The sequence below is a fragment of the Coptis chinensis genome, chromosome 8 (genome assembly GCF_015680905.1).
Source record: "Coptis chinensis isolate HL-2020 chromosome 8, ASM1568090v1, whole genome shotgun sequence".
Taxonomy (NCBI): Eukaryota; Viridiplantae; Streptophyta; class Magnoliopsida; order Ranunculales; family Ranunculaceae; genus Coptis; species Coptis chinensis.
Window position 1 is genome coordinate 80,151,367 of NC_141463.1, and position 135,025 is coordinate 80,286,391.

The window sequence follows — 135,025 nt, forward strand, 5'->3', positions numbered from 1 at the left end:
GAATGAGCTAAAAAAACGATCAGCAAAGAAATTCCAATACAATGATCTATAAAAAAAAAAAACTCAAATCTAACCGTGGCTGACATATAAGAAGATGGAAAAAGCCTTGAAGTGCGTGAATGACATAAGTTTTTTGAATAAGTTTAATATAAAGGAAAACAATAAAGCACTAAATACATAAATCACTCCATAGAGAAACATGACTCAAAAACCGAGAAAACATGCAAAAGGGGAAAACGTGAATTATGTTAAGGGTGTGTTTGTTAAATTTTAACTCATGGAAAGGAAAGGAAATAAAATGAGTTGTCCACTATGGAATGGAATGGAAAGGAAATAATTTTAAATGGTATGTGTTTGGTAAATTGGGGAAAGGAAAGTAAAAACTGTGGAAAGGAATAATCATGTTTGTTTGCAAAAGCTATGGAAAGGAATAATTGTATTGTTGGGTGGGGTGTATTAGTAGTAAGTCCCTATCTATCTATTTCTTTTCCTTTCCTTTCCACAAAATTTTCAGGGGTTAGCTAAAGACACAAAACCTTTTCCATTTGTTTCCATATGGAAAAGCCCATTTCCTTTCCATGGGTAAACAAACGCCTTAAAAACTATGGAAAAGGTGGACCACTCTTATTTTCCTTTCCTTTCCATAGTGTTTCCATCATAACAAACACACCCTAAATGTGGACTTAGGTTCCAGTACTTACAGCCACACACTCCAAAAGGATGGCCCAGTTACCTTAATGGTGTACTTACCAATATATAGAAATGAGAGGAAGTACACCAAACATCAAAGGTGAGTCTTCATAGACAGGGTCATGTAAAAGGACATCCTCGACGTGTAAGGACATTAACTCGTGAAAATGTTTTAACTGTTGGCCATTAACATGAAAGGTACTGTTGTCCTTGGGATTTACCAAGGTGATGGCCCCATAAGGGGTGACTTCAGTTACTAGAAAATGACCAGACCAACGGATTTTTAATTTCCTTGGGAAAATATACAAATGGGAGTTGTAAAGCAAGACCTTTTGACCAACCACAAACTCTTTACGCAAAATATGTTTATCATAAACACATTTCATGTTAGCTTTGTAATCTTTCGTGAGATCATAAGAATCGCTACGAAGTTCTTCAAGCTCATTTAATTGTAATTTGCGCTTGACACCCACCTCATCAATATTAAAGTTAATGTTCTGTATTTCCCACATAGCACGGTGCTCCAATTCAACGGGCAAGTGACAAGGTTTTCCAAACACAAGTCTAAAGTGAGACATTCCTATAGGAGTTTTAAAAGTTGTCTGATATGCCCATAAAGCATCAGTTAGACACTTAAACCAATCTTTCCGATCAGGATTGACTATCGTTTCTAATATATATATTTTTAATTTTTCTATTAGAGACTTCTATTTGGCCACTATTCTGTTGATGATAAGGAGTAGCCACCTTATGTGTAACTCCGTACTTCTTAACTAAAGAAGCAACAACTCTATTGCAAAAATGAGTGCGCCATCAGCGATGATGGCTTTAGGGATGCCAAAACCATTTAATATGTATTCTTTAACAAAAAGCACAACTATTTTATGGTCATTGCTACGGCAAGCCATGGCCTCTATCCATTTTGAAACGTAGTCCACGACAACAAGAATATAAATAAAATTGTGGGAAACAGGAAAAGGACCCATGAAATCAATGCCTGCCCCGGACATCAAAAATTTCTACCACCATAATAGGATTTAAAGGCATCATATTACGTTTAGTGATACGCCCAAGTTGTTGGCAGCGAACACACGTCTTGCAGTGAACTTGGGTATCTTTAAAAAAGGTAACACATTTTGCAGTGAACTTGGGTATCTTTAAAAAAGGTAGGCTAATAAAAACCACATTGCAGAACTTTAGCTGCCGTTTTCATACCAATAAAATGGCCACCACACTCTTTGTCATGGCAGAAAGATAAAACCTCATTATATTCCCACTGAGGAATACAATGACGAATAATCTGATCTGCGCAATACTTAAAAAGATAGGGCTCATCCCAGTAGTATAGCTTAACTCTGGCCAAAAATTTCTTACGTTCATTTCTTGACCAAACATCAGGAATATTATCAGAAGCTAAATAATTCACAATGTCAGGATACCAAGGTGTAGAAAAAATAGAATAAAGATGCTTATCCGGAAAAGAGTTAGGTATGGACTCAAAATCGCTATCACTGTCATTGGTTAATCTAGATAAGTAGTCAACAACTACATTATCAACCCCTCGTTTATCCTTAATTTCTAGGGTACACTCTTGCAGGAGAAGAATCCATCGAATCTTAGCATCCTTCTTGGCAAGAAGGTACCGGCCTAAGAGCTGCATGGTCGGTGTAGACTAAGGTCTTTGAACCAACCAAATAAGAGCGGAACTTATCTAAAGCATAAACCATAGCTAAAAATTCTTTTTCCGTAGTAGTGTAATTACGTTGAGCATCATTTAAAGTTTTACTAGCATAATAAATAATAGTGGACTTATCATCTAGTTTCTGGCCTAACACAGCACCAACATCATAATCGCTAGTGTCACACATAAGCTCGAAAGGTTTAGACCAATCGGGAGGCTGTATAATCAGTGGCGATGTTAAAGCGGCTTTTAAAGTTTCAACAGCCTATTTGCAGTCATAATTAAAATCAAATAAGGCATCTTTTAAAAGCAGATTAGTTAAAAGCCAAGCTAATTTTAAAAAATCCTTGATAAAATGCCTATAGAACCCTACATGGCCTAAAAACGCTCTAATGTCATGGACAGTCTGTGGTATGGTAGAGACGCTATTTTATCTAATTTGGCCTTATCTACTTCTATGTCGTCAATAGATACAATATGACCTAGCACTATTCCTTTTTTAACCATAAAATAACATTTTTTCTAATTTAAAACCAGATTCTTCTCCTCACACCGTGCCAACACCCTAGAGAGGTTAGACAGGCAGTCACAGAAAGAGTCTCCATAGATAGAAAAATCATCCATGAAAACTTCTATGAAGTACTCCACCATGTCACTAAAGATATGAAGCATACACCGCTGGAAGGTACCAGGAGCATTACAAAGGCCGAAAGGCATTCATTTCTAGGCATAGCCAGAATACCCATATAAAAAACAATAATAAGCATGACCAGCTAGACGTTCGAGCATTAATCTATAAAGGGTAAAGGAAAGTGATCCTTTCGTGTCATAGTGTTTAAGCGTCTGTAGTAAATAAAGATCCTCCATTTCATAAGAACTCGTGTGGAAACATATTCATTCACAACATTACGTGGAATGGTAATGTCACCCCCCGAGACCCAACACACAGCCCGAGGACGTGGAATGAATCTCGAGGCGGTCGCTATCCCGATTCTATCGAAATTTCGGCAGAGTTTTCTTTGTTTAATCGACATTCGTAAACCCTAAAACCTGTCATAAACCTGTCATAACCTGGAAATCCTAAACTACAACCTTCCAACAACCATATATATACAAACCAACCTTCTAAACAACATTATATACATCCACCCTTTGTTTTAAGTGTAAGCGCTACTCAAATACATCAAGTATTACATCAAAATGGCTAAGCTCTCTCTATATATACAACCAAAATGACTAGACTATCTCTATACAACCCAAAATACGAACTTGACTCTGTCTCGTCAAGCATAAAGGGAATCCTCCCAAATCCCCATAACCATCATCGCTAGGGTTAGGAAAAGCCTCATCCATGAATCGCTCGTCACGAAATGTTAAGTAGGATGAGCAACAACTATGCCCAAGATAGAACGCGACATAACCAATAAATAGTCTACTTATAGAAAACATTTAAAACATGCGGGGTTTCTATAATAGTATTCAAATATTATGACTATGTATATATACATCACTAACTAGCGTAAATCATCTCGACATGCTTCATTGATATACAAAATAGAGTTTTTCACAATCATCATACAACTATTGTGGCGGCTGATCCTATTAGAATGGTGAGTGGTGCGGTAATTCGGCCCGATCCACGGGCAAATCTCGATTCAAGATTACTTTCGGTGGAACCATGCACCGTTGTTTTCCCGATTTTACCGGCAGTGGGAGATTTGAAATGCCGTTGTTGTGTTTCGTACACACAAAATCCCCAAAGCTTTTAGGGCTCGGGTGGGCCTGTGGACCACGACCCCCATACGGGTGTCACCTAACTTACGGTGGTCAACCGTTCGGACGACCGGCACTGCCGCGGGATCCACGACACATCCGTGAGTGGACTAAACTCTCACTCCTCCAGCGTCTAAAACCTCATCGAGGTAGCATGTAACCTCACACAAGCTAATCACCATCACGGATGACGCGTACAAATATGGTTATCTGGAAAAATAGAAAAGGAATTCCCGGACTACATCCCGTGATGCATCCCTTTAAAGGTGGCCCACCACCTCGAAGGTGTACACCACAGTTGGAATCAGAGAATCTTTAAATGCCTCCTCGAAATGCATAACAGCGGTTCCTTCTTTATAGGAATTCACCAATTCTTTTTCAAATCCCTCGTAATAAGCATATATATATATATATATATATATATATATATATATATATATATATATATATATACTCATATTACCGGTTATTTCCAAATACTATAGATACATATTTAGTTTTTCTTTTAAAACTGTTGGTGCTGTATGTGTGAGTTCCTGGATTCCCCCATCGATCACATACAACCTATGACTCCCAAACGGGCCAGTCATAGTAAATGACAACCGATGATTCCCAAACTGCGAATCATCGTAAATAACAACAAAACTCTATCCCGGGGACAATCCGGAACCTCACACATATTTACAAACAACCGGGTAATCCTTACCCGCATTACAAAATCCATCTCTCTATCTCATTACAGAGACAAGAGACGAGAACCCTTCCCAAAACCAGTTTTACTCTTTTAACAAAGAAAACAAATCCCCGCTACCCCGATTTTACAAAACCCATTTCACACGAAAGCTATCTATATATATAGTTTATAGCGAGGAAATACAGTGCAAAACATGAATATCATATATACATATATACATGCATGGTTGATACGCAACTATCTATTTCCAATTTAAACAATTCAAATCATGCATGAAAATAAGCATGCTATATATTGGTATGTAGGTTCCTACCTTAGCAAGCTCCGTTCTCCTCAAGCCCACTTAACTAAATCCAAGCCTTAGCAATCCAACTCCTATAAAAATCATATAAGCCCAATCGTAAATCTATTAGAACCCGAAGAAGACAATTAATATTTCCTTTCAACATAAGTCAAAAGAAATAATTACTCGTTGATTATATTAACCACTAATGTAATTATTAACGTACTACCCTTCTAGTTACCAAAAGTTTTGTTCTAGACTGCTATAGGCCACCACACCCGTTCTGAACCGGCCAATTTCTTTGAGCGGTCGACTTCTGTGCCATTTCAGTTCTTACATATATTTTATTAGTAACTTAACCCCGCCGGATGCTTCAGATTCACTCTCCTCCCATCCCACACAAATTTCCATTTGTAATAAAATCCCAATCCAAGTCCAAATTTCCACTACAACCAATTCCACACCCTTCGATTCATATTAAATCTAACAACAATTACTGTCGTGTTCCTTATCAATCGTGCATTACTCAATCAAATCCTAAACAAGTTTAAACTAACATAACTTCTCTAAAATAAAGTGAATATAGATAATTCTTACCGAGTCAGCAAGATCCCTCCTTAGTTTTCGACTCCACCTCTATTTCACTCCACTCCAGCTCTTCCAAACTGCTACTGCCGACCTTCAACACCCCCAATACAATAAGTTACAATCGATATATCCAATTCCATCGAAATTTAAAGCTAATTATCTAATAGAGACGGAATCGCACTCACCTTTCTCTGCGATCCGACGAAATTCCAAGAGTTTTTGCATCTCCACACTCGAATTCACGGTTTCTAAGGTTTGGGTGTTTAAATTTTTGGTTTGAATCGATTGGATTTGGGCGATTTGGGGTTTCTCTCTCCTAGGTTTAAGAGGTGCGAAATTGGGGAAGAAGAAGAAGTTGGGTGCGATTTTGGTTTGGGCCGATTTTTGGTTTTTTTTTTCCTATTTCGCGATTTCGTTCTATTTGGGCCGATATATTTAGGCCCAAGCCCAATATATTCCAATTAAGCTTAAGGTCCTAATACTCCTAACCACTAACTCATTTGACGTCGCGTCGTAATTATTTTTCCGGCCCATCCTGCTAAATTTAATATTCTATATTCTATCTCACCGCAGGCTATAACAATAACCCACTCATGCGTGTAAGCTGTTAACTCGTGCCAGTTTCGAACGCAGAAAACCGCTAACCGACATTTTTTGTCCAATTTTCGTATAAGATTTGCTTATCTAACGTGGCTTAGGAGTCTGAGGTAAGTTTCATTAAGTTACGTACGTTTGAAATATAAACCCGACGACCAATTTACATAAATGACCCTAGATTTGATATGAAATTTACAAAAATACCCTTAACGAGAATTTGAGTCTTTACAGGTAACCCCCGATTTCTTAAGGACTATGTGAATAGGACTTACCCATTCGCTATCGGAGATGGGATATATGATACCCATATCGAATAACCGTAAGACTTCTTCCCTCACCACTTCTTTTATGGCAAGGTTCAAGCGACGCTAAGGTTCGCGTGAAGTCTTTGCATTATCCTCCAAATGAATGCGATGCGTGCATACACTAGGGTCAATCCCATTAATGTCGTCTAGGGACCAACCGATTGCAGAACGATGTTCCCTAATCACCCTAATCAAACGTGCCTCTTCATCAGCAGATAACTGAGAAGATATGATCACCGGATGATTACCATCCGAATCAAGCTGGATATATTTCAACTCAGCAGGAAGAGTTTTAAGCACAGGGGTGGGAGGATTGGGTAAAAAGGATTCCGGAGGGTCCTCGTCTTGAGTAGTGAAGACTTGTTTAGGTAATAGGTCTTCAAACTCAGAAGATGGAGCTACAGAAGGATCTAAGATAGGAGTAGACTCAAAAAGAGCGCTGACTTCCTCTTAGTAGGAGTCATCGTTGAAGTCGGAACTACCGAAGGAAAGGAATTGGTACATCTGATTTTTTGAAAACGTATTGTTGAAATAATCTTGAGCGAAGCTCTCGATCATGCTAGCCTCTCCATATATAGACAAAACGGGTAACTATTTCATCTTTTAAAAACATTCACCTCAACAGAAAGATGGTCAAAGGACTTAGACATCGAACCATCGCGGTAGTTTATGAGCGTGTTGGCAGTAGCCAATAAGGGACGCCCTAAAATGATAGGAACAGAGTCGTTAGCGACTTCTGTGTCTAAGATAACGAAGTCTGCTGGGTAGTAAAAATCCTAAACCTTAACTAGCACATTTTTAACCACACCCTTAGGATACTTAAGAGAACGATCAGCTAATTACAATGTCATTTTAGTTGGTTGCATCTCTTGTAGACTCATTTGTTTATAAAGATAATAAGGGAGTAAGTTAACACTCTCCCCCCAGTCTAATAGCGCAGTCGTCCTGTGGGTATCCCCTAAGGTGCATTGTACAGTAGGACGACCAGGGTCCTTATACTTAACGATTCTATTATGTTCAAATAGAGTTGGAAACTGTTCAGTTAAAAAGGTGTCTTTTGGTATATTTGTTTTCTGCCTAGTAGTGCACAACTCTTTTAGAAACTTAGCATGTTGTGGCAACTTTTTTATAGCGTCAAGAAAATGTAGGTTTATTGTTAGATTTTTAAAAACTTCCCTAATCTCGTCAAAATTTATATCCTTGTGTAACATGGCTAATCTCTGGGGAAACAGTGGGTTATCTCTATATTTAGCATATGGATCAATAGAAGTTTTAACCTTGGCTGCTTTCTTCTTGGGTTGCGGTTTAACTGGTACCTCTACAGGAGTAGGATCATCAGTTACTACTTCGATATCTAGTAAATTATCAGGTGTAATGACCACTGGTGGGGTAACAACTTTCATAGTTACGATGTTATCAACCACTCTGCTAGAACAGAGAATGGTGATGACATTTAACTCACCTACATTTATATTTTCATTACTAGTATTATCGGTCACTTCAAAGGCTGTGTTTCAAAGGCTGTGTTTGGCATTTTAGGATTATGTATAGCTTGACTTGGAAACACACCTTTGGGTTGGGCTTTCTTTTCGGTTTACTGTTGTATGTGGTGATTAATGGATTGTAAAATCTGTTGGTTAGCTTGTATGTAGGCTTCAAAACGATCCGGTTGTGAAGGTGTATTGGCCACAGATGGTGTGACTGGAACTATCTCACATTGATTATTAATGAGTGGGTTGCGATAGTTGTTATTAACCGGAACGATACATCTATTAGTATTATAATTATTATAATTACCTTGTCCTTGTCCTTGTCTCGGTGGAGCTTGGTTGTAATTGTTCACTAGCCTAACATATTGATTATTAAACCCCGGAAGTGTAACTTGTTGATTATTTCGCCAACCGAAGTTGGGGTGTTGTCTCCAAGGTGGGTTAGGTTTGTTATTTATGGAGCAAACATTACCCGGCTGTGCGGGTGGTTATTCATAGAGGAGAGGACAATAGGAGTCGGTATGCTCAAGGCTGTAACATAAATTACATGGAAGAGTGTTTATGTTCATGACAGGAGTAGGCTTATGTTGAATTGAAATGGCTTCTACCTTTTTAGTAAGAGATTTGATTAGAGTTCTAAACTAGGGATCAGATTTAACCTCAAACATACTGCAACCTTAACTGTGGAAGAAGAATTACTGGACCAGGGGATGTCATTACCCACCCACCCCCCCCCCCCCTCCCCAGTTATTTTGACGCTTAGATTGATCTTCTAAAAACCTATAAGCCTCTGAGGCACTTTTACTAAGGAAACTACCCCCAGTCATTATATCAAGAACCTCTTTATGGTGATGTAAAAGTCCTTTGAAAAGGTACAAACAAGCGTGTCTTTCACAAGGTTATGATGTGGACACTCGATGAGAAGATTAGTGAAACGATTACAGGTCTCTAAAAAAGATTCATGAGAATTCTAGCGGAAGAAATGAATCTTTTGAAATATTTCATCTGTCTTCAATGGTGGGTAAAACTGTTCCATGAACAATTAAACAAGGTTGGCCAATGAGTCCACAGAATTAGGCGATTGGGCAGTTAACCAAGATGTTGCCTTATCGGCTAGGGTGAAAGGAAACACCCTAAGTTTAATTTGTTCCAAACCTACGGTAGGATGATGAAATGTGGTAAGAACTTGTTCAATCCTACGCATATGCTAATAAGGCTTCTCGTGGTCTAACCCATGAAAAACCGGTAACAAATTAAATATATTCGGGGGAATTCGAAAATCCCCTACTGGGTCTGCAAGAACGATGCAAGACTTAGGGCTATCGTTTAGGCCTTGTAAAAATCAGAGAGAGGAGTCTCTGTTTCGTCAGCCATTGATGTAGGTGTAGTGTGTGGTATTCTAGATAGGCGTGTGCGTTGACATTTACGATAAATAATAGAAGATGGTTTACTAGTACCGGACCTTAATCTCATACAAGGTTAAAGCCAATAAGAAACAAACCACTAACAGCAGACAAACAACCCTGATATGCTATAATGAAAAATCCTCTAACAGAAAAGACGATGAGTGAAGGAAAGAGTACCTGAATGTCTCCTTGCTTCGCGTATGAATAGTGTCTTGTATACGCAATCTCAGTGTATTTAAGAAGATGAAAACACTGAATAGTAAAAATAATTTGAACAAAAATGAGAGCCGGCGACTAACCTGAGAAATCGGGCTTTTCTCCAGAGGGGCGCGGGCGCTCTCTAGTATAGAGTAAATAAGGGCGCAAGCACTTTATGTATTGTTCGCAAAAAAAAAATTCCAGTAACAAGGGCGCGGGCGCGCTCCAAAGTAAGAGTAAAGAGGGCGCGGTCGCGCTTTATGTTCAAAGTCGAGAAAAGAAATTTCTGAAGAAAAAAACCAACACAATTAGAACCAACAGTCGGGTGGGCGGGTGAAATGGGATATTTGTAGAATTCTAAACACTACAGAAAACTAATCTAACAAAACGAAGACGGCAACGGCGCCATTTAATACTAGTAAAAACTATGGTTTTACCTACTCTTAACTATTTATGCTATGAGTAAGTAAAACTATTAGTGATTCTACGTTTAGATCAAAGTGTTCTACTATCAATTTTCTTGCAATATGGTGGAGTAAAGAATTCATTCCACTCTTCATTTCTTAGATGTAACAGTTTCACTAATTTAACAATTCTATAATATAAACAAGATCAATAATGAAATTATACTAATATGGTGAAATTAACTAATTACGAAGATTTAATGGTCTAGTTATACTAAAGCAATTTACTTCGAAGATTTTAGATGAGAAGAAGGGATTAGGGGGATTTGATTTCACTTAGATAAATTCCTGATATGCTAGTGTAGATTATTGCAATCCTAACCAATAAAGATTAAGTAATTGATCCCTAACTATTCATGGCAATCTCTACCAACTAATAATTAGCATGAGAGGAAATTTAACCCATTCTCATGGTGAATAAACTAACCCCTAGATTGAAACTCTTGTATAAGCAATAATTCTAACACATCAAGTCTTCATTAAATTTTATCAAACTACTCTAATGGAGGTTTAGCTAGAATTCATTAGACTATTATTAATAGAAGAATAAGAAGAAGACATTATAATAACAATAACTTGGCTTTATTAATCTAATGGAAGAGAGTCTAAGAATTAAAAACTATATTAAAGACTAGATAGTGAATAATCAACTAACTTAAAACTAATGAAAGGGTTACATGAATTAAAATCTAGGTCCTTGAGAGTTATGTCTTAGTCCACTTTATATAGGAGAGGGCTAGATTTACAATTTCGTGCATGGGCTTTAGAGCCATATTTTGGGCCCTTAAATAAAGCCCAAAACCTAATTACTTAAGTCCAAGTTCATTAAAATGTTGGATTGGACCTGTGATGGGTTCCTAGATGGGGGACTTGTTTGTTTGTTTGTTATTTTTTTTGGGTGGGGCCTAGGAGCATCTTTAGGTGAGATACTATCCTAGCATCAAACACCAAATTTTCAATAATCTAATTTGGTGTTTTTTTTTCAATAGAACAAAAAATTTGGTGTGTTATCATTTTCAGGGGGGACACATGTTGATGAAAAGACCAAAAAAACACCAAACCAAACACCAAATCGGCCAAAATTTGGTTCCAGCTTTGGTGTTGTATCAAATCTCTCTCGCAGTTTTTTGAACACCGCATGGGCTTGGGCTTGGGCTAGAGTGTGGGCTTCAATCATGCAGTTTTGCAAAAACCGCGCGAGAGATTTGGAAAGATAAAAAAGAAGAAAGTTTATGTGCGACACATCGCGCGGTTTTCGGAAAATTGCATGGGCTTGGGCTTTTAAGATGGGCTTCAATGATGCGGTTTTAAGAATGCCGCGTGGGCTATATAGCGTGGTTTATCCAAAACCGTGTCATTTGATGTCGAATATTTGATGTTTCTCCTGAAGTTGGATGGTGTTTTTTTGGTTTGGTTCAAAAATTTGGTGTTTTCTTGGTTTCTCTCCTAAAGATGCTCTAAATGTAGTGGTGCACTGGTGCTAAGAGGAATTTTAGGGTTTTTACACATGGCCAAATATGGCATGCCAAAACCTTGAATTTCATTTCAATTGCCTTTTCTATTTTGAAGTGCTAGTTGGATAATTATGGTACAGTTTCTGCCGTCCATCTATTAATTTGTAACTTTTCTAGGAGATAGGAAACAAAACTCTTTAATATAGTTAATTAAATCACCATACGAAAATGCATGTGAGAATCTACAAATTCTGAAATATGATTGAACTTACGGAAATGTCCTTTAAAGTCTAAAAATTAGGCCCTTGCTCAACAAACTCTAGACAAATACAAAAAGGTATACAAGGCTTTACAAATAGCTGCTTCATTAGACTATAGGGTGAGCCAACCCTACATGAACATAGGATAAGAACAAGGCAGAAGATGGGGGTGAAAAAAAGCTTTGCCATTTCTAAGATTCAAATAGTTGTCGAGACAAACTCTATGGAAAAATGATTCCAGTCTTCCATTACAGGAGGTATATATAGCATTTAGAGTCAAATTCAGAAGGGAAGTTATTCATAAATAACTCGATCAATCAATTAAATTACTTAGTACATATACCTATAACACTTAATTGTGTATAGATTATTGAAAATCCTTAATTGTGGTACTAAATGGTAAACCAAAAATAACCTCCCATGAAACACAAAGCAAAATGTGATATTATTGTTTGTATTTTTTTATTATTATGTGAATAAATATCTAGATTTGAAAAGTTAACGCTCTAGTTTTATTAGGAAAACTTCTAATGTGGCTACTTAACTAAGCAATCAAAATCAGCCTTAATTGAGAAATGAACTAAAAGTAAAGATTGTATTTTACAATTGTCTTCATATCTAGTATTTTTGGCTCAATCTGTAATGACTTAATTGATTTGTGGGAGTAGTTCTCTTGGGAAACTTCTCGTTTCAATTTTTCATTGGTAACTTTGGAGCAAACTCTTGATTTTGTGAAAAGTTTTTGCGAGTAGAGGTGGGGTGGGGAGTGGATGAAGAATTTTGGTTAGATCAGTATAGCTCTTTGGTGGGAAAAGTTAGAAACTGAATTGAAGTAACAAAAAATATTTTAGCCTTTAAATTAGTGTTTGATTTGAGTTGTTCTCACAAATCAAACATATCCTTAATTCTACGAGCAATGACCCCAAAAGCATAACCAAATTAGTGATACTCTTCGATCAAAGTTGTAATAATAACTCATTAAGACCTTGATGTCCTAAGCCACATATTGGGGTAAATCGGAAAATCGCTTTTTATCATAACGAGGGGTATTTACGACATGTAAATTTGACACGTACACCAACAAATTTGTAGTTGTTGATGTCTTTAAGATTTAGAAATCATAAGAGCATCGTCAACACATTTCTAAATCATGAGACAACAAGCAATATACTTCACAATTTATTGTGTCTCCAATGCGTTCTTAAAATCATTTTCAAATCTAATTGCCACAATCAGAATAAACTTAACTTATTTGAAATTTAGTAATGATTGGGACAAGACAAATTTCACGGCCCCACTGTTTAGAATAAGACAAAATGAAATATACAATATAATATGTAAAAAAATTATAAAAAAAAAACTTTGGGCGGCTGATTTTATCCCCTCCCATTTATACATGAATGGAAATAACGTGAAACTCTCATTGGTACATAAGATATAAGATATAAGATATCAATGGCATTTTGGGTTTTCAAAAAACATAAACATGACTACCCCTAACCTGCATTAATAAAATCATCTTGTATATATATATATATATAGTGCCCTCTTCATCCTCTTTTACAATGGTGCCTAGTTGTTCACTTAATGGAGGAGAGGAGTAAAGTATATTATTATCAACTATGGGGGTGCAATGTCTAGACAAGGAGGCCAAAAGATCAGCCACTCTATTGAGTTCGATTTGCATTTTTTTAGCCAAATACATTGATGATGCTCTAATAATTTTTTAAAGATACGATCTAATCTGATTATTTAATATAAAATTTAACAATAACAAACATTGCTCTGATTCTTGGTGATGGTGACTGGTCCAATTTTTAATTTGTTATATTTGCATCAAATGGAGGTAGAAATTTCAGATTTGACTAACATCTATAATGATGCATTAAAAGATCATGGCCACAAAAATCAACCAAAAACTTATCTAAAACTATTAAGTGCACTAACGGTCATGAACTTGTTTATTTGTCATTGTGTCGAGTGATTAGGTCTACATGTCTCCAGAATCCCTCTCATTCCTTTAAATCTCATGTACAATTTATCCCTTGAAGTACGTAGCTTAGGATCCTTATACTCATATTGACCATATGCATCACACGTCATTGGGACCATGAATGTATTTACAAAGGTCCAACGAAGTAACTCAAGCCTGTAGAGATAACACACCACACCAGTAGAAAAAGAACTACAAATTAACAGTAAAAGAACTAGCTGGGCAAGAGGTTGAACATTCAAATTACAATTTTTTCATGGGGATGCTCTAGGAATAGTTTGAACTTTCCAATTCTCCTATCTTTCTTTTTCTTTTTTTAATTTAATTTGGCAATCTACTATTGAGATTTGAGAGTATCAAAGCTATGCTAAGTTTCTTGCCTCCTATGCAAATGTTGCAATCCAGATGTAGTCAAAGATCAAGAACATCTTTCCCCATAAATAAACAAAGTTGAGATGAATATTATTTTGCAAAGGTGGTTTTAGAGGACTGTTAAATCAAGGTGAGGGGGTAAGGGGTGAGGGGAAATTTGGCCATATGTGAGATTGAAACTACTTTTGGTGTATGAAATTTTATTGTTGTATGAAAAGATCATGTATGAGGTTCCAGAGTACATGTATATGAGTATATCTATATATACTACAAGGAGGTTAAACTAAAATGGTAACCTTCGGGTAGGCATTAATTAATAGGCAATATTTGTTCTAAAAATATCTTTAAAGTTTAAACACTTTGATAGAGTGAAGCTATTGGATTCAGGAAATCTTATTTGGCCTGGGTTATTGTTTTTACTGTATCATAAAGAGGGTAAATGTCCATAAGTAGTTGGTAAAACAAAATTTACTCTATTACAACTTACAACTTCCAAACGGAGCAAAACAGGAATGAAATCTTAAGTTTTTATTGTGTCATCAATTGTTTTGAAATTTGAATGATATAATTTGTTGTAAGATATTCTTGCTCATGGATTATGTGAAAGACCGTGTCTTTACTTCCATGATTTAATTATAGAGTTTAGTTTTGGAAAAATATTTATGGTCAATAATAAGCATTCCAAAGAGAGTCAAATTCATTTCCTCTTTTTTTCATTGTTTTTAAGATTTCCTAATCAAGGTTGGTTCTTTATTTGCTTCTTTTTTTGGAGCTACCTCATACAATAAAAGCATATTCATTAACAATGAGGGCATGAGGCAAATAACTCTTCCAACAAAAGTTACTGAGCCTTGAGACCAGTTGTTTGCTCTAAGGCATTGCTGTCAGTGTCCGGATTAGCCTTTGACAAGTCCTTTCTCAAATCTCAAGTCATTAACACTCAGAAATTGATGATAATTATAGCCCTTCTATGCAAGTTCTTGAAACCTCTTGGTGTACCCATGTACATATAAACAACTTAATGTTTCAAAAGTAATCCTGATGTACTGCTACGTGGAAAATGCTTGAGGTAATAGCCTAACAACCACCAATGAATGACAGATCGATTAAGCATTAAGATGTAAAAATAAATTATATCTAGAGATTGACCTAAATTATATTGTTAGACATCTCATTGTACAATCAATTGTATTTGTTGGGCAATCACATAATTATGAGATTACCTTTACAATATTATATTCTTTAATTAGTTATGTTGTGCAAGTCTTCAACTTCAAGCATAAATGAGAATTACTGATGATACTAAAAGCGAAGGAATTTTATTTATTATTAGAGACTTTGTGCCATATGTGCTCATGAGCATACATGACTGAAAAATATACTATAAGTTTAACAAGGGTGGATACAATCACACTGAGATTCTCCTCCAGAGCATACTCCAGTCCCAGCATATTGATCGTAGCAATTCTTTTGGCAAGTGGCTATATCACAAGCATTGGGATCCATTGTGGTAACACACTTTTTTTGAGCATTTCCTTGAGGGACCATCACTGCAACTTCATAAAATAATAATGAATATTTAGAAAAGGAATAGATCAAGAGTTGCGATTCTTCGACAACATAAAGTTAAATCATAAGTATGAATCTTCTATTGTTAATCTCTATATAGATCTTACATAGTGGTTTTATAATATAAACCTAACACACGACTTTTATTTGTTTTGGAAAAGGTAAAATCGTTCAATCTATCTAGTAATCAATCAAAATTACAGGAAAGAGCATATATTTGCAAATGTAGATCGATGTATTTCCACATTAATTGCTTCCTAGCATTGCTCAATAGAATTTAACAATGATAAAATTAGCTTTGAACATTTAAAGAATATAAACTATGAATAATGAACCAGCCAATATATATCGTTTCAAATTTAGGAAAAAAGTGAACCAATCAACATGAAATTTGGGGGTGGGGAGCCATTTATGAATTTCAAACTACTTTGGGTGTGTTTACCATGTTACTCTATGAAAAGATGATGTTTAAGGTTCCAAAGTGAAAGCATATGTATACCACACAAGACTGAATTAAAAAAGGTATGCTTATCAGGAAATGATTAAAGGCAATATTTTCACAAAAAATAAACTCAAGTCTTGATGGTGGATTGTGCTATTAGATTCATCAATAAGATGTCATGAATCATGTAACAATTGGGCAAAATAAGAATGAAATAAATCGTTTTTATTATGTCATCAATTTTTTTAAGTGATAAATTTTGTTAGGACAAGAGATTCTTACTCATGGATTAGGCAAAATATTGTGTCTTCCCTTTCAAGATTTAATTCAAAAAAAATGTTTTGAAAAAACGTTTATTATTGTCTATTCTAAGCAATTTTAGTTATAGAGTTCTATTGTGGAAAAACATTAAATCTTAATCATAAGCAATTTTTGTTGAGAAAAAGTAAGAAAGTGGAGATAATTATACAGCAAGAAATAATAATGAATATTTAGAGAGTTGCGTTTCTTCGACATTAAATCAGAAGTATGGATATTGTAATGTTAATCTCAAGCGTGGTTTTGTAATATGATGTTAATCTCTGTATGGATCTTACAATGTGGTTTTGTAATATAAACCTAACACACTGCTATTATGAGTTTTGAAAACAATAAAACCATTCAATCTATCTAGAGTTCTAGACAATCAATCAAAATTACAGGAAAGAGCATCTAGTTGCAAATGTTGATCGATGTTTTTTCTACATGAATTGTTTCTTAGCAGTGCTACACAGAATTTAACAATAATAAAATTTTCTTTGAACATTTGAAGAATATAAACTATGAATAATGAACCGGTCAATATATGCCAAATCATTTCAAATTTGAGAAAAAGGTGAACCAACCTGAAAACACAATAAGAACAAGACATAATAAAGGGGTGAAAGAAAGCTTAGCCATATTTGAATTTCAAACTACTTTGGTTGTATGTATGTTGTTATTGTATATGAGAAGATGATGTCAAAGGTTCCAAAGTAAAGGCATATCTATACCACATGGCTGAACTAAAAAAGGTATGTTTATCAAAAAATTAGTACAAGCAATATTTGAACCAAAAATAGATTCAAGTCTTGATAGTGGATTATGCTATTAGATTCATCAAGAAGATGTCATGAATCATGTAAAAATTGGGCAAAATTAGAATAAAATAATAAATTATTTTGATTCTATCAACAATTTTCTTAAATGATAAATTTTGTTAGGATAAGAGATCCCATCTCATGGATTAGGTAAAAGATTGTGTCTTTCCTTTCAAGATTTAATTCAAAAATTCTATTTTGGAAAAACATTTGATGTCAATCATAAGCAATTTTAGCTATAGAGTTCTATTTTGGAAAAACATTTTATGTCAATCATAAGCAATTTTTATTGAGAAAAAGAAAGTGGAGATAGTTTTCCATAAATATTGTATGACTAACAGTCTAACACTCCAACAGAAATTTTTTTTTTACGATTTCCTAGTTTGTGTAGTTTATTAATAATAATAATAAACTATCCAACGATTTTCTAGTCCATGTAGTTTATATAATAACTAGGTATTACCCATGCCTTCGGCACGGAGAGCTATGCATTTGGATGCCAATGTCTTTTCTAATCTCATGTTCGATCATCCTTAAATATTCCTATTTCACAGCTAAATATTTTTGCTACCGTTTTTTTTTTTTAGTTATAATATATTCTTACACAAATAATGGGTTCAGGTTCTTCAGATGGATGCATGCATGTCATGTTTCTCCAACCACTTTTTCATATATTATGAGCCATAGTGGTTCCCCTTCCCTTCGTTTAGGCAACTCCATTCCATATTTTGTTTTCCAAGTTCCACCAATGAATCAATTGGCCTGCTTTCCTAAGTCCTCACAGCAATAACTTTGAAAACAATATTTTCAAGTTAATGCTTCTAATGTAATCTCATTCCTCACTTGACAGACTCTGAACACCGGAGAAAAGAACAAATAGCACTATAAAATACAACAACTAAGTAATTTGTTCAAAGGTAAAGGAAAATCAACTTTACATACTAAACCCGATCTTTAAAAGTAACAAATAATATTGAAAATTCATGCGCCAATTGTACGCCAATAAAATCAAAGACTTACAAACAAAAAAATTAAAGAAATGAGAGAGCGAACAAACTTTATAATAATAAGGAAAAAAAACGCAAGCGAGACTAAACCGATATAATCTTTTGCGTATAAGTGACAATCTTCAAGGAAAATCAGAAAGTTTTTTTTTCCCACTAAATAAGGGAAATTGTAGTCCCTTTCTTTCTTAGCAAGATAAGGACGCTTAGACAAAATTCAATATCTAAAGGAGAGTAAAAAGTGAATACTTTTGGTTGTGCTTATTTATCTGCATTTAAAATTGTAAATGTACCAAGTGAACGTCTCTTTACATATATATATTTCAGAAACATCTCTGTACTTCAAATTACATACCAAATGTTGACTATAAGAAACAAATAACAAAAGCTACAACATGAAACGCCTAAGGCAAAATGTAATGATGATAACATATAATTGACATTAACCACTCCGTGCTTCTTTCCCCATTGTACACCTAAGATAGTCAAATGAGATTTGGGGCTTTCTGCAGGTATCCACAGTAACAACATGCATATCTTAGAGTGGACATTTTGTATGATAGGAAAATTCAATAACCGTAGTGGACATCACTCCTTTTAGGCTATATTGGATGGCCTTCTATCGGCAAAACGATGGAGTTGATCTCCTCTACTTGCAAAGCCCACCCAAAAAGCTTCAAAAGACTATTGATTTAAACTACTCATCCCACCTATAAAGCTTCACTCACTGAGATGCTAGGTGATACTGGTAAAAATATGGTTTTACCTACTCTTAACTGTTTATGCTATGAATAAGTAAAACTATTAGTGATTCTACGTTTAGATCAACGTTTTCTACTCTCGATTATCTTGCGATATGGTGCATTAAAGAATTCATTTCACTCCTCGTGTCTTAGACGTAACAATTTCACTAATTTAACAATTCTATAATATCAACGAGAGCAATAATGAAATTATACTAATATGGTGAAATTAACTAATTACGAAGATTTAATGGTCTAGTTATACTAAAGCAATTTACTACGAAGATTTTAGATGAGAAGAAGGGATTAGGGGATTTGATTTCACTTAGATAAATTCCTGATATGCTAGTGTAGATTATTGCAATCCTAACCAATAAAGATTAAGTAATTGATCCCTAACTATTCATGGCAATCTCTACCAACTAATAATTAGCATGAGATGAAATTTAACCCATTCTCATGGTGAATAAATTAACCCCTAGATTGAAACTCTTGAATAAGCAATAATTCTAACTAACACATCAAGTTTTCATCAAGCTTTATCAAACCCCTCTAATGGAGGTTTACCTAGAATTTATTAGACTATTATTAATAGAAGAATAAAAAGAAAACATCATAATAACAATAACTTTGCTTTATTAATCTAATGGAAGAGAGTCTAAGAATTAAAAACTATATTAAAGACTAGATAGTGAATAATTAACTAACTTAAAACTAATGAAAGGGTTATATGAATTAAAATCTAGGTCCTTGAGAGTTATGCCTTAGCCTCTTTATATAGGAGAGGGCTAGGTTTACAATTTCTTGCATGGGCTTTAGAGCTATGTTTTGGGCCCTTAAATTAAGCTCAAAACCAAATTACTTGAGTCTAAAAATGGTTTCTCTGCTAGAAATTACTGCAACAGTCTTTTCGTCCACTTTTACTCCTCTGATTGGATCAAGGCCTAGACCATTAGAAATCTCTTTCCGCGCTAGTCGCTTTAACATATAAGAGGCCCAATTACGAGGTCTGAGTCTAAAGATACGGCCTGCAAATATTCTGTTAACTTTTATGCTCTATTTTTGCCAGCGTTGACTTTAACTTTGACTGGGCTTTAAAATGACTTTTTCTCCTTTAATTTTGGCCTTTAGTCGTAGAACTTCTTAGTAACCAACCTTTGCTCCTTTCTCTTGCAAAAGTGACATGTTTCTTCACATATTTGACTCAAAGACCTGGAATACACAAAAGCACGTAAATAGTACTAATTCTTATTTATTATACACATAATTGGTCTAAATATAATATTATTAAGGGGTTAAACTATAGTTTTAGGCTATTATCAAACCACCCCCAAACAACATTCTGCTTGTCCTCAAGTAAATATGATAAATTAAAATAAGTGACCAAAAATGGAGTTCTAACTAATCTCGTTTCGCTGAGTGCGATTGCATTTATCATATGCAATAAGGCATTAAACCCTAGGAATTTCCTAGGGGACGAGGTATAGCCTCCTGAGAGTTTTCCAAAGAAGGTACTTACAAACTTCATCTATACTACAACGACTAAGAAATAAATATTACTGTTTTCTAATTCATTCTCAGATATCTATATATCTCACTAGCATTGAATACAGAATAATCAATTTGAAATCTAAGTTAATACGTGCATAATAATCAATCATCTATGGATAAACATATATATAATGAACTATGCTATGAAATGCAATAACAGGTCTGTTTCTGAAACCTTGGAATAACGTCCTTAAGTAGGTCCTCACATATATGCCAAGACAAAAACACTCTAATTTTTCCACTCAAGTTTTGCTCACTCCAGTATGCAGTGGGCACACTTTACCTTACAATCTCATTGAAATACAAGGAAGCCAAATTCGATCATACACATCTGCCACTTACTATCACACTAACCTATTCCTAATTAAGCTAGAGGTCTTTATTAGGTGTTGCGGGGATTAGGTGATGGTTTAAGAATGAAGGAAATGAATATTAAAAAAGGACATGTCTGAGATAATAGAGTCTTCAAAATATGTAACTAGAGACAAGCTTATTTTTACTTTGCTTCTACACTTTGTTTTTATCCTTAGCCATTTATTTCTTTTTCTTTTGGCTTTTTACTCATTTGATTCTGTTTTTGGAGTTCTAATTTATTATTTTATTTATTTATTTATTTATTTTCTTTGGATGGAAACTTTCTTTTCTTTTCTTATTTGAAGCCCAACTAACAAATTCTTGGTGATCCATTGGTATTTCTCTTTTCTTTTCTTTATTTCATCTCTATTCTCATACTCATTCAAAAATGGATAAGCTGATTTTATTTTTATTTTGTTTTGTAAAAGGGTAAAGGATTTGCGGTTTATGAAAAGGCTAAAGAAAGGCTCAGAGGGGAGACTAGCGGAAAATAATTTCATATAGGTTTGAATTTCTGGCTATATCGATCCAAAAAAGGGCCTAAATTCTCGTTTAGGATATGGTATAGTGATCAAGCAAATGGACGTGTGATTTCTCTATTAAGAATTTACTTCTCCTTTGTGTCATTACTCAAATATTTCACTCATATAAGGCTTTAAGGTTATATTCTCACAGGATTTGTAGAATAAGTACTCTAGCCTAGATTTCAGAAACTTACTGCCAATACAAACATAGATGCTCATGCAATATATTTATAGAAATATGCAATGATTATTACCTACATATTAACCTAAATTTCTAAAAACTATTCTAATTTAAGAGCTAACGTGAAACTTCTAGATTAATATCATCATGGAGAAAGAAACAATACCAATATTCCTAAGTGCATACTATAAATACTAATATACTAATTTATATATATATATATATATATATATATATATATATATATATATATATTATTTTTACTATAAAACAAGTACATATTATACATATATTATCCTAATAAGTGCCTTAAATTACGCGTGTTTCTATGCCACCCCCAAACAAAGACATGCTTTGTCCTCAAAGTATTGAAATAAGAAGGGTAGAAAATACCATGGAAACGCGTAAAAAATTTAAGAACACCTGCAAAACAAATTTAGAACATACTAATATAAATAAATAAAAGCATACGCAACTCTATATGAGTTTCACCCATTATGAGAATAACAAAAATTAAATTGCTTGGGACATAAGCAGACACTAACAAAAAATAAAACTTTCCTCATATCCCTCATTTAAGCATTATCCTCCTCTTCTATGAAGAAGTGAGGCTCCTTTGCATCCTGTCATGCCATGACAATTTGCCAGGCCTTACGCCATTTATCATCTACAATTGCTAACATGTTAAGCGCCACTTGGTCTGATGGGGTGTAAGGGGAAACCTAATTAGGTTGTAGCCTCCACCCCCGCCAAGTCATTGCACCGAATGAGCGTATAATGCAGTTGGTGGGTCTCACAATGTCAGCTCTAACCCAATCCTTGAAATGGGCACAAAACTCAGTAAAGAAACATAACATTATGCGACAAACTAAGACAGGCATAAGAAGGTACTTATGCCTCATACTATGGGCTCGTGCTAAACTAGACACTAAGGTCTAGGGAAGGTCATAGAGTATACGTCCCTCAGCTAGAGCAAGGAAGATGTTACAAGTGGCGTCATTCGCAGAAGAAAAACGCCATTCCCCTAAAATATTTAGCATGATAAAAAAAACATAACAGTGCCCACGTTAAGGGACAAGCTACCAAGGGCTACGTTATATTGCCCTTGGTCCTCTACACAAAAAATTCTTGCCCCATAGGTCTCAAAAACTCATAGTTGTAGATGTACATATTATCTACCCAATAGCCCCTGAGTTTTGGATTTCAGCAGGCATAGACAGTCCAAGAGCAAAAGCCAACAAGAACTTGGTTAAGTCCATTGTGTCATCCTCAATGGTGACAGAGAACACTTGTTTTCCATCCGGTCTTTTAAAAACTTACAATGATCATAAAAATAAGTTGTAAGTGCATGAGAATATAGTTCATTAGAGCTTACCATTAGAGGCTGCCATCCTGCCTGTATAATCAAGTCGCGAAACCAAGATCCATACGTGTCACTCGCGAACAAATATTTGAAAGACATCTCCGATATGATTTTGGGGGCGTACGCGCTCTGAGTATAAGCAAAATAGGGGGCGTGCATGCCCATGTATTAGAAGTGCTCTGAAGTGAAAGTGAAAGTAAAAGTGAGAGGTGTGGTGTTAAGTTGAGAGTGAACTATGTATTTATAGAGGACTAGTTCCTTAATCTAAGTTCCACAAGTTTGGGGGCCGGGGGGGATGATATATATATATATATATATAGGAGGGATAGAGGCACATTCACCGTAGCCACATTCAAGCCACACTGTAAATTAATCCAAGCAAAATTGTGGACTTAAAAGTTGAATTAAAGACTGAATTTTGTGGAGATGATCTCCCCACCATGGAGAACATGCTCACAAAAATTCAACTCATTCAAAGAAATCTAACCTTAGAACATGCTCACAAAAATTTTGGACCGTTAGATGAAAAGCTAAAAAATGAATACTAATTTTTACATGGTTAGACATATCCAAATATTATAATTTTTTATGAGAATGATCTTCATGGTGGGGAGATCATCTCCCCAAAAAACTAGGTCTTAATTCATTTGCATGTGAAAAATGTGGCTAGAATGTGCCTCTATCCCTTACATATATATTCTAAATCCAAAATATAAACAAACCAGATGCATACTCTAAAATCAAACCAATAGCTTTTTGGCTGGAATTAAAATAGCAATTATCTAATTCTAATCCTTGAGGTTGCACTAAACAACACTAGCTAATTCTAGCTACACCAATTTAGCAACATGCTTTCATAAATCATATTCTCACAACCTTGTAGTATTAACTTCCAAAACAGGTGGATATGGTAAAATACAATGCTAAAATAATGCCACCCCAAAACAAATTGGGAAGGTGGGATTCATGAAAATTAGATAGCATGCTTGGACAAAAAAATTAAATTTACTTGAAATTCAAATGACAATTAATTACTCAAAAACAATTACATAATTGAATTTTAACTACTTAACTAAACAACTTGGAATCAAAATCTACTAAAAACAGGGAAAATAGTCTTAACACAACAATAATACAATAAAACTAGCCACGAGACAAGGATGGGCCAGAGTCACCCGTCCTGCATCGACGACGCTCATGCCTCTCAGATTCATTAGAAGAAGAACCCTCATGAGGTGGCAAGCATCGTAGAACTTCTACTTGAAATTTTCGCTGTTGCTCCATAAATGCATTCATGGCTTCCCAACACTCATTATCACGCTAGACGAGAATCTCCATGTTAGCGTGGAGATCTTGATGACTATCAGCTAGCAACTGAAAATTGTTCTAAAGCTTCTTTTTTGGTTATTTTTCTATTTAATGTTAATTGTTTATTTTGTCTCGTCTGAATCTCTTCATACTGAGTATGGAGAGTTCGCATGCCACAATGAAGTAAGGAGGCATGGGCTACATTCGTAATAGCCCTTTCCAAAGCTCCGACATCAAAACATGACGGGTCATCCTCATCCTCATCCTCCTCATCCAATACTGTCTCCGCAGCCAAAACCTCAGGCACATTCCACTCCTTCTGAATACATTCCTTATAAATCCATGCATTCTCATGCAACTTCAAATTAATCCTATCAGTCTTCAGAACACTGCCCCATAGCATCATAATCTTGGTAATCAATAAAGGGAAAGGGGCGGTATATACACCAACTGATCTAATCTCACTTAGCAAAAAATCGAGGATACAAAACTCATACCTTCTCTTCTGAAGGATCCAGAGAATGTGTAGGCAATTCGTATTGACGTCACTCACTTTTGTGGAGCCAGTAATATTCCTACCAACCCACTGAGCGACAGCCAACTAGTTCCTTCTCAGAGACGTCTGTCGAACACAATGCAAGCCAGCATTGTATTGTCCTTCCAATACGGTCTCCGTCATCAAAGGACCGATCCCACCAAACTGAGATTCCTGCATTGTGAGTACGAGTGGGCTTTGCCCAATGCCAAGAATCACAGACAACACAGCTATAGTCAACTCCCTCCTACTACCACTCACAAAAATCCGATGACCCTCACTCTCCCTCTTCTTATAAAAATTATACACCAAATCAGTGTGACAAAAATCCCCCGTCGAATACCACAAACTACGCCACCTCGTACTAATCATCTCATTACCATAAAAGGGTGAGAATTGGTCAAAAATAAAAACTTGTTCTTGAAGAAACTTTGGGTGTGTAGGAGCCATTGAGTTTGGATTTAAAAAATTGGGGTTAATACAAAGAGGGGTTTATTGAATGAATCACTCGATCGATATTTGAATTGGGGCTATGTGGAGGTTAGGGCGCGAGCACACTCAAGTTGGTCGAGACACGAGGGCGTGCTCGTTTAAGCTTTTCTGGGTCGGTTTGTTCTTGAGTTTTGGTTTGATGGAGGAGTAGAGAAGAAGAACAAAACGTGTGGGGTTTTAAAAGGGTGTCACGTGCGGGGCACATGACCGCATAGGGTTTAACTTGTTGGGACCAAGCCTAAAACAATACAGATAATACCCATCCTGTCCCATGCCTCGTATATCGTAAAACTGAATTACCCGATTCGTTAACGGTCCGATTTTTTTGAATGAGCTAAAAAAACGATCAGCAAAGAAATTCCAATACAATGATCTATAAAAAAAAAACTCAAATCTAACCATGGCTAACATATAAGAAGATGGAAAAAGCCTTGAAGTGCGTGAATGATATAAGTTTTTTGAATAAGTTTAATATAAAGGAAAACAATAAAGCACTAAAGACATAAATCAGTCCATAGATAAACATGACTCAAAAACCGAGAAAACATGCAAAAGGGGAAAACGTGAATTATGTTAAATGTGGACTTAGGTTCCAGTACTTATAGCCACACACTCCAAAAGGATGGCCCAGTTACCTTAATGGTGTACTTACCAATATATAGAAATGAGAGGAAGTACACCAAACATCAAAGGTGAGTCTTCATAGACAGGGTCATGTAAAAGGACATGTAAAGACATTAACTCGTGAAAATGTTTTAACTGTTGGCCATTAACATGAAAGGTACTTGTTGTCCTTGGGATTTACCAAGGTGATGGCCCCATAAGGGGTGACTTCAGTTACTAGAAAATGACCAGACCAACGGATTTTTAATTTCCCTGGGAAAATATACAAATGGGAGTTGTAAAGCAAGACCTTTTGACCAACCACAAACTCTTTACGCAAAATTTGTTTATCATAAACACGTTTCATGTTAGCTTTGTAATCTTTCGTGAGATCATAAGAATCGCTACGAAGTTCTTCAAGCTCATTTAATTGGAATTTGCGCTTGACACCCACCTCATCAATATTAAAGTTAATGTTCTGTATTTCCCACATAGCACGGTGCTCCAATTCAACGGGCAAGTGACAAGGTTTTCCAAACACAAGTCTAAAGTGAGACATTCCTATAGGAGTTTTAAAAGTTGTCTGATATGCCCATAAAGCATCAGTTAGACACTTAAACCAATCTTTCCGATCAGGATTGATTGTCGTTTCTAATATATATTTTTTTAATTTTTCTATTAGAGACTTCTATTTGGCCACTATTCTGTTGATGATAAGGAGTAGCCACCTTATGTGTAACTCCGTACTTCTTAACTAAAGAAGCAACAACTCTATTGCAAAAATGAGTGCCGCCATCACTGATGATGGCTTTTGGGATGCCAAAACGACAGAATATGTATTCCTTAACAAAAAGCACAACTATTTTATGGTCATTGCTACGGCAAGCCATGGCCTCTATCCATTTTGAAACGTAGTCCACGATAACAAGAATATAAATAAAATTGTGGGAAACAGGAAAAGGACCCATGAAATCAATGTCTGCCCCAGACATCAAAAATTTCTACCACCATAATGGGATTTAAAGGCATCATATTACGTTTAGTGATACACCCAAGTTGTTGGCAGCGAACACACATCTTGCAATGAACTTGGGTATCTTTAAAAAAGGTAGGCTAATAAAAACCACATTGTAGAACTTTAGCTGCCGTTTTCATACCAATAAAATGGCCACCACACTCTTTGCCATGGCAGAAAGATAAAACCTCATTATATTCCCACTAAGGAATACAACGATGAATAATCTGATCTGCGCAATACTTAAAAAGATAGGGCTCATCCCAGTAGTATAGCTTAACTCTGGCCAAAAATTTCTTACGTTCATTTCTTGACCAAACATCAGGAATATTATCAGAAGCTAAATAATTCACAATGTCAGCATATCAAAGTGTAGAAAAAATAGAATAAAGATGTTTATCAGGAAAAGAGTTAGGTATGGACTCAGAATCGCTATCACTGTCATTGGTTAGTCTTGATAAATGGTCGACAACTACATTATCGACCCCTCGTTTATCCTTAATTTCTAGGGTAAACTCTTGCAGGAGAAGAATCCATCAAATCAATCTCTGCTTAGCATCCTTCTTGGCAAGAAGGTACCGGCCTAAGAACTGCATGGTCGGTGTAGACTAAGGTCTTTGAACCATCCAAATAAGGGAGGAACTTATCTAAAGCATAAACCACAGCTAAAAATTCATTTTCCGTAGTAGTGTAATTATGTTAAGCATCATTTAAAGTTTTACTAGCATAATAAATAACAGTGGACTTATCATCTAGTTTCTGGCCTAACACTGCACCAACATCATAATCGCTAGTGTCGCACATAAGCTCGAAAGGTTTAGACCAATCGGGAGGCTGTATAATCAGTGCAGATGTTAAAGCGGCTTTTATAGTTTCAAAAGCCTGTTTGCAGTCATAATTAAAATCAAATAAGGCATCTTTTAAAAGCAGATTAGTTGAAGGCCTAGCTAATTTTAAAAAATCCTTGATAAAATGCCTATAGAACCCTGCATGGCCTAAAAAGCTCTAATGTCATGGACAGTCTGTGGTATAGGTAGAGATGGTATTTTATCTAATTTGGCCTTATCTATTTCTATGTCATCAATAGATATAATATGACCTAGCACTATTCCTTTTTTAACCATATAATGATATTTTTTCTAATTTAAAACCAGATTCATTCTTCTCCTCACACCGTGTCAACACCCTAGAGAGGTTAGACAGGCAGTCACAGAAAGAGTCTCCATAGATAGAAAAATCATCCATGAAAACTTCCATGAAGTGCTCCACCATGTCACTAAAGATATGAAGCATACACCGCTGGAAGGTACCAGGAGCATTACAAAGGCCGAAAGGCATTCGTTTTTAGGCATAGCCAGAATACCCATCTAAAAAACAATAATAAGCATGACCAACTAAACGTTCGAGCATTTGATCTATAAAGGGGTAAAGGAAAGTGATCATTTCGTGTCATAGCATTTAAGCGTCTGTAGTCAATACAGATCCTCCATTTCATAGGAACTCGTGTGGAAACATATTCACCCACAACATTATGCACAATGGTAACCCCCGATTTCTTAGGGACTATGTGAATAGGACTTACCCATTTGCTAACGGAGATGGGATATATGATACCCACATTGAGTAACCATAAGACTTCTTCCCTCACCACTTCTTTCATGGTAGGGTTCAAGCGACGCTAAGGTTCGCATGAAGTCTTTGCATTATCCTACAAATGAATGCGATGCGTGGATACACTAGGGTCAATCCCATTAATGTCGTCCAGGGACCAACCGATTGCAGAACGATGTTCCCTAATCACCCTAATCAAACGTGCCTCTTCATCAGCAGATAACTGAGAAGATATGATCACCGGATGATTACCATCCGAATCAAGCTGGATATATTTCAACTCAACAGGAAGAGGTTTAAGCACAAGGGTGGGAGGAATGGGTAAAAAGGATTCCAGAGGGTCCTCGTCTTGAGTAGTGAAGACTTGTTTAGGTAATAGGTCTTCAAACTCAGAAGATGGAGCTACAGAAGGATCTAAGATAGGAGTAAACTTGAAAAGAGCGTTAACTTCTTCTAAGTAGGAGTCATCGTTGAAGTCGGAACTACCAAAGGAAAGAAATTGGTACATCTGATTTTCTGAAAACATATTGTTGAAATAATCTTGAGCTAAGCTCTCGATCATGCTAACTTTTCCATCTATAGATGAAACGGGTAACTGTTTCATCTTTTAAAAACATTCACCTCAACAGAAAGATGGTAAAAGGACTTGGACATCGAACTATCGCGGCAGTTTATGAGCGCGTTGGTAGTAGCCAAGAATGGACTCCCTAAAATGATAGGAACAGAGTCGTTAGCGACTTCTGTGTCTAAGATATATAACAAAGTCTGCTGGATAGTAAAAATCCTGAACCTTAACCAGCATGTTTTTAACCACACCCTTAGGATACTTAAGAGAAGGATTAGCTAATTGCAATGTCATTTTAGTTGGTTGCATCTCTTGTAGACTTATTTGTTTATAAAGATAATGAGGGAGTAAGTTAACACTCTCCTCTATGTCTAATAGCGTAGTCATCGTGTGGGTATCCCCTAAGGTGCATTGTACAGTAGGACGACTAGGGTCCTTGTACTTAATGATTCCATTATGTTCAGATAGAGTTGGAAACTGTTCAGTTAAAAAGGCGTCTTTTTGTATATTTGTTTTCCGCCTAGTAGTGCACAACTCTTTTAGAAACTTAGCATGTTGTGGCAACTTTTTAATAGCATCAAGAAAATGTAGGTTTATTGTTAGATTTTTAAAAACTTCCCTAATCTCGTCAAAATTTGTATCCTTGTGTAACATGGCTAATCTCTGGGAAAACAGTGGGTTATCTCTATATTTAGCATATGGATCAATAGAAGTTTTAACCTTGGCCGCTTTCCTCTTGGGTTGCAGTTTAACTGGTACCTCTACAGGAGTAGGATTGTCAGTTACTACTTCGATATCTAGTAAATTATCAGGTGTAATGACCACTGGTGGGGTAACAACTAACATAGTTATGATGTTATCAACCACTCTGCCAGAACAGAGAGTGGTGATGTCATTTAACTCACCTACGTTTATATTTTCATTACTAGTATTATCGGTTACTTCAAAGGCTGTGTTTGGCATTTTAGGATTAGGTATATCTTGACTTGGAAACACACCTTTGGGTTGGGCTTTCTTTTCACGGTTTACTGTTGTATGTGGTGATTAATGGATTGTAAAATCTGTTGGTTAGCTTGCATGTAGGCTTCGAAACGATCCGGTTGTGAAGGTGTAGTGGCCACAGGTGGTGTGACTAGAACTATCTCACATTGATTTTTAATGGGTGGGTTGTGATAGTTGTTATTAACCGGAACAATACCTCTATTAGTATTATAATTATTATAATTACCTTGTCATTGTCCTTGTCTCGGTGGAGCTTGGTTGTAATTGTTCGCTATCCTAACATATTGATTATTAAACCCCGGAGGTGTAACTTGTTGATTATTTCACCAACCGAAGTTGGGGTGTTGTCTCCAAGGTGGGTTAGGTTCGTTATTTATGGAGCAAACATTATCCGGCTGTATGAGTGGTTATTCATAGAGGAGAGGACAATAGGAGTCGGTATGCTCAAGGCTGTAACATAAATTACATGGAAGAGTGTTTATGTTCATGACAGGAGTAGGCTTATGTTGAATAGAAATGACTTCTACCTTTTTAGTGAGAGATTCGATTAGAATTCTAATCTTGGGATCATATTTAACCTCAAACATACTGGAAACCTTAACTATGGAAGAAGAATTACTAGACTAGGGAATACCATTATCCCCCCCCCCCCCCCAGTTATTTTGACGCTTAGATTGATCTTCTAAAAACCTATAAGCCTCTGAGGCACCTTTACTAAGGAAACTACCCCCAGTCATTATATCAAGAACCTCTTTATGGTGATGTAAAAGTCCTTTGAAAAAGGTACAAACAAGCGTGTCTTTCACAAGGTTATGATGTGGACACTTGATGAGAAGATCAGTGAAACGATTCTAAGCCTCTGAAAAAGATTCATGAGACTTCTGGCGGAAGAAATGAATCTTTTGAAACATTTCATCTGTCTTCAGCGGTGGGTAAAACTATTCTATGAACAATTAAACGAGGTTGGCCAATGAGTCCATAGAATTAGGCGATTGGGCAGTTAACCAAGATGTTGCCTTATCGGCTAGGGTGAAAGGAAACACCCTAAGTTTAATTTGTTCCAAACCTACGGTAGGATGATGAAATGTGGTAAGAACTTGTTCAATCCTACGCATATGCTAATAAGGCTTCTTGTGGTCTAACCCATGAAAAACCGGTAACAAATTAAATATATTCGGGAGAATTTGAAAATCCCCTACTGGGTCTGCAAGAACGATGCAAGACTTAGGGCTATCGTTTAGGCCTTGTAAAAATCAGAGAGAGGAGTCTCTGTTTCGTCAGCCATTAATGTAGGTGTAGTGTGTGGTATTCTAGATAGGCGTGTGTGTTGACGTTTACGATAAATAACAGAAGATAACACTAGTACCGGACTTTAATCTCATACAAGATTAAGGCCAATAAGAAACAAACCACTAACAGCAGTCAAACAACCCTTATATGCTATAATAAAAAATCCTCTAACATAAGAGACGATGAGTGAAGGAAAGAGTACCTGAATGTCTCCTTGCTTCGCATATGAATAGCGTCTTGTATACGTAATCTCAGTGTATTTAAGAAGATGAAAACACTGAATAGTAAAAATAATTTGAACAAAAACGAGAGCCGGCGACTAACCTGGGAAATCGGGCTTTTATCCAGAGGGGCGCAGGCGCACTCTAGTGTAGAGTAAATAAAGCTAAAACGCTTCTATGTAATCTTGTTCACAAAAAAAATCGATAACAATAAACTCAAAGAAAGAGTAAAGTGAGCGCGCTCCAAAAGAGTAAAGTGAGCGTGCTCCAAAGAAATAGTAAAGTGAGCGCGCTCCAAAGAAAGAGTAAAGTGGGCACGGGCGCGCTTTATGTTCAAAGTCGAGAAAAGAAATTTCTGAAGAAAAAAACCAACACAATTAGAACCAACAGTCGGGTGGGCAGGTGAAATGTGATATTTGTAGAATTCTAAACACTACGGAAAACTAGTCTAACAAAACGAAGACGGCAGCGACACCATTTAATACTAGTAAAAACTATGGTTTTACCTACTCTTAACTATTTATGCTATGAGTAAGTAAAACTATTAGTGATTCTACATTTAGATCAAAGTTTTCTACTCTCGATTATCTTGCAATATGGTGGAGTAAAGAATTCGTTCCACTCCTCATTTATTAGACGTAACAGTTTCACTAATTTAACAATTCTATAATATCAACGAGATCAATAATGAAATTATACTAATATGGTGAAATTAACTAATTACGAAGATTTAATGGTCTAGTTATATTAAAACAATTTACTACGAAGATTTTAGATGAGAAGAAGGGATTAGGGGATTTGATTTCACTTAGATAAATTCTTGATATGCTAGTGTAGATTATTGCAATCTGATAAGAGCCCAAAATTGTAGTTTAAATCCCCTAACAATAATACTTTTAGACCAATTATGTGAGTAATAAATAAGAGTTAATGCTGATTACATGCTTTTATGTATTTCAGGCATTGGAGTCAATTATGTGCAGAAATTTGTCATTTTGGCGAGATAAAGGAACAAAGGTTGGTTGCTTAGAAGTTCTATGATTAAAGGCCAAGATTCAAGGAGGCAAAGTTCTATGATTAAAGGTTGTCAAAGTCAACGCAGACAGAGACAGCGCACAAAAGTCAGCAGAACTTCCAAAGACTGTATTGTTTAACTCAGACATTGGAATTGGGCCTACCTTATGTCAAAACGACCGGCTCAGAAAGAGATTTCAAATGGTCCAAGCCTTGACCCAATCAGAGGAGTAAAAGTGGATAAAAAGTCTGTTGAAGTAAAATCCAACTTAAAAGGGCTCTGTGGACTAAAGAAATTGAGTTTTGGGCTCGATTTTTCGGCCCAAAACATGGCTCCTCAGCCCATGCACGAAAATGTGGATATGGTCTCCTCCATTTTAACACACAAGACTTAACTCTTAAGATAATTAGGATTAGGTAGGAAGTAGCCATTAGAGCATATTTTTAGATCTAGTTTTACATCAAATTATTTAGTTTTTCTATTACCTTGTTTTAATTTAGATTATTGAATGATTGTTAATTCTTATTTAGATTAATAAAAATAATTAGTTCTTCATAATTTCAGTTTTTGTTATTTAAAATTACTTAGATCTAATTTTGATTCTTAGTTATTAATCATTTCTTAGTTGTAAAGTTAGATTTGTATTATTGATTAGTTCAATTAGTAAAGTTAGAACCTTTATATGATGTCTTGTTTGAATTCCATGGGAAATGATAGTTTTATGAATCAAGGTTAAACCTCTATTAGAGGGGTTTGATGAAGCTTTGATGAAAACTTGATTGTGTAATGTAGAATCGTTGTAAGAGTCTATTCCACTCTAGAAAGTCGTTGATTTGCCATGAGAATGGGTAGAACTTCCTCACATGCTAGTCATTAGTTGGTAGAGATTGCCATGAATGATTAAGGATTAGAACAACCAATTATTATCGTAAGAACGTAAGAATTTGATTACAACAATCTATGCTAGTTTATTAAGTTGGATTCAAGGTGGATTCAATCCCCCCTAATTCGTTATCTAGATTCAAACCATAGTATTTCCATTATTTCGTTATTTGTATCTTGTTAATTCAATTCACATCGTAATATAAAATTCCCACCATTTCTCTCACTAACTTTGGCTAGGACTAATAATATTAGAAAACATTGAATGCTAAAGATCTATGAGTGGAACGAATCTTTTACTTCATTCTATTTCGATAGATTCGAGAGTAGAAAAAATCTTTGTTAAACAATCTAGTAGAAAACAGTTTTAGTTTTACTTGCGTTTAGTTAATCGTATCTTATTCATGAGTAAAACTATTTATTTTTACGTTTATCACAATCCTAACCAATAAAGATTAAGTAATTGATCCCTAACTATTCATGGCAATCTCTACCAACTAATAATTAGCATGAGAGGAAATTTAACCCATTCTCATGGTGAATAAACTAACCCCTAGATTGAAACTCTTGAATAAGCAATAATTTTAACTAACACATCAAGTCTTCATTAAACTTTATCAAACCCCTCTAATGGAGGTTTAGCTAGAATTTATTAGACTATTATTAATAGAAGAATAAGAAGAAAACATCATAATAACAATAACTTGGCTTTATTAATCTAATGGAAGAGAGTCTAAGAATTAAAAACTATATTAAAGACTAGATAGTGAATAATCAACTAACTTAAAACTAATGAAAGGGTTATATGAATTAAAATCTAGGTCCTTGAGAGTTATGTCTTAGTCCTCTTTATATAGGAGAGGGTTAGGTTTACAATTTCGTGCATGGGCTTTGGAGCCATGTTTTGGGCCCTTAAATAAAGCCCAAAACCTAATTACTTAAGTCCAAGTTCATTAAAATGTTGGATTGGACCTGTGATGGGTTCCTAGATGGGGGACCTATTTGTTTGTTTGTTTTTTTTTTTGGGTGGGGCCTAAGAGCATCTTTAGGTGAGATACTATCCTAGCATCAAACACTAAATTTTCAATAATCTAATTTGGTGTTTTTTTTCAATAGAATAAAAAATTTGGTGTTTTATCATTTTCAGGGGAGACACATGTTGATGAAAACACCAAAAAAACACCAAACCAAACACCAAATCGGCCAAAATTTGGCTCCAGCTTTGGTGTTGTATCAAATCTCTCTCACGGTTTTTTGAACACCGCATGGGCTTGGGCTTGGACTAGAGTGTGGGCTTCAATCATGCAATTTTGCGAAAACCGCGCGAGAGATTTGGAAAGATAAAAAAGAAGAAAGTTGATGTGCAACACATCGCGCGGTTTTTGGAAAATCGTGTAGGCTTGGGCTTTTAAGATGGGCTTCAGTGATGCGGTTTTAAGAAAGCCGTGTGGGCTATATGGCGTGGTTTATCCAAAACCGCGTCATTTGATGTCGAATATTTGATGTTTCTCCTGAAGTTGGATGGTGTTTTTTTGGTTTGGTTAAAAAATTTGGTGTTTTCTTGGTTTCTCTCCTAAATATGCTCTAAATGTAGTGGTGCACTGGTGTTAAGAGGAATTTTAGGGTTTTTACACATGGCCAAATATGGCATGCCAAAACCTTGAATTTCATTTTCAATCGCCTTTTCTATTTTGAAGTGCTAGTTGGATAATTATGGTACAGTTTCTGCCGTCCATCTATTAATTTGTAACTTTTCTAGGAGATAGGAAATAAAACTCTTTAATATAGTTAATTAAATCACCATACAAAAATGCATGTGAGAATCTACAAATTCTGAAATATGATTGAGCTTACGGAAATGTCCTTCAAAGTCTAAAAATTAGGCCATTGCTCAACAAACTCTAGACAAATACAAAAAGGTATACAAGGCTTTACAAATAGGTGCTTCATTAGACTATAGGGTGAGCCAACCCTACATGAACATAGGATAAGAACAAGGCAGAAGATGGGGGTGAAAAAAAGCTTTGCCATTTCTAAGATTCAAATAGTTGTCGAGACAAACTCTATGAAAAAATGATTCCAACCTTCCATTACATGAGGTATATATAGCATTTAGAGTCAAATTTAAAAGGGAAGTTATTCATAAATAACTCAATCAATTAAATTACTTAGTACATATACTTATAACACTTAATTGTGTATAGATTATTGAAAATCCTTAATTGCGGTACTAAATGGTAAACCAAAAATAACCTCCCATGAAACAACAAAGCAAAATGTGATATTATTGTTTGTATTTTATTATTATGTGAATAAATATCAAGATTTGAAAAGTTAATGCTCTAGTTTTATTAGGAAAACTTCTAATGTGGCTACTTAACTAAGCAATCAAAATCAGCCTTAATTGAGAAATGAACTAAAAGTAAAGATTGTATTTTACAATTGTCTTTATATCTAGTATTTTTGGCTCAATCTGTAAGGACTTAATTGATTTGTGGGACTAGTTCTCTTGGGAAACTTCTCGTTTCAATTTTTCATTGGTAACTTTGGAGCAAACTCTTGATTTTGTGAAAAGTTTTTGCGAGTAGAGGTGGGGTGGGGAGTGGATGAAGAATTTTGGTTAGATCATTATAGCTCTTTGGTGGGAAAAGTTAGAAACTGAATTGAAGTAACAAAAAATATTTTAGCCTTTAAATTAGTGTTTGATTTGAGTTGTTCTCGCAAATCAAACATATCCTTAATTCTACGAGCAATGACCCCAAAAGCATAACCAAATCAGTGATACTTTTCGATCAAAATTGTAATAATAACTCATTAAGACCTTGATGTCCTAAGCCACATATTGGGGGAAATCGGAAAATCGCTTTTATCATAACAAGGGGTATTTACGACATGTAAATTTGACACGTACACCAACAAATTTGTAGTTGTTGATGTCTTTAAGATTTAGAAATCATAAGAGCATCGTCAACACATTTCTAAATCATGAGACAACAAGCAATATACTTCACAATTTATTGTGCCTCCAATGCGTTCTTAAAATCATTTTCAAATCTAATTGCCACAATCAGAATAAACTTAATTTATTTGAAATTTAGTAATGATTGGGACAAGACAAATTTCACGGCCCCATTGTTTAGAATAAGACAAAATGAAATATACAATATAATATGTAGAAAAATTATTAAAAAAAATTAAAAAAAAAAAAACTTTGGGCGGCTGATTTTATCCCCTCCCATTTATACATGAATGGAAATAATGTGAAACTCTCATTGGCACATAAGATATAAGATATCAATGGCATTTTGGGTTTTCAAAAAACATAAACATGACTACCCCTAACCTGCATTAATAAAATCATCTTGTATATATAGTGCTCTCTTCATCCTCTTTTACAATGGTGCCTAGTTGTTCACTTAATGGAGGAGAGGAGTAAAGTATATTATTATGAACTATGGGGGTGCAATGTCTAGACAAGGAGGCCAAAAGATCAACCGCTCTATTGAGCTCCATTTGCATTTTTTTAGCCAAATACATTGATGATGCTCTAATAATTTTTTAAAGATACTATCTAATCTGATTATTTAATATAAATTTTAACAATAACAAACATTGCTCCGATTCTTGGTGATGGTGACTGGTCCAATTTTTAATTTGTTATATTTGCATCAAACGGAGGTAGAAATTTCGGATTTGACTAACATCTATAATGATGCATTAAAAGATCATGGCCACAAAAATCAACCAAAAACTTATCTAAAACTATTAAGTGCACTAACGGTCATGAACTTGTTTATTTGTCATTGTGTCGAGTGATTAGGTCTACACGTCTCCAAAATCCTTCTCATTCCTTTAAATCTCATGTACAATTCATCCCTTGAAGTATGTAGCTTAGGATCCTTATACTCATATTGACCATATACATCACACGCCACTGGGACCATGAATGTATTTACAAAGGTCCAACGAAGTAACTCAAGCCTGTAGAGATAACACACCACACCAGTAGAAAAAGAATTACAAATTAACAGTAAAAGAACTAGCTGTCGAGCTGGGCAAGAGGTTGAACATTCAAATTACGATTTTTTCATGGGGATGCTCTAGGAATAGTTTGAACTTTCCAATTCTCCTATCTTTCTTTTTCTTTTTTTAATTTAATTTGGCAATCTACTATTGAGATTTGAGAGTATCAAAGCTATGCTAAGTTTCTTGCCTCCTATGCAAATGTTGCAATCCAGATGTAGTCAAAGATCAAGAACATCTTTCCCCTATAAATAAACAAAGTTGAGATGAATATTATTTTGCAAAGGTGGTTTTAGAGGACTGTTAAATCAAGGTAAGGGGGTAAGGGGTGAGGGGAAATTTGGCCATCTGTGAGATTGAAACTACTTTTGGTGTATGAAATTTTATTGTTGTATGAAAGGATCATGTATGAGGTTCCAGAGTACATGTATATGAGTATATCTATATATACTACAAGGAGGTTAAACTAAAATGGTAACCTTCGGGTAGGCATTAATTAATAGGCAATATTTGTTCTAAAAATATCTTTAAAGTTTAAACACTTTGATAGAGTGAAGCTATTGGATTCAGGAAATCTTATTTGGCCTGGGTTATTGTTTTTACTGTATCATAAAGAGGGTAAATGTCCATAAGTAGTTGGTAAAACAAAATTTATTCTGTAACAACTTACAACTTACAAACCGAGCAAAACAGGAATGAAATCTTAAGTTTTTATTGTGTCATCAATTGTTTTGAAATTTGAATGATAGAATTTGTTGTAAGATATTCTTGCTCATGGATTATGTGAAAGACCGTGTCTTTCCTTCCATGATTTAATTATAGAGTTTAGTTTTGGAAAAATATTTATGGTCAATAATAAGCATTCCAAAGAGAGTCAAATTCATTTCCTCTTTTTTTTTATTGTTTTTAAGATTTCCTAATCAAGGCTGGTTCTTTATTTGCTTCTTTTTTTGGAGCTACCTCATACAATAAAAGCATATTCATTAACAATGAGGGCATGAGGCAAATAACTCTTCCAACAAAGGATTCTGAAGCTTGCACCAGATTGTTTGCTCTAAGCTGCTGTCCGGGTGTCTAGATTAGCTTTTGACAAGTCCTTTCTCAAATCTCAAGTCATTAACACTCAAAAATTGATGATAATTATAGCCCTTCTATGCAAGTTCCTGAAACCTCTTGGTGTACCCATGTACATATAAACAACTTAATGTTTCAAAAGTAATCCTGATGTACTGCTAAGTGGAAAATGCTTGAGGTAATAGCCTAACAACCACCAATGAATGACAGATCAATTAAGCATTAAGATGTAAAAATAAATTATATCTAGAGGTTGACCTAAATTATATTGTTAGACATCTCATTGCACAATCAATTGTATTTGTTGGGCAATCACATAATTATGAGATTAACTTTACAATATTATATTATTTAATTAGTTATGTTGTGCAAGTCTTCAACTTCAAGCATAAATGAGAATTACTGATGATACTAAAAGCGAAGGAATTTTATTTATTATTAGAGACTTTGTGCCATATGTGCTCATGAGCATACATGACTGAAAAATATACTATAAGTTTAACAAGGGTGGATACAAATCTGCTTGAGATTCTCCTCCAGAGCATACTCCAGTCCCAGCATATTGATCGTAGCAATTCTTTTGGCAAGTGGCTATATCACAAGCATTGGGATCCAATGTGGTAACACACTTTTTTTGAGCATTTCCTTGAGGGACCATCACTGCAACTGCATAAAATAATAATGAATATTTAGAAAAGGAATAGATCAAGAGTTGCGATTCTTCGACAACATAAAGTTAAATCATAAGTATGAATCTTCTATTGTTAATCTCTATATAGATCTTACATAGTGGTTTTATAATATAAACCTAACACACAACTTTTATTTGTTTTGGAAAAGGTAAAATCGTTCAATCTATCTAGTAATCAATCAAAATTACAGGAAAGAGCATATATTTGCAAATGTAGATCGATGTATTTCCACATTAATTGCTTCCTAGCATTGCTCAATAGAATTTAACAATGATAAAATTAGCTTTGAACATTTAAAGAATATAAACTATGAATAATGGACCAGCCAATATATATCGTTTCAAATTTAGGAAAAAAGTGAACCAATCAACCTGAAATTTAGGGGTGGGGAGTCATTTATGAATTTCAAACTACTTTGGGTGTGTGTACCATGTTACTCTATGAAAAGATGATGTCTAAGGTTCCAAAGTGAAAGCATATGTATACCACACAAGACTGAACTAAAAAAGGTATGCTTATCAAGAAATTATTAAAGGCAATATTTTCACAAAAAGTAAACTCAAGTCTTGATGGTGGATTATGCTATTAGATTCATCAATAAGATGTCATGAATCATGTAACAATTGGGCAAAATAAGAATGAAATAAATCGTTTTTATTATGTCATCAATTTTTTTAAGTGGTCAATTTTGTTAGGACAAGAGATTCTTGCTCATGGATTAGGCAAAATATTGTGTCTTCCCTTTCAAGATTTAATTCAAAAAAATTGTTTTGAAAAAACGTTTATTGTCAATTCAAAGCAATTTTAGTTATAGAGTTCTATTGTGGAAAAACATTAAATGTTAATCATAAGCAATTTTTGTTAAGAAAAAGTAAGAAAGTGGAGATAATTATACAGCAAGAAATAATAATGAATATTTAGAGAGTTGCGTTTCTTCGACATTAAATCATAAGTATGGATATTGTAATGTTAATCTCATGCGTGGTTTTGTAATATGATGTTAATCTCTGTATGGATCTTACAATGTGGTTTTGTAATATAAACCTAACACACTGCTATTATGAGTTTTGAAAACGGTAAAACCATTCAATCTATCTAGAGTTCTAGACAATCAATCAAAATTACAGGAAAGAGCATCTAGTTGCAAATGTTGATCGATGTTTTTTCTACATGAATTGTTTCTTAGCAGTGCTACACAGAATTTAACAATAATAAAATTTGCTTTGAACATTTGAAGAATATAAATTATGAATAATGGACCGGTCAATATATGCCAAATCATTTCAAATTTGGGAAAAAGGTGAACCAACCTGAAAACACAATAAGAACAAGACATAATAAAGGGGTGAAAGAAAGCTTAGCCATATTTGAATTTCAAACTACTTTGGTTGTATGTATGTTGTTATTGTATATGAGAAGATGATGTCAAAGGTTCCAAAGTGAAGGCATATTTATAGCACATGGTTGAACTAAAAAAGGTATGTTTATCAAGAAATTAGTATAGGCAATATTTGAACCAAAAATAGATTCAAGTCTTGATAGTGGATTATGCTATTAGATTCATCAAGAAGATGTCATGAATCATGTAAAAATTGGGCAAAATTAGAATAAAATAATAAATTATTTTTATTCTATCAACAATTTTCTTAAATGATAAATTTTGTTAGGATAAGAGATCCCATCTCATGGATTAGGTAAAAGATTGTGTCTTTCCTTTCAAGATTTAATTCAAAAGTTCTATTTTGGAACAACTTTTGATGTCAATCTTAAGCAATTTTAGCTATAGAATTCTATTTTGGAAAAACATTTTATGTCAATCATAAGCAATTTTTATTGAGAAAAAGAAAGTGGAGATAGCTTTCCATAAATATTGTATGACTAACACTCCAACGGAAAAAAAAAATCCTACGATTTCCTAGTCTATGTAGTTTATTAATAATAATAATAACAATAAACTATCCAACGATTTCCTAGTCCATGTAGTTTATATAATTAGGTATTACTCGTACCTTCGTCACGGAGAGCTATGCATTTGGATGCCAATGTCTTTTCTAATCTCATGTTCGATCATCCTTAAATATTCCTATTTCACAGCTAAATGTTTTTGCTTCCGTTTTTTTTGTTAGTTATAATATATTCTTACACAAATAATGGGTTCAGGTTCTTCAGATGGATGCATGCATGTCAAGTTTCTCCAACCACTTTTTCATATATTATGAGCCATAGTGGTTCCCCTTCCCTTCGTTTAGGCAACTCCATTCCATATTTTGTTTTCCAAGTTCCAACAATGAATCAATTTGCCCGCTTCCCTAAGTCCTCACAGCAGTAACTTTGAAAACAATATTTTCAAGCTAATGCTTCTAATGTAATCTCATTCCTCACTTGACAGACTCTGAACACCGGAGAAAAGAACAAATATCACTCTAAAATACAACAACTAAGTAATTTGTTCAAAGGCAAGGGGAAAATCAACTTTACATACTAAACCCACTCTTTAAAAGTAACAAATAATATTGAAAATTCATGCGCCAATTGTACGCCAATAAAATCCAAGACTTATAGACAAAAAAATTAAAGAAATGAGAGAGCGAACAAACTTTATAATAATAAGCTAGGAAAAAAAAAGCAAGCGAGACTAAACTGATATAATCTTTTGCGTATAGTGACGATCTTCAAGGGAAATCAGAGAGTTTTTTTTCCCCTCTAAATAAGGGAAATTGTAGTCCCTTTCTTTCTTAGCAAGATAAGAACTCTTAGACAAAATTCAATATCAAAAGGAGAGTAAAAAGTGAATTCTTTTGGTTGTGCTTATTTATCTGCATTTAAAAATTGTAAATGTACCAAGTGAACGTCTCTTTACATATACATATATATATATATATATATATATATATATTTCAGAAACATCTCTGTATTTCAAATTACATACCAAATGTTGACTATAAGAAACAAATAACAAAAGCTACAACATGAAACGCCTAAGGCAAAATGTAATGATGATAACATATAATTGACCTTAATCACTCCGTGCTTCTTTCCCCATTGTACACCTAAGATAGTCAAATGAGATTTGGGGATTTCTGCAGGTAACCACAGTAACAACATGCATATCTTAGAGTGGACATTTTGTATGATAGGAAAATTCAATAACCGCAGTGGACATCACTCCTTTTAGGCTATATTGGATGGTCTTCTGTCGGCGAAACGATGGAGTTGATCTCCTCTACTTGCAAAGCCCACCCAAAAAGCTTCAAAAGACGATTGATTTAAGTTACTCATCCCACCTGGAAAGCTTCACTCACTGAGATGCTAGGTGATACTGGTCAAAACTTACCTACTCTTAACTATTTATGTTATGAATAAGTAAAACTATTAGCGATTCTACATTTAGATCAAAGTTTTCTATTCTCGATTATCTTGCAATATGGTGGAGTAAAGAATTCGTTTCACTCCTCGTTTCTTAGACGTAACAGTTTCACTAATTTACCAATTCTATAATATCAACGAGAGCAATAATGAAATTATACTAATATGGTAAAATTAACTAAATACGAAGATTTAATGGTCTAGTTATACTAAAGCAATTTACTATGAAGATTTTAGATGAGAAGAAAGGATTAAGGGGATTTGATTTCACTTAGATAAATTCCTGATATGCTAGTGTAGATTATTGCAATCCTAACCAATAAAGATTAAATAATTGATCCCTAACTATTCATGGCAATCTTTACCAACTAATAATTAGCATGAGAGAAAATTTAACCCATTCTCATGGTGAATAAACTAACCCCTAAATTGAAATTCTTGAATAAGCAATAATTCTAACTAACACATCAAGTCTTCATCAAGCATTATCAAACCCCTCTAATGGAGGTTTAGCTAGAATTTATTAGACTATTATTAATAGAAGAATAAGAAGAAGACATCATAATAACAATAACTTGGCTTTATTAATCTAATGGAAGAGAGTCTAAGAATTAAAAACTATATTAAAGACTAGATAGTGAATAATCAACTAACTTAAAACTAATGAAAAGGTTATATGAATTAAAACCTAGGTCCTTGAAAGTTATGCCTTAGTCCTCTTTATATAGGAGAGGGCTAGGTTTACAATTTTGTGCTTGAGCTTTGGAGCCATGTTTTGGGCCTTTAAATAAAACCCAAAACTTAATTACTCAAGTCCAAAAAGGGTTTCTCTGCTGAAAATTATTGCAATAGCCTTTTCGTCCATTTTTACTCCTCTGATTGGATCAAGGCCTAGATCATTAGAAATCTCTTTTCTGATCTGGTTGTTTTGACATATAATAAGCCCAATTCCGAGGTCTAAGTCCAAAGATACAGCCTGCGAGAATTCTAATGACTTTTATTCTCCGCATTGACTTTGACTTTGACTTTTCAGTTTTGACTGGGCTTTAAAAAGGTTTTTTCTCTTTGAATCTTAGCTTTTAGTCATAGAACTTCTTAGCAACCAACCTTTGCTCATTTATCTTGCAAAAGTGACATGTTTCTTCACATATTTGACTCCAAGACCTGAAATACATAAAAGCACGTAAACAATACTAATTTTTATTTATTATACACGTAATTGGTCTAAATGTAATTTTATTATTGGGTTAAAACTACAATTTTTGCTCTTATCACTAGGCAAGTACCCAAAAGAGTCATGGACAATGGAGTCCTATTCAAGTCTCCAAAGCTCAATGAACAAATCACCGATCCAATCAATTATTACTTACAAGAGTTAGTGAGCAGCAAAAATATGATCATCTTATTTACAAAAATAATTACTCGTTATAAAGGTGCATATTATGTTGTTTGTGGCATTAATCTTGGCATTAAAAAAAACAACAATTTCGCACTTTGTTATTCAAAAAACTGCTATTAAGTTAAATATCGGTTACCAATAACTTGAAGTGTACGGCTAAAACTTCCCATTGGATTGATTACAGAAACAGCATTACATGTGTATTGTTAATATCAAACATACTAACAATTAGAGTAATATAACTTAGTGAAGTCTAGTAAGTAGTATACTTTTGTTTGTATGGGTAAATTATCCAAGTTTATATAAGCCTTATTAAATGTCATCAGCAAATTATTCAAGTTTAAATGTAATTCAACTTAAAGAAGAAGAACAAAATAATTTAACTACACAATGCGCAGTGACAGAATCATCAAACATATGCAACAAAATGTTCTTCATGGGGATAGATGTTAATTTGTCAATCACAAACATATAAGAACACAATCAAATTGAATAAAAGTAGTAGTAGAACTTACCAATTTGATTCAAGAGCGTCAACATAGAGCAAGATTGGGATCTGTTCTTGCTCGATCAACATAAAGTTTGCACTGCTAAGAGCATTCCTATTAAATTAAAGCTTGGTTAAGCACTATAATATGGATAATATGGATGTAGAAAAACAACTTCTTACACTTGGACATGTCATGGACATGAAAACAGTCAGCTACCTCCCTTTCTCTATTAAACACATACATGCACGTTACAGCATTAAAATGACAGTACAAAACAGAAATATCATAAGCCGGAGCAAAATCGTGTTTCTTTCCTTAGTTCTTTAAATGCCCCATATTACGATTACCATATTAGTCAGCAACATTAAATTACTGGTTTAGTAACTTTGTTAATAGATGTAATTTTGTTTAGTAACCACTGAACAACTATCGAATTTAAATATCATGACAAAAAAAAGAATAAACAGAGAAAAGGAATATCAGTCTCTTTTATATGCATGCAAAATAGCACTACCATACAAAATTACATCTATTATATGTGAAGTATTTTTGCTTCTTTGTTTGTGGTCTCCAAAAGCATATAGTTTTTAAAATTTGAGCTTACCTCCATCACCAATCTTTAATACAATTGCGATATCAAGAAACTCCATTTCATAGCAAGTTATTGAATGGGTCACATAAAATCAAGCACAAAACAGTAAAAGTTTGTAATCCAACATTATACCATTATTTGCAGCACAAATCATTTAACTCCCATAAGTTTAAACAATTTTCTTGGTTCCATGATAGCTGAATCTCCAACTAAAAATAATTAGGCCATGGACTTATCTAACATTTGATAAACAGCAAGTAATATCTCTCAGGTACACACAATGAGTACAACACAATTATAGCCAATACAGCAAGCACGTAGCCATCCTTATCGAGTACTTGATGTGCAAAACGACATAGTCATCAAAATCTTCCAATCCCCTTCCATCGGAAACCTGCAATTCTAAAAAACATATCAAAGATAGACCTATTGCCAACGAATACAATTGAAGCTTTGAATCATAGAAATTGACACACATGGCAGTAACAAAGTAGTTAACAAAGATTCTAAAATCTTACGCACCTCTCTAGCTGAGAAATGCAAGAGGGTATCAAGAACAAATTTGTTACCCTTTTAGTTTTCCCCACGAAAACAAATCCGTCCCCTTACTTTCTATCAGTATGTTCCTCTACACAGGCGCTATCAAGGTCTTGGTAAAGGTTGCATCGTGTCGTACAGTTACATCGTGTCGTATCAAGGTACCTGTTAGAAAACGAAACGTCCACATGAACTACCAACAAAAATTATTTGTCTGCACAGTCACATTAGCAAAAGAAGTTACAAGAAATGAAACAAATAAAGAGGAAAATGTAAAGAATAATGTGGCATGGTTTAGCAAACATTAAGATGGAGCAAGAGGGAGGCAGGAAGAATTAGTACAGATGAAATCTCTCTTTTTTGGGCATGGATACAGATGAACTCCTTTCGGCATTAATGGTGCTTGAAAGACCTATTTCCCATTAGTGGTACACTCCATTTGTAATTTGGCAATGCACGTATTGTATAAAAGTACAGTAGTTAGCATTTGATTTCTTAGTTTCTCATTATGCGGAAAAAAACCATACAATTAATGAAAGAAAGGAATAACCAGATCGATTAAAACAATAGAACATATATAGGATAGAACATGTATCTGCATGACATACTCTAGAAAACAAAATAAGAACATTACAATCGGTAGAAATTTAATAATTACTAATTTGGAAGAAATTGATAAGAAGTAAGTACTAATAAGAACATAGCAATTACCTTCACGCCAGAAATTGGGAGAGAGAGCTTTGTGAGTTGGGGTTTTATACGGATAGAGTTGAGAGAAGCAAATGAATAATTACTAATCAGATACGTTACTTAATTTTGCATGTTGTCACTGCTGCTTTAACTCTACTGAATGGGAGAGGAAAATCGGAGTAACGGAAGGATACAATCACTTGTGCTCTAACTACTAATCAGATACCCTTTTTAATTAATTAGCGTTTTAAACGATTTCAATAGAAACAACGATTTTAGCGTTTTATTTAAGAGTCTAGGTCGTACAATGTGGGCTATTGTATGTTGAGTGTGGGCTTTTCTGAAATTGGCTTGGATTAAAGGTAAAGGTATAAATTTCCTATGGCGAACCTTTAATTACGTACAGCACATAAAGAGTTTTTTTTTTTTTTTTTTTTTTTGACGATAATATATAGCACATAAAGAGACACAACCACTAATTCCTGTATATATAACTTTAATTCCTTGCCCCTTTAACGTGTTTCAAAACGTATTTATGAGAAAGCCATGTTAATCCCAAAACGTATTCTTAATTACGAAACTTGAATTTCATTCACTAAGAACAATAATATCCATGCATTTAATTTGTAAAATTTAATCCATTCAAAGCGATTCCTACTACACATCTGCTCCTAATCTAACTCAGATCTCCACACGATCCCCACCACCCTTTGTCTATCCATTTTGTTTTATTATAATAGACTAGGTATTACCTGTGTCTACGGTGCGACACAGTATGTGATAAGGTATTTATTATGTTGTTTGTGGCATTAATCTTGATACACTCTAGTATTTTCAAATGTGTGGCATATATATGAATTTGTAGACATTTTATTTTGAATCGGTACTATACGTCGGATGACATACTTTTCTACTGTTGTTTGTTTTGTGGATGCCTACCAATATGTGTTAACGAATGCAATTTCATACACTGTACTCTCAGCAATAAATAGTTGTTCACATTTTTTTTGTTTTTTTATACGAATAATATAAAGACAATAAGATTATTGTCAATCATTATGATGTAACATCAAGCGAGAAATTGTCGACAACACATTTTATTACTATCTTACTAATCTTCTGAATTTCAAGGAGCACTTAATCGATGCTCTCTATGCACTGTGAATTGTTAAAAGACTCAAATTGGTTTGGTTGGCCAAAACCACAAAGTCATTCTAGTTCTATAGAGACATTTTCTTCATTGTTTTTTCTAATCATGATAGTCATCTTTAGGTGAGCTTTGTAAATATAGTTGTATATTTGTTAAGACTGTTTGATAACCTTAAGTGCCAAGGGTGCCTAAATAAGAAATAAAATTTCTACCCCTTTTAATATTCCTTGACAATGGACGTGCCTTCAACGCTTCATTCTTTAATAGTGAGTAAATTCATGCAAAAATCAAGTGAATCAAAGCTTCTCAAGATCACCAAAATGAACTTGAGATAGACAAGTCTTTTTCATATATAATTATTGTCCATATCTTATTGTCAAAATAATAACTACCCAATCAGATACATCTAAAAATATTAATAGAAAATATTTATATACATATTTACATGTTGCTTATTTACATGTTGCTTCTTCATTAATACATAAACATACATACATATTATCGGCCACTAAAGTGGTTTTACACTTCACCGAATCCTTGATTATGCTTTCACAAGTTGGGATACTCGTGTTTTTCACCCTTCCGATACTTGAACAAAGTCTTTTATGCATTTCACACTTTGTACCGTATTGCTTGCTCCTTCAACACTCCCATCCGAACTCTTTTATGATGAGTCTGAGGTTGGTAAAAGAAAATAATAGGGTGTATACATAATAGAAAAAAAAAACACATGACAGATTGACAGTAAGTTTTAGCTGTAATATGATGTCTTGTGACCAACACATTTTAATTATATTATACAATTGTTACTGGCAAGTATCAAGAGTATTCTGATTGGTAAAAGCATATACGCTTGATATATGTACGTGAGCAGCCTTCTAAAATTGCAACTGTGCAAGGCCCTCAAAGGATGCAAGAAAAGCTCAAGCCATCATTGCAAGCAAAGCATCAGGCCATTGCTTGAATCTCATTGAGAAGCCATCACATTGCAAGAAAAGATCTAACACATGTACGCTTTGATGTAGAAGTCTTTCTATAATATATCACCGTTTAGTTGGGAAAAATAATCGAGTCAATGACACAAATAGCTAATTAAAAGCAATTTATTATTCATTTATTGGTGTGTAACTAATGCAATTTATTATTCATTTATTGGTGTGTAACTAATGCAATTTATTATTCATTCATTGGCGTGTAACTAATGTAAAAAGAGTGACTAAATGTAAATTGTGGTTTCTGTGCATTCACTCTTAGTATCTTTTGTAGAGAGAATGTTGAATGGATAAAAACATAAAGTTGATGTCATCACTTCACATGCCTTCCAAACATAGAGATATTAGAGATAACTCACCGAACGCAAATCCCTATGCGATCCCAACCACCCTTTGTCTTTTCCCTTGTGTTTTTATTTGTCTTACAAAATAACTCACCGGACATTGGTCATGGAATCAACTTTGGGCCATAAATTGAACCGAATGCCCAAAACACAATTTCAAGAGAATTGGTAATCTGAAAACCAAACCTCCTAATATTTTAGCACACTTAATCTTTGCTGAAATAGTGGGGGAATAAGCACAAAGGAATAAAAATAAAATCAACGTGTAGACATAGATAAATTTGTACCTAGAAGAAGGCAAAATATGTAACTCTTTTTTTCTGTATATGTAGTTGTAATCATATCCAAAGCTTGAAGAAAATCCAAACCAAATGGAAATTGTAAAAAAAAAATTGAAGGGTTCTATTAAAAATAATAATAATAATAAAATAAAATAAAATAAAAAATTGTAGGAGGAGAGACGCTGGATTGACCAGAAAGGTGGCCTTTTATATCTTCAAGAGATACGTAATGGTAGGAGATTTATTTTATAATGTAACTCATAAATGTGAAATTTTATTTTAAACATAAGTGGGCATAGCCCACAAACCCTTTAATAATGTTTTAATGTGCTAACTTGCAAATTGTGTTTTGGTCGCTTAAAGCCAAGGATGGTTCATCAAAATATGCAAGCATTGTCTGTTAGTGATCAGACATAGAGAGATTAGACTAAGTTATGATATATTTATCTTTAATTCTATTGAAGACCGGAAGAATGACTGAAACACAATGAAAGAACACACTACAAAGAATACAACACTTTTAATGATGAACTACCTAAGTTAGCAATCTGTTTTATAATACATAAGCTTAGGCATAGAAGTTATTCGACTACTATCATTTCTATATAAGCTATCCATCTCTCTTGTTCCAACTTACTCAAATGTTATGGCCTTGGTAGAAAATAATTTAGTTCAATTAGACATTCATGAGCATAAGTTACTTGACGTAAGTTACAATAATATGGTTAGAATAAATTTAAACCTTCAAATCCCAACTTCCAATGTTTTTAAGTACACAGACATTGACATCACTATTATACACACAACACAATTAATTCCTTCCTGGAAAGATATACTAAAATAGATACATGATATAGGCATATAGCTTACTAAAAGGTTCTTAAGTAAAACTATACCAAGGAGCTTAATACAAAATTTAGCTAACCGATAGGATCTTAAGTCCAACCATATATTAAGCCTTAAATTAGAGGGCTTAAAATTTGGAAGCACCTCACAACACCTCTCACACATCCAGTCACTGTGGAATTTTAAGTATAGACATTGCAGGCAACCTTATATACTCCAATCCCATGTTGAACCAACAAATTAGAAGAAAATAATTAACCAAATATAATAACACAATATGATCCCAACCAAAGGAGATTAAAAGTTAAAAATTGGCAAAGCAATAAGTCCAGGACAAACATATAGTAAGTTGATCGATGATCGAATGCATAAGGAAGTTTTGAGGCAGTAAATCAATTAAAGAAGAATTAAAGGAGCAGACAAATAATGAGAGAGGAGGGGTGTTGGAAGAAAATATGTACCTGAGTTGGAAGAGATGATAATATGTACATTTGAGAAGTGTACGTAATTCCTACACGAAGAAACACAAAGGAAAAATTCATAATGTACTGTACATAGGACAAAATGTACTTTTCATTTTTTCAATATCCGAAATCCAGGCCCTGCACCATGAATGGAAACTGCTTTAATTCACCGTACACAAATTCACACATATAAAATCTTCAAATTAAAGAGCAGTACATTGAATTAGTTTGTAGAGAGAGAGAGAGAGCCCAAGTAAAAGAAGCTAGATACCTTATTGGCATGAGAACTCTATTTTTCCCATGTCTCTGTCTTTGTCGATACCAAAATTATGAGATCAATATAAAATTTGAGTATCAAAGACCACAACTACATTTAAAAAAAAAAACTTGTAAACCATAAGGCTTAAAGCTGAAGTTGAAATGATAATAATGAAATCTAAATAAGTGGTTACTTTCAAATCAAAAGAATTTCTTAGAGGATAATACACACTACGTACACAACCTAAATTTTCAATGAAGGTAGCTTACTTGAGAGAAGATAACCATAGTTACGAAATTTTGTTTTCTGATTGGGAAGAGATTTGAGGAAGGAGGAGATCAAGGGTGAGTTTTAAGGTATATATTGGAGTTATTATTTAAGAGGGATTAAAGGTTGGGTGAACATTTCCGTTTCAGGTGTTTTATTACTAATCTTTCAGAATATTTGGAGTTCTTAAGGCTTAAGGCTAAGGCTAAGTCCAATGGTTTGGGGCGACATCACACCAAACCATAATAGAATAGTGCATAACGTTAGTGGGATAGCGTTTTAAGACCCAATGGTTTTTACAAAAAAAAAAAAAAACACCTCCCTAGCCGCCTTTTACAATGGCGTGTAAACAAACCCCCAAAAAAAAAATATATATATATATATATATATATATATATATATATATATATATATATATATATATATATATATATATATATAAAATCTCTAACCGCCACTCCCAATGGCCTATGGAATTTTTTTTTCCTTCTTTCCCATTTTGCCCTTTTTTTTCTTAAGTATACAAATAAAATAATAAGGATACAAACGTAATTTACCAGAGCTAAAGATTTTAAAAATAAATTTGGTCAAACAAATTTTCTAGCCGTTTCTACTAGTGTGCAGACCATACGCTATATCGTTAAAATTGGCGGTATAGATACGTAAACTTATACTGATAGCGTTGGCGGGTTAGTATTTTGACGTACCATTGGATTACAATTTCCGCCATATTTGATGTTTTGCCGCACCATTGGACTTACCCTAAGGTCTTAGTCACATTTCTTGCACTCTATTACAAACCTTGATTAAATGACACATTAAAAACTATACAACCATTACATTTAACGAATTAAACCCAACAGTTACAAATTATTGTATGCCTTTATTCCAATTTTTAATTTTGGCATTTTTACATATTAATGTTCTTTAAAAGACTACTCAAAGGTGTTTCAAAACGATTCTAAGCGCACACCTATTTTCCATCTAACACAGATCCCTAAGCGATCTCCACCATTATTTGTCTATCCATTTTGTTTTATTATAATAATAATAATAATATTATTATTATTATTATAAATAATTATTATTATTATTATTTTATTTATTATTATTATTATTATATAAAGAACATTATATATTATTGAGGGGGATTGAATATCAAAAGAAACTCATACAAAGGTAGTACGAGACAAGAGCGCGGCAAGTTGCACATCTAGCTCTTTTTGAACAATAAATCCTATCCTCCTAACTACATACTCATTAGAAACACCTAAGGTTACATTGTTGTCCATTACCTTCTGCACCCTTTTCAAATGATGTGCTAAAAACCTAAATGTATAAACTTTACATATTGGTTAGCTTCACATGCTATCTCGTGTTTCTCCACATTTGTTGCCATTGTGCTTATGGCTGGTTGTCCAAAGACCCAACTTCAAAGACCCAATAATATCCACGATGGACTCAATGGTCATAAATAATATCCCGTGGCGGATGCACTCAATGGTGAGCCATAACATACTATATAAAAACTTTACATCCAATTTGTCGAATTTTTTTGCATATTTTTTAGATGAATCCATCACAAAAGATATGTAAATTTTAGAATTACAAAAGACTAGATTTTTTTTAGGAGAAAAAAAAAATTACACGGATATTTACAAAATTAGGAACTTTTATACAATTACAAATTTTGCTATGGAAACCACTTTAAAATTCACAAAGAAAAAAAACAATGAATTCTTTTAGAAACAGAAGGAAAAATACAAAAGGCATTGGGAAAAAAAATAAACACATAGGCAATAAAAAATATTATACAATGTTTAGACTTTTTTTTTTTTGGCTAAAGGGTAATTAATATTAATAACAAAAAATGGTGTTGCTAACTTTCGTTTTTCTGGATTGAGAACATTTTTGCTTTCTCAAAAATCTATAGTGGGTAAGCAAAATTTGGATTTTCAAATAGCTTGTTAGCCAACATGGTTTATGATCCCACCATTGTTTTAAACTTTGTTTAGTACATTTTTTTGCCACTTTAGCAATAGCGAAATTCCAATCAATGAAAAACAAAGTAAATTTACTACAATTTTATGCAACCTAATCCCCGATGGATTGAATTCATTTTTTCAAAATTGAATTATAACTAATAAAATTTATTATAAAAACCTTGTTTGAGAAAAATAAAAATGGGTATGGATTTGAGAAAACATCAACTAACAAAAAGTGTCAAAAACATAAACCTAGAAATAAACCTTATGTTAGTTAGGGGAAATGTTGTGAGGGTTTGTAACAAAAATCATATAAATTATTTTTGAAATTTGAATATGTGTGAGGATTGAGAAATGGATTAATTAGTTGGATGTATTTATTGGCTTAAATTGCTATAAAAACTCAACTCTCCTTCCCCATTTTTTTCCGCCCATTTAACCTTTTTTGTTGGGGTAATAACAACTAACAAGTGTCAACACCTAATAAACCATGCGTAAAACGGAAATTATTTATAGTTATAGTTAGGTTTATTTAGTGAAAACAAATAATGGTAAAGGAAAAGGTATTTGAAATTCAGGGAGATAGTAAAAATTTGATAAATCAGTTGAAGCAGTTTGAAAAATGATGCAAACAAAGAATGGTAGGAAGATATTTATGGAGATTGCGATGGAAGATAATGAGATATGTTTGAGAGTTTATACTGACTGTGACAAAATTTGTTGTATTGAAATGATGGAGGAGAATGGAAAGGGAAGTGAAGCTCGACGAGAACAAGAATCAAGTCCAGAAGTTCCACCAGGATTTGAGAGACGCCTTAGAAAATCACCCAGGCTAGTAGAAGCAGCAGCAGTATCACCAGCAACACCAACACCAACAGCAGCAGCAGCAGGCCCATCTAAGCAGTAAGTTAAAGAGGTTGTGTTGGCTCTACATGCTGATGGTGTATGCATGACGAGCATGACGAAGAAGAGGTTGTGTTGATTGAAGTGTTGTGTTATGGTGTTTGCTGGTGTTCTAGGTTTAGTTTTTGTGTGTTAAGTTTGTTTTAATTTCACAGTCAAGTGTGCAAGTGTCATGTTTAGTTTTTGTGTGTCATGTTTGTTTCGTTTATGCAATAGGGTTTATGTGAACTGTTTTCGTGGAGAAGAAGAAGTTGTGAATTTGGTATTTAATTTCTTTTTTCAGTTTTTAAGAAAAAAAAAACTTGTTTCTCACGTGTTTTATTAATGCCACCTAATGAAATGAACGGACATATTGTGTATTCCGGTGGCCACATCAGCATTGACCGACTAGAATTAAGCCATAGTCTAAAAGTGCAAAAAAAAAACTAAATATACCAAATAATGCAGTGCAAAAAAAGAAGTAAATTATCTAAATTGCAAAACATGTATAGTACGTTGTACATTATACCCGTTAAGTGTCCACGCCACTTACTTTCAGCCCAAAATTATAGATCAAGATATCTGGGTTTTTTTTCGGGAGCTACTCACAAGAAAATCGTGTTCAATAACAATGAGGCAAGAAACTCTTTTCAAATGGTAAGTGCTGAAGTAGAAGCAACGCAAGAAGTATCTATGATAGCTCACTGCTTAGTCCTCACAGAAAATGTAGTCCACCAAACAGTAACAATCTGTTAATCCAGGAATTCACCACAGCAAGACTAAGTAAATTCCTAGTTATTTTAATTTTGTAGGTCTCTCGTAATTGGCAATAGAAAACTAGAAATCAGTAGCAAAGAATACGTGAGTGCCAACCAAGGTCAAGATAGAATTTCCATGGACCGATCGTAGATATTCATCCCAAGCAATCGCCTATAAAGGGCAAATGGACCAAGTAATTAACGCTTTAACAAACGCCAAGACACACTTTGCGGCCACACCACCTCTGTTACCTCTGTTAGACTGCTACTATCGTATAGCCCATATAAGATGTTCAAAAAGGTTTGTTGTGATGCGGAGATGCTAATGGAAAAGGGCAATGACAGATCTCCAGAATCAGTCCAAATTAAACCTTCATAAAGTCATCACTAAAATGGGAATTAAGGAGACAATAACAGACTCGTTGAGTTCTAACTTCTAAGCTCATTATACTTCGGGAAAAAAAAAGATGACAAGATCAACAAACACGATAGAATGTTTCTTTTGCTTTGTAGACTTGCCTAGTCGAATACAGGGTGGAATTTGAAAGTGGTGACTGGTGAGGGACATGAGGTGTTCAATATGGCCTTTGTAAAGCAGCAGGAACATTTGCAGGTCGTGAACTCAAGCTCTCAAAGACTGATGGAAAAGAGCAACATAGAGCAACTTGATAGCTCTCCAAAATCACCTTCGCAGCAGGTTGAAAACGAATCAGAGTTGTAACTCTTCTAACCACATTATTAAAGGCATGTCTCTTCTCTAAAAAGGGAATATCTAGCAAAAGAAATAAAAGAAGAGTTCTTAACTCAATGAATTTCAAGAATTAAAATGAGAATATCAAAGAACACGGATAGAATTTTTTTTTTTTTTTTGCTTGAAATTATAAGATGGTCAAAATAGTGGGGGACTCAGAAATGCCACAATACTGTTCAGGGATGATCTGAAGAATAATACTAAAGTTGATGGCAAAACAATTATTGCAACACAACTAATCTTACTAAAATCAGGTGTAAAACAACCAACAAGCAATTAGGGACATTGAATAAAGGCTGCTCTGAAAGATGATGAAGGCTCAACTGAGTTAACCCATCTTAACATCAATACCATTCAAATGTAGATATGGAGTTAACAAGCACAGACCACTTAACATAGCAACTCACTTAAACTGCTGTTTGATTGTTCTCAAAATGTAAAGATCATATGCAAATACCAAGAAACCTGAAAAACATATATCTGGTTGAGAGAGGATCACAACCTGACGACACGAGAAACAAATAGCTACCTATTGCTATTTGAAGTTGGGGAACATCCATTTGTCTATTTTTTTCATGCCTCCTTCACAAATAGTTACCTATTGCTATTTAATACTGCAGAACACAATTCGGACACATAGCAACACTAGCTTCTTACTCTCTCAACATATTCAAGCAAAGATGCCATTAGATCTTCTCCATCTTTTCAGCCTTCACAACAGGATTTGCCTTTGCTATGGCATCCCTACCAGCGCTCTTATAGTCAAACGAGCACTCGTGCTTCTCAGAGTACCGATGAACAGAGCAAAATGTACCCCCACAGCGACACTTGAATCCGGTCAAGCCAACCCGTTTACGACAAGTCAAACAACGATTTGCTGGCTGCTTGTCAACTAACCCAGATGATGGACCTTCCTCAACTTTTGGGATATAACTATCTTCGATCTTCTGAGTCCTTTCCACCGCAGGTTCAAACCGAAGTGAAATAGCAGAAGAAGATATATTATCTGAAGCTGGTATGATAAGAGCCGTCTTGAGTTGCTGCTGCTGTTGTTTCATAAATATGTCTCTGTAACACTTGGAGCAGAGGTTATTGGTGGCAGAGCTTCCAAAGAAGCCACAATTGTTTGCACACAAAACAGGTCCACTTGGAGTTTGGCATTCAGTCTCGTCTGTCTCCTTCTTCCAACTTTCTTGTGCCATAATTTAACAAGTAGTAGAACAATAAAACCTCTAGTTCAAACTGACAAAAAGAGACAGCCAGTAGCTGTCAGATGCCTTCAATACTAGTAAAATATCAGAGATGAACGACGCTTGTGAATCAGATGCAATCTCTCTCCCTCCCAGTTTCCTTTCCCAAATGTAAAATCCAGCAGAGACCTGACTCCTTGTCAGCTGTTCCAGAATGAAAAATTTGCAAATCAGAATCTTCCAAATGGTCCAACAGAACTCATTTTACAGTAAGGGCCCAAACCCAACCTTCTCAGCCACGCACTAGAATGCAGTCAGCTGAGCATTGAGCACAAGTTCAACTTCAGGACCTAATTAAATACCATATCTTCAGAAGGAACTAAAAAATAAAATAAAAAAAGAGAACAGAAGAATAAAGCCATTAAAAAGCTTAAACCATATATCCGGGATCCTCTAACAATTTTAAAGTACTTAACTCGGGCACAATGCCTAAAACTGTCCACTTTTAGCTCAAGTTCCGTTACAATTTTCAGTAAAGATTACTGTACATCACAAGTACCAAATATATTCATTTGATATGATGTAAAAGGGGACAATCTGCAGTTCTTCAAACCATCAAGCACAACATAATCCACTACTAAACTGATATTGAAAGTGCCTATGTGTTTATCCTAACAAGTGTTCAAAGGACCCTCTAAACAGCTCACTTCCAGATCAATGGGTGAATGGAACGGAGAGCAGGAGACTGTCTAAATCCCCAGACCGTTATGCATGCATGTGTAACATTTTAAAAAAGTCTTCCTACTCGTCTGGATTGAGGGTACCCATTGAGAGTATAACTTTCACAAGTTCAAAGTAATCTTATGAGCTTGAAATGGAAGCCCATATTGAGAGTTCTAAAGAAAAGAGTGTTGCACCAAAAAAATTAGTAGTGAGGCTAGTAATTAAGAAGGCTTCAAACATACGCTGAAAACTGTTAAAAGCAACGCCTAAAAAATTCAAAATTTATAATTCCTCCTTATACAATTTCATTATCCTTCTTTCTTCCATTCAATAATAGTTAGAATCAACGAAACAATTTATATGCACTGGCTACTATGATCAATTAAAACAAAAATTAGAGACATAACCAATAATAAGTTTACTAAAATCGAAATTTTTAATCGGTCAACTTAATTTATTTTTCTTAATAAAATCATAAACAAAATTAAACAGACAGATCACCATAAGTAAATAACAAACAAACTAATTCTACCATAAAAATTTAAACTTTACATCAAATCATCAACAAAAATTTAAAAAAAAAAATAAAAAAATTGACGAATTGGGGGAGATGAGAAATCTGACCTAGATGAGAATGGATGATTGATCGGGAAAAGAAGGAAGGGGAGAGAAAGTTGAGGGATAGAAGGGGGTGGTGGGTGCTATAGGGGTTTTAAGGGGAAGGAAAAAAATAATGGACAACACCGTCACTGCACGAGTCATAAGAGGGGAGGGGTGAGCATCTGCCCGTATTGCCCGAAATGAAGGGGTGGTGGGTCAAGCTGCCCGTTCTAACTTAATTATCGGAGGAGGACTTTACACGCTATACGGCGCTGTGTCTAGGATAATGATAATAACAACTTTTCTTTTTCTTTTCTCTCCTTTCGTTTTCCTACTTTTTCTTTTGCAATTTTTTATGTTTTTTCTATAATTGGTTGGAAATATTTGTGGGACTCTGTACTTTCTAGGTGTTTTTTTTTAGTTTTATATATTATTTGGTGCTGGCTGGTGAATATATTGGAATTGTATATTAACGAATAATTAGATATATTTCGATGTTAGTCCATCTGGAGAAAACGATACTAATCAATTCCAACTAAGATATTTTTATATAAACATTCTAAATTCCAATCGAAAAATCTAAGTTTTGACTATAACCAACAACTACAAACCTAAATTATGAAATTAATTATTACAAACAAACAAATAACATGTAAAGTAAAACTTATCACAATAAAACACAAGATATAACATGGTTCGATTAATGATGTCTATTTTCACAATAGCTAATTTTTTATAAGTGTGAGAATGAAATTTTTTTCTTGTATATTTTGTATGTCTTTTGAGTAAACAATCCTGCCTTTATATATATAGGATTTTGAAATTTCAATATAAAACAAAATTTCAAATCAACTCGGTTTTCTAACTGTGCACTAACTCGGTTTGTCTGTTGAAACCGGACTTCTAAGTGTGCACGACATGGTGCGTCTCTTCTTCGTACCAATGTAAGAACCAGGTTGTGAAACACTTATTTGATATATCTGATTCTTATTCGTAGTACCCTTCATCTCATTTGTTTCACAAATGTTTATAAAATTGGTTAATGGTGACTATTTTTTAGGGGTAAAATTGTTATTATATATATTAAATAGCAATCACTAATTATTTTGAAAATTGAGAGTTTTCACAAAAAGAGTACAAACTTTTGGAGGGGTAAGTAAAAAAAAATAGACACACCCTCCACAGCAACTTTTAGTTGGGACGGACAAAACCCAGTGAACACTGAGCCGAGATGTACTGAGTACTGACACACCAACTAACAGTTTAACACGCCCGTGTGGTCCTCTTACACAATTCAGATCCAATCACCAACCAAAAACCCCACTCTATAAAACCAACCGTGGCAACCCCCAAAACTTCTCCTCATCCCCATTTTCACCCATGGCAAACTCAACCCGCACCCCTGCACGCCCCCTCGAAGACCGAGTCGCAATCGTAACAGGCGCATCTCGAGGAATCGGTCGTGAAATCGCTCTTCATCTCGCGTCACTAGGTGCAAAACTAGTCCTCAACTACACAACCAACTCATCACTAGCCGATCAACTAGCCGCCGAAATCAACACCCCCACATTATCCACCCCACGTGCCATTTCAATCAAAGCCAATATTTCCGAGCCAACACAAGTCAAACTCCTATTCGACACAGCTGAACAATTCTTCCAAACTCAACCCCACATCCTAGTCAACTCAGCTGGAGTAATCGATTCAAAATACCCAACAATAGCCAACACTGAAATATCAGATTTCGATACAGTGTTTAACGTGAACACAAAAGGAGCATTTTTATGTTGCAAAGAAGCAGCTAATCGTTTGACACGTAATGGGGGTGGGAGAATTATAATGATATCATCATCAATGATTGGTGGATTACGTGTTGGGTTTGGTGCGTATGCTGCTTCCAAAGCTGCTGTTGAGACTATGGTGAAGATATTGGCTAAAGAATTAAAAGGAATGAAGATTACTGCTAATTGTGTGGCACCGGGGCCTATTGCTACTGATATGTTTTTTGAGGGGAAGAGTGAGGAGCAGGTGAAGAGGGCTATTAATGAGTGTCCATTGAGTCGACTCGGGTTGACTAAAGATATTGCTCCTATTGTTGGGTTTTTGGCTGGGGATTCTAGTGAATGGGTTAATGGGCAGGTTATTCGGGCTAATGGTGGCTATGTTTAGATTGGCAGTTTATGTACTTGCTCGCCTAGACTTGGCAAATGTTTAGTCAAAGGTTGTTAATATTCAATATTTCGGAATTATCATAATTTTAGAAATCTGGAAAACCGAAATTCATAATATTTCTACGGTCTACCCCTCTGTCATAGTTTGATTTCGATTAATTTTGGAATCATTAAATATTGTTGTTTTTTTGGTTTTTTTTCTTAACTGAAATATCCATTGGAATTATGACATTCAGTTTGGAATCTGTTTGGCCATGTAAAATTCGGTAGTACTGGATCGTGTTTGGGATATGAAAAACAAATGGTGAATACTCCCAAAATAATTACTCTATTATTTGTTTGGTCCCTTTTACTTTAGAGGGATTGTCTCATATTGTTTTTCATTGTTTTTTTTTTTCAACTCTCCTAATGGAATAAAAATCCCCCAAAATAAAATAAAAAAACATACAAATCGACCAAACAAAATTCATATCAGTAATTTCAAAAAGAAAAATCAAACTTCAATTTAACATAATTTCATAGAAAAATAAAAATGGTGGTCGGTCGATCATAATGGAGACGGTGAAGAAGAATAAGTCATAAAATGTTTATGTTTTTTTTGTTGCTTGCTTCTCCTGTTTTTTATCTCTAATTTTAATTTGGAAATGTGAAGGGAGGAATTTGTGAGAGAAGAAAATAAGTGGGTGAAGAAGAATGTTTGATTTTTTGAATGTATAACTCGAATGAATAATAAAATGATGTTTTCTTTTTCCTGTATTTCTCCCTTGTATTACGGTATTTAACTAAACCCAAATATCCACTATCCACGTTTTTTCTAGTTTCACAATTTATCTTGTTTATACCTTACTCAGTAGTTGTGGGCCCAATTCATAAAATGAACTGGACCAAACAGTAAGACCTAGTATACATGGTCTTATTCTTTCTATAGGTTGGGCAATTCATGCTGCCAAACAGGCCCGTATACACTAATTGGCAAATTACCTAAGGGTCGAATTTGGGTCGGGTTAGCCCAAGTCCGATGGACTAAAACCCGACTTTTGTTGGTCCTAGACTAACATGTCATATCCGTGGTCCATGCTTGGTTTGTAAAATCAAAACCCGACTCGATTTTAGATTGGACTCGGGTTAGAATACCAAAAACTCGAAAAACCCAAGCATGTGTGCATATATGTATGTATATATTTAATTTATTTTAGTTTTGTAAAAAATAAGGTTAAGTATCTCTATTTTAGAGAGAATAAACTCTGGGGAGAGACCCTAATTTCCCCATTTAGTTAGGAGAAATCATAATTGGCTCATCTAGGAGGAGGGTTATAATAGTTAATCATAATATAATCAACAAAGTCAATTTTCCTTTCAAACAATTAAATTCTTTTTATTTTATTAGAAGATTTCAATTTCAATGTTTTTTTACCTCATAATTCAAAAAAAAAAAAAAATTGAAACATTTGACCAACCCGACCCGAATTAGTCGGGCTAGGGCTTGAACTGAAAATTTAAAGACCAATTAGGGCTTGGTCCTAGGCTCAGGTTGACACTTGACACATTTGAAACTCGGGTTGGGCCTGGATTATGCCTCAACCCAACCTAACCCGCCCTAGTTCCACCCCTACAATCACTTTCAAAATACATATCCAAAATAAAATTCTGGCTCCTCAAATCTCGCTGAATGGGAAATTTGGCATTGAATTTTTATTTTATTTTATTATAGATTAATGACATATATTTGATTGTTATCATTAATTACTTAACTATTGTCCTCGAGTCGTTTTCAAATTGAACCAGGTCCTTATAATAACACGTTCTATTTTATTTTGTTATTATGAAAATACATTTTTGTTTTCATCAATGATAATTAGCTAATTAGAGCATTTCCAATGCAAGCCACTGTTATTCACCCTTTATATAGGCAATATTTTTTTATTTTCCACCGTTTTGGTGAAAAACAAGATGAGACTGCACAATACAAATGTGAAAAATAATCTTGGACGGGATATTGGATTCCATTTGAATGTAAAAATTGAAAAAATACGCCGGACGGAATAAAACATCCGTCTGAAGTTAAAAAAAAAAACCCGAAAAAATCGAAAACATGCGAGATGGAATCCAACATCCCGTTTGGAAAAAAAACCGATTTAAAAAAAAAAAAAAAAAAAACACATAAGACGGAATTCAACATTCCACAACTCAGCCACTATCTCAGTTGAAAATTTCACCCTCGTTTTGACTTGAGAAAATAGTCACATTTATATTCACCTTCACATTGGGACAAATGTTTTGAATCATTTTGGAAGTGAATATTTTTACATTCCCAGTATATCCATCAGCATTGGGAATGCTCTTAGGAAGGAATGTGCTCCACGCCTCCACCAAGGACGTTCACGTTTTTTTTTTCTTCATCAAATATATGATCTAGATATTTTATCAGTGAAAAATTAGCTGTGAACTTCATAATTTGCAAAGGATCAACACACTGGTCCAAACTTCTAGCCAATATCAAGATTTTAACTTTCGAAATAGCTAACCGAATTAAAACAGTACTACAGTAGGTGATCCGTGATCCCGAAATGTAAAATAAAGGAAGTGAAGTGAGTAAGTGAGCAAGTGAAGTGTAGAAGCACGAAAAGTGGGGAAACCAAAATATCGAAGGAAAACTGGCACTACCCAGTAAGATTTACATCCCACCGGCTAAATCCCAACATAACAAGTCAACGACTATATATAGTCGAACCCACCATACATAAGCGAACAGCTCATTCTTATCACCGCCTTACCTGTTTTTTTCTCTTTCCTGAAAAACACAAACTCATCCATCCGAAACCCAGAGACAAAGAGAGCTCCCCCTCTTATAATCTCTAGATCTTCTCCCCATAACCTATAAAAGACACCTCTTTTCAATTTTTACCTCTTCATCTCTTCTCAACGTCTCTAATAATTTCACTATTCTCGTTTCGAGATCTACAAAACCTGTAATTAATTAAATCTAACCAACTCGGACGCCTCTTAAAAACGTAATATTTTTTTTATTTAAAAGAAATTGTTAAATTGATTTCAGGGGTGGTATTATAAATGGCTGATCCTGTATTGGAAGGGGGGAGTCAACCTGTAGATCTAGCCAAGCATCCTTCTGGAATTGTTCCCACTCTACAGTAAGTGGTTGTTGTATGTAAAGATGTGTTTTTTAATGATTGGTTTGATCAGGAGCTGGATGGATATGTAATTTTATAGCTCTTTAATAAAATTGTTGCTAGTTTGTCTAATATTATTGGAATCCTTGATGGGTATATGATGATACCCAGATGCAAGAAAATTAAAAGTAACTTTATATGTTGTGAATGCGTACTGACAATTTTGAAATCTTCTGGTCCCCAAATTTTACAGGATGCGTTTGGTATGTAACCAGATTAATAAACAAACACAGTTACCTGAGTAATTACGCACTTTCATTTGTATATGAATCCGTCAACCATTAAAATACAAACATAAGTAGGAAACTACACATCTAAAGTGATGCCATATTGTGATCATCAACATCCAAAATCTGAAGCTATGGTCAAGTTTTGTTGGTTTTCTGGGTTGGAAGCCAGAGGGTTGGCGCACTGAGAAAAAAATCGATTTGGGTAGCATTCTCTAAATTGTAACAGGCCAATACCACCATAGCCTTGGTGTGTATGTTTCAGCGTACACCTTTGTTATGTAAGGAGAAATAAACACCTTCTAAAGTGTAGATCACTGTATACGTGTCAAAGCAAAGATGGTGAAAAGGGTGGTAAAGTTAGGTAGATATATAATATGGACTATAGATATTGGTTACCTGTACATATATTGCCTATGTTTTCCAATATTGAAAATATTTATCGTTATGTGTTAGTGAAGACAATGTTCACGATCATTTAAATGGCTTTCATGAATATATGTAGGAACATTGTGTCAACAGTGAACTTGGATTGCAAATTGGATCTTAAGTCGATTGCTCTCCAGGCTCGTAATGCGGAGTATAATCCCAAGGTATGTTGATTATAGACCATGGATTTCATTTCATTTAAGGAGCATTTAGAAGCTTTATCTTATTGTTATCCAGCAATTAAAGAATCAGATGTTCATGAACCCAATATGTTTTCCAAAATTTATTACTCTTAACTTACTTTGAAACCATATTTGGGTTTTCAAGTGTTCATAAACTGATATATCCTGCGAAATTTATATCAGTTATCAATCTAATGTGAAGTTTTAAGCAGCTTGATTTGGGTTTTTATAATTACATACCAAGTAGATGGCTAATCATAAGAGTTTGATGCATCATAGAGTTAATAATCCTTAAATTAGTTACTGTTAGTATTTTTAGGGATTTTCAGGATTGAGTTTAATTAGTGTTTTAGAGTGTTTTAGGCTATTTCTATTTGTGGGGTTATTTTAATTACGAAAATGTTTCTATTTTGATTAGAATTATTTTTAGAATAGGTTTCTATTATCAAAGTTGTAGAAAGTTATAAATTGAGTTGTAGGCCTTGGCCATAGTTAGTGTTGATGAATAATAAAGTTTGATTGTTAGAGAAAGGTTTTCTCAATTGAATTCTTGTGTGGGAGTTCGTGTTCTTCGCGAGGAACAAGATTGTCGAACCCTAAAATCGACATAGGCATTGGACTTAGGTTCCAAAGTCATTTTGGTCATACTTGACCATCAGAATTACTGCCATACAAGTACATGACTGCTTTTCTTGATTGTAATTTTATTTTTAGTTACCTGGAAATAGTGTTGATCTGATTTTGTAAATGTTTCGTTGCAGCGTTTTGCTGCAGTCATTATGAGAATAAGAGATCCCAAGACAACGGCATTGATTTTTGCTTCTGGTAAAATGGTGAGTTTGGCGGTTCATCGAATTCCAGTACCAATTACATGATTTACATACAATGATTATTTATCCACTCGGGTTTTCATATCAGGTTTTCATTAACCAGTAAAAGAGGAGCATCACCTTCTGTTATCAGATACTGTATTCTATGTGCATGGCGTCCTTTGTCTTAGTGAAAAAAGTGATTGATATACAACTGTCATTTGCTTGTGGTCTCATGTAGCATCTCAACTGTTCAGCAACTTTTTTTTTTTTTTCTAAAATCCTTGAAATTTTCTATTTTGTGCCTTTGACATCATTCTGGGTGCTATGGTTATTTGGACATGCTGAATCGATAAGATGCATAGTTTGTAGCTTGGGGGATTTGGCTTATATAATGTTAAAGATTGCACAGGGGATTCCAAATTGCCTACTTTCAAAGAGTTGGAAAAAAAACAGGGAAAGAAAAATAAGATGTTATCCATGACTAGACGAACCCTGAACCTGAAATATTTTCTGTCCTATTTGATTGGAAACCAATTATTTTGGTTATTTAATCTTTACTACAAATATAATGAGGCGCATAGGAACCAGTCGGTTAACTGTCATGGTGTCCAACATATTGAAATTACTTTTGTATCCTTTGTACAGAAAACAAGTTATAGCTGTAGGTAGGGGTATATTGGTAATCTGGGAACTATTTATTTTGTTTTTTTCGGCTGAGGTCCCCACCAACAAGTTTTTGTCCCCCTTTTTTTTTTTTTTTTTTTTTTTTTTTCAGTTAAGGTCCCACTCATTTTGTGCTTCTGCTTATGTGCGAAGCATGTTTCACACGTGCTCAAAGCCAGTGATAATTTATACCTGAGTTCGTTTTGTAGTTAGTTTCTGTCTATGGGTTGGACACCAATTATTCTGGTTATTTAATGTTAATTTATACAATTATACTTTTGTTTGTTTTGTAGTAGTACTTATTAATTAAAGGAATTATTGGGAACTCTATTTGTTTGCTTATTATTCCAATAAATCATGGTGTTGAAGCAGAAATCAGAAATGCCAACGATTAAATAACCCACTTTCCCACCAAAGAAATTGTCTTCCAGCTTTAGTGCATGCTTGCAGATGCAACATGTATTTTTGTAGTATTGATTTAATCGTAAGCTTGTTTGGGACGTGTCTTTTATAACAGTGATTTATGCTTAAGGTTGTGACTTGTAAGAGGATTAATTGCGAATTTAGTTTTTCTCATCTTTTGTGACAATTATTCAATTTACCTCGATGACTTAATTGTAGCTGACCATTTACAGGTCTGTACTGGTGCCAAGAGTGAACAACAATCCAAGCTGGCAGCTAGGAAGGTAATGATGGCTTCTTAAGATTGTTTTTTACTCGACCTTTGGTTTAAGCTTTAAACATTACATAATTCTAGGAGAAGTAGTGAGCGTATCCTGTGATGGAAAAAAAATTCGGAAAAATTAGCAGACAAATAGAAAATTGCTTTAGTCTCATTCTTGAACAAAGGAAATGGATATGACTTTTTTTCGTAGAACCACAAAGTGAGCTTTAGCTATTAAGTCCGCATCAAGCTGTTTGTTAATCTGACATGATATCTATGTTATCCAGTATGCTAGAATTATTCAGAAGCTTGGGTTTCCAGCAAAGTTTAAGGTACACAGTTGTTCCTTCCATTATGTGTTTTAGACCTTTTTCTTGTTCACGTCACCTTCAGTACATTCCTTCAATTACTGTTTCTATTATCTGAGATTGTTTTTTTCCTGATGTTTAGGATTTCAAGATTCAGAATATTGTGGGCTCTTGTGATGTCAAATTCCCCATCAGGCTTGAAGGTCTTGCATATTCTCATGGTGCCTTTTCTAGTGTAAGTGATCATTCATTATTAGCGCACTTCACTATTCTAATTAAAAGGTATTTATGCTTGAGCTCAATCTATTGTATCATAGCTTGTTATAATACGCCTAGAGAAGTAACTGTTACGAAATTGTTAGTCTTCCTTAAAAGGATGTATCCCATAATTTTTTTTGTGAAGTTCTTAGATGGGACTCTAAATACTATCCACTTCCCAGCTATATAGGTTATTTTTTCTTACAAAGCCAAAATTTCCTAGACTAGGCTTAGAGTGTGTAGGTATATAACTTCTGTGTCATGCATTTTGTTGGGCTTTCCCAATGCACCTTCTTACCTAGTTACTTCTTCTTTGTACAGTATGAACCAGAACTCTTTCCAGGTTTGATCTATCGTATGAAACAACCTAAGATTGTGTTACTCATCTTTGTGTCGGGAAAAATTGTCCTTACAGGTGCAAAGGTATTGGTGCTACTTTTCTGCTGGGTTTAAAATTCACTAGTGGTTTCCGCTTCATTTTAATTCTAGCAAAAGTATAATTGAATGTCTTTTCTGATTTAAAGGTGCGAGATGAGACTTATACTGCTTTTGAGAACATATATCCTGTGCTTACAGAGTTCAGAAAAACCCAGCAATGGTAAGTGGTGATTTTGATATATTACTCTTGATATCTTTAGGATATAATGTTCAAAGGGCCTTATTGTATAAGTGCAGAGGGGTAGTGTATAGTTGCCATCCAGAATCCAAGTTATTCCTGTCTGATATTGGAGTATAATGCTAATCTGTGATATTATGCTTTTGAGTGCAGATTTGTGTTCAATGTAAGATCCTGCGGTTAATTCTGAAGTGTAACCAGTTGGCTCTGCTTCTGTGTTACTGAAGCCGCATTATAATGTAAATAGAGGTTGAAAGGAGACTTTTGAGTGGCGTCGCATCATGATACATTACTTGAGTCAAAAGATGGAGTCTGTAGTGTCTGGGTGGGCTTTCACTATTATGTTTTTTCCTTTGTAGATTAGGTCTCAGTGGGTTCTGATTTAAGCAAGGTGGTGGAATGAGATCATTGAATTTTTTTTCTTCAATGTAAACTCTATTAAAATAGTTCTCCTATTTATGTCATTTACCAATCCAATAATCGTAAGATTTGTCTTTGAATGGGATGGCTTGATGCAGTTTGTTTTTTTCCCATTACTTAAGTGATGGTATTGCTGCAATTAAATTTGTTGCAGTAAGACTGCGTGTACTATCAATTTTGCTCGAGTCTTGATACGTGTTACTTAATATAAGTGTTTTAGTGCATTTCTATTGAATAGGATACATGTTGCATACGTAAATACGTAAGCACTACTTTTTTAGCTACTTCAAAATCTGTATGCCCTTTTAACTTTTGTATGTTTGTTCGTTGTTTCATTTCTTATTTTCTTACTAATCTTTCCGTAATATGAATAGAGGTAAACCAACTCAGTTAAGTTTTGAAGGTTTAGGTTTGTGTTTTTCTTCAGCTCTTTTGATGAGGTTGGCTTTCTTGAACCACTAGGCTGGAAGATCACACTAATGAGCATGAAATTCATCTTGCATCGTTGGGGATCATGTCAGATTGAAGATATCTAGATCGTGTTAATACATTGGGACCTTTCTTAGTTCTTTGCAAAAATAATTAACGGGTCTACAAGATCAAACAATGATTCACAGTTGGTCGGTTGGTGGGTTTTAACTCAAGTAATCTGAGTGACGGAGTCCCGTTTATCTTTGGATATATTACATATGAAGAAGTGGGCAACCAAAATTCCTCACGAGACCCTTTAAGTCCTTTAAGTAGCATACTTCATGTGTTCTAGTAATTCACAGTTGCTTTGATCGCGTCGAAGATCTGCATTTAATTTGGGTGACAAGATATATGTATCAAAAGAAATGAAAGTCAATTGGTAGGAGGATGTCTTAGGAACTGGAATCAACAAACATAACAGATTGATGGTAACTTACTTTATTCTTGGTTGGCATATAAAATGGCTCGAAAACAAGAGGAAATGGAGTGTCAAGTCCGCAGATTCTGGCTATAGGAGCTTCTAGCTGCAAATACACCGCCAAGTCATTTTCACATTCTTAACGCAAAGACCATTAAACAGCACATTTACCTGTAACTAACATCTGATTTATCACTAATCATGTCATTGTATAAAGTACTACCATGGCTTTGTTGAGCCTATTTTTTGGGCCTTCAACTATCCAACAACATTTACCACCACTAACAGGCACAGTAACCAGACATAAAGTTTCCAGAAAATATGTACTGAAACCATTGACTTGACATTGGGAAAGATACCGAAAATAAGCTCAAGCCATATAACTTCCCTTAAAAGCATTTCATGCTACACAAATCCTCTCTCCACCTGAAAACTACATAAGCAAAAATCTGAGCGGAAATTGAAGGTGTAGTTTTCAAGCAGCACGATGTGAGTGAGACCAACCATTCTAGTGCAATTAAAAAATTCAGCATATTAAATCATCTTACTGAAACCAATACAAGCCCAAGAACAGTAAAAGACAACTAATACCATATTCTTGTGGGATGTTACTTATGAAAGTTAAGGCACCCATTATGAAAACATGAAAGAGTGAAAATGGTAGCTCACTTTGCTCTAACCCTCTCTTGGTCTAAGATATGTTCGAGTCATTGTGAGGATGGATGTTGTATCTTAACTTGTTGGTAATTTGCTTGTGAACCTGAGTTCGAATATGATTTGGTTCTTCCATTTTTAACAAAGAGGAAATGATGATTGTCATAACAACGCTGAAGCACTTTCCATAATATTAACATTTGCAAGATAGTCTCAATGTTTCAGAGCAATCCATGTAATCAGTTAGTCATCAAGTAAGAAGAAAAGTCTTTGACATGTAAAACAATATAATAGTGACTAGTGACTGGCATTCATGTAGAACACGTTAGTAATCTATTCAGGATTGATGGTAGATACCTAAGAGTCCCAGCTGAGCTGGTGAAGAAGTTTATTTGTACAAAACCGCTTACCCTCAAGAAGCAACTCTCAGAAATTGAAGCAGCAATTTCAGCACCAAAGCCTCCAGTTATTGGCGCTTCGTGGCTAACCTATCAATGGGACAACATAAACTTGGTTAAACTGCAGGAGCCACAATCAGATAAACAATTTCTATGGGAGTATCTCACTCACAAGTAGCTTTCCGGTCTTTCTGACAGAGGCTTCTACTGTTTCTTTGTCCCATGGGATCAAGGTTTTTAGGTCTATTAGCTCACAAGATATTCCATCCTGCAAAAGTTTGTACGTCAAGAGAGAGCTTGCAAGGAAGGAGGTAAATAATGAGATCTTATATCCTTAAGGTCAATACATACTGAATCTGACCTTTTCAGCATCAATGCATGCCTGTTCCATGAGAGCAAGTTGAGCTCCCCACCCCACTAGTGTTATGTCACTTCCTAGACGAATTACCTGGGATGACAGGATACACAATTAGATGTTTCAATCTAGAAAGGTTGATCGGATAATATCACGTTAAGGTCAAATACCTCTGCCTTGGACAACGGCAACATATAATCATGCTCAGGAACGTCTTCCACCGCCAAGCGGTAAAGCCACTGGAAATCCAAACTACATTAAGCTTTATGGTTGAGTTCTAGGGAGTAAATTATGGTTGAGTTCTAGGGTGTAAAAAATTTACTAAGTTCTATGAGCAAATAATACAATACCTTTGGCTCAAAGAAAATGGTAGGATTCGGGTCACGTATGCATGCCAGTAACAACCCTTTTGCTTGTTGTGGACTACGAGGAATGACAACCTATAAAGTAAAGGTTCAGGAGGTTCCGAACATAAAGAGAATTCGATTTTGGTTCAGATGAAACACTCAAAGATGCAGTTAATCGAATCCAAGAATCTAGGAGAAATCAATCCCTATATTCTAACGATTCATTTGGGAGTCAGCTGAGGTTCAGTACAATTGCATAAATCATCAAGTCTTTGTTCTCTCAATTTCAGTAAAAAGTTCCGAGTATTAGTAAAACGTTATCAGTTTCATCAAACAACTAAACCTGAGAACCTCTGATTTGTAACTTAGAAGGTTCAACCTTATCCAGGGAATTTGATCAACGGAAACAGCCAGAAGCAAGCACACAAAATTATAGGGAAATTTGAGACAGACCTTTAGACCTGGAACATGGCAGAAGAAAGCCTCTGGCGACTGCGAGTGATAATGCCCACCGTGGCCTACAGCTCCATAAGGGGATCTTATTGTCAAACCTGAAAGTAAATCAACTCTTAACACCGGAATATGAGATATCAAGTTGAGTAGTACACCATAAAGAGACTCAACCTCCACAGTTAAATTGATTCCCACTACGGTATCTGAACTTGGCAGCTTCACTGACGATCTGAAAATTACAGATTCTTCAGTACGTGAAGATTATTTGATTAGAGTCTTTATGTGAAGAGAAAATGCATGCCGTTGTAGTCCAGCCTGGTTAGGATACCTGACTTTCACCCAGGTAGACCCGTGTTGAAATCCTGGTAAGTTGCAGCAACGGCACTTTGTTTTTCTCAGTAAAAAATAAATAAAGAGAGAGAAAACGCTTGCCTGATCAAAAGCGGGAAAAATGTAATCTGCAAACTGAATTTCTGCAATAGCTCGGTTCCCCTGTCACATTCAAGGATAATGTCAAGTTTAAACGAGAAGAGGTGAACTAGTGAAACTGCCAATTAGATATCATGAAATTTTTGAACATACCATTGCTGCCAGACCAATTCCAAAACCAACTATACCCTGCAAGCATTAAGGACAATTAGAGCCATATTTCTTAAATGATATAAGGCATCTTTGCGTACAGTACAGGGCAGGACACTTGACTGCTCTGAAGTGACAAGAAAGAAAAATACTCCGAAACCTATTGGTTCTGATACCATTACTAGTCTAACCAGCACAAAATCCACATCTCAAGCTGAAGCTATTATGACGATTGGCGATACAACACCTGTTCACATAGAGGGGTATTGAAAACCCTGTTTTTACCAAATCGATCAGCCAATCCCGTTGTGCACCGGAAAACCCCACCAAAACCAACATCTTCTCCGAACAGATAAGCACTGAAAGAAAAAATATGAACTATTGAGGGTGACTAAAGACTCCAAATAAAACGAAGAAGCAGAAAGTGACCATTCACGTCGAAAATGAAATTATCTAGTTATTAACAAATTCACTCATATATGTCTTTGCTGTAATGATTGTATTATTCAAAATAATGCACTGAAACTACTGATTTTAACTCCGGTATTTCATATACAAAAGTCAAGCAGTTTACAGATTGTAACTGATGGTTGTCATCATTTCTCTGACCATTTGACAATCAAAAACAATACTGGTTTAGTAATGTATTCAAATTAATCATACAAAAGGCAAAACGAAGCAATAATGCACATTCAGCAGAGGAATTAAGTTAATACTCATTTCACCAAAATAACATCAAGTTGCTTCATATTTAGATCATGACATTGTCTATATATCAGTAATGGAATTCCTATACACATCGACGTGACTATAAGGCATTAGAAAATAACAAGAACACAAGAGTACCCACATTCCCCAACTAGCTGGTGTACTTCGATCAGTTTGAAGATCAAAACGATTACGATTTAATGTTTCAAAAGCTATTGTGCCACCAATGATTACACTTATATTCACGTCTATCTAGCTAACATGTAATGACCCGCGAGAAACTGCAATCGAACTTTAGGAGTTCCTAATGAAGATCATTTAGCTATGGCTGAGCCTAGTTTCATACTACTAGTTTATAGATCCCTAGAGGCCATTGTCACCCTTTATATCTGTGAGCACTGTCTATGTTTTTATTACAGGTTCTCACTTTCTCAGTACATCAGTTTGAGGCACAATTATTCAATGTTAAAATAATTTCATTTAAAGCCGAAAATGGGTATCTAGCGGTTTTTCTTGAGTGCATTTCCAATAGCTGCTAAGCAACTCCATACTTTCGTCAAAGTCTTCACTAACGATAATATTATTCTCTTCTTCCTTAGATATAAAATATGAGGAAATGTAAAAAACAAACAAATCCATCAAGCTGTATTTAAAAGTAACAACTTCGCCTAGATGCTTGATTTGTAAAAAAAAATGAATATAAATTGAATTCGGCCACTTACTGACTTGCAAAAATCCATAATTCTGCAATTCAAAATGGGGTTCGTCTGTTCATAGACTACAATTTCCATGAGCTTACATTAACTCTGTTGTGACGAAACACATAGCTTTTAAAAATTACAACAGCCACAAGTTCATGCTAATTCATCCAAGCTAAATTGGTTTCTGTCCAAATTACAAGTTCCTCAAGAAATGCATCAGGTTTATCATTCATTATGCTTTCATTGTAGAAAAACTAAGCAAAAGGTGGTTTATAATTCGTTATGTCATTAAGCAATAGAATCATAAACATAAGAAGCAATTTACATGTTTAAGTTACAAAGAAAATGAGCTGGTAATATAACTTACAAGCATGATCAGTAGCTAAAAAGTTTAAAAAACTAAAATTTAGCATAGATAAAAAGAAAATAAGACTTGGGAATTGTTAGAAACATACCGGGGATCAGTTTCAAGTGCAATATGAAGAGCTTGATTGATTGCAGTGAAGAGATTCACAGTTTTCCCACTCTGTTGAACCTTTTGTTCTTCACAAATGGTTGAATAATATCTTGTTTTAGAAATTGATGAAGCCCATTTTCCTAATCTTTTCAATGTATTTGCCATGATGATTGTTCAGTTGGTTGTTGGATTATTTGAGGATGCTCAGTTTTTTCTGGTAAACTTTCCACGTTAGATTTCAGGATAAACATAACCAGGATATATACAGCAAAACATTTCGATAAATTAGCGTTTCAAAACGAGATATACCGCAGATTGTGACACAAGTAATCTGCGATATATACTTGCTCTAATTTAAAATTCATATCAACCCCGTTTTACTGTCAATTTTCAAGTATTGGTCATTATTAGATTGCCGGTATATACTTACACCTCCCTCAACAAGAATTATAGGAGAAGTATCTGTTTTCAAAATTAAATGAATAATCCAATTTCTAGAAGGAGCTGTCTTCAAACTTTCCCTATACAAAGAATAAAACTGCTAGAGTATGCGGGATTATGGGTGCGTTAGCATCTAGAGCCTTGGTTATAGACTCTGCCCTGTTTACTATAGAATTTAGTTACAAATAATACCACTAAATTCCAGTCATTCAATCTCAATCAAATCCCGTCATTAAAAAAAAAAAAAAACTAAATAAAATTCTATAAAGGGTACACATTCCTATATTAATCGCATTATTCCACTATAATTCTCCCTCTGTATAAACTGTGAAGTGTGTCAGTGTGTGTTTCTGTGTGTGTGTGTGTCTGGATAGGGGTCTTAAACACTACTTTTTCAATTGATTATTTCATTATTCCAAGGCAGATTTGGGAAAACAAGGATAAAAATTGGTTCATATTATAATGGAAAACGTCGAACCCAAAATCACCTGATTTTTGTTAAAAACTAAATAAAGTAGCAACAATTCAAATCCGGTAAAGCTTAATTCGGGCCAAATCAGGCCTGTTGAAACCCCGGCCTATACTTAATTACTTAAAGAAATAATTTAGATCTGTAGTATGTTTAGTTTATTATTGTGCCGACTGATTATCCGAGAACTGATTAAAATCTGTGTTTGATTCAGGGAACAAGCAGTGCAGTACATAAAGAGTACCGAGCTTCATATTTGAAAACTCTAAGTGACTCTAATGAAAGGACTGAACGTAACCAAAAGTCCAAAATCGACCACAAAAAAATCATCACTATTGATGGGTTCCAAGCGGATCCACTCTAATTACTATCCAAAATGTCCTAATCCTGAACTCACTGTGGATCTGTGGGAGGTGGCAGCCATTCCGACAACCCTCACTATCCTGATGAAGTAAGTGGCCTTTACGTGCGAGGAATTGGTGACATGGGCTGGATTCATGTCTCTCGGGGTCTCTTGTAATTAATATTAGAGATGCAGTAAATATCATACAAAATATCGCAATATGTATTGAGATTTCAAGAAAAAATATATAAATATCACGATATATTTAAAGATATATATGACTGTAAATATCGATGATATTTATAATATTTGTGATATTTAGTGATATTTGGGGATATCTGGTGATATTTTGTATAGATAATAACTTTATTTAATATTTATCGTTATATTTCAAATAAATATAAATTATATATCATGATTTATTAATAAATATCCAAAATATCTATGATATTTATTGATATTTTAAATATATCTACGATATTTATATATGAAATAATGTCAAATATCTCTAAAGAAAAAAATATATCTACGATATATATCCATAAATCAGAAATTGATATTTTATCAAAATTAATATAATCGATATTTTATCTTGATATTTTGTACTATGCTACATATAATGAGCACTACAAGAGTATTGAGTATCGTGTTGTTGCAAACGGAAGCAAGATCGGATTTCAGTTCTCATATTTGTCAGCCCAAGGCCTCATGATGTAATTGGCCCGTTACCAGAAGTTTTGGAAAAGGGGGAGAAAGCAGGTTTTATTTTCCAATGCCAAACATTTTTTCCACAAGCTCCATGATGGGAAGATGACCAAAGACTTTAATTGTAGCCGGATTAAAAACAAAAATGACATTATTATGGCCGGGTCAGGAATTGACCTTTAATTGTAATCCTGTTATCCTTTAATAGTAGGCTAAATCTATGGTGCGCAGGTCGTATGGTATGCTATCAAATCTGGGCCACTCATATCAAGGGGTGCGTGTGTATTGCATGGCAAAAGTACTGATCCAAAAGCCCACATTACCTGCGCACCATACATCTCGCGCACTGAAGACATGCTCTTAATAGTATGTGTGTGGTTCTAGCGAAAAAAAAAACAAAGAAGGACCAAAGACTTTGCAATGATATGAGTTTGAGTCCATGAGCTGTGTTCAGCATGTTGTATGTTAGGTGCCTAAAAAGTTGGTACAGAGTAGTCTGTTCGTGTCTAATTTCCTTACAAGTCACTCCATGACAAAAATGGTAATTATGAATCTATGGATTGAGATTGCAAAAAAGTACTTTTCTCACCTTCATCTTCTACATGGAGTGGCATGGTGCAATGTTTTACATCTACAGGCCCAAGCACTAGTTAAGGGGTGAGCGCCCTCTAGGCTTCTCAGTTACACAGTTTGGTTTGTACAGCTAGCTAATTATTGTCACCAACTAGCATAAAATATATTAGCGTAGAAATATATGCAGTTCGGTTCACTCTTAAATCACTACTATGACCATATTGAAATTTAATACTAACGTACAATCTGTGCATTTTCATCATCGCCAACGCCCAACCGATGTCAACAAAGAAATATGTAATTAAATGTTTAATATAACACAGCAATCAGCGGCAAAAAGAAATGTTAGAAATTAACACAACAATCAGCGGCAAAAAGAAATATTAGAAAATAACACAACAATCAGCAGCATAAATAAATTCAAAGCTATAAAAATTCATACCGAGGAATGACAGCACCGTTAGCAACATTTTAACTTTTCATTTCTAAACCATCTGCGTTTATTAGCCTTCAACACATTCACACGCAGACGTTATTTGAAGTTTTGAACTATCTGCCATTCACAACAGATTCAGAATTCACAACAGATTGACACAGAGAAGTTAATTGAACTGGAATGTGGATCAAAACTTGATGCGACAGAGCAACTATGGGCGTATCTCTTGGACTTCAATATGTGGGCCATTTTTGCAGGTGAGAATGCCATTTTGGGCCTACAGTCTCACGCTGTCACGGGCATATCTTTTGAATTTTGATCAACTTGTAGGTATAATTAGCTCGCAAACATGTAAACAAACTAACAAAGCATAGTATTGAATTTTGAAACTCACAAGTCAGAACTAATAACCAAAATTTCAAATGTGTTAGCCATTACAATGTTTATCTTTTGGAGTCGATTGTGATGCAATGCTTATATTATTTCTAAAAAAAATGGTAGAACTTTTTCGAATTTTTTTGGTAAGCCGGAAAATAAACAAAGTATGTACTGATCTCCACATGTAAGCACTAACTTCAATTAAAAACTCTTCTCACACTCGCTCGTCACTCTCAAGTCTCAAGTGCAATGATTCTTTGAAGAAAAAAAAAAAACTCGTCTCATTATTTAACGTCTATTAGTTTCGATATATTGAAACCAATAAGGCAAGATACATCAAGTTTATTTAGATCAATTATGTTGAAAATTATTCTCCAAACCCACCTTATAAAACTCCACAGAAAGCAAAAACAATCAATGAGCTAATTAAATGAAGAATATCCCAACAATGAAGAAAATCCCCGATTTTGGTATCGGTGCTTGCTTAGTTTTTTCTGCCGTTAACTTCAATAAAAAAAATGTATGCTGCTCTATCCAAATTCATATGCCATTGCTCACTAGAGTTTTGTTTATGTTTACCGTTACCAGCATGGCATCACAAGTGTTACCTCTCAATTCTTAATTCACAACGGTTCCTGCCTTCCAATTCAATTCAAAGTGTGTTAATTGCTGCACACAAAGGTCACACGATGGAGAAGAAGGGAACGTACTAGTTAATTAATACCGTGGGTCAATTTGATGTCATACAAGAACTGTGTTAAATTTGGTTGAAATGACGGAGAAGTTAGACAAGAGCCGTTAGATTAAGATGATCTAAGAGTCAGAAAATTGAGTTAAACTCGAGTCAAATAAAGTTGAGTGCCAGGAACCGGTCCACTTCACTGGCTTTATCGAATGTAAAGGGTTAAACACTTGGACCCCAACAAGCATTTAGTCGAGGCCAGCCCAATAACAAAGAGTGCTAAAGTTGACCAGGCTTAGGGGGCTCCATGACTACGTATCTACTCTCTAGACTCTAGGAATTGAGTTTTGCTGTCCCTAAATTATGTATTAGCTATCCCAAACTGTTATAACCTTTGATCTTGTGCTTCGAGATTATACACACCTATTCACAAACGTGTATATCGACAGTCACCGTCGTTTTTGGATAATTACATACACAATTTTGGGACAGCAAAACCGGACTCAGTCTCTACATACTTCGGAGATTTCAATTTCGTTGGGCAGTTGTTAAAATATTTTTGGTGTTTCGCGTGTATTCGGCATAGGGGTGATAAAAGAGCTGGGCTGGGGCTAGCCCGCCCCTCAAACCATAAAAATCCTCATGATTGAGAGTCGCGTAAGTCCGCCCCTATTTTGTATTGAGGGCCGGGTCGAACAGGGTCAAACATACTCAAGTCCTTAATCCGTCCCTCGACCCTCATTTTTTAGGGCCAAATGAGGGCTGGGTTGGGCCCGATCTAATTATACTTTACTATTTTATTTTATTTTTTGTAATTTTTTATTGATTTTTATCATTCTTTGATTATGTATATCAATTTTAACTAAGTATACAAAACTAATTATTGTGTCTTTTAAAAATAAATAAAAATAAAACTAGATAGAGATGGTGGAAAAGATGATATTTTTAAAATATCTATATTTTTCATACTTAACTATGTTGTTAGGTTGGATTTGCTTTTATGTATGACTTGTATACCTATCATTAAATCAATTACAAAAAACGCATATATTATATTATGTTCTAATCTATCCCTATTGAAAACTAATTTAGTGATTTGTTTTTTTTATACAATTTATATAATTAGAGTATAATACATACATATAATGTAAAATAACAAGAAAACGTATGAGGGCCAATTGAGAGCTAGTGAGGGGTTAATGAGGGCCGGGCTCATACTTCAGAACCTAGGCCCTAGCCCGCCCTTTATAGGCATGAGAGTCGGGCCGATCTGCCTCAAATCTGTGAGGGCCAACTTTTGAGGGTTTGAACATACAATTTTGAGGGCCGAATCGGGGCGGGTTGAGGGCCTGAGGGCCAAATTATCACTCCATTTCGGCACAATAAATATACATTTGCAGACCACACACTCAAACAATTTCCGAAAACTCCAAAAATTTCACTATTTTTTTTTTCAAGTTTTTTGACTTATCAGAATTACGAAAAATTCAAAATTCATGACCATGATGCTCAATGCCTTATTAATGATGAGGAGCGAGCACACCAGAAAGCTATTCAAATTTCAAACAAGTGGTGACAATAGCCGCTATCCTTATCAAAGGACTATGCTCTCAAATTCAATCAATTTTTCCTCAATTATTCTTCAAATCAAATAAAAATTTCTTCAATTATTCTTTACCCAACACTCCTGACACAGTGACACATGTGGAATCAAGCCATAGTCACCGAACCAACCACAAGTTAATCAATCCATTTACACATGTACCAAAACAAGGACAAATGCATCAATTTTTCTTGAAGCACCCAAACCACCTTTAAATTTCAAACGTTATTTAATTTGACAAAAATCGTATCGTATAGGTTGCTTTGTCTGCCGACACACAAAGACGAGGTCATAATAAAAAGGGCACCACTCTGCACACTTAACGCCTCTCTCCACTTTTTTGTAACGCTCATTTCTGTGGATTTCAAAACTTGCCCATTCTGTTTCTCACCTTTTTCTTGCAAAGGGGGTTATGGATTTTTGCAGGAATGTATCAGTTTCTGGTGGTTTGCCTTCTGAATACCAGCCAGAACAAGTTATTTCTCCTGCCTATTCTAAGCTCAATGGTACAACAACAACTTATTCTTCTTCCCTTGATGACTTATTCCCTATTCAAAATACTGTGAGTATATTTTTAGAGTTTCTTTGGCTTTTTGGTGTTCTAGTAAACTAGTACTCTAACTTGAATGGGGCTTGTTTTCTTCTTATGTAAAGTTGACATTTTTATCTTAATTTGTGATGATTTTGGGTTTTGCAGGAGGGTGATGTTAGTTTAGAATGGCTATCGGCTTTTGTTGAAGATTGTTTATCAAGTAGTGGAAACTGCATAGCAGCAGCACCAGTTATTAGTCACGAGCAAATAACCAACACCCCAACAACACCTCCCCAACCACCAAAACCTTCTGAAAAAACGTTAACCTCTCAAGTCCCATCACCATTTCAAGAGTTTTCAATTCCAGGGAAAGCAAGAACCAAAAGAAAAAGAAGCCCAACAAACCCAACAACCAAATTAAGTACTACTTTTTCTCATTTACACACAAAAAATCAACCTTCTTTCCACCATGTGATATCTTCTGACCCTCCATTACTGCACCAAGAATATTGGTTAGCTGATAGTGAGCTTATTAATGTGCCAAAAAAGATGAAAGAAGATAGTAGTGAAGAAGAAGAAGAAGAAGAAAACACAGAAGAAGAGAAGATGATAATGAGTAATGAAAATTTGGGCAGTTTGGGCAGCTTAGAAAGTAGTCAGGGTCAGCCAAGAAGGTGCACCCATTGTCTATCACAGAAGACCCCACAATGGAGGGCTGGACCTTTGGGTCCCAAGACATTGTGTAATGCATGTGGGGTGAGGTTTAAGTCGGGCAGGCTGTTGCCCGAGTATAGGCCAGCTAAGAGCCCAACTTTTGTGAGTTATATGCATTCTAATTCTCACAAGAAAGTTTTGGAGATGAGAATGTCCACTTCTTGAAGGGCTTCCTTCTTTTCCAGTGTAAAGCTTTAGGAGAAATTCAAATTCTACCTAGTCTTAGGTTTTTCCTGTTTTAGTAATATACTTGTATTAGTTCAGCTGGAATTTCATATATAATGTATGTCATTAAACTTTGCATTTTGGATTGTTTATTGCTTTTCTTTGAGTATGCAAATTTAGATATTCTCTAGGAAATTAAGGAACTCCCAAGACATTTTAGATATGCATTGTGTGGACTGTGACTGCATTTTATTTTAGATAGACACATTTCCCCTGAAAGCTTGAATATCTTGATTTATTTTATTTTTCAGGTTACCCAAAACTACTAAAAATGCAGAAAAGTACTGAATTTTAGTTTGTCGGTTTTTCTTCTAGAATTTTGGCGTTGCGAGACACAGAGTAAGCAATTCTTCTAGAAGGCGCGTTTGCACATTGCATTATACATTTATACCATTTATAAGAGCATATGACCCAACGGATGCAACATACTGTTTATACCATTTATAAGAGCATATGACCCAACGGATACAACATACTGTTGAGTTTCTTTTGTTCATTAACTCATTTAAGTTTGCTTGTGGAGAAAATTATGCATTGATGACGCTGTTTCCGCTCCAGTACCTATCTATTCATTCTATTGTCCGTTACCCGATATCTCACAATCCAAATCTGGTAGCCACTACAGCACACGCCAAATTGGCAGTTGAGCTAACATAATTTGATCTGCAATTTTGGCGTAATTGAATGCAAAATGCACGTAGCAAAGATTTTAGAATGTATTTGAGTGATATTTAATTGCACAGAAAGAAACATTGGGAGAAACATGGTCCCAAGTCCTAAGGGGATGGTTATATGAACTCCACTTAAAGTTACTCCAAATAAACTCCACCACTAAATATAATGAATTAGAAGCTAATTTTTGGTGGAGATGTTCTCTACATAATAGAGATTATCCTTACAAAAAATCAATTCATTTGAAGATGTACAACCTCGTCAAATATCATTTATAATGTTTTGAAATTATCCAACGGCCCATATTTGTTTAATTTCGGTATAACTTTTGACAAGGTTAAACATATTCAATTAAGTTGATTTTTTGTGGGGGCGTTCTTCATCATATTATGTATATCTCTATAAAAAAATTAGCTCTCAATTCATCTTATAAGTCCACTATTAGAAGTAGAATAACTTTGGAGTCACTATAAGGTGGAGTTAGTATAACCATCCCCAAGTCCTAACTCTAAGGACCTGCTTGATAAAATTTGAAGTAAGGATGTTTAAAATTGCCAGGTCCTAAATTGCTACCAAGCAGCGGCAAATAATGTTATCAAGCAGGCCTGGATGGCTTTACGTTTCATACTTTCCCTTTTCAATGAAATGTACGGCAATTCACAAGATTGGGTAATTACCAGTTTATCACCCAGTGCCAGTAGACGGCTTCATGCTAATATGCTATGTAAACCGCTCAACTCTTTCTCATGAGTTTGGAAAAGCTATCAAGATAAAGTAAGCACATCTTCCTTTCAACTGTCATACAAACTTACAAAGTACAAACCTTGCATTTGGAGCAACCTCTTTAAAGAGTCACCAAGAATGCTCACACCTTTATCACTAGTGATGGGCAATGGGCATACATGCAACTTCTTTATTCGTGACACAGTGACAGTACCAAGATGAAGTATAAACTCCACCTGTTTTCACCAATGTAGACTATAACACTAAATTGATTCTTGATGCAACATTTTACGGACTAAACAACGTAATATTTAGTAATTTGGTCTAATTTAGACCGAGTGCCCCCTAGACTAAGGAAGCATTGAAAATCTGAAATATCCTCTAAAATATAATGCTTTTATGAGTTCGTGGGATAATGTATCAAAAATTCCAAACTATTGGGTTTTGAGTAAAATAGTGATCAAATTGCATTTAGTCTTCGACGTTGGTGCAATTCTTAAAGGGGTTGCGTACTAAAATTGTGACATGTTACCAAGACATAAAATATCTCAAATGCACATCCTTGTTGAATGGGGGTGTAAATTGAAATCCTATATCAAAGTAATCGAACCCAAAATTTGAATTTCAAAACTGATTCATATTCCTTCTCCATTGTAAATTGCAAATTTGCCGACCCCAATTCAAATGAAGTTCTGTGCAATGTTTGCAGTCAAAAAAATACACAAACCTATTTTATTCTATTCTTTCAGTCGTGGAGTAGGGGCCATTTTGATTATTTTTCTTTTCATTTTGATTGGTGAACCATTCTTCCCGTTATTTTGGGGAAATATTGCAAAATCCAGTGTTTCCCTCTTCTTTCTTCAGAAAAAACAAATTATTCGGAGCGAGATAAGATTGTGTAGTCTGGCATGCACGCGTGCCTATTATCCTTTCAACAGTTTTAAGCAAGGCCCAAAATATCGATATCGATGAATATATCGGTGTATCTAAAAACCGATATATATCGGATATATATATCAGATATATCCATTTTTTTGGTGACTAGTCTAAACTATTTAAAATATTGGAAATATCGGATTTATATTAAAAAATAGTCAAAAAGTCAACCGATATATATCGATTATATCGGCGATATAAAGTTTCATATCGGAAATTCCGATATATATCGGAAAAAAGGATTCAATATTCGGTGGATATATATCGGAAATATCGATATCGGTGTACCAATTTACCGAGATATATCGACAATATTTTAGGCCTTGGTTTTAAGAGGGCGACTACAATACATGACCCAGCACAAAAAATCACTTCCGAAGTCAGTTGTGATTGGTGGGTTAAAAGAGAGAAGAAAGAGTGAGGAGAGAGAGACTTGTTATTTTATTGCAAGCAACCAATCAGAATCGACTTCGGACGTTTTTTTTGTACTGGGCCTGTGTTTTAGTTCTATCCCAGTTTGAAGGCTTCTCATGAATAGAAATGGAAATATTGGAAACCAGTTCTTAGATTCATGTATCCATATCAAGATGACTTATATACCCCCTTCTTGATTTCAAATTTCTTCATCTTATCCTTTTAAGTTCTAACCGATCTGTTTTCTCATGGTCAATTTGGTCAGTGGACTTTGCTATAGTAATTAGTCTCTCAAATGAGTTGACCAGTTTATAGCAGTTTTGTACACGACCCGTTAACCCGACATGAAATTAGCGGGTTTGGGTTGGAAAAAAAGGCTTTTGGGTCATTTAAGGGTTGACCCGAACCTGTCAAATAAATGGGTTAGGTTAGGGTCACATATGTTAACCCGAATAACCCATTAGTAGACCCGATTAGTTCTCGGGTCTAATGGGTCGGGTCATCAACCCGTAATCTGTATGACCTATTTTAAGATAAGTTTCATTATTTTTTAAAATCTCATTATCATAACAACCTAAAATAAACGACTAAAAAGAGAAGAATTAGCCATCATATTGATTCATTCGATAAATATATGTTTCATTATTCAATTATTATTGATATGTAATTGGATTATGAATTGTTTTTTTGATAAATAAAATCGTAAAATACTAAATATTTTGCATACAGGTTGTCTGTGAATCCAATCCAAAAATTATCTGAAATTGACCCGCTGGCTTAGCAAGTCACTCGTTAGGTAACCCGTTATATAGGCGGGTTGGGTTTGGGTTTGACAAACTCGACACGATTAGTAATTGGGTCGGATTTGGGTTTGCTCTCCTAACACGTGACCCAAATATGACACGACACGAATCCGACCCAACACGACCTATTGCCACCCTTACCAGTTTACAAGTCTTGGATAAGAATAGGGGTGGCAATGGGTCGTGTTGAGTCGGGTTCGTGTCGTGTTATATTCGGGTTACGTGTTAGGAGAGCAAACCCAAAACATGACCCAATTATTAATTGTGTCGAGTTTGTCAAACCCAAACCCAACCCGTCTATATAACGGGTTATCTAACAAGTGACGTATTAAACCAGCGGGTCAATTTTGGATCAGATTCACATATAACATGTATGCAAAATATTTAGTATTTCACGATTTTATTTATCAAAAATATGTCTTAATTCTCAAAAACTATCTATAATTCAATTACATATCAATGAAAATTGAATAACGAAACATATTTTTATCAAACGAATTAATATGACGGCTAATCTTTATCCTTTTAGTCGTTTATTTTAGGTAGTTGGGATTAGGGGTGGGAATTTGGTCCTAACGACCCTAACCCGACCGACCCGACCCTAAGCCCTATAAAGCCTTCACAACTAAAGCCCTCACAGAGTTTAAGGTAGAGCCGACCTGACCCTAAAGCCTTCTAGGGAAGGGCTAGGGCTAAGGTTCTGAAACATAGACATGACCCTAATTCAGCCCTAACCAAGCCCTAGTTATAGTTTTACATTTTCACTATAGATACACGTACTATAATTGTCTAACTCTTTGTTAAATATTTTAATTAAAATAACATTATCGTTTGTAATTTATCACTTATATTCAAGGGTACTTCTAATAATTTGTCTTATATAACAAAAATTTGTCAACCTATCTAGCAGCCATGAAGAACAATGAGCATTAGCCTAATAAAAAAAATAAGACTTTATTCCTTTGATCATCAAATCAAAGTCTAGAACTTATTATTCTCAATTTATTTTCCCACTTACTTCTTATAAATTATATTTTTATTCACATCCAAGCCAAGTCTAGAACTAAAGATTTCCGTCTACACCATTAAAGCGAAATACAGAGCAGACATTTGTAATACAGAAACCAAAAAAACAACTTATGTCTGAAAAATGACATTTGTAAAACGAAAAAAATATATAGGCCCGGCCCTAAAATCCGACCCTAAAATCCGGCCCTAAAGCCTTTAAAGAGGGCTTAGGGTAGGATGAGGCTTGAGATTTAGACTTATGACTTGGCCCGACCCGACCCTATGCTGACTTTAGGGCCGGGCTGACCCGACCTTAATATTTAAAGGGCTTTTAAATGTTTAGGGCCGGGCTAGCCCGACCCGGCCCATTGCCCACCCCTAGTTGGGATGATGAGATCTTAAAAAATAAAGAAACTTATCTTAAAATAGGTTATATAGGTTACGGGTTAATGACCCGACCTATTAGACCACAGAACAAATTGGGTCTACTAACGGGTTACTCGGGTTAACATATGTGACCCTAACACGCTAATTTCGTGTCGGGTTAGCAGGTCATGTACAAAACTGCCACCCTTAGATAAGATGTTGATAACCATCCATTTTTTTACTACTTGAGTTCAGCAGTCTATCATTTCGGGTTTTCTGGATGGGCTTAATTAATCACGGGAAAAAGTTTAAGCTCAACCCAAGAAGATTCAAATTTGATTTTTTTGTTTTTTAAGAAAATATTTAGAGGGTTAAGACAAACCCTAGCCTGAAGACTTACATTGCCCGAAAGCTCATCAACCTCGCCTTAAGACTCTCGCCAATGAGCAATTTTTTAATAGATCCAAAGGCCTCCACCTTGTCCATGAAGACTTGTGTTTACAGGAAGTAAAAATCCCAACTAATATTTGGTGGGATTCGAATTTGCAACCTCTCCTATGAAGAGAAGGGTACACAGCCAATTTAGCTAGAAGCTCTTGTGTAGATTCAAATTTGCTAATGTTGTTATGATTATCAGTTGGGTGCTGAAAAGTGAAAACTGGGTTTGGGCTTTGCAATACTAGGTCGAGGCTTTAAATTCTGGGTGCTGAAAACTCGTGGGACCTGCATTTGTTTGAACAAGCTACGAATTTTCTTTAAACAAGCTACGAATTCTCCATTTGTGGTACCTTTTCGCTTTCGCCTAAAACTAAATATGTTTCATAACAGACTTAGTCTGTAATTTTTTAGAATTTTGTAGAAGATAAGGTATAATCAACCCAATCAAGGCATCAATGAGTTGGTTGTGCACTCAAAAGAGTATTGTACGTTGGTTATATGCATTCATGATACATCCCAAAATGCACAAACCAGTGGTTGGTAATAAAAAAATGGATTTGTGTTATTTGAGCTATTGAATAAAAGATATCTTGCACCATGCTACTTAGAGTAGTACAAACTGCATTAGATAACTTGTAGAGTTGCCGTTGCAATGGAGTATGACTTAATTCCTACCTATCTTTACCATTCCGCCTTTCAGAGAAGAACGAAAAGCCCAAACCAGATATTGTCATAGGCCCTGGCTAAAATTGCAATTGTTGGACTTGGTAAAAGTTTTATTTGACCTCAAATAGCTACTCAATGGTTATTTAAAAAAAAAAATAGCTACTCAATAATGTGGGAGTTCAGACAAATTCAGGCGACAGACCTAACAAAACCTGTTGGTACTTGGTATGGACTAAGCAAATTGTTGGGCCAATGAGTTGGAGACCTGGAGTGCCACTCTACTAACTGATAATACAGAGTCAAAAATTAAATGTTTAATTAAGTTGTCCATTTCAACAATTGATTTTTCAATGCTACCGGTCGGTAAGACACACAGAGTATATGAATGGTCGGAAATATTCAATTATAAGTCAAGTGGCCTCTTATATGATAGAAAAACTTATAATGAGTTATGATTTGATACAATTTCACATCCAAGCTAGGTGGAGTGGAACAATGCTTAGTAGCAGCACAAAAGGGCTTTGGTTTGTTGTGTTGGTGGGGTTTAAGGGGTTCATGATTGAGGCTGTGCTGTGTGTTTATGTGATTTGTCTGCCTCATGAAAAGGTTCCCAATTCTTGCGTTTGAAATTAAGGAAATTCGACAGTGGGGTGTAGGTTGTTATGGCAATCAATCATTAACCAGATTTTTACAGCAATCTATTTGCTACTTGCCTACTCATATCAAGATATCCCATGACACCATAATTTTTAATGAAGTTCCCAAGTGGTGTGGGAAATGGACTCGAGACTGTTTTTTTCGGCTGATTACTCCAATATATATATATATATATATATCGATTTTAGGGTGCAGCTTGGGCCACTAACACAAGGTTTCAAAACAGACCTGCCAACTTTGGCCCATAGTTTATTAGTACATAGAAAATTAGAAATTACGCCCATGGGTCGACAAAGAAAAGCGGGCCAGATACTTTGGGCTTGGGACCGGATCCAAGCAGCCTATTCATTCATTAACAATATTCTTTCCCAAAGGAAACATATTATAAGCTTAGGGATGCCGTGCCACAACATTTCCAAGAAAATATGCCATGATGCATGTTACTTGTCAAATATATAATGGTAGTTGATACTTCCAAAAGAACAGAATGAAAAGTTTATAAGAGAGTGCCAGACTGCCCGTAACAAGGAAATTGCAAAAACCATTAGGTGTCTATAGCCTATAGGTACATTTATGTACTGAAAACATAAAAATTGTCCTAATAATGACAAACTCGTGAAAACATCGGAGTTTGAAACCAAACTTCTCCTCAGGCCTCAGGAGGATAGATGGGGTGCGTTCGAGCTGTAGGATAGCATAGACATCGGAACGCTAATTCATGCAGGTAAGTTGCATAAGTTGCATAAAGAATCAGATAGTAGGAGTTAAGTTGATGTTTCCAGTGGAGTTGACAACTTCTAAAACTCTTCCACTCCAAACACGTAAATACCAAACATGCACAACTACAATCACAATTTATCAAGTTATTGATTCACCATCAAATGGTCAATCAACTTTTGCTACTTCGAAGCCCGAGAAATATAGAGACTTGAGACTCATCTCATGAGGTCTTGAACCATGCAGGATACAAATATGGAGTCAGAATTGGCAAACTTAAATTACAAAAAGGGTGCAACCGAGCTAAAACGCAATTAGTTTGGACATCAAAATATTGTGAGCAACTGAGCAAGTAGCATTTGTGCTCTGTGCTCTAGATACACAACTTTACCAACACAGAATCCTGAAAGTAAAATGGCTTGGGATTGAGAAGTCCAGATAGCACCATACCAGCTATTGAAAATAACATGAATGCTAATTATCTACGATAGATAAACTCCAATAATTTTTGCTTCCAAGAACGAAAGGAAAAAAACTATTATATCTCTTCAACCAACTCTGGTCTCCTTACAGATCCAAAACTAAACACCAACTAAATTTGAAATGAAAATAGACTGAATAAAGTAAAAACAAAAGCATTGATTTTTCGATATAGAAAAAGATAAAAGCTGACAAGCAATAACTCAAAAGCAACCCCTCTAGAAGAAAAAACACACCTGTTAGGAGCCATTAATATAAATCTAGCCAACAGAAGGGACGATGGAGACTGGTTAGCTAATATCCTGAGAATAAGCTGAATCTGTGTTCCCCATCGGCAAAAAGCTGAGGAACTTCCAATACATCTTTTATCTTTGAAGCCTCTTTAGAGCAGGAAGTCAGAACCACCACCTAAGACAATTTGTAAAAGGTTGGCCAGCATTTTTCAATGTTTCCTTCAAAACCAACAAAACTTCTGACCAAACTCCACTATAAAGCCCGTAGTTGTTATAGGAAGGGTCCAATCAAGAAAAGCTAGCACCCATTAGCAACTCCATTTGAATGAGGCCTCTTCTCTGTCACGACTGGTTTACCATTCTTAGGGACATCTTTAGATACAACCACTTCATTCTCTTCAGACTGCTTGCATTCCCCATTAATCTTAGCTGGTGCTTCCTTTGGTAAAGCAGGTGCAACCTCAGAAGAGGGGATTTGCAAAGCTGGTTTTTCATTTATTCCTTCCTTCTCTTTCTCAACAGATGCAGCAGCATCTGTGGGTTTTCCTTCCCAGACCTGTAACGATGGATTAGAGTTAGCAAGATATACTATTGTAAATTGCACACTAGAAAATCACCCACAACAAATCCATACGTGTCAGTATAACAAAATTAAAAAATCACTTGCACATAAGTTTCCAAAGCCCGCAGCTCAGAAACATACAACCTATAGAAACCCAGAGACTTGCCTGTTTCTGAAACTGCTGCCTAGCCTTCTTCTCTTGCACCGTTTTCTGACGACCCTCGTAGAAATCAAAATCATCCAAAATACATGTCTTGCAAGAATGTTCCTTGAAAATTTTGAGCAATTGAAGCCCCTGCTCAAGCTTCACCTGCATTAATAAATTCTTCGATAAATAACCAAAATTCAAAACTAGAATATACACGAAACTGATAAAAGTAACCGTCAGAGCACAAACCACCTCTTGGGTATCCCGACTGTTTGTCACAGGCTTGTTATCATTGTTTTCAAGAGTAATGTGCTTCAACAAACTGTTGGGTACATCCTTTACAATGTGCCACTTGACAGGGAAGCATCCATTCCACTTATCTTGCTGCCAATATTCTACGCTCTTGTTAAAATCAACTGGACCCACCATCTCTGCAAGACCAACAAATTGCCCACTGGTGTTTACCTGAAAATTGGAGAAGAGACCTAATTAAACCAAAACTTTGAACAGGGAACATAGGAAGCAGTCCTTTGAACATGAGCCACAAAACTTACAGAGAACAGCAGGAACACAGGACAATCAACAGACTTTTCCTGAGCCTCCTGGTATCCAGCATCCAACTTCTTGTTTCCATTGGGAGTGCTGGCCCACACACTGTACTTAATGCTCTTGTGCACATCATCTTCACTATAGGATTTTATAATGAAAATTTTTGCATCAGTGTACTTAACAGGAAATTCTTCCTTGTTGTACTGTTCTGTGTCGGGCATTGCACTCACATTATCCTTGTTCTCACCACTAACATCTGAAGAGATAGTTTGCCCCTTAACACCTAATGTGCCGGTAGAAACCCCCTTTTGGTTCTTGAAGCCTTTGGCCCTCGGTCCTCTATTCAGCTCATTTAACCCATCCATGTTCTCATTTCCGTAGCCAAAAAAACCATTGCCTCGGCCTTTAGGTTTGTACTTGCTATCAACAGAATACCACCCGCGACCATTGCTCCTTGAATCATAACCATTGGACCCAAAAGCACTACCTGTTCTATAATTACTTCCATAGTGACCGTACATCCTGTTGTTCGGATATATTCTGTTAAGATAGCCAGGAGAAGGGCCGGTTCCAGTAGTTGGTCTTGGGGATTGTAGACCCTGTAATATAGATCAGGCAATAAATGTCAAATGAGATTGCAAGCACAACATGAACAGTACCAATGTTATGTAAAAACACAAACACTATAGCAGTTTAATGAACTGGTAACAAAGCTAGTTAACTTACACAAAAATAGTAAAGAAAAAAAGGAGAACCACTGCTTACCATAAGATTTGGAAGCGGGCGAAGATTCTGGTTTCTTACAGGCTGAATACTGTTGGCATATGATAGTGAAGAATAGAGGGCACTACTTGTAGCAGGTCTATGTTTACCATCATTATAAGCTGAGCCATCCAACCAAGGTATAGGCGACTTCACCCCATCATAGTTGAATCTGGGGTCCTGATAACCAGAAGCAGGGAAGCCTCCAGGATACAAACTCCCTCGCCCATACGAACCATTTGAGCTGAGAGACGAGTTTGGTTGGCTTGGTCTTAGTGGAACTGACCCATTACTGTTTCCATTGGCACTTCCTTTGGCATTTCCGTTAGGTACTTCAACTGACAAAGCTGGCTTGTCCGCAGTGACAGAAGTGGATAGTTCGCTTTGTGTAGCAGGAGCTTGATTAGAATTGTATGGCTCATTAGGAGTGGTTGGAGTTGGATAATAAGGATACTGGTACTGCTGTGGTCCATATAATTGACCATCATGACCAATAGTAGGAACTGTTGACCCCGGTGAATACGCACCATAAGGATAACTAAAACCATGATACATGTCCCCATAAACTCCCTGTTATCAAATACAGTGAAAAGTTTAATACAGACCAAACAATTCTACGATCTGGTCAAATCATAACAGATAATATAGATAACTCAATTCTCTAGTTCATAGTGGCATAGTTCAACCATCATCTTCACAGTTAAACGATCAAAATATCCTCAAGTAGGCCCAGATAAATAAATAGTTACTTACAGGACTTAGACCATCTGGACTCAAATATCTATAATCATCCCCCCACTCACTGATAGACCCGTCATAGCCTGAGAACCAAAACCAAATATTAATATAAGAAAACAAATCCCACGCAAATCTACTCATGCAGACAGAGGAGAACAAACTCATCAGCTGAACAATCAGTAGACCCTCAACAAGTGAACCGGTAAAATAGACTTTATTAATTAAAATATACTACAACAAACACAAAACATCAGCTTACTGCTATAATAATATGGATATCCGTTGGGAAGGTAACACATGGTCGTATCTCCAAACTCTGAAAGAAGAGGAGATGCAGACCGATCAGTTGAATGGATTGTACCATTTGACTCCTTAGCATCAGCAGATCCACGTTTCATAGAAGAAACCTACACAAACAGATACAAATCTCAGTGATGAGTTTATGGAAATAAACTGAATACCATCTAAAACAATAAAAAAACTAGAACATACCTTCTTAGTGACCTCAGGAACATCAAGCGATTTCGTCTGAGAATCTATAGATAATTTCTGAAGTAAATCTGCAGCTTCTGTAACAATTATAGTGAAGGAAACAAAATATCTTCTGAAGGAAATAACTATACTAAACCATAAACTGGCTAAACCTCATACAATTCACAACAACAAACAAACAAACCAAAAATGATTTCTCTTTCATAATTAACCAAAGTCAAAATCAAATAAAATGACCAGATCCAAAACATGGATTTTCAAAAAAACGTCTACAGGATTAACCGAAATGAAAAAACATTTAACTGAGCAACAAAATGAACAAAAACACACCTATAACACCAAACCACCTACACATAAACCCTTGTAAGCTAAAACCCTCCAACACTCACCACTCACTAATTCCTGATCTATTCATATATTCCTAATACCCGACATCACAAAACATAAAAAGTATATCAAACTATAAAAAAACCATAATTTGAATCACAACAAATCAAGCTCAGTCAGCATAATTAACGACAAAAATGGAGTATAGAAGAAATATATATGCAAATCAAGGTGAATAGAAGAGCATATTACCGAAATGAAATATATAAGAAAGGATACGATCAGCAGGTGGAGCAACAGCAGTAGCCATGATATGACAGATCTTTCAAATGAAAAAAAAAAAGAGAGGGGGAGATTGGCGGGAATTTGAGACGGTCTAAAACCCTAACCCTAACAGAGAGAGAAAGGGAAAGGGGAAGGAGGAGGAGGAAAAAGAGAATTTGAGATGTGAGCCGCCAAAGAGTTTTAATGGTTCAGATTTTTTTCTTTCAAAAGGGTTTTTCTCTTGGACCAAACCCTAATATTTAAAGCCACACACTTTTCTTGGGCCGGGCTGGGCTGGGCTGGGCTTTAAAGATTCCTGGTGGGTGTTGGTGAAGTACGACAATTGAACAATTGTGGAAAGTGAGATTTTTGGTAGCAACTAAGCCGACTAGCAAGGCTTCCCTTGTGGCCACGCATCTTGCACGACTCATCGACTCTAAGTGACACACGTTTAATTCAACGCCACATATTGTGCAATTGCGAGCGGGCAAATATGTGTTGCTTGGCTATTTGTTTGGTTAAAAAAATAAAAAGTCTTGGGACTTGGGTGTCGATTTAAGATTGGTTCAAGTTAGCACTGGGGCATTGGTAATCAGGGTTCGCAAGACGTACACGGACTAAAAACTGAATAGAGGAGTAGAGGACAATGCCCGGTTCCTTACCTGCTTTCTGTACTTGGATTCCTTCCGCTTTCCTGGAGGAATATGACAAATTTTTGGTTCCATCAGCTAAAAAATTGAAAATTACCATTAACGATTCTTTTAGGCGTCCTGGATGGATAGTACTACTTTTGTTCATTCTGTGACCTTACCACCAGAACCAATATTTGAAGTGCTCTGGCAGTAGTAAAAAAGTTATTTGGTATACTTCAATTTCCAAAACTTGCAAGCTCCCGAAATCTATTCACTTCACTAAAATGACCTAGTATCTTTCTTATAAACTCTTTCCTTGGGAAATGATTATCTGGGCGAAGGACCAATGTTCTTTAACTTCAAAAGAGAAAAAAAAAAACTATCACCAAAGAGAATTGACATGGAAAAAGGAAAAAATTGCCTCCTCATCCAACGAAAGGAAAAACTAAATATATTTCGGCTGAAAAAGAACAGGGAACCAAAAGTCTAGGCCAATACCCGAAAATCCGATCAAAAAGAAGTTAGCAGCCATCCACTACAAAACTAACCACACTAAGAAAAGCTAACGGACTTCCGTCCCTCTTCTAACTTATTGACTTGTCTGAAGCAGTAAATCATACCATCTATACCCACACAAGACTCTTGGAAAATCAGCCGGCATTTGCCTTTACATGTTACTACTCTATAGACCAGCAAAACTACCACTACTGCACTTCACCAAGAAACCCCAACCCAACTGCTATTGCAAAGGAAAATTTTACAATACACATTTAACTAAAAACCATTAGCAACACCGTTTACAGCAACCCTCTTCTCTGTAGCAACAATTAGTTTGGCACCCTTCAGGGCCTCACCCTCTCCAACCAACTCAGTTTCTTCAGACTGCTTATGTTCTACATCAGACTGAGCTGCTGTTGGATGATTTGGCAAAGCTGAGTCATCCTCCAAAGAGATTTGCAATCTTTGTTCTCCATTTGTACCTCCTTTCTCTTTTTCATCAGAGACAACAGGATCAGTGGCCTTTGCTTCCGAAGCCTGCATTGGTAGGTCAAGCCGTCAAGTTAGTAACTCCGAATATCCCATGATGTTGACAGCACAACTATCTCAATATCAAATAATTTGTGCCAATGTGCTGTAAATACAGAAGTGCTATATGACCATACAATCTGACAAAGCAATTTCACAACTAGTAAAAGCTTTCAAGCTAGTGTAAATATATTAAGAAGATATTTCATGTCTTGCCTGTTTTAGAGACTGCTGCTTAGCCTTTTTCTCCTGCACTGTTTTCTGACGAGATTCATAAAATTCAAAATCATCTAAAATACATGACTTGCTAGAGTAATCCTTGAAAATTTTAAGCATTTGAATCCCTTTTTCAAAGTTCACCTGCAGCACAAAGCATTTACAGTGTTAACAGGCAAATATAGAAGGAAAAGATAACTGAACTAAGAAATTAGCACTACATACCTCTTGGGTGTCTCGACTGTTTGTCACAGGCTTGTTGTCATTGTTTTCAAGAGTGATGTGCTTTAACAAAATGTTGGGGACGTCCTTTACAATGTGCCACTTCACAGGGAAGGATCCATTCCACTTGTCCTGCTGCCAGTAGTCCAAAGTTTTGTTGAAATCCACACGGCCAACCATTTCCGCAAGCCCAACGAATTGTCCACTAGTGTTGACCTAAAAACAAAGCATATACATCACATAAGACAGAGCACATTTACAGCATGCACAAATTCAACTGCCAGTATTAGAGATGTGGATCATCACTTACAGAGAAGAATAAAAATAAACGGCAGTCACCACTTTTCTCTTGAGCTTCCTGGTACCCAGCATCTAATTTCTTGTTACCATTGGGTGTGCTGGCCCAGACACTGTACTTGATGCTCTTATGGATATCATCCTCACTGTATGATTTAATAATGAAAAACTTTGCTACAGTATAGTCCAAAGGAAATTCTTCCCTGTTATATTGTTCCCTATCTGGAACTGCACTCGTATCTTTGTCCTCATTGTTAGCATCTGATGAGATGCTTTGTCCCCTCACAGCTAAAGTGACCGGTAAACCCCCCTTTTGGTTCTTGAATCCGGCTCTTGGCCCTCTGCTCATCTCACTAAACCCATCCACATTATCATTGCCATATCCAAAGAAGCCACCGCCTCTACCCTTGTTCTTGTATTTTGTATCAACACCAAAGAACCCACGGATATTGATCCGCGGATCATAACCATTAGCTCCAAAGCCTCCCGTTCTAGCAGTAGTTCCATATTGGCCATAAAACCTATTGCTTGGATACGTTCTGTTTACAAATCCAGGAGTTCCGCCCAAACCACTTGTCTGTCTTTGGTACTGCAAACCCTGCTAGATATATATAAGCACATTAGTTACAATGAGAATGAGCGAATTATGATAGCAATTTTTTTTCTAAAAGAAACTTGACGTACCATTAGATTAGGAAGGGGTTGAAGATTATGATTCCTTTCTTGCTGAATATTATTTGTTCTCGAAAATGTAGAAGAGAGTGAATTTCTTGTAGCAGGTCTATGCTGCCCGTCAGTAAAATATGTGGCATCCATCCATGGGGCGTAAGATCCCATCCCATTAAAATTGTATCTTGGGTCCTGATAACCAGTACCAGAGAGGCCTCTGGGAAACACTCCCCTCCCTTTGGAACCATTTGAATTCAAAGACGTATTGGGCTTGTTTGCTCTGAATGGCATTGCACCATCACTATTGCCATCAATATCCCCCTTTCTATTTCCAGTGGCTGCTTCCACAGGCAAAGATGCCTTATCAGCAGCAGCAACGGATACATGTACTTTGCCCTGGGTCGCAGGGCTTTGGTTAGGAGTGTATGGCCCATTAGATTGAGTTGGTGATTGGTAATAAGCAGCAGGGTATTGATATTGCTGTTGACCATACAGCTGACCATCATGTCCCACAGTAGAAACTGAACCTGACTGGGTATATGTACCATAAGGTTGAAAACCATATCCATGATACATAATTGAGGTATTATCTCCATAAAGTCCCTATAGCAAATGATAATAAATCCATAAGGAACCAATATGGGTCACTGTATCAGGAGAGAAGTCTCAGGATTGTCTATGAACAGAATACAACACTAAACAACAAGAACAACAACAATGACAAAATTAACCATTAAAGCTAAGTTATCACAAATGTATTACTGGAATTTTCACCTTATCCAACAAGATGGTCTAGACAAGGTCTAACTTAATACAATGATTTATAACTAATTTAAAAAGCTTGACGTAGATGAAATGAGAAAAACCAGGTCATTAGGGCTATACCCGGTTCTCTCTATCCATCCTTCCTTGCCTACTTTGAACACTCTATGGTTCCTCCCAGTCTCTTTGGCTGATAAAGCTGTTTTGGTGGCCTTCTCATTAAAATTTTGTCTTAGTTCCTGGGGGGTGAAGTAACAACAGGGCGGAATCTTCTTGAAATTTGAGACACCAAACCTACTATTTGGAGAGAAGATATTGGATAGAAAGAAGCAAATGTTGCAAAGTGACAATTTAATGGGGAATGAGCAAAAGACCTAAAAACCCAGTAAATAGTTTCCTAAATCGTGTCAACAAACTCGACATATCAAATAACTACCAGAGGATGTAAACTTACATATTAAACATATCAACAGTTTAATCACACAGCTAAAGCCATGTCTTGATTCAGCCAAGGCGAAATGGACTCAGCTGAATAATATGATTATATCTTCCACGTATGTAGAATGAACAAGCAAAAGAGCTTACCGTACCATCTGGACTTACATATCTGGGAATATCTTTATAGTCGACAGACGCATCATATCCTGGAAAAACCAAAACCAAACATCAAAATTAAACATCCTTGAACGTAAAACTATGATCACTATTTCAACCATCAAACCAATCATTTCTTAAATTCTACTTAAAACACATTACAAGAACGAAAAGCTCAATCAACTTACCACCGTAGTAGTAATGTTGATATCCGCCAGGAACATAGCACATAGTTGGATCCATGAAATCTGGAAGTATTGGAGTCACACATCGATCAACCGATTGGACTGAACCACCCGGCTGCATAAATTTATCAAATAATTAACTTCCCATTGTTGTCACAATAAGCTAACAATAATTCATAACCAAATAAATAAGTACCTTGTTGTTGGCATCAGCAACTTCTAGAGTTTTGGTTTGAGAATCAAGAGACAACTTCTGTAGTAAATCTGCAGCTTCTGTAATAATAATAACAGTAAAGGAAAACAACACAAACTTATACCAGTAAATTAATTCCACTTAAACCCTTAAAAAAAAGGCATAATAAAATGAGAATAAAATAGTAAAATGGATACGTTCAGAGGGGGGATTCACAGTAGCCATGATGATTGACAGACAAAGAAGAGATCTTGATAAAAAAAAAGGACCCGAGAATTGGGAGATGGAATAGTTTTATAAAACCCTACTTAATAAAACCCCGAAAACTTAGGAGCGAAGGAAAAATGAACTTATTAGCCGCCAAGGGTTTTATGTGTGTGTGAATTTTGGAATGGAAAAATGACGGTCAGCCCTTTCGACCCCGGACCAATTCACTTTGACTCAACCCAATTTCAGGTTAAATGGTCGCATTCCCTCAAAATCAAAATCGGTGTGAGTTGCCTTGGTTTTCTCTCCTTATCCCCCTTTCTATATTTAGAGAGTATTATCAAGGAATTGATAGTGCATTTTTTGATAGTGCATTTTACGCGAGTTGAAATGACATGATTTGTAAAAACAATTTTATACGACTCCATTTGAAATGGAGTGGTTTGCAAAGTATCCCTACCAAACCGATTTTGAAATACAATTTTTGAAATGGAATGGTTTGCGAAGTGTCCCCACCAAACCGATTTTGAAATACAATTTCATACTACACTGGTCGAAGTGGTGTTGAAAAACACGTCAAGTGGCGTAAGATTGTTCAGACCATTGATTTAGTGAAACCTCTTCTCTATCAGTATAACACTGTCTTTTGGAGGGATAGAGATGCAAAACTCAGCCTAAGCAAATGGCTGTGGACTCGTATATGTGTAGCGGGTTCATGCAGAAATTTAAGGGGAATGCCAAGTTGAAAAGTCCCGAGGACAAAGACGACCACAAGTTTTTTATTTGATTAAAAATAAATCATACATGTTATTTCACACAAATCCCATTAGACTTGGATGTATACATGATACATCTCTTTAATTCCACTAAGCAACAAAGAAAGAAGCACGCAAATTCAGTTTGTAATCAACCCAAATCCAGTAGCTAGATTCTCAAGTGAACCTAAAAACTAAGATGAGTAGAAGAATCATTTACATTCCCAGCGTTGTTCACGCGGACAACCAATGGAGACTTGACATGATGAGTTCCATCAGACCATACTATCTCCCCAAAATCGTACCTCCATTGAGAATATTTTTCCGGTGTAATAGTTACATAATATGAATTTTCTTTGCAACGAGAAGTGAATATAAGAATCCTAGGCCAAATTTCAACCTTCACTCCTTGAGGGTTTACAGTAGTAACAAAATAAACCGCGTTACGCTGGCCAACATTTCGTAGAGTCCTTTTGATTGTGATACGATGCTTGAGATTTGTTACTGTAAGTGATGGATAATTCAGTCCTGCATTAGAACTCCTTATTTTTGGGCAATGAGTATCGATACATGTGGACTTACTCACAATGACATTTATTTGATTTTCACTGTAGCCTATATTGCAGAGAAAGATGATGTAGTCTCTTGTACCCATGTCATAGACTAGTCCTGGATCCATTGCTTTTAAGGGGTTTATATGACCAGCGCCGATTTCAAACGGATCAGCCAGCTTCATTGACCCTCCGGCAAGAATGTTGTCATGACTTGTGTCTTTTGTGTCAGCTAAAAAATTAAATAAACGTTTACTAATAATTAGAATTTCCTTGGCTTTATTAGTGTTGGCAAGATTCTCTCACGAGCATTCACTTGCAGTACTAATCCTGCCATGTATGTGTACGCTAGTGAGAGGCAAACTTTAAAATCTGCTACTATACAATAAAAGCTGTTACCTGTAGTCATTAGAGCAGATTTAATTGCAGCTGGTGACCAATCAGGGTGAGCTGATTTGAGAAGAGCAACTACTCCAGATACATGGGGGCATGACATTGATGTCCCCGACTGAAAATTCCAATTCACAGAGCGACGATCGATTGGTAACAAGGTTGGAGGCGTTTTTGGAGGCCATGCTGCTAAAATGTTGATTCCAGGTGCACTTATATCTGGCTACACCAGAAAAGTAACATAAAACTTACAACTAACATTATGTCTTTCATTTTTTCAGTTAAATAAATTTGGATGTTCAACGATACCTTGAGAATATCGGGTCCAAGTGAGCTTGGTCCTCTAGAAGAGAAGTATGCAACAGTAGGTGCTGGTGATTGCCCAATTGTTGTTATACTTGGTTGCACCACCACCATTGGGTCTCTTGAAAATCACAGACGAAAAATTTGACAATGTTACATTAAGAAAGCTAAAAGCAATTACAGATAGTGAGATTGGGAGTGCATATACAGTTAGGGTGCAAATATATAGTTAGAGTTCAAGGACATTGTCAGCAGTGAAGCCTTCCCATCTAATGCAACTATGCAAGGAACATTGGTTCAAGACGTTCAGGACAGATGAAAATAATGTAGATAACAGTGTGATTTCCAACTCTACAAAATTGTTTCCAGTATACTACAAAGATGAAATAGACAAGTTCATGCACAACTACAACCTGCAAAAAAATGTTTTGCATGGACTAGTAACGAAGAAAAATTAGCTAGTAATCAAGGACTTACGTGGGAGACTGAGAAATATAATGTAGAATTCGAGTCCCTTGATAAATGTCAATAAGAATGGTTGGGATGATCTCAACATCTGGGATTTGTTTTGTCATTGGCTCAACAAAGATCAAACCAGATGCATTGGCAGTAAATGCTGCTAGTGCTGCTTCGCTTCTCAATACTGATCCAACAGTAGAGAAACATAGAATCAGTTTCCCAGAAGCATCTCTTTTATTCCATGTATCAATACTGCAAATTCCTCCACTAAAATATCTCCTCCCGTATACCAATCTTGCTGTCATCTTTTTCACATTGAAACCCTCTCCCTGGTATTTTGAAGACAGAAAAAAATGTGTCATGTTGAAAAGTGCTTCAAATTGAAAACTTAGATTTTTTAATTGGGCCACATAGTTTGTAATCACGGTTTCTACTCTTTTTCAGTCGCCAGCAGAGGCTCGAAGGATAATTGATGACTATAGAGCCATAACTGGGTCTAGAGAAAGCAGACACGAAATCGTTACCACCGCACCAACGTCATAGGGCGGGAGGATCCAGAATTTTTTTCAGGGTGGGCTGTACGAATTGTAGTGCAGAACGACGCATATCACAATATATCAACCATAGGAAATTCTACATAAAGCATAGACGTATTGCTGTTGTTGATGTTTTACAAGTGAAGTATGTTTTTGTTTTTTTTTTGTACAAACGAAAGATTTTTAATTCAATTATTTAAGATTAAGAGTGAATTTATTGTATTTGCAATAACAAGTTTTTTAATTAGGAAACTTTAGTAATTCGATAATTGAACAAAAAGTCAGAGAGAGTGAGCTAAAACTTGACAAACACTACTCAAACCTATCTTAAACAGCTTATGGGATCGGATTAACCTGCAGCTAAGCCCTAACGCTTATGGGTTATATTTTTCTTTATTTAGTGTTACTGTTTAATTAGTTCAAGTGTACAAGACTACAACTACTACTTTTTGTTTATGCACCATGCATGGAAGGGTTCCCAACCATTTACCGCCAGGTCTCTGTGTGCAATCAGAGTGGGGGCTGAGAAAGCTATTTTTATAGTTTATAACTTTATACTGAAAGTTAGACTAATTCTTTCAGGGTCAAAATCAACGAAAACATGTACAGTCGGCTTATCATCAGAGAGTAGTAGCAAAGCCTTACCATGATTGTCATGTTGCTGTCAACCACCAGTAGAGTTGGAAATGTCCGATCAATTGATGAAGCAGCAATGCACAGGCTCCACGGAGCAACATTTTGTAGTAAAGCGGGTTCGATACCATCATTTCCACCAGAAAATACCACACTAATGCCCAATTGCATGGCATGAAATGATCCAATATCAGAACTTGATGCGAAAAATGGAAGCAATGGTGTTGACCCACCAAATGAGGCTGAAATCACATGGACCGCATCATGCAATGCATCATCAAAAGCTGCTAATATATCAGCTTCGGTACATCTGCCATCAAGTTCGATGCTCCAGCATACTTTATATATTGCTAATCTTGATCTAGGTGCACCACCTCTTGCTGTGCCTGTTCCAAATCCTAAGAAACTTGCATTTCTAACGATGGACCCAACTGCAGTGGAAGCCGTGTGAGTACCATGTCCAAGGAAGTCTCGAGCTGATCGATATTCATTGATACCACCGGATGAGTTTAGTGGGCCGAATGTCTGTTCGAGGCCTTTGAGGTAATAACGTGCGCCAATTAGCTTTCCGTTGCATGCTGTAGTAGGGTCAAATTTCTCACCTTTCACACACGTTCCCTTCCATGATGATGGAATTGCGCCGATGTCAAGGTCCGCCTGGAAGCTTTCTGATTCTGGCCAGATACCTTCTCATTTATAAATAACATTTACAGGTATCAGTGTATCACGAATCTTTTGCTTAGCAGGAACAATAATCATATGATAGTTATACATAATCACCTAATTTAGACTACATAATAAATGTCAAAATGTATTGGCTTATTGGGATCATCTCCATGTCGACTTTTTCAGGAAATCATCATCTATAAAAACCAATTAACTTATCTGATCCAGCCAGTCGATTCCACCAATGCACACATATACACGTACCTCATATTTACACAGAGAGAATGTTCATATTGAGTGCTAGTTTTCCATAGCATGTTGCTGGCGCAGTCTGTGCGGGCCTGAGTGGCTGTGAGACTGTGTGGGCACATTGGAGGCAGGGGTGGTGATATTGCTTCATATTGTTCTACTGTAAGTGTGTACCAATGCAATTGAAGAAAGATCAACTTTGGTGTGCTTAAAGCGTTAAGGTGTCACTAGGAAATAATCCGAATTCTGAACGATTTTCAACCAAGATAAGGCACGTCAAATGTATATGTATATGAAACACCAGCACTAGGGTTTTGAATTGGGTTTTTTTTTTTTTTTTTTTTTTTTTTTTTTTTTTTTTTTTTTTTTTTTTTTTAATTTTTATTTTTATCAATCTTTTTCTTGCATTATATTCAAGAATCTGATGCACCACCAAATAAAAGGCTCAAAAGAAAAAGATTTAATTTCTAAGTAAGATTGAATTAGTTTGAGCTGAAAGACCTGTGTCAAATATGCCAACCACTACATCATCACCATAAGCTAGCTGCATTGGAGACACTTTGTTTGTCTTCATGGCTACTGAAGTCACTTTGCCCTGTTCCAATCTAAGACCTAAAAAATCCCAACTACGAGTTGTATGCAATCGCAATGTCCTGCTCCTAAACACTGATATCACACCCTCCATGTCTGCCAAATTTCAGTTTTAACTGTTAGACTTAGATATACAATATTTCAGTTTCACATAGCGCTTGGTGTGCTTGAGAAATTAAAGCTTCGAGTTTTCAGTTTCTCACTTTCTAAGGTGGCAGCTTGTGTTGAGTTCAGCACTACAGAAAAGCCAGAGAAGCTTTGTCTATAGCTGTAAAGCAGGGATGCCTCTGCATCTTCTTTACTGCATTCAAACATTAGCATGTCAATATCAATTTAAGTAGCAGAAACACAAGATATTTAGTCAATTATAGACACATGCCTAGGAAATATCCTTGAGAGAAGTTGAAATTGGGATTTGGAAGTGAGGACAGGATCATAGTCTTGACTTACCGCCCCTAGGTAGACTATATAAACCTGTAAACCAAGAACAAGTTAAGAATGAGCAAGACTACATGATATTTAATTTTCAATGAAAGGAATCAACAAAATGAAACATTTTGATTATTAAGGGTACATGTTTTATGGACGTTGAATGAATAAAACAAAGTGAGAGGAGAAGAGCATGAAACTGATGAACAGAACTAGACATTATCTCCTACAGAAAACCTACTGTGCTACTTGAGGTTAAATAGTGAGAGAGGGTACCAAAGGGGTTGTCCATGGCTAGCAGCCTACCATAGTGCATGGTGCGTGCAGTTGAAGGCTCTCAAAGCTGCAAGAACACATACCCTGACGTATTATCAATAGTAATAATGATATTTTCCCTTCAAAGATATATATCAATATGTAATAAAGAGAGTAGCATGCATGAGCCTCCGTCTCCCTCTAGCACCTAGCTGTTTTTCAAGTAAGTTAAAAGTGAACCAGTACTACCTACAACTCATGATAGTATCCCCGAAAAAGACTACTTCAAAATCAAGAAGTTGGTAATCAAACTTAGCAAGTATGTTGTACAGAGAAAATCGTATGTATCGGATTTTCATCAAGGAAGGGATGCACATATGTTGTACTCTTCAACTTCCTGATCTCATCTCTTTAGTAAAGGCAATAACAAGTTAATTACTAAGTATATAATACTCATTCCATCCAATATAAACAACTTTATAAGCTCTGGTTTAGAGTATATGTATCTCAGCAACCATGATGATGGCCATAAGCCTATGAAATAGTTGTTTATCCCATTGTCCAAGGGCAGGAAAACAAACCCTCAGTTACCCAAGGGAACGTTTTTTATGTAGACTTCATTATCTCATCTATCTTCCATAGGTGAAATGATCTCTGGTTTGTTAATTGCTCTGTTCATCTTTAAAGATTTGCATATCAACCCCAAAAGCCGTTGTGGCTTTTTGTTTTAAATCCACAGAAAGAATCTAATTTAGTGAAAGTCTAAAACTCTTGCCATAAAGCACATCTAGCTTAGGATAAATACTGGATTACTTGTGGGGTTGCCCTAAGATACAGGTCCATGCTTAAGAGTACGGATTGAAATCATAAAACTTTCGTTCTGTTAAGTTTAGTACTCGTACTCTGAAGGCTCCAAATCAGTTTATTCAAGCACTGCCAGTGCCGGCCCTGATTTTTTGGTGGCCCGAAGCCAACTCTTAAAATGTGGCCTATATGTGTAAATTCACATGTTAAAAACAAAAATTATGCATTTTTTGCCTAGCGTTATTATTTGTTATATCCTCTTTTTAGTCAAATTTCTTTTTGTTTTATGTAATAAATAAGATTTTATGCATCTTTTAACTTCGTAATCTGTGAAATAACAAGTGGATTTAATAATTCCATTAGCTATATATAAGCTTCAATTAAGTCTATAATTTTATTGTTCTTATTAGTAAGTGTATATTGCAAGGTGCGTTAAATTGTTTCAGTGGACTATAGTGGTGGACTGGTGGCCCCTTACTTTGCCAAAATAATAGAGGCCCAAAACGCTTGCTTGTGTTGTTTTGCCTCAGCGCCGGCACTGAACACTGGGAATCAATCGCTCTGAGGTCCACTCTTATGGTAGTATGTGCTTCCCCACTTTGTATAAAAATCATTTATGAATATGTGATCAGATCAAATATACAAGTACGACATGACGTTCAAGTTCTCAAATTAATTATGTATATCGATTAATTAGTTTATTAGTAAAACTCATAGATGTACACTGAAAGATGGACCTTAAATAGCTCGATCATCCTGTACACATGGATTAGCTAGCATCTCAGATTTGTGGTGTGATCAAGTTCTAGTACGTATAAGTCGATGATCCGCTCTTTAAGATAACAAATATAGCTTCACATCATTAGATCACTTTCTCTGATATGAACACTACATGCATGCTTTGTCTGTAGGTATCCAATTTCCTGCATAGGAGGCATCTATATTAGTTTATTACAGCAACATGGGAAATAACTAACAATAGCAACAGAACTTGAAGAAGCATCCAGCTGATCTACATATTTCAAGACATGGCAGTATACCGTGTAATATATTGAAATTACTTGGCATGTCAAATTAAGTTTTGTTTGGTCCTTAAGAGAAGATGTCGCGGGATTACTGCTTACCAGGTTAAGATTTGCAACTTTACAGGCGGTATAGAGAATCATTAACTTGTCAAATATTAATATTAGACTAGCTAGTACTGCCATTCTTCAAAAGTAGATCGCTGTTATGGTGTAAAAGTTTCACACCAGAAGTAATTCAGATACGCAACTTACAAAACTCTGAAAAATGAAATTGTTAAACTGGATAAACAGAATGTTGAACATTGAACCATAAAGTAGTAACATTATACGTACTGTGAAAACCAAAATACAAAAAATACATAGCACCATTAGCACGTGATGTATTTTCTAAAAGATCAAAGTGAAAGTGATAAGAGACTCATTGGATGAACGACGAATGAAAACGACACTTCATAACCTAACAAAATCATGCTGTTTGTCAATTACTTGTTTCTGATAATAATAGTGATAATAAGGAATGAACAAGCTTTTGCTCTCAGAATGCACCATGAAATGGGCCAGTCTAGTAGCAGGACCACCGCAATACCAATTTGCTTAGATTGCAAGCTGCACATCGATGAGACATATAAAGCACAATGGACAAAGACATTATAAATACGCTAAATAAATCCTCCAAGATTTACATAGTGGATGTTGAAAATAAACTACTGCGAAAACAACGTTATCCACTACAAATAAATCAATCATACATAAAGATTGATTATTCTCTCTAAACAAGACTTCAACACCCTCCAAGTACTATCCCAACACTTCTCAATATCAACTAACAAGCATATAAAGTAAATAGAGAAGATAAAAGCATACTCACACAAGACCACGTTTTACGTGGTTCGGCAATTTGTCTACGTCCACACGGCGAGCCTTTGATAGATTAGATGTACTAGATACAAGATTACAAAGAAGAGTGTAGCGACACAGTTTATGATGGCCGCGGGTCTGGCGGATGAGGGAGCCGGGAAGAGGACAGGGTGTGGGATGACAGGCAAAAGCTACCCGAGGCAGGGGCGAGAAGCCAAGTATGGAGGCCGAAAATCGAGGGACGATAGGGGAGAACCGTGGCCGAAAGGCTAGCCGACATGGAATAGAACCATCCGGCGGCGATGCCTAAGGTGGGAAGGGTGAAACCCTAACGCCACCGACGAGAACTCAACACTTGGCGCACCCCAGGCCGTAAGATGAGGGACAATTTGGAGGGGCTGCAAGGAGGAGGGGTCATTATAAATAGAATAGGAGAGGAGGAGAAGAGGTAGGTCACAACATTTGGCTGGCCCGTCGGGGGGGAGAGAAAAGAAAGAGAGAGTAAAGAAAAATAGTGAAATGGCAACAAAAGAAGAGTGGGGCGAATTAAAGAAGGCGGCGACCACCGATAGGGGACGATGGAGTCAACAAGAAGCGGGGGGGGGGAGGAGCGGGACGGGGAAGAGACAATAATGTCCGGAGCGAGAGGAGACAAAGGTTGTTGCATGAGGAAATATCGAGGTTGAGGGAGGAAAAAGGGGGCTGAAGGGAGAGAAACTATAGAGAGCCGGAAAGGGAGGTGTCTAGAACGAGAGAAAGAGGAGGAAGGGGAACGGATGCGGAAGAACAAACGGGGGTGGGGCTTACTAAGGAACAAGTCAGGGAAATGATAGCTAACGATCTGAAGGCTAGCTTGGGACGGCACTCGCGGAGCGGAGGCGGGCGAAGTCAGTGGTGGCGGGGTTGAATCGCAACCCACCGGCATTTTGATATTGATATGGAAGTCTGCGAAAGAGGTTCAATCACCCAAGGTTTGAGAGGTATGATGGAACAGGAGACCCAGCGGACCACATTCACCATTTCCGGCAGCAGATGCCGTTGTGGCAAGAGTCGCGGTATGACGGACTAAGATGTATGATGTTCCCGGCAAGCTTGAAAGGGGGAGCATCCGATTGGTATTCTGAGTTACCTTCAAGAGTATTAATAACTTCGGGAGTTGGAGCAGCGTTCATTGATCACTTCATACATCAAAAGAAGTGTGGTGGTGGACATCGGCCTTGTTCAACGTAAGGCGAGGTCGGGCGGAATCGATGAGATTTTTCGTGCAGATTCAAGGCGGAGACTTTGAAAGTGGAAAATCTAGATGAAAGGACGGGCGGTGATAGCTTCGAGAGGTTGGCGGGAACTAGAGTGCATGAATCGGTAGCAAAAGAATGAGATAGCAACTCTACAGGACTTGTATCCGAGGGTGGAAAAGTACATTAGGTATGAGGACACCATGCAGAAGGAGGTGAGAAGGCCGGGAAAGGCGGTGTTATCGTTGGATAAAACGGAGGGGCGTCGGCACTATGAACCCTCTGATAAAGGGGGCAGCGGGTATCGAAAGTCTTCATCGCGGCCCTACAGGGACCGCGAAGAGGTTAGAAGGGAAGGTCGAGACAAAAAGCCTTACCGCGAGGAAGAGCAAGTGCCATTGAATAAGCCGCTGAGTGAGATACTACCGTTGATCCGAACCCGCAGGGGGTATGAGGGTCCGCGAACCAGCCGGTGGAGGTACAAAGCGGACCTTATTGGCTTATCATCAAATACACAATCACGAGACGGACAAAATTGTTATATCGCGTTAAGGTGGCTAATTGCAGGATGATAATAAAGCGGGATTATTCAAGGAGTTTGTAGTGGAAGGGGACAAAGGGGAAGCGTGCCTACCCAGGGGGAGGATACTAGGAACGATCAATGTGATCTTGAGTGGAGAGATATTGAGCCATAATGCACACCGCGGATGATAAGCGGCGGCAAGCATACAAAGAAGCGCATGAGGCGAGGCGGTCGCGGACAGATTATGGGATCGCAAAGGGAAGGAAGAGCATCACGTTCTCCGACGCGGACCTCCGAGCCATCGACTCCCCGCACGAGGACGCGTTGGTGATCACGGTGACTATGGGAAATTACATAGTAAAGAGAGTGTTGGTGGATTGCGGCAGTGCTGTGGATTTACTATTTAGAGGGGCAATGGGAGAAATGAACATAGAAAGGAAGTACCGGAGACCCCGCCAACAAATTTGTATGGGTTCAACGGGAGCATGACGGAACCCTTGGGGGAGCTACTGCTCCCAGTGACTGCGGGACCGGTTACGGTGTTTTCCAGGTTTAAGGTGGTGGATGCCGACTCGCAGTACAACGCCATCCTGGGGAGGAGATGGATTCACGAGATGAAAGCAGTTCCCTCCACTTACTACCAAGTGATTCGGTTCCCTACTCCGACCGGGATATACGAGGTCCGCGGTGATCAGGTGTCGGCAAAAAATAGCCACCAGAGTACGGTGAAGAGATTGATCCGTGGGTCAGAGGAAGAAGAGACCGCGTCCGGGAAAGAGGCAGGCATAGCAATTACAGTGCCCCGTCGGGGAGGGATCGGCAGAGTTAGTAGCAGGACCGAAGACCTTGGATGAGATAGAGGTAGTAAACTTGGGGGAGAACGGTGAAGAGAAGTTCACATCAGTGGGGTCCAGTCTGTCTGAGGAATGGAAGAGCAAATTAGTACTGTTCTTATCTGCTAACCGAGATGTATTTGCCTGGATGATCGAGGAAGTCACCGGATTGGACCCGGAGTTCGCATGTCATAAGTTGCACATGAGGGGGGACGCTAAACCAGTAAAGAAGATGTAAGATGCGAGGATCGGACCAAAGGACGCCGAAGGGATTAGCGCAAGAGATCGCGAGGTGAAAGGGGCAGGGATAATCTGAGAGGTGTCCCTTTACCGAATCGGGTTGTCTAATGTGGTAGCGGTACCGCTAAGAATGGCAAGGCGCGGATAAAGCGCCGACTTCACGGGCGGAATTCAGAGTGCCCCAAAGATAGCTACCCCATGCCGAGTAGACGAAGCTGGTGGATAGAACTACGCGAGGGTTTAAAGTGTTTTCTTTCATGGACGCGTCAATGGGATATAACGTGTGGCCATGTAACGGCCGGATCGAGAAAAAGACAGCTTTCGTGGTGGAAGGCGGGACGTACTGTTACACAAGAATGCCGTTTGGATTGAAGAACGCCGGGGCCACCTTTCAGCGGCTAGGGGAGAAAATGTTCGAAAGCAAGATCCGAAAGGGGATTGAGATTTACATAGACGACATGGTGGAAAAGAGCATGTCGGAGGAAGAACATCTGGAGGGTTTGAAAGAGACATTTAGAATACTGCGGTTGTACAATTTAAAACTTAATCCAGAGAAATGTACGTTCGGCGTCACCACGGGAAAGTTCCTGGGATACATAGTTACTCACCGGGGAATAGAAGCCAACCCCGCACAAATAAGGGCCCTAGTGGAGATGCCGTCGCCTCAGGATGTCAAGGAGGTGCAGAGACTTGCAGGAAGGGTCGCGGCTTTGAATAGATTCATCTCGAAGTCGTCAGATAAGTGTAGGCCATTATACCGGCTGCTGAGGAATACGCTGGATTTCGAATGGACCCCGGAGTGCGAAAGGGCGTTCCAAGAGTTGAAGGATTACTTAGGCAAGGCCCCTATGCTATCGCGACCAGAACAGGGAGAGATGTTGTACCTATATTTGGGGGTCACGGAATATGCCATTAGCTCGGTACTAGTCAGAATTGTGGGTAAATTGGAAATTCGTGATACTTCCAAAGTAAAACACTTTGGAAGCCGAGACCGATATAGCGAGAATAGAGAAATATGCCTTGGCTTTGGTGTTCTCGGCCCCATACAATCCTGAAGGCAATGGGCAGGCAGAGTCTTCCAACAAGGCCATTATGAACAATCTCAAGAGGAAGCTAGAGGATAAGAAAGGAGTATGGGCAGATGAGGCTCACCATGTTCGTGGGCTTCTGAGGACCACGCCTAGACATCAACGAGGGAAACTCCCTTCGCTTGGCTTACGGGGTAGGCCGGATTCCCACGGAAATGGTCGCAGCCACGGCAGACGAAGAGGGCGGTGGAGACGGGTTGAACGAGGGCATACCGGCAACGGATCCGATCTTAGCAGAAGAGAGAAGAGACGAGGGCGGATCGACTAGAGGGAATACCACCGCCATGGAGACAGTGATAACAAGAGAGTCGCCGAGGCGATTCGGGATAGGGGATGCCGTCGCCGACGAAGAAACGCAGAAAATCGAGAGAGAGAGTGATGGAAAGTGGGGCGAACCGGGAGGGGCCCTATCTGATGGTCGATGTGGGGAGCCAGACGCACAAGCTAAGAAACGGCGGGAGGAAAGGTCTTTGGAAAAGCCATGGAATGTGAGAATGCTAAAAAGTTTCATGTCTGAATGTAATGAAAATCCAGAATGATACACTGGAGCTATTTGTAAATATATAATACAATGGCACTTTTGGGGGATCAAATTTCACCGCTCTACGTAAACTGCAACAGTCAGACAAAACATAGGTGAGGGCAAGAGACGCCCGAGGACGAGAGGTCCATCTCGAGAGAGCCGCGGGTCGGGGAGAGCCGCCCGCTGAAGAAAGCGCGACGCTATAACGGGGGCAAAGAGAGGCCCAACGGAAAGCGAGGCCACTTAACGAGAGGAGGCTGGCGGGATGAGCCTTCCGCGGTCGAACGGTTCAAATCGGGCTCACGGCAGGTCGAGCTGCCCCGATGAAACCTAAAGTCAACGAGTGACTCCAAAGGGAAAAGAGAAGTTCCCAAGCGAGAGGCGGGAATCACACATGGGGGCAAGAAGAGAGAAGGCCCCAGCGTAGATAAGGACGAGATGAGTAGAAATAGAGACAAGAAATGACGAACAGTAGCATGCCAAACAAAGCAACAATTAAAACCGAGAGATTATACATGTAATCAGAAAAAGTGAAACAGTATCTACCACGCCAACATACAAATGAAAGGGAAAAAAACTAATAATATTAGGGGCACACTTTGTTGGAAAAGTAAAGTACAAAATGGCTAAACAATAGCAGACAGCCGACGGGGGGCTAGTCTAAATCCTGCACCAGATCTTCGGCAAGGGGAGCTTGGTCACGATCACTCGAGTTGGGGCCCGGGGAGGCGGCCTCGCAAACAGAGCCTTCAAGCAGCGGATTGAGGAGAGCAACATCAACCGACTCCGAAACCGGCGGCCCTGCGGCAATGGGTACCGCGGTAGATGGATCTTCCGGCATGGGAGAGGGGGGCTTTTCGGGAAGGAGTCGACCTTCTTTGAGTAAACGCACATGCTCCTCGGCAATCTTTCACACCCGCTTGTCGCTGAGGCCTTGAAGCTTACCCCCGCACCTGCTCCATGTCCCGAAGTGTGTTGGAGAAGAAGGCGGCCGCGGGCTTCCTTGTCTTTGGAGGCCGAGGGGCGCCTCATTGTTTGTTTAGGCGGTCGTTCACCCCGGTCCATGAAGGCTGGTGAGAAGCTTTCAGTGGTCCTCGGTTCGTCCTCACTCGGAGTTTGGCCATGTCCGCCGAACGGCTTCGGCTTGGAGGCGCCACAGTGGTAATCAGAATCCGGGGCCGACCTCCTTCTCCAAGGATTCCACAGAGTCCAAGGATGAGAAGAGGCCGCGGATCATATAGGCCATGTCCAGGCTCACCTAGCAAGGGAAGAGCAGTCAGGATAAGGGTCAAAACAGAAAGTGAAAAGGGGATGAAAGAGACAGACCTTCTCCCAGCCGGCATACAAGGAAGTGCGATGCTGTTCGAAAGTCCCAGAGTCAGCATAGGCCAGGTCACGAGGAAGATGGGAGCCATAGAACATTGCTGAGGCCACGGCCGGGTTTTCCAGAGCAGAATCCTCTACATTGACCAAGCGGCCACGCACCTTGAAGTGGGGGCGGAAAGTTTGTGGTGCCGCGGACCCAGGGAGAGAGCGAGCGGTTTCTTTTCCGGGCCGCTGCCGATGAGGAGGAGACGGAGGAGCCGCAGAAAGGCTTGCAGAGGGAGAGGACTTGTGGCGCTTGTGGGGGGGCTCTTCAGAGGATGGATCCGCGGACACCTGGGAACGAAGAGAGGCCGGGATAACGGGAAGGAGGGACTTCACACGTCATCGTCCGAATCCTTTGTCGAAACAGTTTGATCTTGGAGACGTCCATAGGAGAAGGTGATGAGCCTACTGGAGGGAAATGGGGGAATATATTGATCGTCCCGGCCGCAAGGGAACGAAAAGAAGGAGATGTATACTGACGGGGCCGGGAAGAAAGGTGTGCGGTGGACTTTTTGACTATTGATATTCGCTTTTACGACCACTTAGAGTTTAGAACTCTCTAAATTGAAGCAAAAGAAATCAAGGTTCCTTACTCACGATCTTCGTTGAGTAGAGTTAGAATAAGGATTCGAACTACCTAAAGTATAGAACAACTACAAATTGAATGTTACAATAAGGGAACTAAGGAGTAAGGGTCTATTATAAATGTTAGATTTTTATCATTTACTTAAACATTAAGAAAACATTAAGTTTGAAAACATGCACTTAAATACTAAAAATAGAAATTTGGAAGAGAAGTTGGAGAGTTAATCCTCCTCATGTGAGCTACCATTAGTTGTTGATTTGAAATAGGTTTTATTCTTCCTAAACTCATAGACAAGTCCCTAACGGAAAAAATATAATTGATCCCTAGCATGCATGGCTCACTTAAGAGCTCATACATGCTAGCAAAGTGAAACCAAACAATGACTTATCTCTAAGCTCATTGTTTGATTTCTAACTAGACACTACACCAACTATCATTTTGGGATAGGATGTAGTGTTAGTTGTTTATCCTAAAACCTACCAAACTCACAACCAATGTTTTTCCCTCACATTGAGTTGGATTAACTCCCCCAAAGGGAAGTTAGCTCATGATCCTTGGGACAAGGACTTATGAACTAATAAAAACTCAAAAGAAGAAAAGAGAGAGAGAGAGAGAGAATCCACAACCAAACTCACTTATATATTTAGAAGAACTAGAAGAACAAGTGTTCCTCCATTAAAACTATTACAAGCTTTTTGCAAAATAAAATAAAACTTAACTTCTCATTTTCACTAAGGAACTAAAATAATGCATGTGGTGGGAAAATAAGTCAAGGGAGTAAATGGAGTATCCCCACCTTTGTCTAATTTCTTCTCCATTTGAGAGAAATCTCATTTCCTCCCACGTGAATTATCAAACCACATTGATTCATTTTTATCTACCACATTAAAACAAAGTGACACCTTGCCTTTTTCTCACTATTAACACCTAATCTAATTTATTACATGCAAGGTGTCAACTTTGCACCAATAATTTGTTATCTTTGTCTTGACATGCTCCATGATTGATGACTCATCCATCTTGTGGCCCCACATAGTGGGTCCATGCAGTCCGATGGCGATCCCGTATTTTGGGCGCTTTTACAAACTTCCGCTTATATCGTAGAGTTCATCATACGATTGTCCGAAAGCAGCTTTCTTGTCGATTCTGAGTCCCTGGTTCGAGAGGTAGGAGCTTTGGAAGTTTGATGCTTCAACGTGGATTTGAGAAAATTCATATATACTGTTCCTCCTCGGCTTTATTGCAGGTTTAACCAATATTTCCATGTTTATTCGCAAAACACCGCAAAAGTATGAAAACATATTTATTTCATGATTATTAAACACATAATGAACCAAATTTATATGTCTCAATGGGGTTTCATAATACACTTTTGGGTGCTTTATCACACTACCCCAAAAAAAGACTTTGCTTGTCCTCAAGCAAAGAAGAGACACTAAAATAGATAAGTGGCCAAAAATGTGTAGTCCTAAACTAATTCTCGTTTTCAGAGAGCATTGCATTGATTATATGCAACAAGGCCTTAAACCACTAGGAATTCCCTAGTGGACGAAGTTATAGCCTCGTGAGAGTTTTCCAGAAAAGATACTCACAAACTTCATTTTATACTACAACGACTTCAAAAGGATGTAAACTTGTTTCCTAAATTAATCTCGAGATATCCATACATCTCCTTAGCAGGAACGAGGATTTATTTCTTTGAAACTCAAGTTAATATGTATTCAATAATTAAAACATCTACATATGATTATTCATGCAGTGAACTTTTCATTGAAATATACTAGCAGGGGTTGTTTCGGATCCTCGAGAGCATACCTAAATGGGTTCTCACGTGTATGTGTTGAAACACATATTCACTCAAAAATTTTTCCACTCAGGTTTTGTTAACTCCATTAATGCAGGTGGGCACACGTTTCCTTACATCTCAATGACAAATGAGGAGCCGATGTCGATCAATCACGCCTCTACTACTTATTATCACACCACCCTACTCCTAATTGAGCTAGAGGTCTTTATTAGGTATGTGGGGCTTAGGTGATAGTGTACAAGAAAATGGAAATGGATAATCAAAATTTACGAAAGTATGAGAGAATAGGGTCTTCATATATTTATACTAGAGAAATCTTTTTTTCCTTTCCTTCTTCTAACCGAAGTTTTTCCAACCTTGTTCTTAAGCCTCGGATACTTTTTTTTTTTTTTAAGGCTTAAGAACATGATTCTATTTTCCTTTTCTCAAGCAAGTAACTGACTTAAATTTGGGACAAGTCTTTCTCTTTATTCTTTCCACATTTCATCCTATTTCTCATACTCATCACTTAGGTAGGTTCTTTTATTTGGTTTAATAGATGGGTAAGGAATTTTTGTGGTGAAAGTGAAAGGTTTGATGAAAGGTTCAAATGGAGTGACTAGCGGTAATATTTGTAAAGGTAAGAATTTTTAGCTATGTCGATCCAAAGAAGGCCTAAATTCTTGCCTAGGGTTCGGGTGGTGATCAAGTAAGTAGATCGCGTAATTTCCTCTAATCGAAAAACTACTCCTCCGTGTCATCACACACAAATCACTCATATCAAGGCTTTTGGTTAGATTCTCACAGGGATTTATAGTTTAAGTAACTAACCGTTGTTTCCGTAAACTTACCGCTATGTACAATCAATGATACTCAAGCATACATGAATATTCATGAAAAGATGTATAAAACTATTAGCGACGTATTATCTAAAATTTCTTAAAAACAAATCCTAATTCGGATACTAATGTGAGATTTCTAGACAATTTTCATCATTGAAAAGGAAACAAGACTTTGTCACTAAGTACAATTATTAATATGAAAATAAAAACTATATATAGGCTACAAGATGCCTAATTCTTGCTATAGGTTTAAAGCACCCCCAAACAGAATGATGCTTAGTCCTCAAGGATCAATAATTAAAAGAGAAAGTACCGAGAACCGTGAGCAAAATTAGGGCTAGATCTTTGGAACCGAGAGGTTGGAGATCATAATATATTATTCAGAAAGAACAAGAAAATGTTCAATAGCACACTAAACATAGCACACCTATATAATAAACCACAAAGATATGAAACATGAAAACAATAGCACACCAAACAAAAGGTTTAGCTAGATATATGTACAATGGCAAACTCAAGTTTACCATCCAATAGAGGCGTGATGAAGGGCGGCCTCTTTAAGGAAATGCATTTCCTTAGCATCACGCCAATAGATAATAGTCTGCCAAATTTCTGCCCATTCTTTGTCTCCGGATTCTCTCAAATTGGTCTTCATCTTTTCGTCCTTTGGGTAACATCGAACATGCCTCAGGTATCGAGCGGGACGCTTCCATTGCCGAAACCTTAATGAGCGAATGATTCTGTTTGCTGGGCACATGGAATCCACCTTGACCCAGTCATGAAAAGTAGCTGCAAACTGTGGGAAATGTGTCTTCATGATTCGGCAAGCGGTGACTGGTAAAAGTATATACTTATCCTGAAAAGTGCGAGCTCGTTTCAGGCTGGAGACAACACAACCTAAAATGTTAAATAATGCATGACCCTGAGCTAGTGCACTGAATACAACGCAAGCAGCCTCATTGGCAGTAGAAAAATGCCAATCTCCCATAATGTTTAGGAGTACAAATAACATGGCAGTCCCCATGTTCATGGTCATGCTTGCTAATGGAATGGTGATGTTTCGCCATGGCACATGGCCATCTCCTTCCCGTTTGATCTCAAGACCATCACCATAAGAGTCGCGAAACGCTTGCCACTGAAAGGAACGGTAAGAATTATGAAAGATGTACTGCCAAGATGCAGCTGGTTCGTGATATGGGAGGTCCAAAGATAGAGCAAGTTGTTGTTCAGAAAAGATATGAGGTGTGTCATCAACTCGGATTGTGAACCCGTCTAAGTAGAAACCATGCGCATGGTTGAATCTTTGGTGTGTCATCCATATTAGCATAAAGTATGCAGCCAAACTAGGAGAATAAGTTTGGTCGAGGTTGAAGAATTAGGGAAGACCACCCAATGTTTGTGATGTAATCATGGAAAAGATGGCCATAGGCATTGGAATCCATCATAGATCGAAAGGATTGCTCGGGGAATGAGTTTGGGAGGGACCATGGATGATGAAGATGCCGTGGTTTGATGAAGATGCCATGGTGGATGAAGTAATAAACTAGGTAACGCAACCTGGATGGAAAAATGAGTATGTAAGAAAATAGACCCTCCTGTAGCACATGTTAAAATTATATTAGTCACAATGGAAATGATGACAATCCTACTAAGCATTTCATACAAAATAAAACAAAAGGATAAGATAAAATACATAGTACGATGGAAAAAACGTAATAACATATATGATTATATACTTATTGACTTAGTAATATCATGGATTCTCGATATTGATCTAGGAGATGCATATTTTGCACCGATCGTTTAGGTCTTCTATTTGTTGGCCGAAGCTGTGATCTGAATGTCCCCTTGGCTGGCGAGAGTACTGAGTTTGATTTTCCATTAGGGGAGCGTGATTTTGCAAGGATTGAGAATGAGTTTCCAAGATCTCTTCCCGCTCAACATCATGAGTTGCTTGACGATCTTGGAAATCTCAAGAGTTGTGATGATGATATTTCGACGAAGCGTGTAGTTCCCTCAAAACCCCGATGAAGGAGTTTAATGTCATCCATAGGATTAATAATATTCAACATGGCATTTTCATCAAATAAATGGTCAGAATTTGACCTTGGGGTGTTCTGCTTCATCTATCAGAGTATTAGGGGTCCAAAAACCAACAGAGTAGTCTGTTTGAAAGACCTTTATATATGCTCTTTGAAGGGGTGTCTCTGGAGAAATTACTGGATAACCCCAACGCATCATAATCTGCGTAACCAAAGTGGGTAGAGCTGCTGACCTTCTTGTTTTCTTGGTGATTACGTTCCAGAGGTGTTGGATCATACAAAAGTCATCTCTCTGAGTTTGCAAAATCCAAAGTAGGTGAAGCTGAGGCTTTGTGACTTCAGATTGGTGTGATGTACCTAACACATTATGTCCCAACCAGTGGAGCACAACACGTTGATTCTGTTTCAAAGAGCGTTGAAGAACAATGTGATGTGTATTTTCGACGTCGCCATGAGATACGGTAGCTCGCAGTAAAGTTTTTGCGGAATCAAATGATGACTCTTGAAAAAGGGACTCCTGGTTATTTATTGGGATTTGAAGTATGTCGGAGATCATGTCCTTATTCAATTCCAAACGTTGTCCATAGGCATTGAAGTAGAATCTTCCATCTTCATAACCGCTAAATTGGTAGAACATCAAAACCAATTCTCGGGAATAACTAGCTGATGAATGATATAGAAGAGGCGTCCAGCCGCGACGACTGATTTCAGTGTCAAAATAAGGAGAAAACCGGCCCTCTTCGAAAGATTTCAGGTAGTCTTTCTCTGCCGTTATTTTTCTTGGTTGAGCCATTATTGAGGGAAGGATAGTGAAAATTGTATGAATAAGAATGGCTTAAAAAGAAGAGATTTATAGCCAACTGAGTCCAAGTGTAGTTAATGACCCATGTGATTATGAACAAAGCATCATCATCATAGGGATCCACAAGAAGTCTTTGTCATGTCGGATATCCAAATATAATTAATGAGATTGTTGAATGTTTAGAAAATAACGGAGGAAAGTTTCGCGGGGTAGTTAAACTTACACGTAATTTCAGAATTGATGATCATAACTCGGTAATAGAATATGGATAGAATAATCGAAATGCATCCTGTGACAAGTGTTATATGTACCTTGTAGCGTCGTGATTTTCTCTGAACACCATGTGTATCCATTAATGATTTTGTTGAATTTTGGATGGCCTTTCGTTGTTATGGTTTTTTATTTATTTATTTACTTATTATTATTATATATATATATATATATATATATATATATATATATATATATATATATATATATATATATTTTTTTTTTTTATTTTTTTTTTTTTTTTTTTTTTATTATTATTATTATTATTATATATATATATATATATATATATATATATATATATATATATATATATTAGAGACTAAAAGACAACTAATAGACACAACTAATTAATAAGGGAACTTCTCCATTTAATACGTAACCCGTACAAATGTGTGAGAATTATTTAACACACCATACTAATATACAAAATGAAAATCAGAAAAAAAAGAAAAAAAACGGTTACATAGATCTAGTTATGCTGCATCGTGTTATGCATGAGTGACAAGAGAATGATGATAAACACTGTCATCACAATTAATGTGATAGCCCATTCGCGTTGCTCCTTTTCCCATCGCTCTAGTTTATTCATTATTGTCAAGAAATTGAAAATTTGTGAAGAAGAAGTTGTGAAGATTGAGAGAAGGGAATGAGTGAAAGAGGAAAGGAGAGTTGTATTTATAACTTGATTTCTGACCGTTGGGCATCTGACCGTTTGGATCAGTCCGTTGGGTTCTGACCGTTGGGCTTTGAGAGTAGGCCCAATGAATCAAGGAGCAATCTCATATTTTTGAAAGTACTATATTCGCATAACATAAATAATTTCTCATTTAAACCGTCTGGAGATACAAAATTATGAGAAGTCAACCGATATATAATAATTTAGCACTAAAAAAAATTAAAATGCAATGCATTAGGGAAATAAATGACATAGTCATTTTAAACCAAAGAAAATAAACAACCATGGGAATCCTCGGGTTTAGCGGAAGATGAACCCGGTTTCTACGTCTTCGCCACGCAATTTAACTTCAGCCGAAGTTGATCGGGCAGGAATGTGGCCTATAGATCGAGAGTAATCGATCTTGGAATTGCCGCCGATTAGCCATCATCATTCTCCGGAATTGGCCTTGGCGATTTCTCATTTCTTCTTTGGAATTCATTTAAGGAAGTAATCATCTCTTCCCTGGCGAAGAAACATCCCGCGCGATACTAGAATTCATGTTCCTCAAGGCATCCATAGGAGTATTTATTCGGGCATGGTATCTTCGTTAAAACAATCCCGGTGGTGAAGGCGGAGGAGGAGGTAATACGTTATCATGCTCAATGTCATCTCTAGCTCTTGGGTCCCAATGGTCTAAAACACAAGTCTCAAAAATTCCAAAATTCTCGAAAGACCTTGTTTCAATGAAAGGAGTAGCGATGGAACCCTAAGTTAAGCATAAGCCGAAAGTAACAAGTACGAAGAAGAGGAGTCGACCTATTTGACGCTGGTCGAAGAATATGGCCCAGGAAATGGACCATACAGAAAGTGTGCTTCCTCTCCTGTAGGATCCACAGCAGGTGCAAGAAAGTCTTGTTCACGTCAGAGGTCTTTGAAGTTCCAATGACATTGTGCGCCAACCATTGAGTGACGGCTAATTGGTTACGCCGTCGGCGAATCGCCGGTACACGCAGATTCGAGCAGTGTTGTACTCTCCCTCGAAGCGTGTCAAACATCAAATCCCTCGTGGTCGGATACTCGACAATAACAGGGTCGGGCTATCCGGAAGTTAATCGGAATCTCGCGGTATTCGAAATCAACTCCAGCGTGAGTTCACGTTCCATCCCATCCGCCGTAATCCAAAATTCGTCACCCCGGAAACCTCCATTGTTATAAAATTTCAACACCAAATCTTCGGAATATTGAGCTGGGATTCGATGCAAAAGATATTCCCACTCTCTACTTTCAATTTCCTCATCAAAAAATGGGTGAAACATCCCGAATTATATAGATTTTCAAATTTCTCTCATTTGTAATTCGCCTTCGTGCTGCCATAGCGGGTTTAAATTGAATTTTGATAGTGCAAATAGTAAGAGGAGGTGGAGGAGGTGCTTTGGAGGAGGGGGGGGTGGAGTTTGGTGGAGGTTGATTTCGCGTCTTGTGGTCGATTTCGATGGTGGAGTGGTCGCTGGGTGTATGTTGGGGGACCAAGATCCGGTTTTTGTGGGAGAAGAAAATAGAGGGGGGAACGCGTGGGTGCCCCGCGCGTGGGCTTTGTACCCGGATCGTGGGTTTTTGGGTCGGGTCAAAATTTTGGCCCAAGTACAAATGAATTACAGAAATTCCTGTTATGTCCCGAAATGTTCCGAAACTTCAAACTTGGAAATTCGATTCGTTTCAACTCCGAATTTTACCGATGAGATATCGAAACGATCAGTATTAAAAATGCCATCCATTAGAATATGAAAAATCACATTCAATTTTTTTTTTTTTTTTTTTTTTTTTTTAACAATCTTTGGTTTTTATTTATTTATCCTTTATATACAAATGTACAAGTCGAGAAGAACGTGTCAACAACACCGGAAATCCAAATAAAACAACACATCACAAACAGCCTTTAACTCGGGCAACTTTCATGTCGGCTCTCGGGTGAACCCAATCCACCCGCATCGCGGGCTTATCCTTTATGTTTTGGGGGCCTAGGGTTTAGGGCGGTACCATCATCCTTGACCAATGTGCAATGGTCTAATAATAATATTACCCTTAGTACATATGGTATAGCCTCAAACCGCCCAAAACAGTCACATAGAAAACTGAACGGGGTTGGCACGGGGAATCCATTGCCCGCATTTAACTATGAAATATCCGATGGTGCATATCACGACTCTCTTTGGGCACCATGCTGGGTGCTAATAAAACAAAACGTGTATATACATGTTGAGTCTTTTAACGTCAGATCCTCAAGACGAAAGTGAGTCTTTTAACGTCAGATCCTCAAGACGAATGTGAGTCTTTTAACGTCAGATCCTCAAGACGAATGTGAGTCTTTTAACGTCAGATCCTCAAGACGAATGTGAGTCTTTTAACGTCAGATCCTCAAGACGAATCCCAACCTGTGGGAGCAACGGGACGACGACGAAGTTTATCCTGTTGAGCTGGTGTCAGACAATAATATACCTTATACCGGCTCATCTCGGATAAAAGATCAAGACCTGGACAGAAAGGAGTTTGACAGTTCATACACCACCCCATCCTTTTCGCCACGCTTTTCGAAAGCAAAAGTACTACGACCATTACCAATTCGAGATGGGTGAGATTTGGACCAAATGATGAGTTGGAGTTCGCGAGGAAGAGAATAGAAAAGGTGGTATTAAATTAATTTTAATTTAATTTTTTTTTATTTTTATTATTTTTTTTTAAAGATTTATGCAAGGTTTAAAATACAAACATACAAATACGATCTACTCATACAATACTAGGTGCAGTAGCATGTGAAGATACTCTACTCATACGTATAGCTATACGAATAGGCAAGCTTGTGTCATCGATAAATATTTCCATACGTACATGCAAATATACATCAGTAATACGTATATGTACGCTAATTTGTAAATCGATATTACGAAATGTATATCAACAAGAATGTGAATTTGAATCACTCATAATTATCTAAATACCTTAGCATACCTAATACGAAGATACATCTGCTGAGAATAGATGACAAAACTAAACATGCAAAGTATTATACCCAAACTAAAATCGACTCTTGTATTGCATAATAAATCGATTTCGACAATACTCATTGAGATTGCTTAATGTCCTATAGAGAGCAGCTTTACCCCGTAGGGTTTAGAAACAACTTACCCAACTAAGATTTTAACCCTCGTTGGAATGTTCTCCTCTTTCTTGACAAAATCGACTTAATATACAAGACCCGTAATGATAATCGTGAGAAATATCAAACATGTAACAAGAAACATTTATACGTAGAAAGACATATACCCATGCAAATTAGTACCATTAATATGTAAATATACATTAATATGTAGATCATGTCCAAGTAATCGTATATAAATATTTACCGGTATACGAACTCGATTCATACATAATTCGAGGCTAAAACTTAAATAATGATCCATAAATATTACCTAATACTATATACATGGCATACATGCAGAAAAACATAAAAAAAAAAAAATTACAATAATACTGAAAATTGGAACCTGTAGCTTCCCGCGTTTTCGCCAAAGAATTGAAAACGAACGTTTCGATCCGTCAACGCGATTAATCCCAAAGGAATATTGAATGTTTCAGGTACAGGGCCAAATATTTAGGCCTGGAAAAGGATCAAGGTGGATCAGGAGATGCTGGTGGCTGAAAATGAGCAATAACAGAAGAAATTCACCCGAGGACGCGGGTCCAGCTCAAGACAAGCGACTCCACCTGATAAAGACGCTGGTCTTTTTTTCAGAATGACTTCGAATTTTCACAGAAGTCTTAGAATTTGCTGAAATGATGTTTCCCAGTCCTAACTTTTGGTACCTGAAAGTGGAACGAAATTTTTTTTGGATTACAGGTCAATCGCGAGGCAAAAATACGAAAAAAAATGAAGAAAAACGTAATACGAACTAGAAGGAAAGAAAGAAAGAGAATGGGGGTTCCCCCTTGATGCAACTTTCGCTTTGTAGCCCAAGTTCTATGGCTTTAGAACAGCGGCGCCATTTGATATTAGCTTTTCGACCACTTACAGTTTAGAACTCTAAATTGAAGCAAAAAGAAATCAAGGTTCCTTACTCACGATCTTCGTTGAGTAGAGTTAGAATAAGGATTGAACTACCTAAAAGTATAGAACAACTACAAATTGGATGTTACAATAAAGGGAACTAAGGAGTAAGGTTATAATACTAGGTTTCTTCCTAACAAACATTAAAGCAAAACATTTAAGTTTGAAATCATGCACTTAAACAAAATACAAATTACTAAAAAGAAAGGTGGAGAGTTAATCCTCCTCATGTGAAACTATCATTAGTTGTTTATTTGAAAAGGTTTTGATTCTTCCTAGACTCATAGACAAGTCTCTAATGGAAAAATAGAATTGATCCCTAGCATGCATGGCTCACTTAAGAGCTCATACATGCTAGCAAGTGAAACCAAACAATGACTTATCTCTAAGCTCATTGTTTGATTTCTAACTAGACACTACACCAACTATCATTTTGGGATAGGATGTAGTGTTAGTTGTTCATCCTAAAACCTACCAAACTCACAACCAATGATTTTTCCCTCACATGAGTTGGATTAACTCCCCAAAGGGAAGTTAGCTCATGATCCTTGGGACAAGGACTTATGAACTAATAAAAACTCCAAAGAGAAAAGAGAGAGAGAGAAGAATTAACAACAACCAAACTCACTTCTATTATATCTCTAGAAGAACAAGTGTTCCTCCATTAAAACTATTACAAGCTTTTTGCAAAATAAAAACTAAAACTTCCTTCTCATTTTTCACTAAGGAACTAAAATAATGCCATGTGAGGAAAATAAGTCAAGGGAGTAAATGGAGTATCCCCACCTTTGTCTAATTTCTTCTCCATTTGAGAGAAATCTCATTTCCTCCCACGGAATTATCAAACCACATTGATTCATTTTTATCTACCACATTAAAACAAAGTGACACCTTGCCTTTTTTCTCATTTATTAACACCTAATCTAATTTATTACATGCAAGGTGTCAACTTTGCACCAATAATTTGTTATCTTTGTCTTGACATGCTCCATGATTGATGACTCATCAATCTTGTGGCCCCACATAGTGGGTCCATGTGCAGTCCGATGGCGAGTCCGTATTTTGGGCGGTTTACAACTTCCCGCCTATGCATAGAGTTCATCGCCATGCGATTGTCCCGAAAGCAGCTCTCTTGTCGCGATTCGAGTCCCGGTTCGAGAGGTAGGAGCTTTGGAAGTATGATGCTTCTACGTGGATTTGAGAAAATTCATATATACGCCGTTCCTCGTGCTTTATTGCAGGTTTAACCAATATTTCCATGTTTACTGCAAACACCTGCAAAAGTATGAAAACATATTTATTTCATGATTATTAAACACATAATGAACCAAATTTATATGTCTCAATGGGGTTTCATAATACACTTTTGGGTGCTTATCAGGCCTCAGCGATCTTGTTTGCTGAGAGGATTTGATTACAGTGATAGGCTTCAAGCTGGTTGCTACGAAGCTCCATCATGCCCCTGGGGCCTGGAAAACGGAGGACTTGATGTAGTGTAGACGGTACGGCCTGCATTTGATGAATCTAACGCCGTCCTAGGATGGCGTTGTAGGACGAATTTAATGTCTAAATCTTTGAAACGCTGCGTTGAAGTTGACTTTATCCTCTCTTGATCCCAATCAAACCGGAGTATAATGTCACCGATGGGTCGGCTCGAGCCATTGAACCCATAAAGAGGAGCGATAGGATATATGAAGACTGACTTGGGTAGGTTCATCTCCTGAATTGTGTGGTAGAACAAAATATCGCATGAGCTGCCAAGGTCTATCATGACGCGCTTAACTGTCCAGTCGCTGATCTTGACGTGGACGACAAAGTTTATCGGGAGGGAGGCGGACCTTGGTGAGGTCGGGTCCGTGGAAGGTGATATCCCCGAATGGCTTAACCAATATCGCGGGCAGGTGCTGCTTGTGAAGAAAAATGATAGACTTCTTGAAGAGTTAATCGACACGCTTCGTTTCTCTCTCGAAGAAGCCGTAATCATCTGGGAAAGTGATCATATGGATGGTTCTGCCGTTGTCACGATCTGACGAGTGTGGGCGGCGATCATGCTGGGAACTGTCGACGGGCCGTCCTCTGCTGCGGGAGAGAGCTTGGATGTTTTGGCGTTCCCTGCGGGGTGGAGATCTGCTACGCACTTGGCGGGCCATAAGCTTGTGGTGCAAGTCGCCGTCAGCAATGTTGGTGTATTGCTTTATCTGTCCGGCTTCAATGAGATCTTGGAGATAATGTTTGAGCCCCTAGCAAGCGTCGGTCTCGTGACATTTTGATTTGTGAAATGCGCAGTAGGGCATGTCAGGTCGGTCTGCGGGTTGTCGTACGCTAGGCTGGAAGTATGAGGCTCGCTTGATCTTTTCCAGTATGTAGCTAGGAGAACGTGTCAGGACAACGAACTCTCTATTATTATCCAAGCGGTTGCCTGATTTGGGTGCTTGCAACCTGGACCGTTTTTTGGCAGGTGGAGTGTCGTCAGAGATCGCCGCGACTTCTTGGTCGTCTGATAGACCGTGGTGTCGCAAACCTTCTTGCTACTTAATATATTTGTCGACCCGAGCATACTCGGCGGGGTTTACGGGCGATCTCATCGACACTGAGAGGTCTCAGGTTACGCAACCCGGGCGTTGGAGAATGCCAGGGTGGCAAAAGACTCTTTGAGGCCACTCTCCATGCATAACAGTTCGGCTTTGAACCGACCTAGGAACTGGTGAATTGTTTCATTCTCTCCAAATGATAACTGGAAGAGTGAATCCAGATCTATTTTTTTACGTCTGTTGTGCACGTACTGGTTGGCAAACAGATCAGTGAGCTGCTTGAAAGTTTTGATCGAATCCGACTCGAGTGAAAAGAACCAATCAAGTGGGCCATCTTTGAGGCTGGCGGGAAAGAGTTGACAGTGAAGATGGTCAAACTCCGGGGAGCGGTAAAGGGCCAAGCTTTGAATGTAGCGGGCTACATGTTGGCCGGGGCATGTGCTGCCATCGTACATTGGGAAACGTGGCTGGACAAAATCCTGAGGAGAGGGTTTACCGAAAAGTACCCCCGTGGTGAAGCGGGGGCGGTATCTTGAGCATTGAGCATTTTCGACGATCCGACGCGTCTTGCGTCGCTGGCGCTCGGTCGATCCGTTCGCGCTGACTCATTAATCTGGCCGATTAACCGTTAATGCCGTTCACCGACGCGTTACTACGGGGCTGTTGTTGAGCGTCAACTTGTGCACGAAGAGCAACATTTTCTTGAATGAGCAAGGAAATGCTCTCGTTGGTTAAGCCTAACTGGTTTGCAAGGCCTTGAACTTGAGCTTTGAGGCTTGCCATGCTTCGTGGGCTTTAGATAGTTGGTTTTTGGTGTTTGGTTCTTTTAGTTTGTATGGAGATGATGTCTCAAGTAATCGAGACCACAGACGGCGCCAATGTAAAGGCGTGATTCAGCTTTCCTTTACAAATACAGTTGGATGGGAACTGGAAAGGGTTATTATTGGGACCGAGTTCGGCTTAGGAGCGAACTGCCGACGTATCTTGCTCTTGATTCGTGAGGGAGAGAAGAATCAGGTCTGTCGTAGTTCATAGGAGGGGTATTTATAGATGTTGAGAATGAATCCTCGCCCACCACGTGTAAAGTGTATCACCTACGTGGGGTCTAGATCAAGGAGGCGCGCGAGAACTGTCTTTATAGGTCTGTTGTGATGATGGAGATTAGTAGTCTGGGCAAGTAGCTTGCGGCAGTGGTCAGTAGCTGGTGGCAGTGATTCGTACATGTGCCTCTTTGTTCATGATTGCTTCTAGAAGACAAGCTAAGTCACGTTATAGCCTGGTTCGCGTGCTGGCACGAACTGTGATGGAACGTTCTCTTAGCTTGTAGACGCGATCTGGTTCCACAGGTCGGTGTGACATTTCCACCGTGCTGAGTATGCGCCTGATATTCCTAAAGGGGGATATCACTCCCTTATAGTGCTCATGATCGCCTAATTCATGTTTATCATTTCACCAAAGACATCTCTCAGAATCAGATGGTAAGTTTAGATATTAAGCACAGCTCAAGTCCAATTGGTACTTGTGCAGTGATGAATGGCAATGCTTGCACCCTCACAAATTCAACCTCTTCAATGTTTGGAATCTTTTCATATTTCAATCAGCTGGTTCAGGATTTCAGCAAACCATTCTTTCTTGTCATTTATGCGGGTGAGACTTTAGCTGAAGCTGAGGTGTGCATAAAGAAGAAATTGCTTGTCCGAGATGAGGAGTTCTCTCAGGCACTTTTCTCCTGCACACAGTTGATTAGAGACCATCTTATTTCATCTTAGTTTGAGTCACTCAATATAAAGTAAAGATACATCTATATCACATTATTTGGTAACTTTGCTTAATTACTGTGAAAATTGCCTTTTCTATTGTTTGATGCGATGAAAATCTAAATTTAGAACTCATTATTTTGGCCAGTGGAAGTTCGTTTTTTTGTCATTGGGTTGCCGTGAGTACCTCGAGGACACAAATATTGTGTCTATTCATTTTCAAGTCTGTTCATCTGAACTTTATATTTTGCATCCCCTGTTTCTTGGCTTATGTATTTCTTTTATTTTTTGTGAGTTTTGCTTGATAAATGTCTTGTTTCCCATGGTGTTGCCTACAGAGAAGAGAGATGTGTGGAGCATGGGAGCAGTATCTTGGGTTGGAGCACTGTGATAGTACTCAATCATGGGCTTCTGTATCCAATCAGGTTCTTAATAATTTGTTTGAACAGTAATTTGATGTGTATGTCTATGTGTGTACTTTATATATGTGCATCCCAAATTCACTTTTACCAGAGTTGAACTTCTCAAAGTTGAACACCAAGAAGCTTTTTCCGATATTTATGTAACTAGCTTTCGAACCCGTCCTACGAACAGGTGTCGTTATATTAAATTATTTTAAAAAATATTAGCAACTATTCATATCTATGAGATATGAAAATTATATTAATCACTTGTTCAAATTTCTTGCACCACTCTCTATCAAAAGAAAACACCAAACTTTGGTAAAACCCATCAATTTATTTTTCTTGTTATGTTTAATAATAGAAGTTTGATTGAAATTTTGTGAGAATGCCCAATGTGGCGAAGATGATATTGAAGCTATTTAAATATCAAGGCATTCCCAATCATAATAAAATAATTATAATAAACACTACTTAAAATGCAAAACTATATTTGTCGAGATATTATATTCTCCCTATATATAATACAACTATGTTTCGAGGTTAGTTCAATGCATTTGCATCAAGTTTCCAATTTTACGTTAATTATTCTTTGAGGCTAGTTCAACGTAGTTGGATCTAGTTTCCGATTTACCATTAATTATTCTTTGAGGTTAATTCGATGTAGTTGTATCAAGTTTTTAATTTTCTGTTAATTATTCTTTGAGGTTAATTCAATGTAATTGTATCAAGTTTTTTATTTCCGGTTAATTATTCTTTGAGGTTAGTTCAGTGCAGTTGCACCAAGTTTACAATTTCCCATTAGTCATTAAGGTTAATTCAGTACAGTTTCATCTAGTTTTCAATGTTTCGTTAATTAGTCTTTGAGATTAGTTAATTGCATTTGCATCAAGGTTTCAATTTTCCGATAATTACTCTTCGAGGTTAGTTTAATACATCTGCATCCAGTTTCTGATTTCCCGTTAATTATTTTTCGAAGTTAGTTCGCATCTAGCTTCCAATTTCCGGTTATTTATGCTTTGAGGGTAGTTCGATATAGTTACATCCGGTTTCCAATTTCCAGTTAACTATTCTTTGAGGTTATTTCAATACATTTGCATCCAGTTTCTGATTTTCCGTTAAATATTCATCAAGGATATTGCATCCAATTTCTAATTTTCCGGCCTGTTAGTTAATATATGATTTTAGTTTAATGTAGTTGCATCCAGTTTTCGATTTTCTGTTAATTATTCTTTGAGGTTAGTTTAATGCAGTTGCATCCAATTTCTGATTTCCCGTTAATTATTTTTTTAGGTTAGTCTGATGCATTTGCAACAAATTTTCAATTTTTTGTTAATTATTTTTTAAGGTTTGTTCAGTGCAATTGCATCTAATTTATGATTTCCCGTTAATTATTCATTGAGGTTAGTTCAGTGCATTTGCATCCATTTTTTGATGTTTCTATATTCGTTAATTAGTCTTTAGATTAGTTCATTGCATTTGCATTTAGTTTCTGATTTCTCTTAAATAATTCTTTGATGTTAGTTCAATATATCTGCATCTAGTTTATGATTTCTGATTATTTATGTTTTGAGGTTAGTTCGATGCAATTTCATCCACTTTTTGATTTCTCGTTAACTATTCTTTAAGGTTATTTCAATGCATTTGCATATAGTTTCTGATTTCCCGCCAATTATTTTATGATGTTAGTTCAATGCAGTTGCGTTTGGTTTTTGATTTTCTGTTAATTATATTTTAAGGTTAGTTCAATGCATTTGCATCTAGTTTCTGATTCACCATTAATTATTATTTGAGGTTTGTTTGATGCATTTTTGCATACCGTTTCCGATTTCCCGTTAAATATTTTTCAAAGATTTGCATCCAATTTCTAATTTCCCATTATTATTCTCTGACGTTACTTTAATGCAGTTGCATCTAGTTTCCGATTTATAGTTAATTACTTTTTGAGTATAGTGTATTGCATTTGCATAAAGTTTTCGATTTCCCATTAATTACTCTTTGAGCTCAGTTCAATGTATTTGAATCCAGTTTTCGATTTCCTTTTAATTATCCAATGTGGTGTGTAATACCAACTTTTTACTTATGCATCTGTAGTATCTTTGCAAACATGACATAAAAATAAATTATGCTTGATTTACTATATGGTATCATCAAAGATTATCCAATTCCCGATTTCCCGTTAATTATTCTTTAAATTATATACCTAACTCACTATGTGGGATCTTCAAAGATTATCTACGAACTGGTCCTATCATATTTATTTTCTAAAAAATATATCCAACTATATATGCATAACTATTATATACAAATATTATATTGATTACTCATTCAAATTTCTTATAACATGAAAACCCCACGTACTCTCTATTAAAAAAAATAATAACTCACTATTGATAAAACCCTTCAACTTCATTTGTTGTTTAATAATAGAAGTTTGATTGAAGTTTTGTGAAATTATCTAATAAGACAAAATTCATATTAAAGCTACTTGAATAGCAAGGTGTTCCGAATTATACGAAAAAAGATAAGATAAACACTGTTTTAAATGCAAAACTATACTTATCGAGACATTCCCACAACATATAACACAACTATATTTTGAGGTTAGTTCAATGCATTTGCATCCAGTTTCTGATTTTATGTTATTTATTTTTTGATGTTAGTTCAATGCAGTTGCATCCAGTTTCCGATTTCTTGTTAATTATTCTTTGCAGTTAATTTAATGCATTTGCATCCAATTTCATACTAATTATTCTTCGAGCTCAGTTCAATGCATTTGCATCTAGTTTCTGATATCCCGTTAATTATTTTTTTAGATTAGTTTAATACATTTGCATCCAGTTTCCGATTTCTCATTTATTATTCGATGAGGTTGCATTTGCATCTACTTTCTGATTTCTCGTTAATTATTCTTTGAGGTTAGTTCAATGAATTTGCATCCAGTTTTCGATTTTCCGTTAATTATTTCTTGAGATTAGTTCAATGCATTTGCATCCAATTTATTTTTTGAAATTAGTTCACTGTAGTTGCATCCGGTTTCCGATTTCCCGTTAATTATTTTTAAAGATTAGTTTCATACATTTGCATCATGTTTCAAATTTATAGTTTGTTTTAGGTTAGTTCAATATAGTTGCATCCAGTTTCCGATTTCCCATTAATTTAATCTCTAAGGGTTAGTTCAATGTATTTGCATTCAGTTTCTGATTTTTCGACAATTATTTTTTGATGTTAGTTCGATCTATTTGCATCCAAGTTTTCATTTCCCATTAATTATTCTTTGAGGTTAGTTTAATGCAGTTGTATCAATATTCTGATTGTCCATTAATTAATTTTTAAGATTAGTTTAATGCTTGCATATGCATCCAATTTTCGATTTCCCATTAAATATTATTTGAGGTTAAATGCATCTAGTTTTCTATTTCTCGTTAATTGTTCTTTGACGTTAGTTTCATGCAGTATTATATATATTTTAAAATATTTGTCATTATTGGTTTTTTTTTTTTTTCATTTGTTATTATATATTTTGTAATGTTATTTTCTGTATAATTTAATTTTCCACATGTAATGTGTTTTGGTTTGGTTTGGTATATAATTTATTTAAGCCCGACGTCCACTTTAACTAAATCAATAGTTATATAATTTATTTAAGCCAACGTCTTTTTTTAATCTGAATCTCATTATTCTCGCTAAAATTAGAAATTATAAAATTCATATATTTAATTAGAATATGTCGTAATTATTGTGGCCTATTGTTTATGAAATATTTAACTATGACTAAATGTCTAAATCCCACAGTGGATGACACCTCAAATTTATCCAACTTTATTTGTTAGACCCATATATATAGTGCATACAATACACTTTTATTTGTTTTGGGTGTACACTATTATTTATTTTATGATTAGTTTACTTTTTTACCTTTTTTCCCAGTAACATGTGTGGTTAACAAATGCATAAAGTAAATGTTCGAGCAACTCAATTCATTTTTTCCTTTGTTCTTTCATAGTTTCATTATCATTTTCTAGAAAGAAACTTTGTTATGTTAAACTGCACCTGAGATTAGTGTGGAAACTATTCTTTGTGGCATAAGGGTTTTAGGAAAATCGTTTTTGGTTGAAAATATTGTTTTTTGCAAAAAAAATTCCCTTAATTAGCTATATTGTTTTGGAAAAGTTGGAGACTTTGAAACTCTAGATGGGATTGTTTCTTTATTTATATCCTACTTTTTCATATTTAATAATAGAGTTTAGAAAAAACTGGAGTCTCTGTGAGTGATCCAAAAAATAGATTGGTGAGAGTATAACTATAATATATATATAAGGATTTGGAATTTTTTTTTTTTTTTTTCGTAATTAGTATTAGAGTTTACAAAAAGTTGGAGACTCTGTGGAGCCTTGAAAAATAGAACCAAGAGGGTATAGCTATAATATATATCTAAAGATTAACGGTTATAAATGGTATGTATGCTCATATATATTTCTCTTTTGTGTTTTTGATGATCACTTGGTTTTTTTAAATGATTGATTAATTATATGTGGTCGTTGGATAGGCGGCTACTGCTGTTCCCCAAGGGGAACCACGTAAATTTTTTGTCAGTGTACCTAGATGTTGCTGATTCAACTAGTTTATCTCAAGGTTGGAGTAGATTTTGCCGACTATGGTTTGTCAATGGTTAATCAACGGAATAGGCGTACACCGTGAGAAAAGGTTTCAATTCTATGATCTTTACTGAGTTTTAGATTCAATGATCTCATCTGTTATGAATTCTCCTAGGAAAGTTTATGGATTAGACCATAATGTATCTGTAATAAGTTGAGTCCTTACTCTTTTTGCAGACACAAAACACCAATTTAATGCCACGACAATCTGATTGGGGATTCACGTCTTTCATTTTCTCGGTGAGCTAAGGGACCCCGGGAAAGGGTTTCTTTTGAATGATCGTTAATTGTCGAGGAGAGGTTTCTTTTTCTGAAGGTAAGCTTTTCTTGATTAAGTATTGAACTTTGATTCGAACCAAAATATTGAAGTTGTGAAATTGGTCGAAGTTTTTCCGTGAATGATACTTAAGCTATCCAGCAGAGGTCACCGTCCCTAAGGTTGGGGAAGGTAAGTTTATGTTGATTCATATATGCATCTCTCATTGCAATTATAATTCAAATATGATTCTTTTCTTGTGCGAAGAGCTCGGTTTGTGAGTTGATGAAGATTTGTTTGTTGATCTTTATTCTTTTCAAATTACGCGGTTCAGTTTCTATAAAGCTAGATGAGTTTTCAACGTTTTTGGTTTGTTGTTGATTATTATAGGTCAAGAGTGCGGTGGTACTACTGTGAGAATCATCCGGGTTGATGATCTACCATCATCAACATTCGCTTGGACAATTAGAAACTTCTCTAGGTTGAGCATCAAGAAGCATTATTTCGAAGTCTTTTCAAGTCGGTGGTTATAAATGGTATACTAACTAGTAACTGCTGCCCTTTGTTCGATTTCTTTAGGCGATACTAGAGCTATTTGATATAATCAGCTCTTTTTAGTCTCTCGACAATTTTGTGTTTTTGATAGGAAAGTGTTGATTTATCCAAAGGGGAACAATGTAGATTATTTATCAATGTACTTAGATGTAGCACATGCCTGATTTGCCTTGTGGTTGGAGTACAAATGCCCGATTCGGTTTGTCAATGGTTAATCAAGTGTACAAGAATACAACCGCAATACGGTTTGAATTCCCCCCAAGATCTCTTTCTTCCCAAAACTCTGTATGCGGGTTTATTTAGTTATTTACCCTTCTATAATTATGTAGTTGGTGAATGAAAATTCGCTAGAATAAAATGTTAATTTAGTAATGCGCGGACGTTTTTTTATTAGCTACTACATACAGGTTTGCTAATTAGATGTAGTCTGCAATGCTTATTGTTTCCCTACCTAGCTTGGCTCATTTACATATATATTTTTTGTGAAATCACGTAATATACAACTTATTATCATCTACAGTAACATTACCAGCCTTGTCTTTGACGAATTGAGTCTTTAATCTTCATGCAGACACACAACACACATTTAATGCACAAGAGAGTGATTGGGGATTCACGTCATTCCCTCTCAATAAGCTGTGTGACCCTAGTAGAGGGTTTCTTGTGGGTGATACTTTGATTGTTGGAGCAGACGTAGATGTTACTAAGGTTGTGGAAGGTAAGTGTCACACCCCAAATTTCCAGAAAATTCAAAATAGGGAATTATCCACATCCTATTCCATCTTCTGAAAATCCAGGATGAAACAAAACCCTAATAACCCATTAACAACCACGATATTAAAATATGAGATCAAATTACAACCAAACGAACAACTCTTAAAGTACAAATTGAAGAATTTACTAAACCACTCTATTACATCTGTTTCAAATCAAGACTTTATACTTCATAAAACTTATACCAGTAAGACTCCAAGAGAGAATCCCAATCAACCGTCTTCATCCGCTGCATTCCACCATCTATGTTCTCAAGAACACACCCACGTTGCAAAACAAAGCAAACATGAGTTAGCAAATTGAATTTGCTGGTATGAGTAGACTAACAACAAAATATATATAATAATCTTTCAAATTAATAAATATAACATTACTAACCATTTCAACTTGGAAGACAATATAGTTCCGTTTTCCAAAACGGCGTGTAGTTTCTTCCCAAGTAAGATTTCAATCCCAATATACATTTCCAAGATAACTCACAACAGAAATACCACTTATTACATACAAATATGATAACTTAATTAAATATTGGTTTGATACACATTACCTTTAAGCCCAAAGACGTCGTCCTCGAGGTAGGATATTTACGTCCCTGCATAAAAGATTAACAGATCCTACCCTCCTGCAAAAACAGAGTTAGACAGCACTATAAAAAAAATTATCTCATCCAGTCAAATTTTCATTCATAATCAAATCTCATTTAAGACATTGAAGTCTAATTAATACAACATAGTTCGTCCCGCATATTCGGGAAAAACTACTTATCATACCACCTATATCAAGGGTAGTCATTCACATGACATCATTATGTCATAAAATTTCCAAGTGCATAACTATATATCTCATACTATTACAAGTCATTAATGCTTTCATAATAACATATCATTTTAGAGTCATCCACAATCATAGAAAAGATCACAAGCATTCAATAATATTATTCCCAGTCACACTTCACATTCATAACCTCACACAAACCACCTCTATATTTCTTTGTAAGAAAACATATACATCATAATACATAAATATTCATAAGCACTAACTCACTCATACGTAAAATCAATATTTCACTTTGCTTATTAATTATCTTGTTGACTCATTTATAAATAGACTCAACCCAACCTTTAGTTCCTACTCCACGATTTGCACTCCACACATTTG

The 135,025-nt window shown here is 36.4% G+C and overlaps 7 protein-coding genes, 1 long non-coding RNA gene and 1 pseudogene across 28 annotated transcripts; 3 read left to right on the forward strand and 6 right to left on the reverse strand.

The window, feature by feature from the left end:
• Positions 1–42,261: 42,261 nt before the first annotated feature.
• Positions 42,262–46,824, reverse strand: LOC147483389 (uncharacterized). Of its 5 annotated transcripts, none has more exons than XR_015206292.1 (5): positions 46,522–46,824; positions 45,796–45,975; positions 44,706–45,667; positions 43,899–43,955; positions 42,262–42,709 (listed from the first exon to the last, which is right to left on the reverse strand). It is a non-coding gene; the product is annotated as an uncharacterized LOC147483389 (long non-coding RNA). The 5 variants fall into 5 exon arrangements; XR_015206295.1 differs by lacking the exon at positions 43,899–43,955 and having other exon boundaries at positions 44,706–44,792; positions 45,406–45,667; positions 46,522–46,812; XR_015206294.1 differs by lacking the exon at positions 42,262–42,709 and having other exon boundaries at positions 43,436–43,955; positions 44,706–44,792; positions 45,406–45,667; positions 46,522–46,812.
• An 8,979-nt stretch (positions 46,825–55,803) lies between these two features.
• On the reverse strand, positions 55,804–58,157 carry LOC147483390 (zinc finger A20 and AN1 domain-containing stress-associated protein 9-like). 3 transcript variants are annotated; one of them, XM_086580752.1, is made up of 3 exons: positions 58,017–58,152; positions 56,958–57,019; positions 55,804–56,873 (listed from the first exon to the last, which is right to left on the reverse strand). In XM_086580752.1, exon 3 carries the CDS (start codon positions 56,679–56,681, stop codon positions 56,166–56,168), a length of 516 nt encoding a protein of 171 aa, XP_086436878.1. In that variant the 5' UTR covers positions 56,682–56,873; positions 56,958–57,019; positions 58,017–58,152; the 3' UTR covers positions 55,804–56,165. The 3 variants fall into 3 exon arrangements, with proteins under 3 accessions (XP_086436878.1, XP_086436879.1, XP_086436877.1); XM_086580753.1 differs by having other exon boundaries at positions 56,958–56,987; positions 58,017–58,070; XM_086580751.1 differs by lacking the exon at positions 56,958–57,019 and having other exon boundaries at positions 58,017–58,157.
• Positions 58,158–59,050: 893 nt separating this feature from the next.
• On the forward strand, positions 59,051–60,291 carry LOC147483391 (NADPH-dependent aldehyde reductase-like protein, chloroplastic pseudogene; annotated as a pseudogene). The gene has a single exon (XR_015206229.1). The product of XR_015206229.1 is annotated as an NADPH-dependent aldehyde reductase-like protein, chloroplastic pseudogene (transcript).
• A 2,618-nt stretch (positions 60,292–62,909) lies between these two features.
• Positions 62,910–68,010, forward strand: LOC147483392 (TATA-box-binding protein). Of its 4 annotated transcripts, XM_086580625.1 has the most exons (10): positions 62,910–63,132; positions 63,219–63,312; positions 64,084–64,171; positions 64,951–65,022; positions 66,300–66,350; positions 66,616–66,660; positions 66,779–66,871; positions 67,216–67,317; positions 67,419–67,492; positions 67,664–68,010. In XM_086580625.1, coding segments are annotated over exons 2-10 (606 nt in total). In that variant the 5' UTR covers positions 62,910–63,132; positions 63,219–63,232; the 3' UTR covers positions 67,665–68,010. The 4 variants fall into 4 exon arrangements, with proteins under 4 accessions (XP_086436751.1, XP_086436750.1, XP_086436747.1 ...); XM_086580624.1 differs by having other exon boundaries at positions 62,910–63,312; XM_086580623.1 differs by lacking the exon at positions 67,664–68,010 and having other exon boundaries at positions 62,993–63,132; positions 67,419–67,496.
• Positions 68,011–68,467: 457 nt separating this feature from the next.
• On the reverse strand, positions 68,468–73,735 carry LOC147483393 (2-oxoisovalerate dehydrogenase subunit beta 1, mitochondrial-like). Of its 6 annotated transcripts, none has more exons than XR_015206124.1 (14): positions 73,470–73,735; positions 71,853–71,964; positions 71,609–71,644; positions 71,459–71,518; positions 71,198–71,255; positions 71,027–71,124; positions 70,577–70,666; positions 70,397–70,465; positions 70,233–70,319; positions 70,044–70,139; positions 69,884–69,961; positions 69,179–69,252; positions 68,839–68,925; positions 68,468–68,725 (listed from the first exon to the last, which is right to left on the reverse strand). XR_015206124.1 is itself a non-coding variant. In XM_086580619.1 (13 exons), the coding sequence occupies exons 1-13, from the start codon at positions 73,634–73,636 to the stop codon at positions 68,690–68,692; spliced, it is 1,074 nt and encodes a 357-aa protein (XP_086436745.1). In that variant the 5' UTR covers positions 73,637–73,735; the 3' UTR covers positions 68,468–68,689. The 6 variants fall into 6 exon arrangements, 2 of the variants coding, with proteins under 2 accessions (XP_086436745.1, XP_086436746.1); XR_015206122.1 differs by having other exon boundaries at positions 69,831–69,961; XR_015206121.1 differs by having other exon boundaries at positions 68,581–68,725; positions 69,179–69,245; positions 69,831–69,961.
• A 5,612-nt stretch (positions 73,736–79,347) lies between these two features.
• On the forward strand, positions 79,348–80,650 carry LOC147483394 (GATA transcription factor 5-like). The gene is made up of 2 exons (XM_086579921.1): positions 79,348–79,663; positions 79,799–80,650. The coding sequence occupies exons 1-2, from the start codon at positions 79,514–79,516 to the stop codon at positions 80,510–80,512; spliced, it is 864 nt and encodes a 287-aa protein (XP_086436047.1). The 5' UTR covers positions 79,348–79,513; the 3' UTR covers positions 80,513–80,650.
• A 7,827-nt stretch (positions 80,651–88,477) lies between these two features.
• On the reverse strand, positions 88,478–92,761 carry LOC147483395 (YTH domain-containing protein ECT4-like). 2 transcript variants are annotated; one of them, XM_086580085.1, is made up of 9 exons: positions 92,543–92,761; positions 91,937–92,013; positions 91,704–91,851; positions 91,460–91,527; positions 90,710–91,276; positions 89,950–90,543; positions 89,648–89,860; positions 89,414–89,557; positions 88,478–89,241 (listed from the first exon to the last, which is right to left on the reverse strand). In XM_086580085.1, the coding sequence occupies exons 1-9, from the start codon at positions 92,571–92,573 to the stop codon at positions 88,984–88,986; spliced, it is 2,100 nt and encodes a 699-aa protein (XP_086436211.1). In that variant the 5' UTR covers positions 92,574–92,761; the 3' UTR covers positions 88,478–88,983. The 2 variants fall into 2 exon arrangements, with proteins under 2 accessions (XP_086436211.1, XP_086436210.1); XM_086580084.1 differs by having other exon boundaries at positions 89,645–89,860; positions 92,543–92,759.
• An 834-nt stretch (positions 92,762–93,595) lies between these two features.
• Positions 93,596–97,731, reverse strand: LOC147483396 (YTH domain-containing protein ECT4-like). Of its 5 annotated transcripts, none has more exons than XM_086580087.1 (9): positions 97,521–97,731; positions 97,327–97,403; positions 97,134–97,245; positions 96,937–96,995; positions 95,605–96,192; positions 94,934–95,518; positions 94,627–94,839; positions 94,402–94,545; positions 93,596–94,194 (listed from the first exon to the last, which is right to left on the reverse strand). In XM_086580087.1, exons 1-9 carry the CDS (start codon positions 97,546–97,548, stop codon positions 93,934–93,936), a joined length of 2,067 nt encoding a protein of 688 aa, XP_086436213.1. In that variant the 5' UTR covers positions 97,549–97,731; the 3' UTR covers positions 93,596–93,933. The 5 variants fall into 5 exon arrangements, with proteins under 5 accessions (XP_086436213.1, XP_086436212.1, XP_086436215.1 ...); XM_086580086.1 differs by having other exon boundaries at positions 94,934–95,521; XM_086580089.1 differs by having other exon boundaries at positions 96,955–96,995; positions 97,521–97,697.
• A 544-nt stretch (positions 97,732–98,275) lies between these two features.
• Positions 98,276–103,131, reverse strand: UNE17 (Subtilisin-like serine endopeptidase family protein). The gene is made up of 8 exons (XM_086577356.1): positions 103,043–103,131; positions 102,867–102,964; positions 102,574–102,759; positions 101,170–101,843; positions 100,007–100,317; positions 99,536–99,650; positions 99,236–99,449; positions 98,276–99,068 (listed from the first exon to the last, which is right to left on the reverse strand). Exons 3-8 carry the CDS (start codon positions 102,755–102,757, stop codon positions 98,473–98,475), a joined length of 2,094 nt encoding a protein of 697 aa, XP_086433482.1. The 5' UTR covers positions 102,758–102,759; positions 102,867–102,964; positions 103,043–103,131; the 3' UTR covers positions 98,276–98,472.
• Positions 103,132–135,025: the final 31,894 nt, after the last annotated feature.

Coding starts and splice junctions, on each gene's coding strand:
- LOC147483390 (XM_086580751.1), bottom strand. CDS start 56,681: ATGGCACAAGAAAGTTGGAAGAAGGAGACAGACGAGACTGAATGCCAA.
- LOC147483392 (XM_086580621.1), top strand. CDS start 63,233: ATGGCTGATCCTGTATTGGAAGGGGGGAGTCAACCTGTAGATCTAGCC. Junction 63,313..64,083: donor GGAATTGTTCCCACTCTACA/GTAAGTGGTTGT, acceptor GAATATATGTAG/GAACATTGTGTCAACAGTGA. Junction 66,351..66,615: donor CCAAGCTGGCAGCTAGGAAG/GTAATGATGGCT, acceptor TATGTTATCCAG/TATGCTAGAATTATTCAGAA.
- LOC147483393 (XM_086580619.1), bottom strand. CDS start 73,636: ATGGCAAATACATTGAAAAGATTAGGAAAATGGGCTTCATCAATTTCT. Junction 70,140..70,232: donor CATGCATTGATGCTGAAAAG/GTCAGATTCAGT, acceptor AAACTTTTGCAG/GATGGAATATCTTGTGAGCT. Junction 69,962..70,043: donor GAAAGACCGGAAAGCTACTT/GTGAGTGAGATA, acceptor TCCCATTGATAG/GTTAGCCACGAAGCGCCAAT.
- LOC147483394 (XM_086579921.1), top strand. CDS start 79,514: ATGGATTTTTGCAGGAATGTATCAGTTTCTGGTGGTTTGCCTTCTGAA. Junction 79,664..79,798: donor TATTCCCTATTCAAAATACT/GTGAGTATATTT, acceptor TGGGTTTTGCAG/GAGGGTGATGTTAGTTTAGA.
- LOC147483395 (XM_086580084.1), bottom strand. CDS start 92,573: ATGGCTACTGCTGTTGCTCCACCTGCTGATC. Junction 91,852..91,936: donor TTCCTGAGGTCACTAAGAAG/GTATGTTCTAGT, acceptor CTGTTTGTGTAG/GTTTCTTCTATGAAACGTGG. Junction 89,558..89,644: donor GTCGGGATACCCAAGAGGTG/GTTTGTGCTCTG, acceptor TTATTAATGCAG/GTGAAGCTTGAGCAGGGGCT.
- LOC147483396 (XM_086580086.1), bottom strand. CDS start 97,548: ATGGCTACTGTGAATCCCCCCTCTGAAC. Junction 97,404..97,520: donor TGTGAATCCCCCCTCTGAAC/GTATCCATTTTA, acceptor TTATTATTACAG/AAGCTGCAGATTTACTACAG. Junction 96,193..96,936: donor ATGTAAGTCCAGATGGTACG/GTAAGCTCTTTT, acceptor CATTTGCTATAG/GGACTTTATGGAGATAATAC.
- UNE17 (XM_086577356.1), bottom strand. CDS start 102,757: ATGGAGGGTGTGATATCAGTGTTTAGGAGCAGGACATTGCGATTGCAT. Junction 99,651..100,006: donor TATATTTCTCAGTCTCCCAC/GTAAGTCCTTGA, acceptor GTGATTTTCAAG/AGACCCAATGGTGGTGGTGC. Junction 99,450..99,535: donor TTGGACCCGATATTCTCAAG/GTATCGTTGAAC, acceptor TTTCTGGTGTAG/CCAGATATAAGTGCACCTGG.